Here is a 144,179-nt window from a genome sequence, read left to right as displayed (position 1 = left end):
GCGTGTGTTTGCCAATGCTCCTGGCCTGGGTCACACATTGAAATTGCTCCTAGTCCTTTCTTCCTCTGGTTGGTCTCTCACCACGTGCCGGAGCATGTGTGTCCCCAGCAGTCCTGACGGATGCACTTCTCACCCCCTCTGCATTGTCTTGCAGCCTGCAATGTGTGGTACTTGAACTCTGTGGAAATGGAGTCCCTCACTGGTCACCAGGCGGTCCAGAAAGCCCTGAGTATGACCCTGGTTCAAGAGCCTCCGCCAGTGTCCACGGTGGTACACTTCAAGGTGTCAGCCCAGGGCATCACCCTGACTGACAACCAGAGAAAGTAAGTATGGGGTGGGAGGGGTGTGGAGGCCTGAGTTCTCCTTCTCACTGTCCCTCTCAGTCATTTTCCATTCTTTTCTTTGAGACAGAGTCGCTTAGTAAACCTGGGACTCACAGTGAGCTCCTGGGATCTGCTCAAGGCCATGCGGTTCCCGCAGTCCGTCCAGTGCTAGAGTTAGAACTCACACTAGCATCCCCAGCTCTCACATGGGTACTGAGGATCCGAGCTCAGGTCAGGTTCTCATGACTGCTCTGCAGATGTTACCCATGAGCAGCTCTCTAGCTCCAAAGCTATTTTCTTTTAAGTTTTTTTTATTTGTTTGTTTTTTAAAAAGATCTTTTAAGTCATTGCTTTAAAACCGTTGAGATGGCCCAGAATCCACTGGCTTCTGTTTTTGCATACCTACTTCCATAGCTGGTGGGCAGCTCGTGTTGATCAACGGAACACAGTGTGGTACAGGAGCTTGTGTGGCAAATGTAGGGGTTCAGGCTATCCTGAACCTTCAGTGCACTGGTAGCCTCCCTGCAGGCCCCCATACTTGGAGTGCCTTCCCCAGAGCCAGTCCTTTCAGTGAGATCTTGTCTTCATCTTCCTATGTTGCTGAATTGTTTGAATATAGACTCTTACACCTGCCATTTCAGGATGATGCAGTAGGGCTAAGAGCAGGACCACAGAGCAGAAGTCTGGCTTTGCTCATCAGGGCTTCTCCCCGCACTTGCAGCAGGATACTCTGAGCAAACTCCTTACCTCAGGATGTTTGATTTGTTTTTTCTTCTTTCATACCTATGTCAAAACATCTACCTCAGGGTTTAGTGACTCAGAGAGTGCCAAGGGCACGTACCATGCACGGTGCTATTGACATGAGCTCAGCCTTGGGAGAGCCAGGAGGTCCAGAGGTTCTGAGCTGCCTGCTGTGTTGTATCAGTGGCCCTTCCAGCTCCTCAGAGCTCCTTGGCCCCTCCCGACCTTCCCTGTGGCTGACGCCATCACTCTTGGCGGTGCTTCTGTTGGCCCCTTGCAAGAACCGTTCTGCCCAGTGTCGGGCTGTTGGTTGTTCACATACGCTTATGCTTCTGTTCTTCTCCCCAAATGACAAGTGAAGGCATCACACAGTTCCTGCTCCACAGTCATCCTGCTGGGGACTGAGGAACTCCTCAGCCCACCTTCCATCTTCCTAGAGCCCTCTGACCAGAGCTCCCCCCTCTCTCTACCCCCCTCCCCCACAGGCTCTTCTTCAGGAGACATTACCCCGTGAGCAGTGTCATTTTCTGTGCCTTGGACCCACAAGACAGGAAGTAAGAACTTTTCATTTATTTTACCAAAAAGTACGCTTGCGTCCTTTAATTTCAAAACGTTAACATAAATTCTTTTTCTTTTCCATTCCCAAGGTGGATCAAAGATGGCCCGTCCTCTAAGTAAGTCGCGAGCATGTCTTCTCTTTCTGAGGCTAATGACAGTGCGGAGCTGAGCTCAGGTCTAGATTTGCAAAGGAGGGCTCATTTAAAAGACCAAACAGAACAAAGCAGTCATTGTCAACGGGGATGTTTGTTTGGGTTAAACCAAAAGCAGAAAATAAGGATAAGTGTTCGGATTTTGGAGCCCAGGCCTGGACCGTGTTGGCTTGTCCTCTATGGTGGGATGGGTATGACTGTCTGTATTATATCTGTAGTGTCCTTTTTCATACACACTAAGACAGATTTCTTTTTTTTAAATATATTTATTTATTATGTATACCGTGTTCTGTCTGCATGTATGACTGCAGGCTGGAAGAGGGTACCAGATCTCATTATAGATGATTGTGAGCCACCATGCAGCTGCTGGGAATTGAACTCAGGATGTTTGGAAGATCAGGCCATGCTCTTAATCTCTGAGCCATCTCTCCAGCCCCTAAGATTCTTAATGCAGCCATTTAAGAGGGTGCCCCTACTGCTGAGGCACCCAGACTGTGTATGTGAGCAGGACTGAAATCTGTGCCCAATATTTCCCAAACTCGAAGGATTATGTTTTGTCCCTCTGGCTGGCAAGTTCTGATTCCCTGCTCAGCATTGCTGTTCAGGTGATCAAGGGAACCTAATCCTCACCCCACTACAGAGGCTTCCCTGTGCCCCCCAGATTGGCTTCCTCTGCATAGTCTTCACTGCTGATTTCCAGTGGCCGCTGTCACATGCCTCCTTCCTCGCAGGCCCCTTTCAGAGCGTTTCGTGCTCTGAAGAATTGATCAGTAGTAGCAGGCAGCCACAGCTTCCTAAAGTGATCATAGTCTCGCAGGCCTGAGAGGAGTCCTTGGCATATTAGCCTTCTGGGTGTCTGGTCTAGACAGGTCTGGGAGCTTCTGGCATTCTTCCTAGAATTCCTAAGGCCTTGAGTTTCCAGGGGAGACCCTGATTTTGTATGGCCAGCTGGAGCTTAAGACCCTGTAGAAGGTGTCTGGAAGACCCCCCAGCCCTCTAGAAGAGATGCTAAGGAGCAAGCAGGGCCTCAGCTTTTATTTAGGGTGGGGTAGCATTCCTCTAGGCTCAGTACTCATTCTCCCTGAAGTTTTCAAGGACCAGAGGTCAGGGTGATGGATGGATCTCCAAGCTAGTGCTTGGCACATCATAGGTTTCTGTAGGTGCACTTGTTATTGCTCCCCGGTTGCTGCTGTGTGAAAGTGTGATCCTGCAGGCATGTGTGGTTCATGCATTTGTGGGTGTTACACGCTTGGTGCATGCACATGTGGTTCATGCATTTGTGGGTGCTGCACGTGTGGCTCATGCATGTGTGATTTATGCATTTGTGGGTGCTGCGTGTGTGGTGCATGCGTGCGTGGTGCTACACACTCCTGGCTACTCTGACCTAGACTTGTCTCTTGCAGAGTCTTTGGATTCGTGGCCAGGAAGCAGGGCAGTGCTACAGACAACGTATGCCACCTGTTTGCAGAGCATGACCCCGAGCAGCCTGCCAGTGCCATTGTCAACTTTGTGTCAAAGGTCATGATTGGCTCCCCTAAGAAGATCTAAGTCCCTCATAGCCAAGCCCGCCAGATGCCTCATGAGGCCCTCGAAATGGCAGTGGGGTGAGGCGGGGCCCCATTTGTACCAGACTGAAAATCCTCACATTCCAGACCCAAGAGGGGGAGAATATGGCAGCTCTTCAAACCAGGAACAAACATCACTACAGATTGGCCTTTCCTGAGAGTAACTTCTCATCCGACACACCTATACAGTCAGGCGTATTTTGAGTGGAAGGATCTTGGGCCAGGAAATGGTTCCCCAGCATCCCACGGGCCAGGGCTATACAAGGAGAGACTAAAGAAGACAAGGCGACCTCGAGTCCCTGCCTCACAGGCATCTGTGTGGATGAGGGGCACCCAGCCTGCTTGGCAAAGGCTGAGTAACCATGGTGCCCACTTGGCGGCAGAAGTGCTCTGTCCAGCGACTCCCTCATCTTGTCTTTCTGCAGCAGACGGTAATGAAACTGAGGAGGGCATGCATGGTTGGTGAAGGTGCGTGCAGGTTGGAACGTGGTGGGAATCTAAGTTAGGAACAGTGGAAGGCTGTGAATTGAGAGCAACGGCAGCCTCTGGTGTCGGGGAGGAGCATGCGATGCCAGAGACCCCACTGCTGCTGGTAGGGACTCTGTGATCCTGCTCGCAGGTGGCCAGCCGGGCTATGGAGAGCCTAGAGGACTTTGAGAGGAAAGCGAGAAGCCGGAATCAAAAACGCCATTTTATGTAATTTATATCTTACTTATGCCAAATTATTTATAACCGCTCGCCATTGCCATACGGTACCCACGTCAAATGCTGCAGCCGACTAAGCCGTGATTGCTAGAAGGCTTGTCCCCTTGTAGACACACCAGAGACGACTGTCCCCTCAAGGAGCAGGTGAGCAGTGGTCTCAGGGTGGCACGCCCAGTTCTTCTTCTGCAGTACTGCCCGGCAGTTTTGCCTCAAGCAGCCCACCCTCTGTTTGCACAGCGGTATGTCTTGCCCTGAGGTGGATGATTTCTTTCCTGATGGGAATGTCTAGGAGAAATGGGACACCAAGACACTGGGGTCATTCTCCGTCTCTTCCGCAAGACTGGCCGGGCCATCTCCAGGCCTGCGCGATCTACAGCGCGCACGTGGCATTTCTAAGCTGTTACCGTGATTCTCCTTGTGGCTCCTGCAGCTTCTGTGGGGACCTATGTGGATGTCAGGAGGGAGGGAAAGGGGAGGAAGAGAAGTTCTAACTCTCCCAGGCTGGCTTTGATTTACCGGGTCATCTTAGCCACTGAGTCAGAGGGGATGGCTCATGCTAAGATTGGCGGTCTAGGGTTGCAGGCTTCCTGCCTGCTTCTCTCAGTGGTCAGAGATTTTTTTGAAGAAGCCCGTGAGCCCGACACTTCCCAGAGTGGAGAGCATCAGAACCTCGTGGAGACAAAACCAGAATCTCCTCCTTTCCGAACTCTACACCCCAGGAAGGCTCTGATCATCCCCCTTCCAGCCTGAAAGTCTCACTCTCTGCTTTCTAAGGCCCACTGCCCGCTTGCGCATCTGGTAGCTGGGATGGGCCACTGTTGTCAGGTTTGGGCTTGGAAATCTACAATGTAGTGGATTCTCTGTTTCAGAAGGGGCAGAGATGTAGCTACGTGTAGAATTGAAATCAACTCTATCAGTGTGTTTTGTATGTGTGTGTGTGTGTGTGTGTGTGTGTGTGTGTATGGTGTATGTTTACAGGTGGACCATTCCACTTTTAGCTCCTGTATGTGTCTGTGCGTGTATGTCTATAGGTGGACCATTCCACTTTTAGCTCGTGTATGTGTCTGTGCATGTATGTATACAGGTGGACCATTCCACTTTATCTCCTGTGTGTGTCTGTGCGTGTATACAGGTGGACCATTCCACTTTTTAGCTCCTATTGATGGGCCAAAAGCAAGTGCCTCGTTTCTGTGCCAAATATTTGCCTTGGTCTTTATGGACCTCCTTCGTGGACACACTCGGATTCAGTGCCTGATAGAGGGAATGGGCCTTCATTCCCTAGAGGCCCCATGTCTTCCACAGAGGCTTCTAGTGTTTCAGTTACTCATATGCAGCTAAAATCCAGATTGGGGGTGGGGGCGGGGGCTGAAGTTTGTGCTCTGGCCAAGAAGTGCCATGCCCTGTGGTGGTTTACATGCAGATGTGACCCAAGGACCATAGGTCAGGTTCCTTCTGATGGAGGGGGGAGAGGGCTAAATTAGAAACCAGCAGGGCAGAGCTGAAGCAAGCCTTCTAATTAATTGGAGATGTCAGGGCTTCCCACAATGGTCAGCATGGAATACATCCCAGAAGCCACATGAATGTGCTTTCAAAACTGACTGACCAGGTATGACCTTTACTCAAGTTAAAAAGTGGTCCGGGGTGTCATGGAATTTGCTCTGAGGAACCACAGGAAGACAGCTCAGTAGGACTAGGTTCTGTCTTCCGCATGTAGCGTGTATATTGAACAGAATAAGATGAGACACAACATCATAGACGATACTGTGTGCTCAGAAACATTGGGAAAGGGTATTGTCCAGGCTTTCGTCACAAGGGCATCAGTTGGGCATGAGTTAGTATGCTATTCTGGGAGTAAATTCAGTGATGCCCCACCACTTCCAATAGACAGCCAGGGTCCCGTTAACCTTCTCATTAATGGTCTTATAGTCTCCAGTGTTGGGCTGTACCCATGTTAGAAGCCACACTGCATTTATCCTCGGTGTCAGAGACATTGTAATGTTGCCTTATCTGTTAGCGCAGTTTTCACCATTCTATATTGTAAAGAATATATATCCAGTATGTAAATGAGTGTTCTATAAACCTTTTGTATAGGCATTTTCTCTGCTCTTTAAATATCAGCCTTACTCAGAGTATAATAAAAATTATGACCTTGGTAAGCCTAATGAAACAGATGTCTTGTTTTGTTTTTATAAGTCTTTCCTGTGCGTATGTGTGTTTGTGAATGTGGGTACATGGTGCCTTTCACGTGTTGTGTGTAAAGACCAGAAGACAAATTGGTTGTGAGTCCTCAACTCCAGACTTGTTTAAACCAGTCTCTCTTTGTTTGTCACATAGGCCAGGCTAGTTGTTCCACAGACTTCATCTGGCCGTGGGAGCACCGGGATCATGGACACGTGCAGCAACCACACCAGCTTCACGTGGGTTCCGGGGATTTGAAGTCAAGTTCTCAAGCTTGTGTGACAAGTATCCCCCACCCTCCACTGAGCCATCTGCCTTCCTAAATGATCACTTTTATGCTCCAAGTTGTATGTTGAGTCTGTGCGTGTGTTGTGTGTGTGTCTGCACTTGTGTGTGAATGCGTTTGCACGTACATGGATGCACTGAGTCCGTTTGTATGTACTGCCGGCAGGGGTTTGTATTGAGGTTTTGTTCTGTCTTTTCTGGTGTCTGTTTTGTGAGTCGCTGTGCTCAACTACCTCCTTGCATGTTCTGCTTCTGAGAACATATTTTAGGATGGCTCTCCAAAGGCCTTGGGAAAATTATATTCGAATTATCTTTAAGTTGCCAGGCAAGGTACGGTGGCACACACACACACACACACACTTGCAATGCTAGCACTTGGGAGATGGAGAAAGGAAGATGGCTGTGTGTCAAGGAGAGCCAGTGGTGCGCAGCAAGACCTTGTCACAGACATTAGCAGTAACCTGTGAAACACGCCTGTAATCTTGGGACTCGGGAGGTTAATAAAGGAGTTTACTGTGAGTTTGAGGCAGCTGTGGGCTGCATGATGAACTCCAGACTCGCCTGGGCTACAAAGCGGGTGTCCTCTCCAAACTCAGATATCTTTGAAGAAGCGAGAGCCGTGAGCTGGAGGAGTCACCCAGGTAAAAGCCTGGCTGTGCAAGTGTAATGGCCTGAGTTCATTTCCTGGGAACTATGGTGCAAAGGAGAGCCAGCTCCTGAAGCTGCCCTCTGACCGCCACACCCGTGTTCACGCAGGGCAGCAATCACCAGCATCTTTACAAACCTCATAGCTGTGCGCAGGCGTGGTGGTGCTGGGCTGTTTCGGTGCCCCGCAGTTACAGCCCAGCCACATGCTAGCTGCGTGAAGACTCTAAGGTTTGGCTGCCTACAGTCTGAGCATTCTAAGTCTGGAGTAGACAGGGCACCCAGCCTTGTGTAGCCCTCAGCTGTTCTGCGCCTTCTTTGGACAGGATCTGCTGGCTTTCTGCTCCCTTGGGCTGACCCCATCCTTCTGAGTCAGGGATCAGGAACAAGGTCCATGGCTAACCTACTAGATCTAAGCCTGAAAAGAAGGGCTGCTCCAGGCCCTGACTGATTATGAATAGACTCATAAATGCAGCCAGTAGCTGCTGTGTGGCCCACATTTCCATGTTGTTGGCCTCCTGGGCTTCTAATGGCATTTGTCCCATACCATCTTCCTACACATACTGCAGGAAGGTGGGCTTGACAGGACGCAGGTGTTGGTTTCCAAACCGAGCTCAGACAGTGCAGGTTCAGTCTCAACAGGAAACAGCCAGGGGATCCCTTGCAGCCAGTCACCGACTGGCTCTTAACCAAGGTCCCAACAGGATATGAACACGAACCGTGCAGATGTAAAGATCACTTACTGAATGTGACGTCTAGGCACCCTGGGTGCTCATCACCATGGCTGGTCTTGTAGAATAAACTTGCTCATGTTTCAAAGCCCCTGGTCGCAGAAGATCCAGCCCGGTAGACTGGTAGGAGTTGCAGTTTGTACCTCAGCGCTGCCTGGACTAGGTGCCTGACCTCTGGATCCTCAGTCTAGTGTGCCGTAGACACTCAGAACCACCATGCTGAGGACGCGAGGCCACGACTGCCGTGTGCCATCCTAGAGGTTCCGAGTGACCGGCCGCAAGAGAGTCCCAGTGGCCCTGGGAAAATCTCATGAGTTAGAATGGAGACTTGCCGGGCATGTCTCAGAGGATGAACTGGAGTTGCCTGAGAGAATGCGGGGCCTGGGAAATTGCCAGGTAGGATGTTTTGGTGCCACAGAACTTAATCCTATCTGAACGCATTGGCTAACAGGTGGACTGAGCTAGCTAACAAAAATGGATGACCCACAAATGGCAATAAAGTCACCAAAAATCAGAGGCTAACCTGAAACCTGGTCAGAGGCAGTTAGACAGAGTGTGAGCTCAATCAAGTGACCGAGATGTGACTCCTTCCCAGAGACTACCAGATGGCTGGGAGGTTCAGTGAGGGCCCCATGCTGAGAGCACCCAGCCTTACCAGGGAGGCACTCTTTCCCGTAGGCAAGGGAAATTACCACAGCAAAAGTCACCCAAAGACAGCCACTCCCTGCATGGGCCTGAGGTGTCCCTCTCCCACCTACAGATTTCCCTCTGTCCCTCTGCCAGTCTGGGGGGTGGGCGTGGGGCAAGGATTCTAGATAAACAGCAAATCAGCCACACTGGAAAGTCGGGCTGGTGGAACTGTGAGTGGAACCACAGCCCACAGAGCAGGCCCTTGCCTGTCTGCTCATTCAGCCTAACAACAGCAGTGCTGTCTGCTGAAATAAAAGATTCAAGACTCCAAGTCTGCTGGGTTCATGGGTAATAGGCAATATGTCTGAAATACGACGGAAAATTACCTGCCATACCAGGAAATGCTCGACATGGCTGAGGAAGATTATGCTAACATTAAGATGCACCAGAGTCTAGATTTCAAAGCGGTCATAAAAATGCTTCAACAAACACATTGCCTTGAAGGAAAAACTTAGATACCACCGCCTACAGGAAACAAGGGCTACAAACTTAGAGATATGCTGGTGGAAATTGAAAACTGAATCATCCTAGGAGGCTGGGACAATGGTTCAGCCAGTGAAGCACTTACCCTGCAAGCACAAGAACCTGCATTTGATCCACAAAATTCATGTGAACCTGGTGGATACGGTGGCACCCATTTGTAATGCTAGCATTGGGCTCGCATTGCTAGCACTGGGCTAGCATTACAGATGCTCCTGTCTCAACGGGAGATTACCTGCAACATGCTAGCTGGCCAGTCTGGACTGCCTGGTGAGCTCCAGGCCAATTCTTATTCTTAGGAGACCCTGTTGCAGAGAAAGAGGATGTCATGGGAGGTTGTTCTCCAACCTACACACACACACACACACACACACACTTTCTAGGTATGTTTGCCAGCAAAGTGAATGTGACAAGACAGAATTTGTGAACTTACTGACACCAATAGAATTCATGCAGACCTTAATTAATTAATTAATTAATTAAAACATCAGGCATGGGGACCTGCAGACGCTAGCCAAAGCTCCAGCATACAGGTCGCTGGAACACTTGAAGGTGAGGAGGCAGAGAGAGGTACTAAACAGCATTTAAGGAAATGGTAGCCTCACACTCCTCAGTCTGGAGACAAGATATAGATTTATAGATACATGAAGCCAACTAAATAGTACCAACCAAATTCCACAATGCAGGCTGAGGGAAATAAGTCAGACACACACAATACTATTTCTTGATTTCGTTTCTTTGCAGAATCTAAAAGATGCAGAGGCACAGAGGAGTAAGGAATGGACCAAATATATATAGATGGACATTAGTTATTGTAGGGGAGGAGGAAATGGTAGTTAAGGTTCTGAAAACTCCACGTAGCAGATGGCTGAGCTCTGGAGCGCAGCATGTGGCTGGCGGGTCATCACCGTGCTCCGTGATCTGATTTTCGCTGAGTGCTTGGATTGTGGCTGATTGTCACACCCTGAGATGGTGAGTATATTAACCTACTGGTCACTGTATCTCATCTTCATGCACCTTGAATGTGCACAATACATTTTACTTTTAAAATCCTTGACAAGAAATACAAACTTCTTAAAACTGAAGATAAGAGAAAGCAATCCTTTCGGTGGCCATGGGACATGCTGGTCTTGTATGGGCGCACACAAACTCGAATAGCAGAGAGGCTGGATCAAGCCGTGAAAGACAGAACAAACTGAACAAACTTTTTGAAGTTTCAAGGAATACAAATGGACTGGAGGTTTTGTTTCTTTTGGGGGGTGGTCTCATTTAGCTCAGGCTGGCCTCAACTCACTATATTGGGATGAACAGGTGTGAACACCATCTCAGGCTTCAGTTGTGACTTTTTCTTTGCTGTTTGTTTCTATTTTATTTAGTTTTTTTGAGACAAGGTTCTGGAACTCTCTCTATAGCCCAGGCTAGCCTCAAACTCAGGGAGAACTGCCTGGCTCTGCCTCTTGAGTCTTGGGCATGCACCACTGCCGCCCAACTCAGCTGTGACTTCTAGATTGAACGAAAGTGTCTCTAAGGATCAAGGAAGACAGAGGTGCTTTCTGGGGGAGGGGGGGGAGAGAGAAAAATTCTGACTTACTAGCAAGCCTGCAGTTCTGGTTGGCTCTCTGTCGCTGTGGTAAGCACCATAGGAAAAGGAACCTGCAGATCAAAGGGTTTATTTCAGCCTTGGGTTACAGTGCCTCATGCAGGGGCTCTACCAGGAACCGAAGGACTACCTCTTAAGGTGTGGTACTGCCCACCGTGGGCTGGATCCTTTTTCCCACATCAATCATTAATTAAGAGAATTACTGCCCCACAAACATGCCCACAGGCATGTCTGATGGAAGCAGCTTTCCAGTTGAGGTTCCCTACTCCCAGGTTTATATCAAGTAGACAGAAGCTAACCAGTGCACCAGCAGTTGAAGACTGGCAACCAGTGGTCCTCAAGCAGAAAGGAAAAGAAATAGAATGGGTGCCGCAGGAAAGGAGGCTTAGCTACCGTGCGTGCAAGTAGTGTGGCCACCATTTCCTCATGGCTTCTATGATTAATATTTGATAACTGAGAGGAAACTTTCAATATCATCCGATGCTCAGGCGACAACATTTTGAAGTGGGTAAGACACGTGGATGAGACCGGGACTGTACAGGTCAAACCATGTATTAATTTTTAAAATGCATGTGGGTGCTTGGTTTGCATCTATGTCTGCACACTGTGTGGATGCATGATGTCTGTGGAGGTCAGAAAAGAGGGCCTGATGCCCTGAAGCTGGAGTTATGGATGGTTCTGAGCCACTGGGTAGGTGCTAGGAAACAAACCCAGGTCCCCTAGGAGAGCAGCCAGTGCTCTTAACCACTGAGGCATCTCTCCAGCCCCATTATGTAGTAAAACTGAACACCCCGAGACAATGTGGAAAGAACTCGTTTTGCTGGAATAATCCGAGTGACAATTGCAGAAACGGGGGAAAGAGAAAAACTCAATTATATGAAATATATCAATATGGAATGTCTTAAAAATAAGAAGACAGGAAGATAAAAGTTTTAAAAAAATCCCAAATTAGACATAGCAAGGTGAATAATAGACCAAGACATTTGCCCTAACATACTATAATTTTCTTGCAAGTGAATGACCAAACTACACCATTAGCCCAGTTATCAGCTGTTCACAAGAGACTCTAACTTCAGTCTCAAGGGATGGCTGAAAATAGAAAGGTATAAAAAGGGTAAATTCTATGAACATAACAAACAAAAACTGTTAGCAGACACCGGCTGAAGGAGATTTGTTTTCTTTAGCCATCCAGTCAATAATGTGTTTGCCCAAAGACCGTGAGAGTAACAGTTGGAGGGACAATCAGAAAGGATATAGAAAAGCAGCAACACAGGCTGCCAGAAGTTTCTATGTAACATATAGAACGCCCCACAGACAGAGTAAAGTTGGGCATTCTCCCAGGTCCTCATAGGGCGTTCAACAAAGCAGACCTGCAATCAGAAACAAAATTCCACAAATCTAAGAGTGCACACCACAGACTCTGTCCTTGGATCCTAACAGATTATACTTCAAATCAATAAAGTGCCCTGGGGAGAAAATCTGCATACATAGAGAAAGCATTCTTCAAAGGAGGCCTGGGGGTGAGTGAGGCAGGGGGCAGGGAAGAAGCCTAGAAGGAACTGTTTTTCACAGAACTGAATGGATTCTATGGAAAATAAGTCCAGCGTCCACAGGATGTGGCTAACGCCTAGTGAGAGTGAAATTTCGAACTCCAAAGACTTGCCCTAGAAATGAAAGGTCTTCCAGCTGTGACAGGACGTGACCTGGGCTGGGCTGCACAGCACTGAGGCCTACTGCCCCCGATTCATGCACAGCCCACCCCCAGATACCGGAACTCCTCTGCTCCCTCAGTGCTGTGTGGGGCCTCAGATGGACCTCCCACTTGTAAACCCTTCAGACACCCATTTCAAGAGGCTTAGCAACATCCAGGGCTGCTTCACACAGACTTGCTAAGGCTTGGCAGTCGGATGAGTCACATACAACTGAGAAGACATTTGAGCAGCGTGGGCTGAAAATGACAGGGGCTAAAGCCTCCTCCTAGGTGATTTACTTTATATAATATAAAAATAACCCTCGAGGGCAGAGGGCGCCTGTCAGGGGAGAACTCAGAGGGAAGTGGGGGTGTCGGCGGTGCTCACTGGCTCGAGTATGTTCACACTATGATAGTGGTTCTCAACCTGCCTAACCCTGTGACCCTTCAATACAGTTCTTTATGTTGTGGGGACCCCAACCATAAAATTATTTTTGTTGTTACTTCATAACTGTAATTTTGCTACTGTTGTGAATCAAAATGCAAATATCTAATATGTAAGAGATCTGATATGTGACTCCTATCAAAGGGTCGTTTGGCCCTCAAAGGGGCCGTGACCCACAGGGTAGAGAACCTTCACACTATGGCCATGAACGGATCTGTTCTTATTGGTGACTTTTCTCTGTGTCTCTAATTTCCAAGCTCAAATTTTCTTTTAATGGGGGCTTTTTTCATCCTTAAAGGTAAGTCAGCTTTTTGCTACCCGTTCCTTGCTGAGCAAGTCCCCTAGATTGACGGGCAGGGAGAACAGAGCCAAATTCCAGGGGCACGTGGGCAAGTGACACCCATCTGTCACCCTTCAGCCATACTGCTCGGGAGCATTTGCTTCTCTTCATTCAGCGGCTGGCTCATCAGTGTAACGAAGCTATTTTCCCAGCCTGTCACGGAGGGCAAAGATGGGGAGGGGGCATGTCGCTCAGGGGGAGTGTCGCTCAAAGCTTTGCCACTTTGTTGGGCAAAGAGCATCTAGACCCTTGTTCCGTGGATGTGTCTGTATCTGGCAGATACTAGAGTACCAGAAGCTCCAGTTTCGTGGACCATGTCAGGTCTCCTGGCTTCTGATTGACCACTGAGCAGGTTAGGTCTTTAGACCAGACACCAGGTAAGTGCCTGGCATTTGCTGAGTGCAGGGCATGTGCCATAGTGTGGGTTAATTTCTGTATCCAAGCTGCCAGCTGCTGAGGCGCGTCATAGGAAACTCCAGCCTGGGCACAAACACGGTTCCGCTCCATCTGCATGAGGATACAACTTCCAATTGTAAGTCAACAAGAATTACCTTCTGTGCTCTGGGTTGATAAATCTCTTACCTCCTGCAGTAAAAACTGGCTGATGATTAACTTCTAACAGGTGGAGTGCCTCTGCCATTGTTTAACGGTTTGGGCAAAGGGAAGTGACCTCAGCTTCTAGGGCATGAATAATGGCGGGTGGTCAAGTTCCCTGAAGCTTGCTTCTCCGACTAGCTTGGCAGTGGCCCAATCTCCATTCACAGATCATGAAGCTTAGGGCTCTGCCTCGACCACCAGGAAAAGGAGACACACAAAGAACGTGTTGTTTTACACTGTGCTTCCTACACCAGGCCTTCCCTCCCAACTGCCCGTCCCAGGACCCCGGCAACGCGGCTGAGGACACCGCGGGAGCTCAACCCCTGTCTTTCCCAGAGTAATGCAGTGTCTTCGTGTCCACACACTTCCTGGGCTTCCCCCAAAGTTCAGGCAGCCTTCCATTCTGATGCCAGTATTCAAACAACGCCACCATCATCAGTGTACCAGCATTGTGCTGCACGGAGCCAACCGGTCATTGAGAGTTCAGTGAGACGGCTCTGCCCCCTGGTGGACAGTGTAGCTTCCTACAGCAGGGCATGGTCATCATCTGCTGACGTCAGTTGGCCGGTGCTGCCAGCTTAGAAGGGAGGACATATGAAATGGCAAATATTCGTCATCTTATAGCGGCAGCTCTCAACTTGTGGGTCACGACCCCGTTGGGTGGAATGATTCTTTCACAGGGGCTTCATATCAGATATTGTGTATATCCGATAATTACATTGCGATTCCTAAGAGTAGCAAAAGTTTAGTTATGAAGTAGCAACAAAAATAATTTTGTGGCTCTGGGTCACCACAACATGAGGAACTGTATTAAAGGGTCGCAGTATTAGGAAGGTTGAGACATACTGCTCCAGAGGGGACAATGTGATCGCTGAAGCTCCGTTGCTTATGGCCAGGGTTGGACCTGGATCCCATGACAGAGGCTGAACTCCTGCTCAGGATCTGCCAGTTATTGAACAGCTCCAGGATTCAGCCCTCCCATTTGTCACAGAGGAAACCTGACTGTGGGCTTGTAGAAGAAGCCAAAGTCACTGAGACAACCAAATGAGTGACTGACTGGAACTTGCCCAACGAGGACTCCTTCCTTAGCCATATACATCTTTAAAAAGTACCAACAAGGTGGCGTTATCACCCCCACACTTAAGTGAGAAGGCAGCAGTTGCAGAAATCCAGCATCCAGACTCTGAAAACAGAGGTTGGGCTCCTACACAGTGTCACAAATAGTCATTTATCCTCTGCGAGGGAAACTCCCCCAGCACAGAGGTGGCAAATGGGAGCTAGTGAGGATGGAGACCCAGCTGGCTTGGCGAATGACAGTCACAATGGATCCCTCACCTGGAGCTGAAGTGACCCTACACCCCTCAATACCTAAAACACTGTTCTCGGGTCCTCATGGTCTCCCCGATGTCCCCCAGGAACTGAAGCAGATACCATGGAGGTTGCTTATACCTAAAACAGTCTTCTCATGTCCTCATGGTCTCCCCGATGTCCCAGAAACTGAAGCAGATACCATGGAGGTTGCTAAGGGAAGGAGAGGGAGCATTGCTTTTCTCTCCTCATATACATCCTCTGCCCCTCTTGTCTGCACTGTTTCTTCTTTATGGCCTCACTGTAAGCATAGTTCTCTGAGTATTCTATATGCATGCATATGTACATGCTTTTGTATCTATATGATGTATATCTATTTGTCTATGTATGTGTATATATACATGCTTACGTATGTATGTGTTGGGGGAAGTCGCTTGTTCATTTCCCGGCTGTACAGACTCCCAAATTAATCACACAGAAATCTGTATCAATTGCAATACTGTTTGATCTGTAGCTAAAGTGTATTTCTAGCTAGCTTTACATCTTAAATTCACTCATTTCTATTATTTTATATTTTACCAAGAGGCTCATAGCCTACTGGCAGGGTTCTGACTAGAGGCTGGCATCTTTCTCCTCTGGTGGCTTCATGGCGTCTCATTGACTCGACCTTTCTCCCAGCATTCAGTTTAGTTTTCCCCGCCTAGCTCTGTTCTGCCCATCACAGGCCCAAGCAGTTTCTTTATTCATTAACCAACAAAAGCAACACATATACAGAAGGCCTTCCCACACAATATATAAAAAAGGTTATTAGTCAAGGTATTTTTAAAAGTCATGGGTGGGAGTAGCAAGTAGGTGACAGCAAATCAGACAGCAAATCAGGGAGTGTTCTGGTATAGGTCTTAGGTGCTCTCTGAAGACATTCTCAGATCCAGGCTGATGGAAAGCAGTGGTCTACTAAGCTAACACATCCCAGAGCTTTTACCTGCTAGTTGGAAGGTTTTGGATCAGACAGAGAGATAACCAACAAATAAAGAGGATTTAGCAGCCCAAGATGGCTTTGTCTCTGGCTTTGTAACACCCCAACTCTCCATAGGTACAACAGTTCCAATCAGTTTGATTAATCAGTTTTGTGAAATCTTTAGCATACATGTGGCCTTTTTCTGGAAACATCGATATATAAGTGTCACCTAGGCAGCCCCAGCAGCAAAGGGTGTTGGAGACATTCAGGGGCGAGCAGAACGGAGAACTGAGAGATCAAGCAGTTGAGACAGACAAACTTTCGAGATGCTGTGTGCCCCTGGAGCAGGACCTCAGTCACCTAGCTAGGTTTCCCAAAGACTTGGGTGTAACTTTACAGCTTTGCCTTAGATGAAAAACATCCAGCATGAAAACAGGGACGGGAGTTTGTAAAGGAGGTTGTCAGCTTGACCGGGCTCAGAGTCCCCTAGGAGACACATTTTTAGCCTGGTTGAGGGGATTTCCAGGAAGCCTTAACTGAGGTGGAAAGATTCATCCTGAACTTGAGTGGCACCATTCCATGGGTTGGGACTGAGTACAAAGGAGAAAGCAAGCTGGGTGACAGTGTTCCCCCCACTGTATCTCTCTCTCTCTCTCTCTCTCTCTCTCTCTCTCTCTCTCTCTCTCTCTCTCTCTCTCTCTCTCTCTCTCTCTGCTTCCTGTGTATGAAATGTCATCAGTTACCTCAAACTTCTGTTGTCACAGCTGAAAGCACCCTTAGTTGCCCCCTTTTCTGCCATAATAGATTGTACCCTTGAACTGTGAGCCAGAATAAACCTACCTTCCTCCCTCCTTCCCTCCCTCCCTCCTTCCCTCCCTCCCTCCCTCCCTCCCTCCTTCCCTCCCTCCCTCCCTCTGTCCCTCCTTCCCTCCCTCCCTCCCTCTCTCCCTCCCTCCCTCCCTCCTTCCCTCCCTCCCTCCCTCTCTCCCTCCCTCCCTCCTTCCCTCCCTCCCTCCCTCTGTCCCTCCTTCCCTCCTTCCCTCTCTCTCTCTCCCTCCTTCCCTCTCTCCCTTCCTTCTTTCATCCTTCCTCCTCTCTCCCCCTTCATCACTTCTTTTTTGTTTTTGTCACGGTTTTGCCAAAACAGCAAGGAAAGTGGCTAAGGCATCAGGCAGGAGGAACCCTGCCATGTGTCAGGAAGCATGGTGTTGGCTGTTTGTTTCTGCACTCACTCAATGACATTGACGAAGAACCTTTTCCGTGTGCTTGCCTGTGTCAGGCTTCATCCTGTAGTCTCTGAAACTACCCACCTCCCACTGAGGTGGATACTCACAGGAAGAGCCTCACTGTAGAGCTGAGAAACTGAGAGGAGCCCAGAAAGGCTGTGGATCCTGCGTTCTGCTCCCCAGGAATGCTAGCTCTCACCCTTCTCTGCTGCCCTGTTTCTGCTGTGATCTCCTGAATACTCTTCCTATCCAGGCCTTTCCCGAAGAAGCCCCCTCCCGCATCTTAAAAAAATAAAACCATGTAAATCCACCTGAGTAAGATGATTTGATCCAAGGCATGAAAGTGGTGCTGTTCCTAAACCTGAATCAACGAGGAATCATGTAACCAGCAGTTTATGGAAAAGCCTGGGTCCCTGCAGCCCCCACAGGCTAGGCTCAGCCATACTTCCACACGCTAATGGAAGAGAGAAGTGGGCAACACTGAAAATCACAGAGAGAAGACTTGAGCCCTGTGACCACATTGGGAAGAATAGACAAAGGGGTCCAGTCACCCCACTTCATCTTCCAGACATGAGCCCTAGGTTTTAGTGAAGGCAGAACTGGGCCAAGAACAAGAGGGCCGCCTAACTAAGCAGGCTGGCCAGTTGCGGTCCGGCGGAGGTCAGCTCGGGTTCTGTACGGCTGTCTGGAGAAGCATCTCTCACCATTCTGCAGGGATAGATCTGGCTTCTGCACGATGATCCCTGCTGTTTCAGAGTGCAGCCTCATCCTCATGGAGAGTTGTCTTCCCTGGGGTGGGGGTTGGGGGGTCAGTCCTGCTTTTGGAATCCAAAGTGATGGCAGGTTTAGGTTAATGGCATCCTTGTGCCTTCAGCCTGGGAGTGGGGTGGCTTAGGTTAGATGAAAGGATACTCCTTGAGTGATTAGCACTGACCCAGAGTGAAAAACACAAAATGGAGGCCAAGATGGCAGACTCTCATACGGCTTTCGGCTATCTTGTGTGACTAAGTAAAGAATCAGAGCTTGCAATAGAGCCAACCCCATTGGCAGAGGTGTGGGTGAGCCAGCCTCTAAGTTGTGAGCATGGGAGAGCTGTTCCCAAGACTCATCTGTGATGTGACAGCATGGGCAGGGAAGAGATGTGTCCCCACTCCTGTCGATCAGCACCTGAGGGAGGTAGGAGAGCTGGCCCTATACCCCATCAGCACTCAGAGAGTGACACCCTATGCCATGCCTGGGCAGCCCAGGAGAGCTGAGCCTGAAGGTGGAGGTGTGAGGGATCTAACCCTGAGGATGTGGAAGCAGAACTTGCCCCACCTCTTGCTCATTGCTTCAAGGACAATGCAGGGGAGCTCACCCTGGGTGAGGACAAGACGGGATGACCAACTCTGCAACTGCCTGGGCCCAGAACCAGGGTTATGAGTTGGCTCACCTCAACATCCATCCCATCTGTGTTCTGCTGGAGCACATGAAGGAACCAGTTCTGCAGACCCAAAGCTGCAGGATCTCCACAACACAGGGCCATAACAGCACATCCAAGAGGAGTTCCAGTGAGGGCCAGCATCGCTAACGTAGCAGAAACCAGGGGCCTCAAACCAGACCAATGACTCTTTGCAATGAGTACTTGCAAGTAAAGATACATGGATAAAAGGCTTTACTGTGTGACTCGCTGTGTCACACCACAGCTTCCATGACGAGATTGATTTTCTTTCCTTTTCTCTCTTTTTTCTTAAATTTTACTTTATTTCAGGGTGGCAGAAGGCTGCAGAGGCAGAGGGTGGGTATGAAGGGACTGGGAGATGATCGGATGGAGATGCATGATGTGAAAGACACCAGAATACATAAATAAAATGAATCTTAGACAGTGTGGATTTTTTTTAAAACATTTGTTGATTATCTGGAAACTAAAAAGATAAAAAGTATCATGCTCCAGAGAAAATTTACCTCATTCATAAAATATTTTATAGCAAATGGTCACATTAATGCTTCTTGTGATGGTTTTCATGCTGAACTACTTGTGGTGACGCTTGATTTCTTGGTAGCCGACTCTGGCTGGCTGATCACATGCTCCATGACTGGGTCCATTTCTCAGATATGCGGGTCACCTTGTCAGCCATGAGTGTTGTATATTTCAAGTATCGGGCCCTGTCATAGCTAATATTTAGACATGTGAGGACCTTCTCCACTTCTTCATCAACTACGAAATTTACAATAGTTTACACTTACCAGGACAATACAAAATTCACTGTAACATTAGGCCCTATGAGGTACTTTTTTCTTTTTATAAAAGTAAGATAAGCTGATGATAGCATTTTGAAAGATAAAAGATTGAAACAATTATCAACAGAGTTCATTACATATAAAAACAATGTAACAGCCTATTCATTCATGGGAAATAAATAGAACCAAAGTGGGAAGCATATTTTATATGATCGTCTTATATAAGTGAAGTTTGGTGTCATATTTCCTAAACCAAGATAGTAATAGTTTAGTTTTCTTAACTATTGGAGGGATAAAAATGGAGTGGCAATGTTATCTTAGGTTTATTTTTAAAGTTACTTAAAGATTCTGCCATTATTATATTTCAATTATATCATCTGATGAATAAATATAATTATTACTTGAGAAGACTTTGATTATAAAAGAGTATAAGAAAATGCTAAAGTGAAGCAAGACTCAAGTATTCAAAATTTAAGTCAGTATCGCTTTCTGATTTTTTTTTCATCACTCGTTCAGAACTGTGTCAGATCATTAAAAGTACATACTTAGGATGAGGCAGAAATAATTCTCACAACAAATTCACCCTCTTTCTCCTAACCCTGCTGTGCAGCAGGGTCAGAGCCATGTAGCCAGAGCTGTCTGGTAGACCATTAGTGTACATGTGGAGTTCCATGACTAGACAGGCTAATGACTATTGAGCTCTGCATTCTTCTGTTCTCTGCCACAGTAACCCTGAAAGCCATGGATCAGGAATGGGGGTCCAACATCAAGGTGTGGAGCATGGGAATAGAGGGGCAAGCTGGTGGGACCATGGCCTGTTGGTACCTCATGCCACATCTCTAGCTGGTCCAGCTCCTCAAAGGCCATTGGCTGAAGGAGGTTTCCCATCAGGGCAGGAACCTAGAGGTAGGAGCTGATGATGCAGAGGGAGGCTGCTTATTGGCTTGCTCTGCATGGCCTGCTCCGGTGACTTTCTTATAGAACCCTGGACCACTACCCCAGGGATGGCACCGCTCACAATGGGCTAGGCCCTCCCCCATCAATCACTAATTAAGAATATGCTCTACAGGTAGATCTTACAGAGCCATTTTCTTAAAGATTTCCACTTCCCAGGGGAATACAGTTTGTGTCCAGTTGACATAAATCTAGCCAGCACATGTTACTTACAGGAACAGAAGTGAATTACAGACAGTAGTGTCACCAAAACCTCACCTCAGCAGGGGTAACAGCTCATGAAAGATGGAAACCTGGCTCTCCCTGTAGTGCTCACAGCTTAGCACTAGGGGAACTGGAATGTTAAACACACAGGGTTGTTCCTTCAAAGGGAGGGATATATAACCTAGTGAACGTGTTGAATAACCCAGTGACTTTTGCACTGTGTGGCGGAGACCACACTGGACCCTCCCTTCCCCAGATCTGTATCAAGAGCTTGTTTTTCTCCTATTTTTACGGAAGATGTCACATGTACTTTACAAAGAGTTACAATGTAGTTGTGTCTGACCTTCATTTAGCTTAGCTCCTCAAGGAGATTTATGCATACTTTATTTGTGCACATGAGATAAAGTTAATTATCACCAGGAACGTTTTTTTTTTTTTTTTTTTTTTTTTTTGCCAAATTGTGCTGGGCTTGCAAATGCCTAAAATTACTTACTCAGGGTCAGACTCCTGAAGTTTGAGCCAACACTGGCCGCTGAACTGTGTTGAACTGAACTACTTGCTTGTAGATGATGTCATTGATTGTCATCATTCTGCGAATGTGCAGGTTGCAGACCCTTGTGCTTGCTGAACGGCTTGCAGGCGACTCAGTGGGTTGGAGAATCTCATCTACGTAGCTCAGTTGCTTTCTTCTTCCAGGTGACTTAGCTGACATCAACTGCCTCCAGGTAGCTCATCTTTTCCAAGTGTGTCTCAGCAGTCCTTGCTGCTCATATATGCTTGAGAAGGGAGGAACTTAAGGAATCTCATCAGTTTCAGGGATTTCCTGAAGCTTTTAAGTTGTTAACTTCTGAGCTTGAGGAGTTTCCCTGCAGGAATGTTTTTCCTCTCCCCTTAGAAGTCTTATTGTTGTACATCCCTTTTAATTTCCTGTGTCTTAATGAACTTCCCTCCAAGGTGGAGGGTTATATTTCAGAAGAAATTGCTATACCAATGTTTATTTTTCTCATTTTATTTTTATTAAAAACTTTTTTTTTGAAGTGAGGTATTATGTCATCCAGTTGTCCTTGAACTCAGTATGTAGCTGAGCCTGGCCTTGAACTTCTGGTTCTTCCTGCCTCCAACTTCCAAAGTGTTGCAATTATACGCTCATGATTTATGCAATGTGTGTGTGTGTTTTGAGTGTGTGTGTGTGTGTATAAGAGAAAAAAAGAGACAGAAAAAGGCTAGCAGTTGCTCAAATGTGTCAAATGTGGGTGGAGCTTCTCAATAGAGAACTTATATGTCTGAACACACACATACACACACATGATTAGCAGGACTACACATACAATTTTTGTGACTTCTGAAGGCCATCTTAAAGAATTGTTAAGGATTTGTGTGTGTATATGTGAATGAGGAAGAGAGAGAGCATACGTGTACATGTGTGTAAAGAGGGAGAGGAAGCAATTATGCACGTGTGTATGTCCCTGTGTGTATAAGCTGGATCATAGGATGGTAAGCCCTAAGGTGCTCTGGAAAGTCTATAATTGACAAAGAAAAATCAAGAGTGAAGACATGTCTTTCAGCATAAATGGGAAAGAAGGAAGGCCATACAAACCTAGGTTCAGTACTATTATAACATTCTCATTTTAAGCCTCTCCATGAGAAGAATGTTAAGTCTATGAGATTGCCTGGAATTCTGGCCTCTCTGCTGGGAGAGCCTGTAAGTAGTCTTCAGTGGATGGTTCCTGTCCTCTCTGTGACCCTGGTTTCCCTGTCCCTCTGTCCTGTCTCAAGCTCTTAGCCTGCCTCACGGAGAGATGATCACTGAAAACATGGATGCAGCAGGTTCAGAGCAGAACAGCCTGGGGCTATGCCAGACCCTTCATTACCCACCGCTGTGTCTTGTGAATGTCGTGAATATGAAGGAAATCATTTGGAAAGGCAGTGCAGACCACTGGTGTCCACCAATCCTGATGCTAAGAACACCGCCAGACAGCATCTGTCTCCTAGAGCCTAGAGTGAAGATTCTGCCAAACCCCGCCTACCTGATGTCCCACCTATGTATTTGAAAAAACGCCTTGATTTATGACTTTCTTTTGTTCTGTTTCTAACAAAAACTTTCAAACGGTCACCACTTTGGGACATAACATTTGGGGTAACCTGAATCTGTTCCCAAAGCCATGGACGCTCAGATTTGATTCCAGAATAAACCTTCTCTTATTCTCCTGGAGGAAAATGTTGTGTTTTTACGTGGACCCAACAAAACGCCTGTATCTGATCCCATCCTGCCATGAACTTGCAAAAATGAGTTCGCTTAGTGTACCGGGCAAGAGAAGACGGAAGGTGGCGCTCACGCTCTTCTGGTCACGGACTCTGGCCTGACAACAGGGACCCTAGGAGCTGAGAGCTAAACTCGGCCGGGCTTAGCAGTTCCAAAAGGCATACGCTATTCCTGGAGTGGACGTTGGGGAAAGTCACCTGGTCCAGCACTGAGCTGACTGGAGGGCTTCTTCAAGGCGTCCCGGGTGAGGTGACAGGGAGACAGACCCTACACAAAAACAGATAGACCCTATACTAAAACTTCAAAGCCCGCGCTGCGAACCCTGGAGACAATTTGACCAGCCCTGTAGTTACAAACGCTGATGGGACCAGCAGCCTCTCTCCATAGCGTTCTGTCTGCGAGGGTGCTTTCGGAAGGGCTTCTAATGGGCTCATTTATTTTCACAGCTTGCAAACAGCAGATGGAACTCCCTGGGCTGGAAGCCGGCAAAAGAGCTCGCAGGCTCTGCCCCCACCAGCTGGCTTCTGGAGGGATCCACTCTCCTGCTCTGCAGAGAGTTGTGGGAACTGATTCCTGAGATGTGTGGATTTAAAGTAGAGGCACAGAAGAGGAGCGCTTGTAAGCAAAGAAAACATTGCTGCTAAAACTCAGCGCTGGCTTTCTAGAAACCAGGCAAGTCTAGTCCTTGCCTTGAGGGAGCGGGCCCTGGTCCAGGGGCTTCTCGGGTGTGTTCTAGCGCGCCCCTGCTGGCCTCAGATGGTTGCACATCCTAGCAGGGCAGGTAGGAGGCCTGGCTGCCCACCACCTTCTCTTCTGGACCTACTAGACCCCTCTGCCCAGGACTTCACCCTTGATGGGAGTAGGCTCAGCTCAGAATGGCTTAACCAGCGAGGCCAGCCCTAGCTGCCCAGCAGACGGCTGTGTGAGCTTTGCTGCGCTCTTAACTGCCTCACGGGACTTTCCCCACGCGTCGTCTGAGACCTGTGCTGTGAACCTGCTTCTCTACATCCCAGGATTCTGAAGATCCATCTCCTTGACCACCATGAAAGTGGTCGAGAGAATATCCCAAGCGGCCGTGTGTCTTCCTTTTCCACAGCAGCTGCAGTTCCCCCGTGCTCGACTTGTCAGCTCTTTGCGACACTGATGTACAGTTTACACGGAAAACCCAGGCGCTCTCGAGTTTCACTCTTTACTGCTGCATTATCTAAAACTAACTTATACTTTATTTTTTTTTTCACACAAGGTGACCAAGTGTGACTGGTTGCTTGTCTGCCCATCTTAGTGTATTTCCGGGCCCTCGGTTTCCAGCAGAGGCATTATGCATTGCTGTTATGATCCATTTTTAACTGTCCACACCTTTAGTATCAAAAGCCAGGGCAGAAGACATTTCATTTGGTCTGTTTTATTTTGGGATATTGGCCCCAAGGAAATCATTGATACACAAATATGTGCAGATTTATGTAGTGGTCTATGGACGGATGCAATTAAGATTACGAAGCTCTGGAAATACTTTCATTCTGCAGGTTCCTAGAGAAATGTGGTGTGTCTATTTAAGGGAATAATGCATAGCAGTCAAAAGAACACTTCTTGAAACTGTAGATTGTTTTATCAAACTGAGGCTGAGAAGAGAGATTGGGGACATAAGAAAGAAAGAGTCCCTCACCCTGGAATCTGCTGAGGCATCTTTCAAGCTAGAAAACATGAATTTCAGCAAAATCAAGAACATTTACTGTGATACTTGCTGACAGATACAAAGTTCCTTTTGCATTAAAGTACTCATATTCTGTGTTACCGACAGCAACAAAACAGAGGCCATGCCTCTATGGCCAGGTTTCTTCCCTGGTCATTCTCTGAGAATCGTGGAGTCTGTTTGCAGTGAAGAAGGTACCCCACCCCCTGGCCCTCTGGGATAGTTGACTTTACTATTGGTCATCCTCCCAGGTGCTCCTTGGGAACCATCCCGTGATCTCAAGACCCACCAAAATACTATAATGACTAACAATTGCAAAGACTATGAGGTCTGACCTCTGCGAGAACCCCCCACCCATGCTGCAGGCCTGTCTTTCCAAATGCCTCTTTTTCTCTTAAGTCTTGTGCTTAAAATCTCCATTACAATATCTTTTAGTGAACTGCAGGCCCACTTCATAGTGGTTCACTCTGAACTTCTTCCCTGCAGTGAAGCCAATGGATCCATAACTGAGCCAAGGCCCCTAAAAGATGGCAGCAGTTTCCCAGGCTGCTGCTGGGGGATGAGGGAGTGTGGCACTGTGACTGTTCATGCCGTCGCTGGCAAATACGATGAAATTCCTCCAATTATGTGGGTACAATCAGCGGCTTTAGAAAATTTGCACAGGAAGACAGCCGTTGCCACAACCTAGTCATGGCCACCATCCAGCCAGGACCACAATCCCCTACCTAACCTTTCTTAACCCACACCTTGCCTGCCGTCCATTTGCAACCAATCCCTGCCACCTTTCTGGATGCAGGCAAAACATGGACATTTGCTGCTGTTTTTATCTCCACAGAGAAAAGCTGGCCCAGACTTGCACCACTGGAATCACATGGTCACGGGCTGGTGAGTCGGCCTTCTTTACCTAACATGAGTTCGAGTCCATCTGCACGGCTGACTCTGGGTGTTAGCGATCTGCATCCTTAGCGTTCAGTTGTGGCCCTCTCTGTAGGGCATCACATTGTTTGGTTTATGTATTCATTACTTAGTGGATACTTTTGTTTTTTAAGAGATTATGAATAATGTTGCCACGGAACAGAAGTCTTCCTTGGCTGTTTTCATTTCTGGTGCGAGTGAGTATAGTGATAGAGGACAGCAGATGAAGCACAATGCCTTCCCTCCCTCTGTCCCTCCCTCCGTCCTTCTTTCCCTCCTTCTCTGGCTGCCTCCTTCCTTCCTTCCCTTCCTCCCTCCCTCCTTCCCTCCCTCCCACAGCAGATGAAGCATAGTGCCTTCCCTCCCTCTGTCCCTCCATCCGTCCTTCTTTTCCTCCTTCTCTGGCTGCTTCCTTCCTTCCTTCCCTTCTTTTCTCTCTCCTTCCCTCCCTCCCTCCTCCCCTCTCTCCCTCCTTCCCTCCCTCCCCCCCTCTAGCTAACTTCCTAACTGCCTCCCTCTTTTTCTTCTTCCCTCCCTCCCTCTCCTTTTCTTCCCTTCCCTCCCTTCCTCCCTCCATTCCTCCCTCCTGCTCTGGACACCTTCCTCACTGACTCCCTCCCTCTCCTCTTCTTTCCTCCCTCCCTCTCTTCCTTTCTTCTTGAGGCCAGCCATCATGCTGTGGCCCTGAAACTCATGGCAGTCCTCTCACCTCATCCCCACAAGACCTGGAACTCCATGGTAGATGGGGGCTGATGGAGGCAACGTGGAAGGAACAGAGGAGCCTGATATCTGCAGAAGCAAATTGCCCCTACTCAGAACCGTGAAGGGCAACAGCCTCACCCGAGGAGTGGAGATGGTGCCCAAGTGTAGGGACTTCTCTCTCTCTCTCTCTCTCTCTCTCTCTCTCTCTCTCTCTCTCTCTCTCTCTCAGAGGTAGGGTTTCTCTGTGTAGCCCTGGCTGTCCTGGAGCTAGCTATAGACCAGGCTGACCTCAAACTCACAGAGATTCACCTGCCTCTGCCCCCTGAGTGTTGGGATTAAAACATGCACCATCACCGCCCAGTGACTCAGGGATTTTATAGGAAAGAAAAGGGAACTTTGGGGGTGGAAGATTCCCAATGCAGCTCTGTCCCCTACAGCCTCAAAGCTGTAATTACCAAGGGTAATTGGTTGGTAAGTGGATCTTCTTATCAGAAACTTCCCAGCTGCAGGAGAAGTTTTCAGTGCATCTCCTTCTCTATACTGTTAGAAGAGACAAATGCTACTTCAAAACTTCACTGGAAGTGACCTGACTGGTCTCATATGGCTCAACTCCCTTCAGGATCTCAGAAGATGATTGTTTCTTGTCACATGTGGGTGTCCACCCTCCCCATGTGTCTCTTGGAGGTCACTGCGCCCATCTTGAATTCTTGTTTTCTTTGAAGGTGTCTTGTACCCAGCCAATTGAGTCATTCCTTTGATCAGAGATGGACCCAGCATTACCTCATCCAATAAGAATCAGGAGGAAGAACAAGACTCCAGGTTCTCGGGAAAGTGCGTTCCATTGTGGAGAAGTTGGAAGCCAAGAGAATGCTGGACCTGAATCTTGCTGGCATGGGGCCTCAGGGTAAGGTTGCTGGGAGCAGACAAAGGCTTGGAGCTTCAAGCCAACTGAGCGTTATGAGTGGCAAGGTTGGAGTGGCTGAGGCCAATTCCTGGCCAAACTGTGCCCAAAACGGACTGGTGGTTGGATGAGGCTCATTGCTTTCTCCCTATACCTTTTGCTTTGTGTATCTCTTTTCTCTTTATCCATTCTATTTAGGTTGGGTTTTCTTCTGTAGCCCATGGAAGACCATATCAACGTCTACATTAAATCACCACCCACCCTGTGTAAACGGTCCAGGGCCACTGCCCCACTACTGAGCTTCCTAGTCCTGAGAAGAAGCTGATGCCATGCTGCTGGAGGCCATTAAAAGAATACACAACAGTGACAACTAGCGCTTGGCAAGTCTACCCACTGACGTTGAGGGAGAGCCATTTGGCAAAGCCGACTCACCAAACATTTTTGGGGGAGCCCTACTTGGCAAAGTTGGTAGGGCTATTGACAATGACTGACTGGTTGTTCCTGTCCATAACGTTCCCGAGTGCCTTTACTTACCTCCCTCATAAGAACAGCTGTGGGGTCCTTTCACAAACCTTGGATGGTGCACTTTGCACTTTCTGGGCATAATTATGGTTACGATTTGTCAGAAGGATGACTTTTTCTTAGACTGTAATTTCGGTGAAATAAAATATACTTTCACAGCCCGGTCTTTAGCTAAGGTCTCAACAAATTCAAAATAGACTGGTTACCCTGGATACAGCGTGCTCAAGAGCAAGTTCCCGGGAGTCTACCAAGGTCAGGCATGACATAACTTCAGTGCCCGTTTCTCACTTGCAAAAAAGAACCTGGCAGATAGCATTAAAAATATAACTCCCTGTCTCAATGATTGACTCTCTGCATAGGTTTCTAACCTCATTTTTATGTTATAAGATTCAAGGTTTACTGACCGACTGTGCAGAGTGGGATATATCTTAAGTTTTGGGATGCTCTGAGGTCACTGTTACTCGCCTTGTGTCTTTTTGCCCATTTTGCAGGGAAGCTGGCTAACACCCAAGAGTTGTCATGGTTACGTGATGTGACTTTTTCAAGACTGAGAGAAAAGCCTTGGAATTTCATATGTGTCCATAGAATGGCTCTGTCCCTATCATTACATAAGAAATGTAATACTGCCTTCAATGTGCAACTCTTATATTGACTAGAGTTTTCTGTGGGAGAATCTTTTTGCAAGATGAAGTAAAGAGAAAGACCAACAGGAAGTGTGTGCCTTCCTTATTTACCCTTCAGATAGGAAAGTCTAGCCCTTGCTGCATTCGTGGATTTGCTTTGCATACCCTGGTGCTGACTTCTGGGGGCTGGCTCCTCAATAGTCAGTGATAACATGTGACTTGCTCTGGCCAATGGGATATTAGGAGATGGGACAGTAGTCATAGAGTCAGAGGTGTTTGCCTTTGCTATGAAAACAGAGTGTCTCACACATAAAAAAACGGCTTTTGTCTCTGCTTCAGAATCAAGAGACATGAAATGGGCCCACAAGGAGGATGGAGCTGGTGTCAAGGTCACATACAGGGTTCAGACCACCCTAGGTTGATGTGCTATTCCATTGGGTGGTGATGCTAGCTGGCTTCTGTCAAATTCACCAAGAGAGCTGTTGATGGAGAGTCCCACCAGCAGTATGGTTGGCCTTGCTCCTCACAGATGGCCTCCTTCAGACTCTATGGCTGCTTAGAAAGCACACATGGAGGTCAGAAAGATAGATCCACGTGTTAAGATGCTTTTGCCAACCTTCGGACCTGAATCAATCCCTGGAGCCCATATGATGGAAAGAGAAAACCGACTCCCACAGGTTGTCCTCTGACTTTCATATGTGTGCTAAACCCTGTCCCACATACACACTCACACACAGAGTAAATGAAATGTAGTAACAGGGATAGCGAGATGACTCAGCAGTTCAGAAAGCAGAATGTTCTTCGGATGATCTGTCTTTGGTACCCAGACCCATGTAAGACAACTCACAACCACAATAGCCTAGTTCCAGGAGATCTGATGCCCTCTTCTCACCCCCATAGACACTCTACTCATGTGCACATACTTACACACACACACACACACACACACACACACACACACACACACACACATACACACACACATATGTATGTATATATATATATAGTTTGAAAACAAAGTTATTTAAATCATTTTTAATATAATAAAAACATTAAATATAATATAATAAAAAAATTAAAGAGAGAGCAAGGAGCCCTGGGCTCCCTGCTGACGCTTCTTCTTGGTAGAAGTGACTCTCAGAGCTAGCTTCAGTGGCTGCTCGCACGGGCGACCCCTTTCCAGAAACAAAGTCATAAAAGCCTCATAGTCGAAACTTGTCAAACATTTTCCCCATTCTTTACAGCTCAACATTTTTAATCGCATGATGGGAATCTCTGCTGTTCTCGAGTGTGTACTTAACTTCAAAGGATGCTGCAAACTGGTGTCTTTTGGGAACTGCCTGCTTTGTGAGGAAGAAAAGAGAGGCTCTGAAGTGAGACGAGCCTGGTGCTTCAGCTTTCGGGTAAGACAGTGACAGAAATCCTCTGCTTCTTATGGCTCGCGATAATACCACAGTTTTGAAGAGTGATCATATTCTCCAGAACTAGGCAGTCACATGGAAGGAAATTTAGTTCGTAACCACAAAAGCATCCCATGAAAAAAAGCAGGGACATAAATCGTCTTAAAATGGGACTGAACAGCCCACAGGACTCCAAGAAGGCTGGTGGGTCATCTGGTTAGAGATTTCTCCTGCCCAAGGGCCTTCTGGGCAGCATCTCTTACATCCTTGGAGGTCTGGAGGCACCTGACGTGTCTTTATGCAAAGCACCAGCTTGCAGGGTGTGGGCAGTTCTTCACAGATTCTTCATCCTAGCCTCTGACAGACAAATGGGAGTAAGGAGGAGGTTGTCTTTGCTCAGAAGTCAAATGATGATCAAAGTGAACCAGATATCTCAGGGCATCCCCGACACAGTGATTTCATGCTATTTCCTTGTAAGGTTCCCCTGAAACTCATCACCCATTTGTAGACAAGACTGTGTTCATGTTGGGGCTGTGGGGGTTGGCCCCAAGTACAACCCACTGGGCGGGGAGCACAAGCCCAGAAGCAGGTGAAGTCTATATCATCGCTCCTTTGTTGTAACTGCTTGCCATATTAACATTTCTCCCATGCAAACCCAAGCCCCGAAATCTGCTTCTCAATACTTCTTCCTTAAGAGGGACACCTATCCTCTGAACAGAATTTGAGGTCAGCCCATGCTATGTGTTAGTCTTCACCATGACAGAGTATATGAGTGTGAGGGGCGTGGAGGTCCTTGTATCTCCTGTAAGTGCTAAGGGAATCTAAATGGTAGTACACAGGGCTACTCCTCGAAGGGAAGGAATGGGATACCTGTTATGTGCCCAGAAGACTGGAAGTGGGCATGTATTCTAGACTGGTGACATCTATGCTATCTGTATGGCTGGGAGACCAGGGCAGAACCTCCCCTGGACCTTATCCTAAGTTATTTTTTTCTCAGTAAATCTATAGAACTTACCTTTCTAGAAGGTGTCAAATGTAGTCAATCCATGGAACCTATCTTTCTGGAAGGTGTCACACGTACCTTACAAGGAGTGTAGATGTAGGCACAGCTGATCTTTAATTTATCCTGATCCTCAAGGAGATTTATGCACGCGGGGTTGACTTAATTATCACCAGGAACGTTTTCACTGAATTGTGCTGTGGTTAAATGTGCCTAAAATAAGCCACTCGGGGTCAGACTGCAGAAGTTTGAGCCAGCACTGACTGTTTAGTTGTCTTGAGCCCAACCACCCTCTTGCTTCTGCAGGAAGCTATTCTGATGATCCTGGAGGTCGAAGAGACACCTGCACATGAACTCCACAGAAATCTCTCCTTTCTTTTGGTATTTCAATGCTAAAGAAAGTAACTGTGATATCTTTTCTTTTTTAAGCTTAGTGTGCTACCAGAGAAATCTGAAATCTAGAAGTGCTGGAGGGGTTTATCTTCCATGACGTTCAAGCTGGCTAATGGTTTGACTATCTACCTAACAAGCCATAAGCCAAGATAACCCTTTCTTTCTTACTGTTGGAACCAAAAGACTAAAAATACGAAGACCAATCCCCCACTCTACTAGCCCCTGTCTGCTGAGAGCCTGACCCAGAAACTTGCGACACTCTATACCATTGCAGCCTAAATCTTCACAACCCCTAGAGCTCACCTCACAGCGCTGGTGTGGAGAAGCTAAGAGACAGCAGGCAGGGTGGTCTTAGAATCTTTATCACTCAACTCCAGGCAACTTGTTTGTACTGAACCAGATGTTTTGTTGGCATCGTGTTGCTAAGACTTCCAGATGACAGGGGCTCCTGCAAGAGGCCTTTAGAAACAAGCTTTTTGATGGTGAATGCCAGGGAGGGTTGGCATTGCTTCTTCCTTGCCCAGTCCTACTGACACTGGCTCCAAACTTAATCACTGCATCTTGCATGGCTCAGGAATTGACCTGATTCTGGGGACAGCAGGGTGAAGAAAGTACAGGCACACCAACACAAGTGCAGGAAAGCTGGGATTGGGTGGGCTGTGCAGGCTCTAATTGGGCCACACCAACTATACCACCTTTGAAATGGGAACCTCGGTGTTTATTATGCACCATGTAGGGGGAGTTTGCTCGTCTTGGGAGGAGGTTTCTGCAGGCAGCAGTCTCGGGCCGTAAGTACTTAGAGAAAAGAAACTGCAGTCCATAGCTTTTGCCATCAATGATTCATAAAAACTCATAGTTGAAGCAGAGGACCCTTCAAGCTTCCTGCAGTTACACGGGGCTTAGAGCTTCCAATTGGTTGAGAGTAGAATTCTATACATAACAATTATCAAGCAACTCAGTAATCCAAGTCAGGGCTCCCTCCCCCGATCCTGGAGGCAGGTGACCCAAGGGAAACCGTGTTCTCCACTGAGAAGGAGGCAGAGACCATGCAGTCAGAGGAACCCTGGGGGCTGAGCACAAATGCAGGAGGAGCTGGGCTGTATGATAGGAGGAAGCTAGGGAGGGAGAGCATGGGGCACCTCTATAGTGTTTCAACTAGAGAAGAGATTCAAGTAGACTTCTGTGGACTATGGCCACATGGAAACTCCTACGCTCTCTCTGGAGGTTCAGCATGCAGGTACCTGCTTATGTCTGACAGGGTGCAAAGGCCATCCAGAGCTTGGCAACAGGACGCTGCAACGCTGGCTCTTTCAGGGGTACCAGGACCCCACTCATCAGGACCCATCCATTGAGAGCAAAGGCCTTGACTCCTTGGCAGCTTTGCGACGAGGTTGAGGTTGCAAAACAGAGCACGCTGGTGGGAAGCTGGCCTCTCCCACCTTGCTTTTTATTGTAAACAAAGAAATTGCCAAAATGGAAACACTCTCCCCCTCTTGTCCTTTCCGAGGGTGATAATGTGGACGATCCATCATTTTTATGTCGCTGGTGAGTGGTCATAGAAAGACGGACACTCCTCTCGCTGTTGGCTTGTGCACTTTTGTCCCTATCAGCAATCGGATCTGGCACTACTAATGTTTATTTCAACTTCATAATTAAAGAAGAATGTTAAGTGTGCAGCTCGATTTTATTCTAAATGCTGGAAAAGATCATGGACAATAAAAAAAAACCCTTGAGAAAAGCTTAGAGAGGGGAAAAAACACGTTTGCAAATAACAAATTTGGAAAAAGCCCAGCATTTTAGTTTAGGGCCCACGTAGCTTTCCCAGTCTGTCATTATTTATCTATTTATTTTTTAAGAAAATAAGGTTCTTGTGCAAAATCAACAAGAGGAGTCAAATGTAGTAACAGTTTTAGAACAGCCATTGAAAACAAGCGGGAAAAGGAACATCTGGTGATGACGGATGAGAGGCGATGGCGGTCTGCAGTTTTAGAACGTGACTGATGAACAGAGATAAAAATGAACCCACAGAGCTCCCTGTGCTCGCTTGTGTCAAACCACAGGCTCTCAGCATAGGATCTCCGTGAGAGGAGTATCACCATCTTCTATGCCCACAGCCCTCTCAGTGAGCTCTGCAGCTACTAGAGAGGGTCTGCGTCTTAGGACTGCCCACCAGGGTGCAGGGCGGGTCTTCCACATCACAAGGGTGCTGGATATGCAGCTTAGGCTGATCTCTGTCTTTCTCCATCTAGGTCTCTCTGTCTCTCTTCCCTTTCTCTCTCCATCCTTGAGAGGTGGCCTCAGGCTTCTAGAGGGTACGGGGAAAGGAGATTTTGGCGAGATGCTGCTGAGGTCCAGAGCTCAGTCCAGGGCAGTGATTGTGTTATAGTCCAGGCCTGACACCTGTCCAGGCCTTTAACCCTGCTGTGGAGCTTACTTGCATTTTTGTATTTCAGAATGTCCCATTTGTCTAGGGTCTGTACGTCTTCACAGACATTTGAATCAGCCTGTCAATTGTTACAGAAGGACTCTCTAAGAGTTTTATAAACATTAGATCAGATCTGTATACCGATTTAGGGAGGATGATCATCTTTAGACCCAATATTGGAAACAATCAATATTGGATATCAAATTACTTTAAATTTTTTATGGTTAGATCATTGTTAGCATATACATACTTTTAAAACTAGTTTAGTTTGACAAGTTCATGGAGTTCTTAATTTTATAGAAAAAAAAAAAAAAAACATGTGCCATGCCTTAATCCCAGCACTGGAGAGGCAGAGGCAGGCGGATCTTTGTGAGTTTGAGGCCAGTCTGGTCTACAAGAGCTAGTTCCAGGATAGGCTCCAAAGCTACAGAGAAAGTTTGTCTCGAAAAAAAAAAATAAAAAAAGAAAAATAAAAAAATGCAAGGTTTTTACTAAAATATATCTTCAATAAATACAAAACAACTTGGGTTATTTCTTCATACTTTGAGTTTCTCAATTAATTAGAATCTTTCATCTGATACAGTACATGGGGGATGTGGGTCCTCCTGTTTCTCCCTTGATTTTGCCTGTGGGTCTCAGCCCTATGGCCTCTCATGTCTGACGCCTAGATTTTCAGTAATCTCTCTCTTAGCCTTGAAGTATTTTATTGATTGTTTTCAAGAGCTAGGCTTTCCCTCATTGTTTTCATTTTCAATTTCCTGTACTATAATTTATGTTTTCTTGTTTCCTTCCTTCTGTTTGGTTTGCAGTTATGTATTTTCCAGATTCTTTATGTTGAAGCCTAAATGATTATATTATTGTAACCTTCCAAACCTTTCTTATTTTCCTCCCTTCCCTCTTTTCTTATTGTTCTTTCTGCTGGGGGGCAGGGATTGAACCCGAAGCCCCACACATGCTAGGCAAGCACCTGTTGCTGAACTATATCCCCAGTCTTCTTTTCCCCAATCTCAGTCTCCATGCTGTCTTTGACTTCCCAGCTTCCTGCCTCATCTTCAGAGCAGCAGGGATTACAGACCTGCACCATTAGGCCTGACTCTGATTTTCTAACTAAAGTCTTTGCTATCACAAGTTTTCCTCCAATCAGTGCTTTGGTAGACATTAGCAAATACTTCATTTTCAATCAATTCGGAATACTTTCTAATTTCCCTGGAGACTTCTGCTTTGACCATGGCATTGTTCGGAAGTGTGTCATTTAATTTTCCTAGATTTCCTTTGTTTTTGATTTATAGGTTAAGCCCATGTTTGTTAGGGAACACAATTTGTACATGTCAATTTGATGACATTTGCTCTCTGGGGCTGGAGGTGCTGTACGGAAGGGCATCTTTCTGAAGTGTGTTTTCCTCTGTGTGCTGTGCCATTGCAAAGAAGTAACTTTTTATTAACACGGAGTGAAACCCAGAGACTGTGGAATGATGCAGGACCTCTGCCCTCCTCACTAACAGGACCACTGTCATGGAGCAGTGGTCTCTTTTTGCTCCTAGTGATCATACGTTGACAGAGATTTCTATCCTAGGCAGTCCCCCAGCTGTTCAGTCCCAAAGAAACACACAGAAGTCTACATTAATTTTAAACTGGTTGGCCTAGTAGCTCAGGCTTTCTCATTAACTAATTCTTACGTCTTGAATTAGCCCATAATTCTTGTCTGTGTCAGCCACGGGGCTTGGTCCCTTTTATCAGTAAGGCATTCTCACCTTGCTTCCTCTTGGTCTGGGTGACGACTGCAGACTTAGTCTTTCCTCTTCCCAGAATTCTTCTAGTGTTCTAGAATTCACCCCACCTATATTTCCTGCCTGGCTACTGGCCAATCAGCCTTGTATTAAACCAATACAAGTGACAAATCTTTACAGGCTACAAGACCATTGTCCCACAGCAATCATATGTAAGTTAGACATTGTGAAAGAGGAACACGGTCTAGGCAATTTACTAAAATATTTATGATTTCTGCTTTTCTTCCTTAAACCCTGACTTTCTCTCTGGTATCATCTCCACACAGCATTTAGAACTGCCTTCAGAGTTTGTAAAAAAACATTTTTAATTGAATTTTATTTGCTATGCACAGGTGTTTTGTCTGTGTATATGTGCACCATGTGTGTGCCTGAGACCAGAAGAGGGCCTTTGGATTTCCTGGTCTTGGAGTTACAGAAGGCTGTGAGCCACCATGTGGGTGCTAGGAATTGAACCCGTGTCCTTTTGGAAGAGTCGCCACTGCTTTCAACCACTGAGCCATCTTTCCAGCTTCCCTTTTTTCAGTGTTCTGAAACACGTTTCTCTTCACAAACTCTCTGAGTGCTAAGACATTGGAGGATGCCCAGTCTTTGTCTTTAATTTGCTTATTTCCCAAGGATACTATCACTCTATGGAGAATTTAACATAGGCATTTCTTTTCTCCCAGTACCAAACAGGTATTATTCTTCTGGTCTCTTGGATTCTAATGAGAAATCTGTATACATCTGTATTGTCATTACCCTGTCTGTGGTCCATACCAACGTTTGTGCGCCTTTCAAACATCTGCCTTTATCTTTGGCTTCTGGAAGTTGGATCATGGTGTGTGAGGCCTGCTTTACTTGGAGCATATCTTCCTTGGCGTTTCCTGGGCAGGTCTGGATTTGTATGTGTGCGTCTTTCACCGAGGCTCTTAGCTTAATCTCGTCTTATGTTCCATGATCTCTGGCCCCAGTCTCTGTGTTCACGTCAGGCAAAGGCTGTGACGAGCATGGGGAATGTTTCTCTCAAATGTCCCAAGACCTTCTGAATTTTCACTTTATTTTTCCGTGTTCTTGATGCCGTTTGCTTTCCTTTGCTCTCTCCTTTGTCAGTCACTGGCTTTTCTTCTGTTATTACTATTCTGTGGCCGAATCCAGGGCAGATTGTATCTTAGATCCTGGACTGTGCAACTTCTAATATTTTCCTCTTAGTTTCTTTTTTTTGTGTAGTTTTTATTTGCCGTTGAGATTTTGTACCTATTGTGTCAAGACGGTTCATTTTTGATCTCTTCAGTTATGAGGAGAGTGGCTGATAGTTTCAACATCTGGATTATTTTGAAGTTGAATCTACGCTATCCTTTCCTTCAAGAATTGGTCATATTTTCCTGGTTCACATACATCAAGTAATTTTGGATTGCGTTTATGACATTTGAGTATGAATCTTCTTAGATGTCACTGGAGAATGTTGATGCTTTTGAAGCTGGCTCATTATCGTTTCCACGTCAGGTCTGTTTCAGCCTTCTGTGAGTGGCAGGTTCAATGTCAGGTCAGACTTTTCTGTTATTTCCATGCTCCATTCTGTGTTTGGTCTGAGGTTAGGAGGCATGGGTGCTGTAGTTTACTTTCTAAACCTTATTTGTCCCCCAGCCTCACAGACTAGGAGTGAACCTTGGTTCTATGTTGGATCACGGAAAAGACTGGGGCTCTTGTTTTCAATTCCATTTTCTCCTCTCAGGGATTTCCATACTTGGGAGCTTTCCTGTTCCTGCAGATCTTTTGTTGTGGTTCCTTTGGAAGACAGTTGGATTTATACTAATCAGGATAAGTAACAGAACTAAAAGAATAAAAAAGGGTACACTGGTGTGTGTGTGTGTGTGTGTGTGTGTGTGTGAAAAGAAGCTTTACTAGATTGCCTTATATTGTGATCTGGGTAGTCCAACAATGACTGTTTCATGCTGGAAAGGCCAAGAATTCAGTAAGGTATCAGTTTGTGACATTGTATGTCTCAGCAGTCTCAATCTGGAGCAGAAAGCTCGGTGGATTCCTGGAGAGGCACTGGTCTTCAGTCTATGGTGGAATCCCAGAGAAGTTGGTTTAATATTGGCGAAGGAGTGGCAGAGAATCTCAGTAGACAAACTTGTCATCAAGAGTGTGAGAACAAGCAGGCCAAACCCAACGTTTCCTTCTTTCATGTTCGTTTAACTGGGCTGCCACCAGAAGGTGCCGCCCACGTTTAGGGTGAGTCTTCCTGCTTCAGATGATCTGATAAAGAATATCCTTTGCAGGAGTGCCTGCTGCTAGTGGTAGAGTCGACGCCATGTACAGTCCCGGGTCCTTTCAAACTTTACTTCCGTCCTTGTTTTCCAGGTCTGCCCAGCTAGGTTCCCACACAAGTGTAAAGACACAGAGGAGAAACAAGGATACCACATAGCTACATGTCAAGAAACCTTTCCTCTCCAGAGCAGCAGTTCTCAACCTATGACCCCTTTAGGGGGGTCAGATGATCCTTTCACACGGTCGCTCATCAGATATGCTGCATATCAGATATTTCCATTATGATTTATAACAGTCGCAAAATTATAGCTATGAAGTAGCCACGAAAATAATTTTATGGCTGCAAGTCACCGCAACATGAGGACCTGTATTAAAGGGTCTCCGCATCAGGAAGGTTGAGAACCACTGCTCCAGAGACATGGGTTTTAGAGTGGTGTCAGGTGACTCTGATATTATTGCCAAGACACAAGATAGTCTTGGGACACTGAAACAGGGGCAGGAACACAGACCAAGACAGAGACAGCTAGCAGGAAGCGTCTCTCTATACTCTCCAGACTGGAGGAACTTCCTTTTTGAGCTTCTGCCATAAGATCATCTTGGAGTTTTTGTTAGTTGTTCCATTACTCAGATTCCTGCCACGTCCACCTTTTGGTCAGATGTGAGAGACACAAGTCTAAGGAAAATACAGTTGCTATCCTGGTCATTAATTTCACTTTGCAGTCCATCTGCTGCTATTTACAGAGTTCTCAGGTCATTGGTGTTCGTACATTGGCCAGTATTCTCACATTTTCCTGGAGTTAGTCGCCAGAGCCTCCAAGCTCCTGCTTCCTGGTAGAGCTAAAATCTCCTCTGTAGGATGTCTGTGCCCGCAGGTATATATGATACGTAAACGTTTTCCTGAAAGTACACGCTGGCGATGTATTTCCTTTGTCTAGAAGTGATGTTAGCATTAATTGATCAAAAAGTTTGAGCTTCGATTCATTTTGAGGAGCATTTCCTGTCTGGGGTGGTTTCAGTGAAAAATGTCCCTCACAGCTTCAGGCATTCGGACGCTACAGTTGGTGACATTGTTCAGAGAGATTTAGGTGGTGCAGCATTGCTAGAGGAAGCATGTCACTGGGGCAGGGCTTTCATAGGAAAAGCTACCAGTCATTCCCATTTGCTCTTTCTGTTCGTTGGTCAAGATGTGAATGCTCAGCTTCTTGCTCCTGCTTCCATACCTACCTGCTGCCATGATGGACTCTGAGAGCCCCTGCACACATAGGCACACAGACATGTTCATGTGCATGTATGAGATCAAATAAAAATTAAACAATAGCTCTTTTTTTTTTGATTTTTGAGACAGGGTTTCTCTGTAGTTTTTGGTGCCTGTCCTGGAACTAGCTCTTGTAGACCAGGCTGGCCTCGAACTCACAGAGATCCGCCTGCCTCTGCCTCCCGAGTGCTGGGATTAAAGGCGTGCGCCACTACCGCCCGGCTAAACAATAGCTCTTTGAACAGGTGTGAGGTGATATCTCATTGTGGCTTTGCCTATGATTAACAACTCACTACTTTGAGCTGTAAACTATAAGAGGATGAACTTATATTAAGTGTTGCTGCCAATAGACAACCAACACCTACAAAATGACACAAAGACATTTTTAAAGGCGATAGATGTGTGTGGTACCTAGACTATGGTGACAGTATTATGGTGCCTGTAAGATGTTCAGATTCATCAAGATGTCTATGTGAAACATATACAATTCTCATATATAACTTCTATTTCAATAAAGCTTTTAAAAATTCAAAGATCAATTGTATTAACTGAGAGAATGAAAAAAAGCTAGATGCCACCACAGTTACCTGTAGGGTCAACATTGACATCTGTTAAGTAAAAATTCTAAAATGACCACTGATTTAGAGTGGGAAGGACGGGAAGGATGGGTTAAAAGAGGAACAGACTGCAATGTTGTACCAATGGTTTCTCTTTGCCTTCAGAGACTTCCATAGATATCATGGCAGTTGCCTGGAGAAGGAATCCAAAGTACGTTAGTAGTCTTGTCTCCAACACTAAGACATCATGGGACATCTGTAAGGTTTGTAGGTGGCAGTGCAGTACAGTGAACCAAAAGATAGTGTATTGGATGCTTTTCTGTTGCATGGTAAATCATAGCTAGAGCAACTGAAGGAACTTTATTTTGGCTTCTGGTTCTAAAGGGATAAGAGTCCATGATGGCAGCATGTAGAGGGCCGCAACCACACTCTCCACCATAGATGGCGCTGCACCGCCAGGTGAGCTAGAAAGCTCACATGTGTTGGTATTTTCCACTACTCCCAAGGTTTCACCTGGGACTGGGAGCAGTTGACCAATCCAGGAGAGACACGTCCAGAGCAGGGTCTGTTTCCTTTATAAGGGATGGGTTCCATCTTATCTGGGTCTCCGCCATGTGGCTTATGCTCTAGCTCCCAAGAGACATAAAACTTTTCTGCAGAAGGATCCTATGTGTACCGCGTGGTTCTTGCTGGCGAGACGGTAGCGCGGGACATCTGGTGCTGATACCCGGGAAAAAGAAGAACTTTGCACCACCGGAGACCCCTTGGACACAAGGAGGATTCAGAACTGCAGGCATGCGTGCTCAGAGAGGTACGTTCTAAAGTCCAGAGAGCATATCAGAAACTGAGCAGCAGTGGGAGGTTGTGCGCGCACCCAGATAAGTTAAAAAGGACCCTCCGGTAAAGAATGGGGGAGACAGAAAAGAAAATAAGTTAAAAAGGACCCCCCAGTGATTTTAAAAGAGAGTGAGGATGGGGGAGAGGGCTGATTTGCAGGGTCAAAAGCTTTATGTTGTGTTGTTCATGTTGTCTTTTGTGTACTGGATGGGAGAGGGATATTTGAACTTGGAGACTGCTGAGGATGTGGTGTTTTGGGAGGGAGGTTCTGTTTTCGTCTCCACGGAGGGGGAGAGCCTAAGGGTGTACTTGGGATTTATGTGGTTTGAATCACCGAGACCTCCTGAAATGTTGTAATGTATACCCCTAAAATTCAGCGGCCCAATAACAGCAGGAAGCAGCCAAAGAGACTAAACGACGCCCAAATTCCCTTAAAGATTAAATGAGGTCCTTTCAAGCCTGCTTCTCTGAGTTCAGCTTTGCTCCGTGCACCGGTTTGGGCTCGGAGTGGGTGCAGCTGGGGCTGGAGGGCGGCTGGAGCGGAGCTTTGCTCTGTGGCTATGGTGGGGAGCACGCTGCGCAGGCTCAGTTGGTGCCTGGCCTGGAGGGTGTCACGTACCGAGAATGAGAGCGGTGCCACAAGCTGCCAGGCCAGAATTGTACCTAATTGTACCTTGCAATGTACCTAAAACTGTGAGGGTCTCTGAGGCAAAAATGGCTTTGGTTCCATTTGGCTACGCTAAACTATGCTGACTTCAGGCAGGGCTGGTCGTATTTATCATAATAAAAGCGCAATTAAGGTTTAAATGCAGTAAACAGGCAGTACCGTATTACATCTACATAGTGCGACTTAAGTTTTTAAGAACTGCTTAGCATTTTAAGAACTCAAGTCCTCCTGAAAGATTGCTGTGTGTACGCTTGGCTTGTCTGGTGTTTCGGGTTCCGCAGGGAGATGGATGCGAAGGGCCCTTGGATTTTGGGGTGATTGGGTCGTTGGCTGGATCTGTGAGAGTTTATAGCCGCTTTTGCTGTGGCACAGGTGTTGAGAGTTTGCTAGTAGGGAAGCGGCCCTGGTCGCCGCTTCTCCCATCGGCCCCTTGAGCCGCAGCGGCTCTGGCGCGGACCTTGAGATGTTGCCGCCTGTGCTGCCTCGGTCTGAGTGTCGGCTCCCGCCACACTCCGCCACCAACACAGCCTCAGAGAACTAGGCTAGCCCCGCAAGGAAGGCAGGGGCGCCTGGGGGTGGAGCCGCCACTTCCTGGCCTGGGACACGCGGAGCCCTGCAGCCGCACACAGCCCTTGGATGGCGGGCGGGCTCTGGAGCCCGAGGCCACCATACCAACAAGAAATACGGGAGCCAATAAATCCTAAACCTAATATCAGCAAACAGGGCCTGGGTTTTTCCTAGGCGCCACTGGGGCAGCACGGCCTATATCATAAAAAACAAAGACCCTCAATCAGTTATCTACCACAGTGGCTACAGCCCTGGATCAACAGGCTACCATAGATACATCTATTAGAGGTAGAATAAAAAACAGGTGGATAGCTTATGGCAGCTTGCCCAATTGGGCTGTGAATGGAAAACTCCAGCCTTATGTGTGACCAGTGTACCATATGAGAACTTTATAAAAGTGGCTAACTTGTCCCGAGAATTGTCTTTGTATCTTGCAGGAGAATTTTGATGATTTGCTGTCCTCCTTGAGATGGTCCATCATGACAATCAACTCCACGTGAGTGGACATAAGCCTGGCTGAAGAATTCCAGTCCTGGGTTGTGTCCTTCATCCCCTACTTCAAAGAATGGGTGGGGGTGGAAATGTTTTGGAACAGTCCTATGCTATGGAATAGTGTTTCTCCTCTGGATGGTCTGCTGACTCAAATCCCAAAGCCATAGGGATAAAATGGTTTTTGCTCAGCGCTGGCTGCCCTAGAACAGGGAGCCTCTTCTGATATGTGGTTATCTATGTTAAAGCAGTAAGGTTTAAGCCAACCAGCTCCTGCACCCCTAGGACTGTGGTCCATTGCACAGGGTGGAGTGCTTGGCTTACTAGCCCTGAAGGTTGTCGAGCTGAAGAGCATCGCACAGAGAATGGCCCTCTCTGAGAGATAAGTCGCTCTGCTTAAGGGTTTCCTGCCGTATGTTCCCTTTCCCAGAAAATTGGCAGAGGGCAGGCCGGATAGGTTCCAGGTGTCATGAGCCTAGGGACAGATTCCGTGTAAGCCCATTTTAATGTTTTCATTTTGGGAAGTGCGACCTCTATCTTTACCTTCCTAGGGAGTTGCCTTTCTGCAAAGAAGTAAAATTAGGGGGAGATGTAGAGGGCCGCAACCACACTCTCCACCATAGATGGCGCTGCACCGCCAGGTGAGCTAGAAAGCTCACATGTGTTGGTATTTTCCACTACTCTCAAGGTTTCACCTGGGACTGGGAGCAGTTGACCAATCCAGGAGAGACACGTCCAGAGCAGGGTCTGTTTCCTTTATAAGGGATGGGTTCCATCTTATCTGGGTCTCCGCCATGTGGCTTATGCTCTAGCTCCCAAGAGACATAAAGCTTTTCTGCAGAAGGATCCTATGTGTACCGCGTGGTTCTTGCTGGCGAGATGGTAGCGCGGGACAGCAGCAGGCTTGTTTGTCAGTGGGATGGGCTTTGAGAGTTCAGAAGCCCACGCTGGGCCCAGAGGCTTTCTCTCCTCCTCCTGATGTCTTCAAATTGGGATGGAGAACTCTCAGCTCCTTCTCCAGCACCATGTCTGCCTGTATGCCGCCATGTTTGCTGTCGTGTTGTCAATGGCATATATCCCTAAAGCAGTAAGCGAGCCCCATTAAAATGCTTTTACCCTTATAAGAGTTGCTGTGGCCATGGTGTCTCTTCACAACATTAGAACATTGACTAAGACACTGCTTTTGCAGAGGGCCAGGAACTGGTTCCTAGCTTACACACGTAACTGCTTTTAACTCCAGCTTCAGGGGACCTGATGGCATGCAAGCCCTAACTGCGTTTGAATGTGTAGGGCAATCCTAGACATGGACTTCTTCTCAGCTGAACTCTTAGTAACTGTATTGTGCCTAAGTTATCTTTCATCACTTCATGGACTGTTGTTGAGAACATCACTGTGAAAAATGCAGATATAGAATAGAGCTGATGTCACCTAAGCTAACCCAAGACTCCTGGAAGCCAAGGGTGCATGGTCTTGGTGGGCAATTATTGTGTTCAACATCTGAACTAACAAGGTGTCTATCTTCTGCTTTTTGTCCTATCAAACGAAATGATATTCTGTCCTCGCTGGTGCCTGTTATGGTTGGATGTGCAATGTCCTTGATAGGGCTCATCTTTTGAGCATTTGATCCCCAGCTGGTGGTGCCGGTTTGGGATTATAGAACCTTTGGGGTAGGAGGTACAGCTTGTGGAGGAGGGTCATAAAGACTGCGACTTGGAAGGCAGTGGCCTGACACTGTTCAGGGATGAGCACCCTGATCTGCCAAGGTGTGAGGTTCCACCCTGATATGTCCCCACGGCGATGCTTCACCTTTGCACTAGACAGTGTGATGTAAGCCATGACCCCAAAGCGACTTTTCCCTCCCTTAAACTGTCTCTGTCCCCTATTTGGTCACGGTGACAAGAGAGTAGCTAGTACAGGTGCAGTGAGCAACCCAGCTAGACCATACGCGGGAGCAGCTAGCACCAATTGCATGGCCCCGGAGATGCACTGAGTTTGCTTTCTTCAAGGCATCTGATAGCCTTGTTTATTTCCCATGGAAGGCCCAGCCCTGCCATCAGTACATCCTGTTCTTGTTTTCAGTTCTTGTCTCCTTGATATGAACACATCTGAAGGTATGAGAGACAGCCTCACGGGAAACTTCTGTCTACCGTATTATGACAGAAATTGCACGACCATCTGACTGTTTGAGAAAGAATGTTGCACCTAGCGTTGATCCCCTTCACTCAGGATAACCCTGACTATGAACATGCTGGAGTAGGCTGGGCATCTGTTCAGATTTTTCTCTTTCTCAAGACTTTTGGCGCTTGCTATTCTGGAGGGACACGCTCTCAGCACCGCTCCTTGTGAAATTTCAACACCTCAGGTTACAACCATCACTTGATTTGTGGAAAAACAAACTTTGGCAGTTCCCCCAACAGCTCTTGCTTTGTTCTTTCAACTTGTAGAGGAGCTTATCCATCACACACAGGACAAAGTTCAAATGACCATGATGATCTGTTTTTGACTTCCCAGCATCCCACTGGCACAGATGACCTCGGCGGCTTTTGTCTAGCGTGGAGCAGTGTGAAGTGAGGGAGTGAATCGTGACAATTCTAGCATCTCAGAAGGGGACACTCCCGAAGCTCTCATCGTCTTTGCTGTGTTATTGCTGTACCACTTGGTGGTTGTTTCTATTTGGAGCTGTCTCCAGAAAATGAATGTCATGTTTTACCAATTTACATAAATAAGACAAAGGAACATGATAACCAGTTCATGAAACTAGAGTTAGACGAAAAGGTGAAATGTTTGGTAGAAAGGTACAACACTTGTTCACAGATGAGTCAAAGCCAACTAGTTTTCTATCTATTGGTTGGTTCAAATTTTGAGCTATTCTAACCATAAAGTAGCTGCTATCGGATCATCTTGTCACTTCCTGTGTTCCCCTCTTGAAATCCATGTTGTGGTAGTAGACCTTATAGTGATGTAGGCAAGAGAGAGACTTGCCTTGATGAAACTGAGGAAATTGCATTCCTATCTCAGTGAGTACTGGCATCTTTGTGGCAGGTTAACTACAAAGGTGTATCTGAAGAAATCACTTATAAATGTCTCTTCTCCCACTGAAACCACCCCAGCATATGAACTACGGACAGAATATGGTAGTATTCCAGGCAGCGGTGAGTCTGCTCTGCATTCATATCGTTGTCTTTACATCAAACAGAGCACTTGTGTCTTACCCCCTCCCCCCATATCACAGACAGGCTAAATAAATGTTGCAATCACCTAATGTACATGCCCTCTAAAACGATAACTGCTTCATTCACTTATGTCTGCAGTATGCTTACTCATGAACTCGTGCCAGGGTCGCTGCTTGATGCTGGGGAAAATTATGACTAAGACAAGACACTCTCTCATGGGCTGCTATGGACCGAGTGTCTCTCTGTCTGAAAGTCATTTGTTGACCCTCTGAACTCTAACATGGGTGTCTGTGGCAGTGAAGCCTCTAGGGAAGCAACGAGTCATAGGGTGGAGTCCTGATCAGATGGGATTGGTGTTGTTTTTTCCTGCCTTTTCTTTCTCATTATCAATTTTACTATTCTTTTTATGCCCCTCCTCCTCATTTTCTTCTTTTTTTATGTGTGTATGCATGTGTGTGAATTCATGTTCCTCTGTGTGAATTCATGTCGGGGCCTAAGGTTGATAACAAGACATTTTCTTCAATCATTCTCCATCTTTAATTTTTTAGTTTTAATTTTTTTGAGACAGGGTCCTTCTGACCTGGGGTTGAAACTGACCCTAACTGGTGAGCACCTAGGTCATGCTGGTTTGGACCTCCACCCCAGTTCAGGGTTCCAGGTGTGGTAGCCACACTTGGCTGCTTTGGTAGGTGCTAGTGATCTAGGATCAGGTACTTGTGCTCATACAGAAGGTTCCCTACCTACTGAACAGTCTTCTTAGCTTCTTTCTTCTTTTCATTCCACTCTTCGTTTTTGTCTTCCTTCTTCTCTTTTGCCCATCCCTCTTGCTCCTTCTGTATTTTTATTTTATTACACAACAATGGAGTGAAAACCATTTCTCATCAAATCTGTAGAACACATGACATTGAATCCCCTTGTAGCTTTGGAAGATCTTGCCTCCAAACGAAAAAGGGGGTTGGGGATTTAGCTCAGTGGTAGAGGCTTGGCTTGTGAGACCAAAACAGGAATAAGAACAATACACCTTACACGTTAATGGGAGACCAAACCAGAAAGAACACACCTTTCAGGCTAAGAGTTCTGTTTGCAGTAAAGACAAATAAGAAGTTCCTGCTTGTCCTGTGTTTGTTTGACCCGTCTGCTCTGGTGTGCTTGATCACGTGTGGGCAGGAGGTACACATGCAGGAAGTACACCCGGATATATTGCTTGCCCCTAATTGACCCTAATGGAAAATATGATGGGCTGGTAGATTTGCCTTCTTAAATCTCTGCAAAACATGACTCATGGCCATTTCCTGGGAAGCCCAGAATGGGAATGGTTCTGACCAGAGCTCATCCTCCTGGAAAGTATTTAGTTAAAGCTTGCTTCAAAAGTGGCTCAAAATCACGGCAGTGGTCTTATTCTCAACCAGTGAACTAATGGGCTAGCAGGCTAGAGGCCCAGTGTTCCATTCCCAGTACTGGGAAAACAAAACAAAACAAAACAAATCTTTTAAACACATCTTTCTTGTGTTTAAAAACCATAGTTCATTTCTTCAGTTGCTGTACATTTAGAATCCGAGTATATTTACTGACAAATCTGTGAAAAACTTTGGCATTGGTAGGTCAAGTAGAGAGTTCCAAGCATGGGATAAACAGGAGACAGAGGTGACATTATCTGAGAGGGTCCCGGAGTAATGATCTCCTGGCTTTATTCCTATTCATAGGTCTTTGGTGACAAATCCTTGGGGAAGTAAGAAAGTATGGTGTATTTAGAGAAATGAGACCATGGACTTCCAAATACACAGAACGGTGCAAGTGTCTTCCATGCAACGAAAAGCAAGAGCAGAGAGTCACCATTTGTGATTATGTCCAAAGAAAGATTCTTGATGAAGGCCTCACAGATGGAGCCTTCTTTTAAGGTATCTAGTTTATTAAGTAACTAGGTAATGCCTGAAAGAATTGCTTCTGTATTTATGATTATTTTGATTCTGTTCACGAATTCACTGGTTATTTTGTCCTAGTTTTAAATATTTGTGAAAATACATTCTGCTTTGCTTTCCCCAAATTGTCTTTTCGAGGTAGTCAGTCTTATTTTTTATGAAGAAATACGCATCTTTGAGGAGGTACCAAATGGCCCAGACAGGGACAGTTGTGAGTTTGAGCTGCTGACGCTGGCAGAAGATGAGTTGACAAATTGGAGACATCTGATGGTACTCCTTTCCCTTCCCGATGGGTCAGTGTCCTTATCTGACTTTAAACACCTGGAGGAAAATCATTTGCCCATCTCTCGAAAGGGAACACAGGTGTATCCAGAATCTTCTCTGGAAGGCCTGATTTCACAAAGCAAAGCTAATATGCCTCTCTGTTTTTGAAATAACTCTGTAAGGTTATAACAAATGCATACAGGTGCTTCAGAAAAGAGTTCTGTGGAATATTCCTTTACCCTGTGTAAATATAAGTCACTGTGATTGTTTTAATAAAGAAACTGACTGGCCAATAGCTGACAGAATAAGGCTAGGCAGGAAAGCCAAACAGAATGCTGGGAAGGAAAGGTGTGGAGTCAGAGGAGTTGCAAGTAGATTCAGAGAGAAGCAAGATGGGCATGGATGATGAGAAAAGGTACCAAGCCTTATGGCAAAGCATACATAAGAAATATGGGTTAATTTAAATGTAAGAGTTAGCTAGTAATAAGCCTGAGCTATTGGTTGAGCATTTATAATTAATATCGAGCCTCTGTGTGATTACTTGTGAGCAGCTTGCAGAACAGAAATTTCTGCTTAAAGAGTTCATTAATTAAATACTAGAAATGACTAGAGAATTAAGGTCCTTTCTCTGATTCAGGTGAAGTGTTCTTTTTTTTCCCCCAGAGTTATTACGGTTCTTAGTTTTTTCCCCCTTTTATTTAAAATAGATTATTTTCTCACACATTATATTCTGATTATAGTCCTCTCCCTCTAGTCCTCCCAGATCCTCCCACCTCTTCTCCCATCCAGATCTACTCCCCTTCTGTCTCTCATTAGAAAAGATCAGACTCCTAAGAGATAACAACAAGACGTAATAAAATAAAATACAATAAAATAAACTAAAACCCATCAAATTGAAGTTGGCCAAGGCAAACTAACCGAAGGAAAAGAGACCAAGAAAAGGTACAAGAATCAGATACTCACTCATTAACACACTTGGGGGAGGGTCCATAAAAATACTAAGCTGAAAGCTTTAGCATACGGAGAGAGGATCTGGTGCAGACCCATGCAGGCCCTGTGCTTGCTGCTTTAGTCTTTGCAAGTTCATATGAGCTTTGTTCAGTTGGTTTAGAGGACTTTGTTCTCCTGGTGTTCTTCATCTCCTCTGGCTCTTACAGTCTTTCTCCTTCCTCTTCCTCAGGGTTCTGAGGTCTGAGAGGAGAAGGGACAACCCTCAGATGGAGGCAACACATTTAGAGCTGTGCCTTAGAAGATCTCTCCTCTCTCCCTCCCTTTTTTCTTTCTTTCCTTCATTTCTTTCCTTCTCCTCATCCACTCTTCCACTTCCTCTTCCTCTTCACAGCATCTTTTCACATATATTGTGTTATTTCAGTTTTGCGTTTTTATGGGATGTCTCTGTGTGTGAACATGTGTCTCTATATGTGTTTCTCTTGCCATTTCTTTGTTTTCTCTTTTTTTTTGTTTTGTTCTATCTTTGTTTTTGTCTTGTCTTATTGTATTTTATTACTGTTCTTTAGATTGTTAAATATTTTTCCTTGGCTGACAAACCTCTCTGCCAATACAATAATCCAAATCAAACCAGATCAGACCGAATTAGAAGATGCCCAGGTTTAATGGATGGCAACACTCCCAGGTGGTCCCCCAGAAAAACATGGAGAGGGGAACAGAGAACCGACAAACCGTGGAAAACTGGGAGAACATGTGTTCATTCTCTGGGAGCAGTTTAAATAGCCTGTGGGAATGGTCTTGACCTTCCCTGGATAAGGGTCACTGTTTGGCTGGCTTTCTTGGCCCTCCCAGGAGAGGGGTCACTGTTTGGTGGGCTTTCTTGGAGGTGGAGTCTGGACTGTGGCCACTCCCAGGGGAGGGGGCTTGGAATGGAGTTTTCCACCCAGTGTTTCAATATGAATGCCAGGGAATTGGGGTGAAGCCCCCCTAACTAAATATAGATGCCTGTTTGTTTTGAGAGAGAGGAAAAATGGAGATTCAGGAGGGGAGGCGGGGAGGATGTTGAAGGAGTTGGGAGAGGGAGAACTATAATCAGAATATATTGTAATATGTCAAACGGAAAAAAAATCTATTTTCAATAAAAAAGTAGAAAGTAAAATGCAAGTTGGTCATGTAACCAGGTAACAAAGAGAGTGTAATTTTAATCAACAGCCAGCAAAACAAGGGAAGGTCAGAGGGACTCCAACCTGTGGCCATCTCCCTGATAGAGGCAGCAGTATGCAATCATTTTCCTATTTGGATCAGGGAACATGCATGGCTTCATCCATAACATGTTCCAAGATGAACAAATCCCAATAAAAATTACTCCCGTGTTTGTCCAGTTCCTGCCTCAGATCCTACAAAAGGCCTCAGGCAAGCAACTCAGTGGTGTCCCTCTCAGGACCCCCCTACCCTTGAAAATCATCTCACTCATCCTTTATTTTCCTTATTCAAATTAACTTTTGGTGACTACTGATTGTCTGGCATCTTAGTCCCTGAGTTAAGCCCCCAAGAGTCAGCTTCTGCTGAGTTCCATTCTCTCCACTTCTCCCCTTCCCCCTTCTGTTTCTCTCTCTCTCTCTCTCTCTCTCTCTCTCTCTCTCTCTCTCTCTCTCTCTCTCATCTTCCCTTACATAACCTACTAAATAAATATTCAACCTCACCCTGCATGGCGTGCCTATCCATGTCTCTGTCTCTTGCCTGCATTTGGAGATCTGCAGTGTGGTCTCGTGCACCATCCCTGCCTGGGACTGGCTGCTCTCTGGATCTGCTACCCACTGCTGCCTCTTGACCTGTAATGTTTCTGCCACTGCAGTCACTTGGGGATCCACAGCATTTTTATTAATCCATTGCAGTCTTATTACATAATTCTTGATGTCCTTGACCAGACTATTCCCAAATGCATAGAAATCTGCCCACCTCTTCCTCCCAAATGCTGGGATTAAATGTGTGTCATGGTACCCAATTTAACAATTCTTATGAAGATAATTCAATGGGAATGTGGAGGCCGCTCTGTGGATTAAGTCCTTGATGCAAAGGCTCAAAGATGAAAATTCAGAGCCTCAGAACTCACATAGAAGCCAGCCATGCTGCGTGTCCTTGCAGCCCCTCCTCCGTTCCCCCCCCCCCCGCTTCTCCCCTCCCTCCCCCCTCCACCCTCCTCCCCTGGGAATTGGGAGCCGGAGACAGGCAGATTCTGCTGGCTGGCTGGCCTGTCTTGCCAAAATGGCACGTTCAAGTTCAGAGTATCAGAGAACAAGGGGCAAGGTGGAGAAGGGGACCGCTGGTTACCCAGGATAGGATATCCAGACATGAAGAACCACTCCCTGTGACAGCAGAGGCAGGGAGGATGCTCAGTCATACACACTCTGCAGGGCAGCAGAGGGGGAGGATGGGCTGCTGCTGACCAGTGGTAGGCTGGCCCGGGTGGAAGAGTCATTCAACATGGTGTCAGAGGCAGGGACTAACATGGGATGACTTATCAAAGTCCCAGAAAGTAGAGTGCAGACACAGGCAAGGTTGCTCTCCAAGGCAGTTTGGAGCCATGGAACTTAGTTCACATAGGACACACAGTTTAACTTACCTCCCTTATCTGGGAAAACCAATGCAAATGGCAGCCCTAGGCTTTGACAGAACCATGAACACCACTGGGGGAAAATCTGGGCCACATCATACCCCTTTATGTCTGTCCCCTACCTTTCCACAGTCACGGAAGTCTTCCTTTTATTCTTCCTGTCAACCTAATACTAATCGTTATTCCCACTGTTTTTGCCCTGGCTCATACATTTAGTAATTAAGATATAAATACACAAAGCATCATCAATACCCCTGCCCTAACACACACCATACTCTCTAAAAGTACTGATACTTCAACCAGGAATGGTGGCGCACACCTTTATTTCCAGCTCAGGAAGCAGAGGCAGGAAGATCTCTGAGTTCCAGACCAGCCTGCTCTTCCCAGCAAAACCAGCAGGCAGTGTGGCCTTCATCCTCTGGCTCTTCGGTGTCTTCGTTCCAGCTGGTGACAGCTGTCCTCTGGGGTCCCGTTTCATATCCCCACTGTGAAGCGAGTGAGAGATGAGTCACCCTCATCCTCAGAACCCTGGAAGCAGCCTCTCCCAGTGGCGCCTTGTGTCTCTGCCAGGACAGGCTCTCCATAGCCGAGGACAGGCGAGGGGCCGCTGTGGTTAGGTTATTTATTGCCGTGAACGTTGAGCAATGCTGAGAATTACTGGGGCGGCCCATGCCTGGGTTCTGTGACTGACTGTGCTGATTTCCCACCCTGGGTATCCTGGGCTCCAAGTGGTTGTGGGTCTACGGCGAAAGGTCTCTCAGGAAAGTACAAGGCCCAGTTCCTCTCAGCCTCACTGTCTCAGCGTGGAATAGGAGTCACACACAGGAAGCCCCTGGCAGGTTATACTGGTTTAGAAGACAGGGTGGGAGCTTGCATGTTGTCAGTCCATAACTGAGGCCCCGGGGACAGTGTCAGGACCCTGAGAATAGGAAACTGCTGAGGGAAATCAGGGTGCAGGACACAGAGCTGCACCCACACATGCATAGGCAACCGAGAGGGGCAGCGTGTGTCCTCTTTGCTTGCACAGGGCACAGCTGAGCTGAGATCCAGCTGCTGAGCTGGGGCAGCCAGGGAACTGCCTCCCAGCCCTCATTCCAGGCAGATGACCTAGACAGGCAGGAGAGCCCAGCAGGACGCCGTAGTATGGCAGGAGGAAGTCCTGCTGCCGCCTGGGAAATAGTGAGAAGACTCTGGGCTATGGAAACCTGCCATGAATGTCAGCAGCGTCCAGCACTGGGAGTTGGGAATGGAGACAGGGCTCGGTGGCCAATGCATTGTGAAAAACAGTGCTATCTAAACCTTTGCTGGGGAGCTGTGGAAGAGGTGGATAGTCTGCGGTCCCCAGAGCACGGTCAGGGTCTGATGAAGACCTGCCTAAATTCCTCAAGTCCAGGTCTGAGAGACACGGGCGTTCTTTCTTCAAACCCGTCAAGTAGGCCTTGCATTCGGGGAAACGTCGCAGATTTGCACGGCTGGAGGCAGAGCCTCACCGACGATTGCTCTGAGTTCACAGGCATCCTCAGTGGAGCCTGCCTGTCTTCACTAGGTTTGCCGGCAGCTTCTGAAAGTCCAAGGCTCAGCTCTTCGTTAAGTGGATTCTAAATTAGATTCCTCAACTGGGGATGAAACTGGATGGGGAACCCTACAGTGAATGTATGAGAAGCAGCTTTCCAAGTTCCATGTTTCACACCCCTTGCTCATTAATGTCTTTTTTAAAAAGTTAAAACAATATTTTAGATTTGCTAATTTTATTATGTTACGTGTATTAATGCTTTGCCTGCATGTATATATGTGTACCATGTGCATGCCTGGTGCTCAGGATCAGAAGAAGGTGTTGAATCCCTGGGACTGGAGTCGTGCTTGTGAGCTGCACGTGGGTGTTGGAAATTAAACCTGGGTCCTTTGCAAGGGCAGCAAGTGCCCTTAACACCGAGTCAACTCTCTAGCCCCCATTAATGTCTTGATATGCACGCGTTTCTATGATTTACCCTAGGTAAGTGGCCACTTGCCTTAAGACAAGCCTGGATCCTGCAGTCTGGTGGATACATGGGTAAAATTATTTTTTTTTCTAAGTTGAATACATCATTTTGAACAAGCCATCTAGAAACTGCCTATGAAAAGGGCAAAAGTAGATGTCAGAGGTGTTGTTTATTTAATGCAATAAAGTATGAAAAAGGAGTCCCCATCTTGTGTTCTTCCCATTTTGCTATGTCCTACTCCTTGAACAGTTATCATGTACTGAATTTTTTTTGGACACCCATCTGCATTCCTGGGGTGGCTCTGGGGAGGCTGGGCTCCTGTCCCAAGGAGATAACTCAGTCGGGTTAGATGGGGCACAGTTGGAGAGCCTGGCTCCCGGTGTGAGGATGTTCTAGTCTGAGTTCCGCTCTATCCTGAGATGTTTGTGGCCCTGGAAAAGTTCAGCACAGCAAGAGACAGCCAGATGACTAAGGGGCAGTGCGCTCTTCCAGGACCATCCGTTGTTGGGGCTGAGACAAAGATAGAGGGTGCATCTTAAGTCTGTGCGATACAGGAAGAGGGAAGGTGGGTTGCGGGGTCAAGGGCCCACGTAAGGCCAAGTTCTCTAAATGAGGTAACCTGGGGAACAGGTTAGGGCATGTTCAGACTCTAGACCTACATTTTCATCAAAGGTATGCAGCTACAAAGACTCTTAGCTCTGGCAGAGACATGAGGCGCCAACAGGAGAGGCTGTTTCCAGACACACGCTCTGGGTTGTGATGTGTTCCGCTTTTCGTGCAGGGAACATGGCTTTTACTCTAAGCTTTGGAAGCTGGAAAACACTCTTCTGGCTTCAATCAGGAATGACTAAAACATTAAATGAAATTGAGTTCATCAACTATGGAGAAACAAAAAGCATCCAGATTGGACAGGAGAAAGAAAAATAACCTGTTTTTCGATGGCATGACCTAGGGCGTAGCAGGCCCAAAGGCACACACTCGAAAGCTATCGGAGACAGTGAAAGAGTTAGGCAACATTCCAGGACATGAAACACACACATAATATCCATCATCCTTCTGCATGCTGCCAGTGGGCCTTCCAACATGCGAGTTAATACTTCTATTCATAAAAACATAAACAAAGTACCTAGTAGTAAAACTGTCAGACCTAAACATGGGACACTAAAAAGTGTCTTTGATATTCATTGTGGAAGCCCTTGATGGAGGGACAGCCCATGAAAAAGGTTTAAACTCTCACACTTCCCAATTTCAAAACTTACTCCATAGGCCCTGTGCATCAGGACTTGGGAACACAAGGATCCGTGTTCCCAATCTGACAATCTAGGAAAAGGCTCATACAACTGAACTGCAGCAGGGTGCCCATGAACTTCAGTAGAAGCAAAAAATATTTTCAGCAAATGGGACTGAGCTTGTGTCTTGATATCCCAAGAAGCCACCACCTACACCAAGGCCACTAAGACTCATGACTATATATTCTCAGAGTTTTAATACTTAGAGTTTTGATCCATTTTGAGTTGGGTTTTAGGTGAGGCCTAATTAATTATTATTATGTGTTGCATATGTTTCTATTGCTGTGATGAAACACCATGACCAAAAATCAGGTTGGGGAGGAAAGGGTTTATTTTGCTTACCCATCCACATCACTGATCATCATTTCAATGAAAGATAGGATATAAAGAAAATGGACATGGAGAAAAGTAAAACATTTTCTTAAAATCTATCTTTTTTCTTTCCCTTAGCAGATGGCTTCCGATATGAGACAGAAATTCTTAATTTTTCTTATAAAAATGTGTTTGGATTTAGAGAAGGATAGCTATTGTCCAACTCCAAAGCCAGTTCTTATTTTTAAGTAGAGACATATACATGTCCAAATAATCAAATTTTACCATGCAGATAATACAGCATTATAAGGCAGATTTGTCTTTGCTTGTTGATTCTTTCTGGATAGCTATCTTTTCATCTTTAGGCATCTAGGTGTCCAAGGTCTCTCCACTCTTTGAAGATGAATATTTTCCTGCAAAGACAAGAACAGAACCCTGCCCCAAGCCTTATGAGGTTTTCTTACCACCTGTATAATTGCCATTGCTGTGAATGAGCTGTCATTTCTCTTTCTTAAGAGGTTTCACTTTTTCAAACCAAATCTTTTCCAATTTTGATGATATCCATAGCTTTTCTTCTCCTGTGGAAACAAGAGTGAAACCCTTTCCTGGTTTCCATTGTGAGGTCAGTACATTCTTGAAATATTTTGACTGATTTAATTCAGAATTTTTTTCTATTATCCAATGTCTCCCTGCTGCTGCTGTTCCTTTCTCATTAGCATTAAGAAAATTCAAGGTTAATAAAGCATTATGCATGCAATCTATTTCTGGGAGCATTTTTCATCACTTTCTGTTTGTTTAGCATATCCTTTGTAGTTCAATTTGATTTTTCTATAACTGCCTGACCTGTAGGATTGTTTGGTATACCTGTAATATGCTTTATATTATAAAAAGCAAAAAATTGTTTCATTCTCTTAGACACTTATGCTGGACCATTGTCTGTCTTTATTTGTGCAGGTATACCCATGATGGCCATAACTTGTAATAAATGTGTGATTACTGAATCAGCCCTTTCTGAGCTCTGCCCATTGAAAACCTGAATAAGTGTCAATGGTTGGTGTACATATTTTAATTTTCCAAATTCTATAAAGTGGAACACATCTATCTGCTAGATCTCATTTCTCTGAGTACCCTTTGGGTTACTCCCTACAGGTAATAGTGTTTGGTTATAGATAGAACAAGTAGGAATCTCTTTATAATCTCTTTAGCTTGTTGTCATGTAATAGAAAACTCTTTCTTTAAACCTTTGCTTATTGACATGTTGTTTCTTATGAAATTCTGAGGCCTTCAGCATATTTCCAATCAATAATTGATCAGTTTCTCCATTACCTTGTGCTGGAGGACCTGGCAGACCCGTATGGGATTAGATGTTTGTTATGGATATGGGACAAAGCTTATTCTTGATTATATCTTGATCCTGATGAATAATGATGCCAATTCTGTATCATATGGTATAAATTCAGCAGTTTCAATATGCAAGACAACTCTTTCTGCATATTGCAAATCAGATACTATATTGAAAGGTTCTTTAAAATTCCTTAGTATCATGAGAATAGCGTATAATTCTGCCTTCAGGACAGAATTATAAGGGTTTTATTCTATCTTACTTAATCCTTCTGATTTGTAACCTGCCTTTCCTGACTTATTTGCATCAGTGTAAAATATATGGGCTCCAGTTATTGGTGCATCATGTATAATTCAGGGAAGAATTCACGTAGTTCTCTTTATAAAGTTAATTCTATCACTTTTGGGATAATTGCTATTACTTTCTCCCAAAAAATTAGCACAAGCTCTTTGCTGAGGTTCATCATCTTACCATAATTTTTAATTTCATCAGCAGTAAAAGGAACTATAATCTCTGTTGGGTCTATACCTGCTAGTTGACAAAGTATCCATTTCCCTTTTATAATTAATTCAGAGACTTTTTCCACATGAATTTTTAATTTTTTTACTTGGTTTATGTGGTAAAAAGATCCATTCTAAGATAATATCTTCCCTCATCCCTGTAGGGAAAATCTGAAAGGCAATATGAGTAGAATACAATTAAGATTTGGATTTACTTTATCTACATGTGCCTCCTGTAATTTTTCTTCAATGACCATCAATTCCTTTTCTGCTTCATCTGTTAATTCTCTGGGACTATTTAAGTCTTTATCACCATCTAAGGTTTTGTTTAAATGAACTATTAGGTCAGGTGTTATCCCGATGCCGTTTGTAGACTGGAAATATCTTCTAACAATCTTTGGAAGTCATTAAGAGTCTGCAATTGGTCGCTTTTTTTTTTTTAAATTTGTGCCTTTTGTGTTCTAACTGTCTGTAAACCTATTTGGTAATCTAGGTAATTGATAGAATCTCCTCTTTGTATTTTTTCAGGATCTATTTGTAATCCCTATTTAGGCAAAACTTTTTTCTTTTTTACTTCTTCAAACATTCTTTCTAAGGTATCTGCATTTGAGTCAGACAACAAAATGTCATCCATGTAATGTTAAATTATAGACTTAAGAAATTGCTCATGTATCGTTTCAAAGGCTTATTTATAAAATATTGGCACAGAGTGGGACTATTGAGCATTCCCTGTGGGAGGATAGTCCACTGATATCTCCTAGTAGGCTGAGAATTATTAAAAGTGGGCACTGTTAAAGCAAATTTTTCTCTGTCCTTTTCTTGTAAAGATATAGGGAAAAAACAGTCTTTTAAATCAATAGCTATAAGAGGCCATCTTTTCGGTAATAGAGAAGACAGAGGAATTCCAGACTATAGAAGGCCCACAGGTTGCATAACCTTGTTGACAGCTTAGATCTGTCACCATTCTCCATTTACCAGATTTCTTTTTAACAAAAAATACAGGAGAATTCCAAGGGCTGGTTGATTCTTCAGTATGGTGAGCATCTAATTGCTCCTGTACCAGCTGTTCTAAAGCCTACATAGTTTGTCTTCCACTAAAGGCCATTGTTTAACCCATATGGGTTTCTCAGTTAACCATTTTAAAGGCAAGGCTGTTAGTACCTCTGAAGGTTTGCTAGTTGTTTTGTGTTCTTGTACAGCCTGAATGGTTGGTGACCTTTTAAAATAATATTTTATAATATCCTTCCCAGAAATATGAGTTTTGGGGACTGCAGTAATGTTAACCTGGGTATTCCATTGTTGCAATATGTCATGGACCCCATAAATTCACTGCAATATCAGCTACATATGGTCTCAGCCTTCCTCTGTCCTTCTGGAACTATGCATTCAACCCACCTCGTGCTTTGTTTTACTTGAGATAGGGTTCCAATTCCCAGGAATTAAATATCTGTCTCTTGAAGAGGCCAATCTGGATGCCAAGATTCTGGAGTAATGATAGTCACATCCACACCTGTGTCTAGTAATTCCTCTATTACAATGTCATTTATACACACTCTTAGCTTTGGTCTTTGATCATTTATAGAAGTTTGCCAAAATGTACATTTCCTATTTCCTACTGGAGTTTTTGACTCATCCTTCAGGTTTGTTCCATCATCCAAACAGTATGGTTTTTTTTTTACACTAGGCACTGGATTGTTTAATTTTCCTGGTGTGACATGTTCTCCACGGTGACTGGGAATGACTGGGCCTTGTTGATATCAGGGCTTGTGAGAGGCCCTCCCAAGGAGTTTTCCAATGGTATTGGGTTACCTTGTCTGTTTCTTGTTGATCTATATTCATTAGTCCAATGCCGGCCTTTGCCACACCTCCTACATATTCCAGAGGGCTGAGTCCTCCTATTCTTACCATTCCTAGAGGAGACATTATTCCTAGGAATCCCTTGTCTACAGTCCCTTTTTAGATGTCCTATTCTTCCGCAATTAAAATATTTGGCATTTTGGTGTCTCCTCATACCACTGGAAATTGCTTCTCCTACCCAAGCTTCTGTACTATATTCAAATGTTTCAACATTCATTGTATGCAAGATCCATTCATCTATGGGTGCTGATCTAACCTTTAAAGGCCCAAGAATCTTCCCATTATAAGTTGTCATTTTCACAAGCTAAGGATTCAATTAGTACATGTCTAGTTTCATGGTCTGCCACTCTTAATTGCATAGCCTTAGTTAGTCTTTGTAAGAAGTCAGTAAAGGGTTCTATCTGGCTCTATTTAACCTTAATATATGACTCAGTCCTCTTTCCTGGTTCCTGAATCCTGTCCCACGCATTTAAAGCTTCTGTGCTACCTAGGGACAAGGTGCGTTCATCATAGCAAGCTTGTTCCTGAGGATCAGAGTAATGACCCTCATCCAGAATTTGATCTTGGGAAATATCAAATCTTTTTTCCTTTCCCCTGTTGCTCTAAAATTTTTTGGCTCTTCTCTCCAAAGTATCTGAGATTCATTTCTTAGGACAGTTGATATTCATTGGAGTCAATCGTGTGGGGTTGCCTTAGTGCTTAAAGCCCATGTTTTCACCATTTCCCTGACAAATGATGAATGTAGCTCATAAAAAAAACCTATTGCTTGTTTTATTTCTTTTAGATCACTCATAGGTATTGATTCCCATGCTTATTCTTTGAGAACCTTAGGGTACTTTGTACCAGATGGTTTTTCTGAGGAAATTATTGAATATGCAGTTGAAAGTCTGTGTAAGTCATCCAGAGGTCTGGCATGCACTGATGAGGTTAAATCCTGTCCTTGTAACTTCTGTACCTGCTCATCAATTTCAATAAATTTCTCAATTTTTTTCAAAACTTTTTGCTACACCTTTTTAAAAGTCTGCATCTCCTGTCCAGTGTTCTGTTCTAATGTCCTCACTGAGGATTCCAAGTTGTTCAGTAAAGATAATGTCTCATCCTTGGACATACCATAACTTTTCAACAGATTCAGACAGTTAGATTCAACAGCACAAAGTCTTTCAGATAATTTTGTCAAACTGACTATATCCCTCTAGATAGTATTGAACCATTTTTTAAAATGAGATAACATTGAAAGCAAAGCTAATTCCTAGAGTCAAATAATAGGAAGGAAAATAGTGTAAGTCTTGCACAATACCTTCCACAACATAAGCAAACCAATTATTGAACTCCTGGATGTTATCAGTCATTTTTTGGGTAGTTTTTCAGCTCTTACCTGTCATAAGGCAATTACAATGAATTGGAGTAGGTGTAATAATTGTTATTGACCACCAGGTGTCACAGTTGCAGCCATGTGGCAGAGAGACATTAACAGCAGCAAACAGCATGTGCTGACTACTTAGGTACTGAAAAATATGCTTTATTTAACAAATTATGAACAGTTATTAAGGTGATCAAATGATTCTGAGAGTTGGGGCCCAGGATAAAGAGAAAACACAGTTTTCTGTCAGTGTGAGTTTCAGACTGTGTGAACCATGGGGATCACAGGCAACAGTGTATGGACTGGCGTGTGGGGAGCACTGAGCAGCAACCTACTGCAGCAATCTCCTGCTAAAGTCACAGGCAGGAGAGTCAGTGTCCAAGGCACCATGCAGCTGGGACTGACCTAAAAAGTATGGACTGGTCCCCACGTTCGGGAGCCAGATGATGGTAAAAGATACAAAATAATCCCACATTAGTGCAGAATTACATATAATAAAGAGTTATTTATTTAGAGAAGACTTACAGATCACTGTCACAGATCACAAGATCACAATCCTCTGTATGAACAGGGAACAGGAACAGAGTATAGTAGCTGGAAGTGAGAGCCGGAAGCAAGAGAGCAAGCGCAGACTTTACAGTTGTATTTATAGTGTAAGAGACCACGCCCAAGTGGACTGGTATCTGGAAGGCTGGAGGAGCAGAAGGAGCTCCCACAATAAGTACATATGATTGATGTAGGAGGGTCATCTCTCTATGTGTTACTTTCATTGGTTAATAAAGAAACTGCCTTGGCTTTTGATAGGACAGCAGCTTAGATAGGTGGAGTAGACAAAACAGAATACTGGGAGAAAGAAGCAGAGTCAAGGAGAGCTGCCCACAATGAAGCTGCCAGGTCAGACATGCTGAATCTTTCCCGGTAAGCCACGACCTCATGGTGAGATACAGATTATCAGAAATGGGTTAATCAAGATGTGAGAATTAGCCAATAAGTGGCTAGAGCGAATGGGCCAGACAGTGTTTAAAAGAATACAGTTTCCGAGTAATTATTTCGGGTAAAGTTAGCCGGGCAGGCGGCGGGAAGCAGCCCACCATCCCTTCTACATATGTATACATCTGTATGAGTATATACCATATGTGTGACAGAGGCCAGAGAAAGGCATTGAGTTCCCTGTAGTTGGAGATAGAGGCTGTTGTGAGCCATCTAGCACGGGTTCTAGGAACTGCATGTGGGTCCCAGGAAGAGCAGTGGGTCCTCTTGACTACTGAGCCATTTCTACAGCCCAAGATTTGTTTATTAGACACAGAATGATAGACACTTGTATCACATGAGCTAAGGATGGCTAATTTACCAACCTGGGACTCCAGTTCCTTGCCCTCTAGCATATAACCCTTGCTGTGTCGCACTGGCCTGGTCCTGATGCAATGCAGGTAGGAAGCTCGTCTTGATGGAACTGCACCTCTAGAGGATTTTCAATTTTGGCATTCTTTTTTCTTTCATCATATTTCTCTTGAATTTTTGTTGATTGATTTTGGGTTATAAGCTCTTTGTCCTTAGGAGTCATCTTGGTTCCTTCTGACACCCCAGGGGCTGTGCACAGTGGGACTCATAACCACTCTCAGTACCATGTGCTGTCAATAAGTAGGAAGCAATTCTTCACCAGGGTCTTGGTGAGGACCAGTTCTGTATTGGACACACTGTAGACAAAATTAGTCATCCTTGTTTTACAAATACTACACTCAGAGCCCCAGAAAAAGTCCCCCACATCCAATCTCAGGGCATCTTGCTTGTGACTGCCTCCTGGAACTTGAACTGCATGCATGCAGCAGAGGCCAATTTCAGTGTTGGCAGCAGTCAGTCACAGCTCAGATTTCCATTTTATGTGGGAGGGCCTTGTCTTACACATGGCCCTGCAGCACTTGTTCTTGCTGTTCTGAGAGATTCTTTTGTTTTTCCTCCCAAGACAGGGTTTCTCTGTATAAAAGGCTTAACTGTACTGGAACTCATTTTGTAGACCAAGCTGACCTCGAACTCACTGAGATCCACCTGCCTTTGCCTCCCAACTGGTGGGATTAAAGGCCTGTGCCACCACTACCCAGCTTGTCCTGAGATAGTCTCATTGTTCATCGCTGGCTGAAAATCTAAGCCCCTGTATGTCTGTGGTGTATGCTGGGGCCAGACTGGAGGCCAGAGGAAAATCTCCTGCAGTCAATTCTCACTTTGTACCATCTGCGTCATGGGCACTGAATTCCATTCTTCAGGCTGGGTAGCAGGCGCTTTAGCCTCCTGAGCCATCTCACTGGCCCAGAAGGTTAATTTTTGAAACAGGGTTTTATTATATGCATCCCATGTTGGCCTCAGATGCAATTCTGTCTCTACCTCTCCAGTTTACAGATACACACCACCCTATCTGTTCTCTCTGTAGCTTTATTATCCTTCAGATTTCCTCCTTTCACATATTCTCTTGTACAGAAATGTGTACGTGTGTTTCTTTTGGATATTAGACTATAATACATTTTGTTTGCAATTTCTGTATATAATTCACAGTTTTTGACATGTAAGTTACAAATATATTGCATAAATATTTGGTATTTTATTTGCAGTATGTAAAAATGTAATACTGTAAGACCAGGTTTTTCATTTTGTTCTAGTTTGCTATGTTGTATTGCTACATGCTTCGTATGTCCATTATCCACCATAAGTCACTTTGATAGCACACCCTAGATTGAATTTTCTGATCAATTGGCAATTTATTTTGGAAAATGATGTGAGAATAATAAGTTTTTAGTTACAAATTATAAGTCATTTTTCTATAATTTTTCCATGCCTGACTTTCCTCCTACAGATCCTTCATCTAATGAGATAAATTGTAATATTTACAATAGTAAATCACACAGAATGTTACATATACATGCACAATGTGTGATATCAATGGTTCTATTCCATTAAATTCATCCAGCACAAGGAAAGAAAATGGGTGTCCTATCTCTCTCTTAAATTTGTAGCATTTGTTGATGTGTAATAATTGCTATCTTTGGTAAGGTCCTTCCTAGAAACAACGGGGCAGGGATATCTTAGATCAGATTTGCCCTCAGACAAGATTGTGCTGGAGGGAGAGACAAAATTAGAGAAAGATATTTTTTTCTGGAGTCAACTTTCTTGGAGGTTCATCCTAAAGAAAGTCTAAATGCTAGAAGAAGAAGGACCTAACTAGGAACAGTAGAAAAGAAACCCAGAGTTGCCTTCTGGTCAGGCAGCTGTACAAAGGCATGAGACCCAGAGATGCTGCAGCCTCCTCCTTCTCTGACAGCACTGTTCCTGGAATCAAGATCCAAGTTACTAGAAACCAATGGTTTGGGAATGCTTCCTTCTTCCTACAGATATCCAGAGGACCAGCGGCTGCATGGTAGGCAGGGTGGAGGGGCAGTAGAGCGCCAGGAGTACAGAATGGCAGCTTATTCAAAGTTTCCCACTGCCTGAAAAGGTAGAATCCAGGTACCAAGGTTGGGTACCAGCTTTGGGGGTGAAGGCAGGCTCCATAAAAACTGTGGAGATGCAGTTTCTTTTTCCCCCATCCCTGGCAGCTGTGGGCCTGGGTCAGGTATACTGTCAGACATGGTAGTGGGCATGCTGGCACACTGGGCACGTCTAGAGGAGCAAAGGACAGAGCTGGAAGGAGGCTGATCTGATAGATCAGATCAAGGAGAAAGAGCTAGCGTTTGAGAGGTATAGGCAGGAGAATCAAGAGTTCAAAGTCATCCTTAGCCATAGAATAATGTTCAATGCCATCTTGGGTTACAATAATATCACGTGAAACCAGATGAATTAAAGCCAACAAAACTGAGGACAATCAACTTGGGAAGTTTTGTGAATCACCAAGTTCTGGTATTGTGAAGCCACAGAAGTGAGTCTGTCTGTGCTTCTCATGTAGCTTGCTCATAGCAGTCAGACCCGGGAACCTTGTATCTAGCCCCAGTTACCTCCCACCAAACCTTGCACTTCCTGTTCGCTATTAGCAAGTGGTGCTTCTCCCCGCCACAGACTTGGCAATGCCTTCCAGGATTACCACAATAATGAACTGATTAATCGTGGGGACCTGTGTGGTCATTGATCCCCCACCCCACCCAGAAGGAGTCCCTATGGCAGATGTTCTTGTCACTTCTCTTGCAATTCTTGACAACACTAAACATACCAGACTAGGTCATACACATTAGTACATGGCCTCTATAGCGTTGACATCTGTGCCCATTGCCCCCCGCCCCAATCTTCTTGCTTGGGTTGAGCATTTCCACCTCACACTGACCAACAAGTGCCTATTGGTCTCAACAAACATTGAAGATACAAGTGGAATCACAGGGCTCCATAGAACCATAGAGAGATAAACATGTCTCAGTGTAACGGGCTGAATGTGCTGCCTCTGAGTACAGTGATGGATGCTCGTCTTCATGACTGCTGGAGATTTTGATTGGTATGTATTCAATCATTCCCTCAGCAATTTCTCAAGACAAAAGTGATGTGTTCCTTGTCATTGAAAAAAAAAATGTCCTTTCATGTAAAAGGTGAGAACTTCCTACTGAGAAGCTTCTCATACATGGTCATCGTGGTCACATGATGGCTGTAGCCAATGTCTTTCAGCTGGAGTTTGTGCTCAGCACTCAGGCTTGTTTTCCGGTTTCCAGCCTAGAGTTTTCAAACAGAGGACCGAGGACAACAGGAAGTAAACACTTCTAAGACATAATCCCAAAGGATATGGGGAGAGATGGGGTCATTCTGCATAACATTTGGCCATTTGGAATTGGCTTGGAAAATGGAACCCAAGCGCTAACAGATCCAGAACCATTGAAGGAGGTGGGTTTTCCTCCAAGAGCTTTGCCTTGAAGATCTTGGACGGTCTTATAAGTGCTGCCCCCCATGGCCATGTCCGGAATGGGCAGGGAGGACCTACTCAAGACACACGTCTAAGAAGGCCAAAGAACGCACTGCACGAATCACCAGACTTCCTAGTTTGGCCTTCCTCAGTAGAGGTGCCCATTGCATCTACAGAACTGAACTTGACTGAACCACAGAGACTGAGTACTTGGCTTTGTGTCTGGCAGTAGAGTCCTAACCCTCAGCACCCCAGAAAGAGACTGTCTTCGAAAATGGAGCCCCTGACTAAAACATGGAGAGTAATACACAGGCACAGATATGGTGGAAAAGCCATTCAAGGATCCATGCAGAAGATGCCACCTTCAAGTCTAAGAGAAGGCAACTAGGACCAGGATGGAAGATTTCCGAGGGCTAAGCTGCCCAGCCTGTGGTGTTTTGCTATGGCGAACTAACACAGTGATAGAAGTTTATTATCTTGAGAAATCAGCTTTGGCAGAGGATGTGGGAGGTAGTGTGGGAATTAATTGGCTCCACTCATTGTGTGAAAAGGCAGGCACTGAGGCAGAGGGCTTCCCCAGATGTTGTCTTAACCAATCCCGTCTAATCTCATTGTTGTGCATCATTCACCTTCTTCTGAGGTTCCCAGTCTTGAGCTAGCCTCAGGATATGGCAGAAAGCTTAGGAATATACCATATACTGGCCATGGCTGCAGAGTCTTCTCTTCAAGCTTCAGCTGCCAGGTCTGTGGAGAGTTCCAGAACATTCTTGACCAATCACATCGAATTACTTACTCTGTCTGTTCTGGATGTGGTTTCATGGTACAGTTCTCAGTCACCCTAGGGCACTGGGATGTGGGGTGGCCTGACAACATTCCGTAGCCTGCACACCTGTGAGAGGTAGGTTACATGCCCCTTGTGGGGCCACCTGGTCCATGAGCCCAGAGTTGGCTCTACTGTCCTGCTGCTTCTGGACATGGCAGATCAAATGAGGCACACGGATACTGGCATCAAAGGTGTTTCCCTGTGTGGGAGCCCCTTCCATTCGGCCAAGAAATGGAATCTCATGCTGAACGAGTTCATTCTGAAGACGATACTGCATAGCCTGGGGGCCTTTCGGGAAGGTAGACTGGAGGACAGGAGGCCAGTGGGAGGGAAGACGTGACTTTTGGCGGAAATTTCGGGCAGGACCTAGAGCAAGAGGCTGGGTGAGTGCAGGGGAGGTGCTGAGAAGGGACGAGTTTGGAGAAGTATGGCTTCATGCAGCCCTTGGGTGTTCATCGCCAGGTAGGCAATCTACAATCATGCTTTTTCTGGTTGCATGATGCTTTGTGTCTGAGATTAAATGATGGAAGGGTATATATGCAGGAATTTAGTTAAAGATACAGGAAAGCAAGAATGCCGTCAAATTTCTTGCCCCACTTAATCTGACCTGTGGTCAAGTTTAAGTCCTAGGCTTCATTTGGAGGAGAGCCACAGAGCCACAGAGAGGCATATGAAAGCAAATAGCAAAGGAAACCAAATGTTAATAAAATAGTAAGAGGAAAGGGAAAATATTAAAGAAAAAGTACTTTTAAAATTGACTAGAAAATTTCATCAGATGTCCTGGAATTGGAATTACAGATGGTTGTGAGTGAGTACTCAGGTAGGCACTGGGAACCGAACCTCAGCCCTTTGTGAGAGCAGCCAGTGCTCTAAACTGATGAGCCATTTCTCCCCTTCCTCAGCTCCTGAACATCTGCATACTCAGGAAATCAGCCTCCTGTTGGTTGTGTTCAGGTTGGAAGCCAGAGGGATGTGGATCTTGGAGGGCAGTGGTCTAGCTGACTTCAGAGCTTCCTCTTGGCGTCTTCCAGTTCTGAGGTGTGACCCAGGTGCTCTGTGGCACCTTTAGCAGCTGTGTTGCCTTTGGCCACTCTTGTATATATATCTCACCAAGAAAGAGGTTTCCTGAATTTTTTTGCCGTTCGTCTTTGATCTTCACTACATGTTTGTGTGATGCAGCCAGCGATTAACCATGTCATGGCCTGATCAGTGTCCTGTCTTGAAATTTCCTATGAGGCACTGGCTCTCAAACTTCCTGCTGTGCAGCCCTTTAATACAGTTCCTCGTGTTGTGGTGAGCCCCAACCAGAAGATTATCTTTGCTGCTCCTTCAGGACTGTAATTTTGCGATTGTTATGAATTATAATATAAATATGCGTGTTTCCTGCTGATCTTAGGTGATCCCTGTGAAAGGGTCGTTCGACTCTAAGTGGGGTCACCATCCATAGGTTGGGAACTGATTATGAGAGCTAAGCTAGTCTGTGTGCTCAGGGCACAGGGCATAGGTCAGGCTCCTCTTGATTCTTTGCCACAGTAGTGGCCATGGCCTCTGGCCCGTTTCCAGTGCTAATATCAGCTTTAGTATCTGCATTCCCATCCACACTCTGGACTTCTGAGCCTGATAAGTTTCGTTTGCAGAGTGTTACACGCCATCAGCACATTAGGCATCTTCTAGACTCCTCCTTCCAAACTAGCTCCGTAGTGTTGCCAGCAGCACCCCAGTTGTTTTCTATGGTATTACATTTCCTATCACTGTAACAAAACTCCTGGCACAATCCACTGAATGGACAGGTTTATCTGGGGTTTGGGTCTGGAAGCTTTCAGGGCAGGGCTAGGTAGACCCGACACTTTTGGACCCATGGAAAAATGGTATATTGCAGCTAAGGGTCATGGTGGAATGCTGCCCTTATTGTGGCCAAGAAATGGAATAGGAAGAAGCCAGCATCACATAAACCACTTCAGAAAAGAAGCCCCAAGTGACCTAAAGCCTCTCACTAAATTCAACTCTTAAAGGCCCCATCTTTCCTCAGTAGTGCCAAACCAGGCACTGTGCCGTAGCACATGAGCCATAGAAGATACAAATTATAGAAAATTAAGAAGTAGAAGACTGAAATGAATTACAAGCAGAAGGAATAACAGGTTGAAAAAAAATTATCTACATAAATGTCCTCCTCGGGTAGAGAAAGACAAAAGAGCCAGTGAGATAGAAAACTGACGGGGAGCCAAGAATGAAGGGGACGTAGAAGACAGAAAAAGAAAACCCTGGATCCGAAATGGAGCGAAGAAGAGATAAAACGTGACAAACAGGGCCCAACGAAGGCGAGGAGGGTGCCAAGATCCGACAAAATAAAACCAGCAGACTGAAAATCAGCAAGATGGATGGTAGAGGGCGAGAACTGGAAAAAGAAAGTAGGGGAGCAACGACAGGGATCGGCACCACAACGCCGCACCACGAGAGCCGCAGAGATCACAGTGTCCCGAGACCCGAATAAACACAGCCTCCAGGCTAGCCAGCAAAACAAACGAATCAAGAGAAAAACACTTGAATTGAAAACCATCTCTGGAGGGTGTCCTCAAGTGGACCCTTGAGCTAGAATGCCTGTTCAGACCTGGTCACACAAGGGCTGGTGCCAGCCCTTCATGCCATGGTTTCCGTGGAGCAGCTAGAGAAGGGGGTGAGAGCTCAGGTAGTGCCCACGACTGTCAAGGGGAGGAGGCCGCCTGAAGCAGCGTCCTCTCAAGAATGTTTTGCAAAGGATCAGTGATGGTTCATTTTATGCCTCATCTTGGAGTAGCCATGTTATCTAATTTTATGTTCAGATACTGGACTGGAAACTGCTACGATTTCTTTTTTAAAGATATGATTAACCTTTTTACCCAAGACACTTTGAGTAAAGCTGAAGGCCCTCCAGACTGTGGGTCCTTGTCCTGTCTGGTGAAGAACTGTGGAAGTCAGGCTGAGGTTTCCTGGAGCAGAAGCATTCCTGACAAATTCTGGGTTTGCCACCTGCAGTGCCTCTCCTGCGAATTTCTGAGGTAAGATTAGCGCAGAACTGTGTACATTAGAATCATGTTGATGAGCTGTGCACAGGAAGACTGTCCCTGCCCTTGTCACTTATAGGAGTTTCACGCTTTTTTGCTGCCCATTTGTATCGACATCCACAACATCCCACTTGACCGTGTACCAGATGAGGGACCTAGGTGCATGTGACTTCCAAAAGCACTCATTTCAGGGACCAAGTGACTCACTGCAGGTAGGATTCTGGAGGACAGGGAGATTCTCCTAAAATTTGCAATACTGGAAATTGAACCCAAGCTGGAAGCCTGGAGAGGCAGCCAGGGACACTGGCAAGGGCTCCAAGTTCTGTAAGCTGAACAGACTCTCCAGAGAGCTAGACACAGAGAACATCGCTAAACGAGTGGTGGAATGCCCTGGTAGTGTTGATGCTGAAACCTGGGAGGTCAGGCAATGCTGTTCTGGGGTGTGACACTGGGGAGCTCCAGGAGTTGGGGTTCTCCAAGCACCTCCACTTGGACACCAGAATGTCAGAGATGCCCTCTGCAGCAACAGAGTCAATTGTTTTTCTAGAATATTTCCCCTGCCCCACCCTGCCCTCACTTAACATCGAGGTTACTAAATCAATATAATTACTATTTTTAAATCTGCCTGTTTTCCAAATGAATATTTTAGAAAGGTCTTTCTGTCACTTAGATAATTAAGTTGAAAATCTATGAGAAGCAGATTTGTTCTGAAACCAGAGTGCAAATTGAAATCGTATGGGAAGAAGTGCCAGCAGCATCCTTAAGGTGACACAACCATTCTCCTCAGAGCAGTGACCAGCTCAGAGGAGACTTAGAGCCCATGGCCACTTCCGTTCTTTTGGTCACTCCTCCCTGGCACAGAAGAGACTTGCAGATGGGCAGAGTCACCTGACTCCCCTACCTCCCAGCTGGGATTGAGGGACTAATGTCATTGTAGCTGGCAGTAGTAAGGAGCTTGACAGCCCCAGATGCCCTCTGCGGGGATGACAGACACATACTACAGAGGTTCTCTTTGTCCTGGAGTCCATTCTTGAAAGTGGAGCAGAATCAAGATAGGAAGGCTGAATAATTGTGTTGTTGTCTTACGGAGGTATCGAGGTTTATTTGTTACGAGGCATCTAGCAGCCTATGAAGCCGAGGAAACGTCAGGGGTGTGTGTAACCGAGAACAAGCTCTACTTAGCCTAGCCTTCTGCCTGCTTTTGTTGTTTGCTTACTGTTCGCGAGTAGACTTTTATGTGGGACTTCACGGCGCTGGAACTTCTTTTTGCCCTTGGAGTACTAACATCTCCTTCCTTGACTTTCCTGCCAGCCCTGCCTTTACTGAGACATTCCTTATGCTACTTGACTGTGGTCACCGTATCCACCCCCACACACTTTCTTCAGCATTCCCATGCAGTGCTGTGGGCTCGGAGTCTCACCAACAGAGACTCATCCTCAAAAGCATGTCACCTTCAAAGCCAAATTCAGCCAGTACTTCCCTGAGCGCTACTCGCAGGAGAGATTTCTCAAGTCTGTGAATCACACTTCCACTGGGACTGATGGCACTCCACTCTGGGACTGGTCACTCTCCACTCCGGGACGAACCATGCTCTGCTTTGAGACTGACAACACTCCATCCATGCTCAGTTCTGACAGCGAGATGGGAATGAAGACGGATGTGGCATTGAGACTGACTCACCAGACATTCCAGGGCAGTTAGGGTTAACGATCTTCTTCTCCTGGACTTTAGGAAAGCTGTAGTCATGAATGGAGGTGAGAGATCAGTCTGCACCGTGCTTTCCCTGTGGGCAGCAGAGCCCGAGTTCCATCTACAGCGTAAAAACAGATCTGGGTGTGTTTTATAACCCTGGGTGCTGTGGAGATGGAAAAGGCTGGATACCGGAGGGTTGCTGGACAATGGGGTCTTGGATAAACAACAGCACAATGAGGGATCCTGTATCAAAAATGCAAAACGTAGATGGCGCCTGAGAAATAAGATCCGGAATTGTCCTGTGGCCTCCACACACACCTGCTCATGTGTTCCTGTCCCTGTGTGTGTGCGTATCATAGCTACAAGTAAGAGCAGAGAAAGATAAGTTCACACAGGGATACCTTCTTGCTTGCTTTTTATCTCTTATAGAATTCAGGGCCTCCTGACTAGGGAACGGTGCTGTTCACAGTGGGCTGGCTCTTCCCGCATCAGGTAGCACTTAAGATAATCCCCCAGAGAATGCTCCCTGGGTCATGGTGTAGACAATTCCTCAACACTCTCTTTTCAGGTGATTTAGTTGATCATTAAGGAGATGAAGCAGTGGCTCAGCAGTTAAGAGCATTCCCTGATCTTTCTTAGTTCTCAGCACCCATATAAGGTGACTCACAGCTGCCTGAAACTTTAATTCCAGGGGCTCCAACGCCCTCCTCTGGCCTTCTCAGGCAGTTACGTTACACTCATGAGGCATATACTCACACAGACACAAGCATATGCATTAAAATACAAAACAAACCGCAACAACTTGTGGCAATCCTCCTGTTTCAGCCTCCAGGGACACGGATTAAACTCATCCACCACCAAACCCAGCTAAATGATATTCAAAGAAAAAAAAGAAGCACATAGATGGAGAACTTAGATTCTCTGATTTGAAGGCAAAATAAAATCTATCTATCAGGAAAGCATGGCATCATTCTAGGCTTAGACATATAGATCAATAGATCAGAGTAGCAGAACTGAAGAGTAAGAGCCCAGAATGTGAATTCAGTCCTTCCCTGAGGCAACACAGTGTCTCAGTTAGTGTTTCCACTGCTGTGATAAAACACTATAACCAAAATCAACTTGGGGAAGAAAGGATTCATTTGATCTTTACAGTTTGGAGTCCACCAACAAGGAGAATTGAGGGCAGCAACTCAGCAGGCATGGATCTGGAGGCAGGAGCGGATGCAGAGGCCAAGGAGAAGAGATGCGCATCGCCTTGCTCCCCATGGCTTTCTCTGCACACTTTCTTATAGTACTCGCAGTGGTTTGAAAGAAAACGGCCCCCAAAGGGAGTGTTACTATCAGAAGGTGTGGTCTCGTTGAAGGAAGTGTGTCACTGTGGGGGTGGGTTTTGAGGTCTTTTCTTCAAGTTTCACTCAGTATGACAGTCAGTTGTCTGCCTGTTGCCTGCAAGATGTAGCACTCTCAGCTCCAGCACCATGTCTACCTGCACGTCACCATGCTCCCCACCACGATGATAATGGACTGAACCTCTGAAACTGTAAGCGAGCCCCCTCAATTAAATGCTTTCTTTATAAGAGTTGCTGTAGTCATGGTGTCTCCTCACAGCGATAAGAAACCCCAAATTAGACAGTGCCCAGGACCACCAGAGTTAGCACTGCCTGCAGCGAGCTGGACCCTCCCACTTTAATCATCAATTGAGAAAATGCACCACAGGCTTGCTCATAGGCCAATATTGTGGGGACATTTTCTCAGTTGAGGTTCCCTGTTCCCAAATGTCTCTGATTTGTGTCAAGTTGACATAAAATACAGTCAGTACACTTAGTAAGGATGTTTCCTCTCCAAGCAAATGCTGTGGATCCATGGATGTCAATTTGAAAGGAGAGAGAACCTAAATCTTGGTCTCATGTGATCACCCACCATCTCTATAAATGGACTAGAGAGCAAACTGTCCAGAATCTCCAAAGGAAATGCAGAAAGAACAGTGTCTGACTAGATTATTCCTTTGCTAGGCATATACAAATACCACAGTCCATGGCAGAACAGGTAGGTGAATGGAGCCCACCAAAGTTAAAACTACTATTTAATCTCTGCTGGATAGTTTTTATATCAACTTGTTACAATCTAAAGTCATCTAAGAGCAGGGAGTCTCAATTTTAAAAATGCCCTCCATGAGATCTGGCTGTAAGCAAGCTAGTAGGACATTTTCTCAATTAGTGATTGATAAGGGAGGGCCCAGCCCATTGAGAGTGGTGCTATTCTTGGGTCTTATAAGAAATCAGGCTGAGCAAAGCCATGGTAAGCAAGCCAGTAAGCAGCACCCCTCCATGGCCTCGGCATCAGCTCCTGTCTTCAGGTTCCTGCCCTGTTTGGGTTCCTGTCCTGACTCCCCCCCCCCCCCCCAGTAATGAACAGCAATATGGAAATGTAAGCCAAATAAACCCTTTCCTCCCCAGGTTGCTTTGATCATGGTGTTTGGTATTTTATCACAGCAATAGAAACCCTACCTAAGCCATGGTTAAACAGCGCTGAGGATTAGCTAAACACTAGATCGTGAAACACAAGATAAGCAAAATAGATCCAATAGAGAACTCTCCCAAATATACATATTAATCACATATATGGACATGTACATATAAATAAGACAGCCCTTAAGGAGAAGGGCAAAGGACTTGAGTAGACAGTTCATGTAAAAACACATACAATGGGCATTGAAGCACAGGCTACATAGTGCATTTCATCTTTAAGGAAATGCAAATTAAATCATAGCCCATAGATACTGCTGGCATGGCTAGAGTTAAGGCAGGCTAGGCAGCAAAGCCGGTGAGTGCTCAGCAGATCACAGCTACAATACAACTGTGGGCTGGGATGGACAAAACACAGGAGCACCACCTCAGAAAGACAGTTTTGGGCTTTTAAAAGAACACCGGTCCTAGGCATCTTAGCAGACGGCCCAGTGTTGAACTTCTGCGACTGTCATTAGACTCATCGGGGCAGGAGAATGAAAATGATTCAGCCTGTCGGGCTTTCAAAGTCAGCACTAGGCTTCAGCTGTGTCCTGACCTCCTCCCCACTCCCCCATCCCCTGTTGGCCTCCAGTGACTCAGTCAGTGGGCATAACGGAAAAGAGCAAGCCTACCTACCTACCGCAGCAGTCAGGGTTGGGCTGAGGACTAGGCGAGGACTAGGTAAGTACCCTGGGGGAACCCTGCTGCCAAGTCTGCAGACACTGAGAGCCCCTTTCCCACCCCCAGTGCAGGGGAGAAGAGCCGAGGCTGATGAGGTGGTGACAGCTGCTGGCCTGGGAGGATCAGTCTGTGCCATGGATGGTCTCCAGGTGCCTGGCAGCTACCACTGGAATGTCACTCTTCGCCCCGCCAAAAGATGAGTTTTTGATCGTCCTGATTTATAGCTCTTAAAGACAAAGTCATCCAGATTTTTAGTTCACGACTATGTTAAGGCTCATATTTTCATCTATGGTACCCCGCTTTTCAGAGTGACTGTTTGCCATGGGGCAGGATCAGTCACGTCTGTGTGCCTCGGGATCACTCAAGGGGCCTTGGCCTCCCATCCTAAAGCAGTTGGGAAGCACTTGTGATCCTGGCCCTCGTGATGTGAGCAACAGAGAAACCTGTGGTTCAACCGAAGCCAGGGCTTCCGAGGGACACACCCTCAGGCCTCTGGAGCAAAGTTTCCAGGTCTTTCTTTCTTCTTTAAAACTTTATATTAACAGTCAAAGAATTAGGTTTCTGGATGGCATTTTCAGACAAGATTTATCTCTGTTGATTCTTTCCCCCCTTTGACTGCCCCTCTCCTGTGCCTTCCATCCCCAGAAGCCTGCTTTTAGCTTTCTTTTTTTTCTGAAAATTTGAATGTGTTTCCAGAGTTTCATCCCTGAGTGCTATATTTACACAAATTCTTCTTTCTCCCTGCCCCCAACTCCTCCTGTTTCCGCCCCCCCCCCCGCTCTCTTTCACGTGATTGGCCTCTTCTTTGCTATTGTTACACACGCACACACACACACGTACACACGTACACACGCATACTCACATGTGCACACACGCATACACACACATACACACATAATTGCACACACACATAAACACACATACACATTCATACACACACACACACACAACATGCTGAGTTCAGTTAGTCTTTGGTGTTTACATGTTTAGGGCTGACAACTTGGGGTTAGATTACCTACAAAGGGATTTGTCCCTGGAGAAGACTCTTCTTCCTTTCTTTGCAGTCCTGATGGTCTGTAGCTATTATTTAGGGCTGGGACCTCATTGGTATTGACATGTCAGTTGGTGCTTTAATTGTGCAGGTCCTTTCTCGGTAGCCATATTGGGATTTCATGGCTGCAGCTTCCCTTCGTATACAGAAGATACTGCCTGTCAGCAGCATCCTGGTCCTCTGGCTCTTGTAATTTTTCTACTTCCCTTTCTGAAATGTCCCCTGAACCTTCAGTCTACAGGTTGAATTGCAGATGTGTCAGTTGGGATTGGGCTCCTGAGGTGGTTTGAATGAGATGACCCCTATATGCTTATATGTTTTAATACTTAGTCCCCAAATGGTGGAGATGTTTGGCAGGGATTCTGATGTATGACCTTGATGTAGGAAGTGTGTCACTGGGGGTGGGCTTTGAAGTTTTGAAAGACTCCTGTTATCTCTCTCTTTCTCTCTCTCTCTCTGTATGTATGTGTGTGTTTGTGTGTGTGTGTGTGCACATGTACATGTGCGTGTGTGTCTAACTTGTGAATCAAGATGTAAGCCCTCAGCTTGGTCATCCTGGCCTTTAACCTCCTGAAACTATTAGCCCTAAATTAAATGCTTTGGAGTGTTTAGAGCGCAGCTAGGAATTACATGGACTGAAGAAAATGGTGGCTGTAGGTTCCACTCTAGGGCCTACGGTACCATCAGTCATGGCTAGGTTTACAGTATCAGGTAAGAATTTCCTCCTAGGAAGTAGAGGGGTCAGGAGCACCATGAGAACCTGACCCACAGAATCAGCTGACTGGGACTCATGGGAGCTGGTGAGATCAGGGAGTCTGTAGGGGTCTGACCTAAGTCGTCTGCATAGATGTTATAGCTGAGTTGCTTCGTGTTCTTGTGGGATTCCTAACAGTGAGAGTGGGGGCTGTCTCTGGCACTCTTGCCTGCTTAGGGTACCTTTTCCTCCTACCACTTTGCCTTATCCATCCTTAATGTGACGGCATGTGCCTGGTCTTACTGTAGCTTCTTATGCTACGCTTGGTTGACCGCCCTGGGAGGCCTGCTCTTTTCTGAGGGGAGGTGGAGGGGGATGTAGCTGAGGGGAAGAGGGGAGGTGGTGAGTAGATATTGGGGGGAGGGAGAGGGAAACAATGGTAAGGATATAATATATGCGAGAAGGATTAAAAAGAAAATAACTTCATAAAACATTTGATTAAAAAAGTCCCCTTCCATTGAGAGAGCCGTAAGTCAAACTGAACCGCGGTTGGTTAGCTCCATGTTGTAGGCGTCATCCTGGCGCCACCGTCTGGGCTGCCTTCCTGGCTTTGCCGCTGGTGTGGTTCATAAACTTTACGGTTACGTATTGATTGCTTTTTCTCCCCTGGAAGCTTGGGTAGCACCTTTGGATACGGTGGGAGCCAATCCTCATGAAGGACGCTTCCAGGTCAGTTAATTTCAAATCCTCTTAAGTATTGTGCCCGAAGCGTGTGGTATCTTTAGCAATAACGGGGTCTTGCCTTCAAGTTATGGACGAAAACCAAGGCTGAAATGCAACAGCCTCTATTGTTTCGTGAATCTCTAGACAACCCTGACCAGAAACATAAAGGGAGGTTTGCCGTGCCTGCCCGTGTGGTTTTATTAGATAGTCAATGGCTCTCGGGGTGCATTATTATACCCCAAGGGCCAGACATGACTTTTCCACCCTGTTCCTTCTCATTTCTCTTGATCTCTTCTCAAAGTCTCACATCTAGCTTCATAGTCTCTCTCTACTTTCACTAATCTAGGACTGGGCAATCCACAAGGGGATTTGTCTCTGAAGAAAACTGATTCTCCCTGTCTCAGCTGCCATTGGCCAATTACAGCTCTTCTACTAAGAGCAAGGCCTTGTCAACCTTCCCTTCTCCCAGGTTGGTGTGTTGACTGGTATGATTCTGTGCAAGCAACCGTATTCTAACACATAACCTTTTAAAAAAAGACTTTTCATTGATCTTTTTCTGTGGATTTCCCATCATGCATCTTGATTCCACTCATCTTCCTGCCCCCTCAAATCCACCCTCTGCCCTTGTAACCTCCCCCAAAACAAAATTTAAAAGAAAAACTAAAAACCAAGCAAGCAAGCAAGCAAGCAAGCAAGCAAGTAGACAGAAATTCTCGGCATGGAAGCTGTAGTGTGGCCTAGTGAACCATACAGTATTATACTTTAGACCATACATCTTTACTTTTAAGTGTTCATTGCAGTGAATCTTTGGTCTTGTTTGAGGCCTCTGGCTTCTGCTGCACTATCTATAGTGGGCCCTCACTGGGACTCCCTTGGATATCTTGTTGTCCTGTGCCATGGAGAGCCTGTTGTTTTGGGTTTCTATGTATGGCCCCTTCACACGCTCCTGTAATTCATAGATAAGGTGGATATTGGGGTGGGCCAGTTCATAGCCTTGGTTCTGGCCCAGGTAGTAGCTGGGTTGGTCAGCCTGCCAAGTTTCCTCATCCACGCCACTTTGGGTGAGCTCTCCAGCACGACTCTGGCTAGCTCATCCAATGTAGCAGGCAGCAGCGAGCAGGGCCAGTTCTCCTGATTTCAGGTCCTTGGGTCCAGCAAACCTGCATGCACACCACCAGGGCCAGCTCTGCTGTTTTGCCCAGGCAAGGTGCAGGGCCCTCTCTCCCAATCCCTGTAGAAGGTATTGGGGCAGGGCATCCCACTGCACCCCTATCAGCAGGGTCAGTACTAGTGTGCTATCCAGGCAAAGTATAGAGCCCATTCTTCCATGTGCTGCAGTCAGTGAGGGGCAGGGGTAGCTTTCCTACTTTCGTGACCTGCCTCAGGTGGCAAGGGGCTGAAGGGAGAAGGTATCTTTCCCTTACCCATGCCACCAACTAACATACAGTCTCAATTTGATCTGCTTCACTAAGTAGTAAGATTCTCAAAAATTTATATATCTATGTAACAGATTCATATATACGATATATAACTATATATTATAATATTAATATAATATTGATATTATATTACATTAACTAGGTAAGTTATTATGGCACCCCTAACACCTACAAGATTTACATGCTGAAGCTGTAGCCGATGTTGGGATCCTATCCTGGAACGTGAGTTATAGGATCCCAATGTGCTGGTATTCAGGGCCGATCCCAGGGTCTTGGTACTCAGTCTAGATTTTCAGTCTGACATATTGGGTTTTATGCTAATCTAATCCCAGCACAGTGACACGTTACCCATGAACATCAACTCAAAGGATGAATAGGCTACTTCAGCTCAAGGTTTCAGATATTTTGGTTGCTTTCTCTCAACTCAGTCACTTTGGGTCTTCAGTGAGGCAGAACACCATGTCAGAGAGTGTGCATTAAAGCAGAGCTGTTGACCCCACGGCAGCCAGGAAGGAGAGGAGTCAGAGGTTAGAGACAAAATATATCACCAAGACCTGTCCACAAGGACCCACTCCCTTCAACTTGACTCCACCCAACATGTTTCCACCCTCATCCATTAAAGACTCACTCACAGATTAACCTAGGATGAAGTCAGAGGTCTTGTGATCCATCCTGTAACATGGGAGCTGGTTTGTTTGTGTTTTCTGTCCCACACAGTACCCCACAACCAGCAAGCCCCAAAGAAAATCACACAGAGATCTCTATAAGTTATAAAGCTGATTGGTCCATTTGCTCAGGCTTCCTGTCCACTCTTGTGGCCTATATTAACCCATTATTCTGACCTATTTTAGCTACCTACCACCTTTTCCAGCTGGTAGGTCACATCCTGCTTCTTCGGTGATCTGGGCAAGAGTGGGAGGAATCAGATTCCTCCTTCCCAGAATTCTCCTGTTCTCATTGCATCACCTCTACTTCCTGTCTGGTTTTCCCACCTATACTTCCTGCCTGGCCAATCAGCGTTTATTTAAAACATGATTGACAGAATACAGACAATTCTCCCGCACCACCATCCAATCCCTTCCCCTAAAGCCTCATCTCAAGAGTGTTGCTGCACTGAGTTCCAAGATTCTAGCTCAGTGGTTCTCAGCCTTCCTCATGCTGAGGCCATTAAAGCAGTTCCTCAGGCTGTGGTGTGGTGACCCCCAACCATAAAATTACTTCTTCAGAACTGTACATTTTGCTACTGTTGTGAATCTTTGTGTAAATATCAGATATGCGGGACATCTGATGTCTGACCCCTTAAAGAGACTGTGGGCCACAGGCTGAGGACCACTGCATCAACCCACGAGACTCTGGGAGACATAAAGCTTGTTACCTAACGGCAGAAAGCAGGGGTGCCGTGGTCAGGGCAGCAGCACAGCTGTCCTGTTGGAAGTGGGTTCAAGCAGGGACAAGGCTCCTTAAGAGGTCCTTGCGTCCATTAGCTGTAGTGGAGGCAGGCAAGGAGCTGAAGCTCATAGACACACTCTCAAACCTGGTAGTCGTCCGCTTGTTGCCCACTGCCATCATCCGCTTATTCCATCATGGCTGGGAAAATGGGGAAGACTGGAGAGCTGGCAAGCCTACAACTCCTGCATATAGAAGGCAAGGTCTGGGTCGTTTGGAATTGTTGATATCTTCCATGTGATGTCACAACCTGACACTCAAACACCAAAGAGGCAAAGCTCTCAAGAACTTCCTCAGTCATCTGTTGGTCTGCTTTTGTGTGCAGAGGCCAGAGGCAAGCAGCCTACTGACAGACCGTCAAGGAGAGCTTTGCGTTGTGAAGGATTCCCTTTAGGGATCTTGTTTGACTCTCACAAGCTCCGGTCAGTGAAATTTCGGAGATCTATGAAAGCCAAGCTTAAAGTTCTCTGGAGCCCTGTGAAGACCACAGAGTCTGGGGGCAGTAGTGGTAAAGTGTACCTAGCGTGAGGAGACTAAAGATGGCCACTGGGTAGGTAAGCTTGCATGCATGAAAGGCCAGATTGCAATTGTCTCTGACATCTCTGAGATGTCATAGTCAAGCATTCTTTGGCAGCTCACCCTTCACACAAGTGGCCTGTACCCCTCAAGTCCGTCTCGGTGTTTTCAATTCTGATGAGGCACGGTGAGATAATCATGGGAATTCTCCCAGCCTGGAAGTTCCTCTGCAGTTGGTGTGCCCGTGCAGAGAGTAGACCAATACATAGAATTGGCGAGTTGCTGCACAGTTCCTGAGTTCCTTCTAAGTAGTAATGGATCAATATCTTTCTCTTAAATCCGATCTTTAAAAGGAGAGCAAGTGAGGTCATACAGCGAATAATAACAAAGTGTTCAGTCTGAAATCAGCTCCATAAAGTTCTCTCTAAAAGTGGTCTCTACTCCAGAGCCCTTACTTTCTCTGCATATCCTGCGACTTCTGGTTCTTCTCCACTCTGAGCTCATGAGGGACCAAGACTCTCTCATCTCTTTTCACTCACAGACAATAAGTATTTGTAGAATAAATTAATGAATGAGTGGATTGAAAAATCAGCTAATAAAGTTCAGCTTCTGTGTTTTAAGGTGATCAGAAATTGAGGTGTGGTACTCTGTTCTCAAAGGGCTCATTCTTCCCCTCTTCCCTCCACTTCAGCAACCCATATAACTGATGAAAGGTGCACCCACTGTGCTGTGAGTGTGCCCATAAAGTTAATAGATTATGAACTTTTGTCTTTTTGTTCTTTGAGATGGGCTCACCTTGCAATCCAGGATAAGCTTCAAACTCAAGATTCTCTTGCCTCAGGCTTCAAAGAGTTGGGGTCATAACACACCCACTTTATTGGAAGCAATCTTCAAATTCATACGGTGCTGGTTTTCAGAGGTGGGACCTTTTAGAATTCTCAGGGCTAGAGGAGGTCAAGAGGGTGGGGTCTCTATCATGCCATTAGTGGTTTGGTCAGAGGAGGACAAAGCCTGAGCCAACAAACTTGCTGTCTTTTTGTGATGTCTTCCATTCCCTTACTGCACAAGAACAAAGTCCTTAGTGATATCGTGATTTTGTAATCCCCAGTCTCTAGGAGCATGAGTTAAATACACCAACAAATGTACACTCTCATAAACCACCCATCAGGCCCGGAAACAGAGAACAACTTAAGTTACTTAACCTTTGCATCCCTAAAACAAGAGTCGTAAAAGGCTGTCACAAAGCACTGCAAATAGGAGAAGCAACATGCAAGATCTTTATTCCAAGGATTGCTAGAGAGCAAGGATTCACCAGAAGAACTGATAAACAGTTGTTCAGGATATCAGAGAAGCCAGGACTCCAGGCAGATAAAGTTCGGCTTCTGTTTGATCACTCCACTCCTTACTGCAGGACTGAGTGGAGGACACAGAAAAGCTGGTTGGGGGTTCCGTGTGAGTAAGCTTCCAAGATGTACACACCCGGCGTGTACACCCGACGTGTTGAAAGGAAATGGGAGTGGTCCGATTTGATGACAGTGGCTTGATTGAATGTGTGACACGTCCTTTCACCAAGGGCATGCGTGAGGAAGGCTCCCCTGGTGCCACATGAAGGCCATTTGTGTGTGTGTGTGTGTGTGTGTGTGTGTGTGTGTGTTTTAAAAAAAAAACTTCTAGTTTTCTTGGCAAGGATTTGGTGAAACTGGAACCCATGCCTTTAGCTCGCCACAGAACCTTCCTATTGCCAGGAGAATGTGAATCCCCACAGTCAACTTTAGCTAGATCCTCTGTCTGGAGAGCTGGATGCCACCCACAAAATGAGTCCTTGGATGCAATAAACTGAGATCTGGCTATGAGGCCTTTGGAAAATCCTGTCACTGAATGTGATGTAGCTTCACCCAGTTCCTGAAAACCCACAGGAATCCTGGGACATCTGCAAGCTCGCCTGGTTCCCAGGAAGCTTCCTCACCAATACAGTGGGCCATGCCACACCTGTCCAGCCAGACAGCTGGAAGATTAGGCCCCAGCTCCTCTTCCACTCCTTCTGTGCACACAAGGGAAAAGAAATCACAAACCGAATGCCAGATTTCTGTAGATAATGGCTTTACAGGAACAGAATACAGCCTGTCTGGTGTGGCTGGCAGAAGTAAACCAGAAGGCCTGCAAGATTGCAGAATGTCTCCTCAAATCTGTGGATTCATCTCTGTCCACGTGGCACTTTAGCAGCTGGGGAGTTATGTTTTACAAATGTGTAAAGAAAAGAGTTGTCTTGATTTTAAAAATCTATGTGTGGGAACCAAGCTTCAGGGTGGCTTTCAAATGGGTTGAAATAATTTTAAAACGGAGTTTAAGCAGAGGCATTCTACATTAGTGAACAATGCTTTTTTTTCCCCAGAAGACATGGGCTATTAAATGAAAATCTCGACAAGTCATGGGTTATTTTCCTACCAGTTATTGGTTAGAAAGGCCCCATAAGTGCCCTAAACAAAACAAGCTACCGCCATTGCTCTTATTTGCCCACCATAACCAGATGCTATCACCATCTAGTTGCTGATGATACCATACATACTGGTTGTAGACCATAGAGAGATCATGAATGGATCATAAAACTTCCTGCTTTCACAGTGCTGGAAGGTGTTATGTGGGCAGCTGGAGGGCAAAGACTTTAAGAGCTGGACCTTGCATGCTGCATTAACAACTTGCCAGTCAAGATGTGTCTGTGGGTGCAATGTAGTTTACTGTTTGCGCGGTAGCCAACTGATCTCTTGATTGAATTTCAGACCTGCTCTACAGGCCTCATTCTTGGTACTGTGAACATGGTCAAAACTCATGACTATGGAAATCATAGGTCCTAGTGAAGAACTTACTAACACTGTTTTTCTAAGTGGTCATGTTGTAAACTACCTTACAAATATCTATAGCCATCAATTTCTGTGCTTGTATCCTTGGTCAGAGAAGTTCCTAATTATGATAGGCATTGATAAATGCAGAAACATGATTCTAGTCAAAGTATTGACAGTAAGCACCTGTGTGTGCTCAGCTCTCCACGGGACATAGATAATAACCATTGTTTTCCCAAAAGTTCAGAGGACATGGCCGAAGATGGGGTGGAAAGAAGGCAAGAGCCAGGGATGAGGAGGGACATTGTGAAATGCTGTCCTGTCTGCACATGAATCCACAGTAGCTATGGTTATCCGCAGAAGACCGGCACAAGATCAAACCAGTTAAAACTTCCAGTGTGGAGGGGCACCCGAAGCCTCATCCCTAGTTGAACAGCTGATGGCTTCTGGGTGAGTGAGAGTCGAAGTGTCTGGATATTAAACCATGGATTTCTACGTTTCACGAGCCAAAGATAAAATCGGATAGGAAATAAATATACGCTAATGAAAATTGAACTTATTAAAATTCACGGGCTGGAAAGAAGTCCTTAGAGGGAGAGTGAGGGCATTGGATGTAGGTGTTAAAACTGAGCTGGTGGTAAGTCTGTGATCCAAGCTTTTTGGGAAGCTGAGGCAAGGGGATTCCAAGTTCAATGCCAATCTAGGCAGCTCGGGAAGACCCTCTTTAAAACAAAACAGAACAAAGCAAAAAATTAGAGGAAGGTTTGACACGAAAGCCCAGTGGTAGAGTTATTTCTTAACCTATCTGAAGACCGCCAGGTCCAAAGGAAACTCCAGTGATACAGAAAGGGGCTAAGCCTAGACTACAGGAGGATTTCTGGTGGTTAGATAAAGGCCAGCATTCCTTAGGAATTTGTGTAACTAGTTCCCTTCGACCAAAAGGAGTCATTTCCCTCTGGCAGAAGGGACATATGGCTCCATTGACATATACCTGTGGTTGCATATCAAAGCCCAGGTTGGCCTCTAGGGTCCTTCAGTATCACAAGTGCCATTTCAAAGTATGTGCTAGCATCTTATCCCTTCTCCCCAGGGTTCCCTCACCCCATCTGTTCTCTTTATAACAGCAAGAACCCCCTGCCCCGGCTGCTAGTCTCACTCTGGTCTCTCTATTCTCTGTCACTGGTTAGTCTCCCTCTCTCACAGATGGCCTTGGCCAGGTCCAATCTACCTCTTCCTCTCTCTGCTCTGGACTCTTCCAGATGCCTCTAGTTCTCTCTCAGATCTGCGTAAAAACCTTAATTGTATCATGGAGTGGCCAAGTAGACAGTTTCTTTTACTACGCCCCTCACATACAAAGACAAGGCACTATGTTCAGTTCCCAGTACAAAGAGAAAAGGGAGATTTCTACCCAAGGGATTAGAAAAGTGAGAAATCCAAAATAATTAGAAAATAAGAAAAATAAAACAAAATTTTGAAAGGAAATTGAAAGCAGAAAATCAATAGAAAAAATCATCAAAACAGAAGGTTGGTTTCTTTAAAAAAAGATCACCAGGATTGAAAAACTTCTAGTTGTATTAACTAAAAAATAAATGGAGAGAACATATATTATCTGAATCAGAAATGAAAGAGGGTACATCACTACAGAATCCATGGACTTTAAAGGACTTTAAGTAAATATAGTGAATGAATCTTTATGTACAAGTTTGACACCCTTGATAAAAATGGATCCATTCTTAGAAAAATACAATCTGCCAAAATCCACACCGAAATAGTCAAGCTCAACAGTAGCTCAACAGCTAACTGACATACAAAATACTAATTTAGGTGTTGTCTGACTTTCTTCTTCTGTTCCTACAATAAAATACGTGGACAAAGACGACTTAAGGGAGGAAGGGTTTATTCAGCTCACAGCTGTAGCCTGTCATAGCAGGGAAGTCACCGTGGCAGGAACCGGACACATCACACCCCAGTCAAGAATAGAGAACAATGGTTTAATGCCTACCTGCACATGCTCAGCTTGCTTCTTCACCTCTTATTCAATCCCGGATTCATTTCCAGGGAAATGGTGCCACCTGCAGTGGGAAGATATTTCCATTAAGGTATTTATGATAATCCCTCACAGGCATGTTCGCAGGCCAACCCAATGTAGACAATCTCCATTGAGATTCCCTTCCCAGGGAATTTTGGATTGTGTCAAACTGGCAGTAAGACTAGTCATTGTAGATGGGATTCCTAGTCAGTCCTACCACCTAGTTAGCAAATCAGTGGTGCCAGCCCTCTATAGTTCTTCCAGAGATAGAAACAGGGGAAGATGTTACAAGAAGCTGTATGAGTTATTTGTTGTCACTGTGCAAAATACCCAACAGGATCTGACTAAGGTGTGGGGGGGGGGGAGCTTTATTCTGGTAGATGTTCCAGAGGTGTCAGTCAATCACGGTGGCAAAGGAGTTTGCATTGAGGAAGAGAAAAGTGGGACATAAAAAATCCTGCCTGGAGGTGCGGAGAAGTCCTGTCTTTGGAGTCTGATGGGCAGAACTCACAGAATGTGTATTTCCAATAATCTTAGGAACCCCCAGCCCTAAGTCTATTTTCATTCCTACTTCATAACTATGAGTTTGCTATTGAGCAGTGTCATGGCTCCTAAGACCATCAGGAATATGTGTTTTCCAGTGTCGCAACCCACAGATTGAGGAGAACCACTGGTGGGGCTTGCTGTTCCTGTCCATCTGTGTGTCTCTCCTTTTCATCTCTCTGCCTGCTGTTGGGAGAGCGACCCTTTTGCCGTGCTCACACCTGTTAGGGTACAGCTAATCCTGTCTGCCCGTGGTGGCTTTTATAGCTACTATAATGCTAATTCCCAATTACTGGGCAGGCCAGAAGCAGATGTGACCACCTGGGATCAAGTTTTTTTTTTTTTTTTTTTCTTTTTTCTGGGCCAGGCCCTGTGGAAACAGCTGCTGTTTGCTTTCCACAATGGAAAAAAAAAAAGCCGAGCTGAAGACGAGAGGGGATGTGAGTGGGGTCTGCATTAAAGCCAGCGGTGACTCAGCAGCCTGACCTGAAGGACCTTAGCAAGAAACACCAAACAACGGCATGGGAAACCGAGGGAAACATGATATTGGCAGGAACAGAATCATCTAGAAGCTGGCTGAGGACTTCTGTGCACGGGGGCCGTAATCTAATTGAATTCCTTTTGATAATGGGAAGAGGAGGAGGAGGATGGCAGGCGACGTGGCGAATCTGAAGAATTATGTGGCCTGACTTCAACGTGAAAGCTGCCATTTGAACTCAGCAGCTGCAGTGCTCGGCCCACAGTGACTTAGACATCAAGATCATCACAGCAGCACCAACCTTCTCCTTCCTGACAGCCACGGGGAGCCTCTCTCCGAGCTGAGAGCGAGAGCGTGTGGTGCGGATGGTATCTTTGTGTCTTTCCCCCCACTAAGTATAAGACTTAAAATAGAAGCCATAATTTTGATAGAAGGATCTGGAATTTAGGCCATACCCTGTTGAGGGTCAAAAGTGCCCAGCAGTGCCTGTCTCAGAAGTAATGGACCAAAGCTATGGGAAGGCAAGATCAAAGCTCCCCAGCTTGTCAGCCGTTCCCAGTGAGATGCTGGGTGGAGGTGGGATTCACAGAGGCGGGCCCACAGGGCACAAAGAGTGGACAGGACAGTGCCAGCTGGAAGGAGCAGCTTGTCCTCTGTGCTCACTCAGGGTCACCACCTAGATGCCCATTTGGGTTGCAAATGTGAGACCCAATGTAATGGAAAGACCAGTTTATATGGATTTTCATTTTTTACTATGGTCCCTTGGTCTGGCCATTCTCATATTCCCCAGTTCCCTACCCCGGCCCATCTGTCTCCATGTTCTTACTCCATGTTCTTATGGGACCATGAGGCTCTGATGGGTTAACTCTCTGCCTCAGCAGCCTAAGGCCACTCTTCCTGCTTGTGGAAAGGGCAGTCCCAGGGATTCTGAATAACTAGACTCGGTGATGCATTCACAGATGTTCTGGTTTAGCTTTCTCGCATCTTCTGCCAGCTTCTTTAAGAGCATTTTGTGACGACTTTCTTTCCTGGCATCAGCTAAGAAACAAATAAATGACGGTTATTTTCCTAAGAGGTAAGTACAGCCACCTGGACAACAGTCCTCGCCAACACCTTGCCTGCCAGGCTCAGGTTGTGGATTGAGAAAGAAAGACGAGGGAAGAAAGTGACAGGTAGGCCCTGTAGGGCTATAGAAGCTGCTGTGGGAAGGTGTCCTGGGATGTGACTGGCCCGCTGTCTGATAGCAGCGAAAGAAACTCCCACACAAACCATGAACATGGGCAAGCAGAAGACAGCTTGTGTAATGAATGGTTCTTTGACCATGACCCGATTATCTACTTGGCTTGCTAAAGCCCAGGGTGTATACAGTGAATAGGAGGCTCAGCTATTGTCTGTCTGGTGTGGGCGGCTCTGAGAGAGTTGCTGTGGTTTGTTCATTTTTTTGGTTCATTCACACATTTCTTCGATGAACCCTCCTAAGCCCAATCTGGGCTCAGGAGCTGAGCGGAAAAGGATGAAGGGACTTTAGGGTCCTTCCTAGAGAAGGATTCTGGATTGAGCTAATTGAGCAAGCAGAGATGCAGTTGCCCAGGGTTGACAGACTGGGAGAGGCACAGCCCAAGGCAGAGGGGGAGCAGATCCTACAGATTTGCTGGACCCTTGCTTGGAATGGTTTGTAGATGATGGTTTTTGCAGAAGGCCTTGGGGTTTGCTGGATGGGAGTGCTAGGGGAAGAGGCGACAGATCACGCGTGGCTGAAAGCGGAGACATTCAATGTGCAGAGCAGAAAGTGATTCACTGGAGCTGGAGGAAGGCCAAAGGGCTGCTGGGGAAGATGCTGGAAACACACAGGTGCTATTCCGCGGGAATTAAGCGCGCGTTCCTTTGGCTCGAACCTGTTTCCTGCATTTAAAATCTGTCAAGGATATGCTACGCACATGTCAGCAAGGTATTCCCCAGGGGCAAGAAATCAGCGTGACCCCATGTTGAGCTGACATGTGATAGGTCTGAGGTGAGGGAGAGTTGAAGGATAGCGTTGCAGGTGGGGGCCATTGTGGAAACAGCTGCAAGCTCAGGGTCCCCGGTGCGCAAGAGTTACTGGAAGAGAGGAAGAAGCAGACATGGGAAGACAAGGTGAGCCGCAAGGGAGTGCTGAGGACTCCCATGGTCTCTGCAGGTCCAGATCACCCCTGCATGAATAGAGAGCTGGAAGCTTGGGAAGGGCCTACTCTGGGCCTCCAATGTACCCCAGACCTCTGTAGGAATCTGTGGCTGTTTATCTAGATTTCAGGTCAAAGCCCTGAGTGCCAACAATGTAAGCTCTGGCAGCCATGACTCCCAATGGAGATGGGGCAGTTGGGTCTGTGTTTCAGAGCAAGCCCTGCAACCACGTGCAAAGGGGACTGTATGTGAGCACAGTCTTCATCTCTGGCCCAGTGTTCATCTTTCTTCTATAGGAGAAGTATTCATGGATAGATCTGTCTATAATGCGCCAGGCTAACGTCAGACATGTTCTGGCCTGAAGGATTTGAACGACTCTTGAGATCCTAAGTTAGTAGCTCGTGAAGCTGAGACATCTTCTGAAGCTCCACGAAGACTACGACGATGAGCTGGCACAGTCCCCGAAGCTCAGGGCCTTGGGGTGCTCCTGGGGGCCTCCTCCCCACTTTCTTACCATTCTCCTCCTACCCCCTCTCCCAGAGGAATGATGGGTCACTCTCTTTCTCAGCTTTCTCTCTGACTCCCACGTGCACCGTGTAAGTGCGATAGTTCATGGCTTACTTGGACTGATTATGCTAGGCTGACTGTTCAGGACCTGGGGTGGTGCTGTGCACTGTGTGCCACGTGCTTTCCTTTGACCCAGTAGTGATTTTGACTTGATGACTCCATCTGTCTGACGTGTTGAATGCCACTCTTGTGTGAGAGTGCTTCTTAGCCATTGGTCATTCAGCCACCTGTCTCTCCCTGTATGGAAAACATACACCTTGGTCTACTCTTTTCACCCAGAGCCACTGCTGGGCTTTCCTTTCTGTCACTCCGGTTTGCTCTGACCAAGTGCCATTCTGCTCGTCCTGTCATTGCCCCCACATAGCGACCGAGGCTTTTTTTTCTCCTCTGTGGGAAAGCCATGTCATAGATTCCATGCAGGTTCTGCTCATGGCGTTGCTAACTGTCCTCAACTTCCCAAGTCCCCCTTCCATCGCATGTGGACAGTCTTCAACGCTCCACGCCCTCACTGATGCTGGCTGTGCTCAGAGATGCACTATTGTGCCAGTTTGATGGCTCAGAATGGCACTGGATTGTGGCTCAAGTTTATATTTTTCTGGTTACTAAGCAACCTGCTGAGGACTATTAGAGTGTCTGCCTTCGGCTAATCAGATTCTGTAGAGCAGGGATAGGAGCACCAAGGAGCGGGAGGCAGGGACTAGTCATGGCACCTTCATCTGCCTTCTAATCTTGTTGCCATGGGTTTCAAGTTCATCTCCCAAAGAATTACATCCATTCTGACTGATTTGAGAGGTTCCTGTTCTCTAAACATTTTTAATGAAAATCTTCGACTCTAGAGAATTTAGATTTTGATGTTTTCCCTAACAACTTAGGCTGCCAAATATTGGCATGAGAAGGGTCCAGGGTTTGGGGTCTTGGGGGAGCTCAAGGCTATAGCAGTGCACAGATTTCAAGCAGCTAGACTCTGCAAAGTGCAGCACACAGGCTAAGACCGCATCGCTTGTCTCTGGCACTTCTCCACCTTTCTGCCTTCGCTGCTCCCCTTGATCAGATGGGATTCTGGGAGACCTAGACTCGGCCTCCTTATTTGCTTAAAAAGTTACCTGTATGTCTGTAGCAGTGGTCTGGGAGGGTCTCACTTCATGGAATTGGTCTGAGAACTTCCATTAAAGAATCCCCAGTAAACAGCAAAATTGACCTTTACTAGCCATGTCCAAAGATAATTGGTTCCAGGACCTTCTGTAGGTGCTCAATCCATGAAATAAAAGGGACTGACCTGTGGTCAGATCAAACATGGTAGGAACTGGTAAACAACATCCATTGGCATTTGGGAAGCAGCTGTTGCTCTGCTGTGACTTGTACCCTGGGCATCGTGGTATTCAGAAAAGGCCTTTGGTCAGGAATTTGAAGGGGCTGAATAGAGAACAGGGTCAGGGTCCAGATTTGAAGTCGCCAGTCTAGGCCACTCTTGTGGTTGAATAATGGGAAGCGGGGGGCGGGGGGCTGTGTTGGTTTTCTTTTCCCTACCCTACTGCTACCTCTCTCAGGGGTGACTGTCACCAAAAATCTTCAGTCCTAAAGCAGAGGGGAGGTGACCTAGACCTAGGGAGGCCCTGGAACTCACCGACGGTGGAAATCCAGAATCCTTGTAAAGGGGACTCCTCTCCAGTTCCTTCTCACAAGTCACCATGCCCATCCCACAGTGTCCCATGCGCCTTGAAATATACCACAATGTCCTAGAGACAGTGCGCTCCCTCCCACTTGCTAGTTAGCTACTATTCGTTTAGTCCCGGAGCTATGGCATCCTTAAAGAGCTCTGAGGGACCACTGACATCCGTTCTTTGCAGCCCATCCTCTGCCCACTCTGAGGATGCACATGAACACTGCAAATGCAGCAGCAGAATCACCCTCTGTCCCCAGAGAGGACTCTGCGAGGCCGGCTCTGACCCCTCATGTGGTGAGCACAGTGTGCCCATGAGTGAGGCCTCATCTCTAAAGTGTTGCACTTCTCTGGCCGCCAGCCTGCTTTTCCCACGGACTCAGGAAGTTTCCCAGCGCCTCCCTGGCTCCTCCGTTCATCGATGCCTCTATTTCAACATCCAAAGGGTTCATCCCTTGTGAGAGTATGGCCTACCTCTACCGTGGTATGCATCCTTTCTACTCTGTCTTGTGCGTTGTCTGTCTGCACACAGCTTCTGAGCTCACCCCACTCTGTGATCTATTGAGAACACCCCAGGATCCCCCATCAGATTTCATCCCTTCTATACTTCTCTTTACCTTCCTCATTATCCCATTACCAACTTCCTATTTCCCATCCTCTGATTGCCTTTACTCCATCTGAGGTGATCAGAAACTTTCAGGGTGGAGTTTAACTACTCAGTGATGTATCTGCTCTGGTCTGCTTTTTAGCTGGACGACGTCGTATTAGCTTCTTTTTGCCTTAATTTCCAGTTTGTCAAATAAGGCCATACCCCTACGCAGGACTAACACAGAAAGAAAAACACCCTCCAGCTGATTCAGTGTCTGTGGCAGCGATGCCAATTTCCCTGATAATCACTGGTAAGGTCACACCCTTCTGCACAGTAACATTCTACCTGCGGTAGGACACTCTCTTTCCACTTCGAAGCAAAGCAAACACACTACTAAAATGAGAAGAGGCGCTTCCACTTTGTTCCAGCAGATGGCAGTGTTGAAACAGGAATGTCACAGAGTCTCCAGTCCCAGAGTTCTGTAGAGAATTTATTCAAGAAACCCCAATAAATGAACGTCATCTGTTCCTTGCCGGGGAGGACTTGTGTGCATGATGAAGAAGAAATGCTTTCCCTCAAGCTGTTAAATGTGAACTTCTCCTAGATTTCTGGAAAATGCTGACAGAATGCAGCGTGCACACCCTCCCTGGCCCAGGTCAAAAGTCCTCCAGTTTCCCATCACCTGAGGCCCCAAGGCTGATAGTCTCTGAGGTTTTCTAACAGACATCTTCCCCTAGTTCTTCCCATCATTTTCCTGGAAGAACAAACAAAGAGGCACCACGTCTCTGGCTGTAGTGACGGCCGGGATTAGGCCCATCAGGTGGGAGAGGGTTAGGGTTACTTTCTTGAGAGAGAACGAAAAACATCTGGCATGGCCGCGCTTCAACCCAGCTGCGATGGAAGATCGGAAGTGGAGGTGGCTGAGGGGCCATTCTTCCGGCTCATGTAGCCCTAGAGAATGAAGCTCTGCTCAGGTGGACGGATAAAGATCTTAGAGCTTCCTGCCCCTGCTGTCCGCGACTTTCCTTGTCTCTCTGCGCACACTTCATTGCTTACAGCAAGGAGACCCAGGTGTGTGAGGGTTTATTGTGAACAGGATCACATTGCATCCCCACAGTGGGGTTTATGCGGTCTGTGTTTTGCGCAGAGAGAGAGGCCCCTTGCTACCAGCCATGAAAAGTAGACAGTCTCCTGTCACCGTAGCTGCAGGGGCTGAGCTAGCTTGCATCTTGCGAGATGCATTTTGCCTCCCTTCAGTACATACACGGGGTGCCTCAAAGTTCATCCTGCTCTCCAACCCATGCTCAGCAAACGTCCTGCAAATACCGGGGCCCCTAGGTATTCATGCTGGTTCTCCTGTCTTAACAGAGATGGTCGAAAGCCAAACAGTATGGTAACCCTGCATCCACAGTGAGGCCCTGGTCCATGACCTGCTCTTGTGCTGCTCATACAGGAACACAGTCAAAGACCCAAAAGTCTCTCTCCATCTTCAGAGAATTCACGTATGGGAAGTTAAATTAGTGGTTCCTTCTCCTCCTCTAGCACTGAGCCTCTCCACTGTCTTCCTGGAGATGCCCCTCCCCCAACTATTCCCCCCCCCCCCCCCCCCCCCCGCTTATGCTTTCTTCTGTCAACTCTTATAATAGCCACCCTCGTGATACCCTCTCTGTCTTTTACATTTGGTGCTATAGACATGCTTCTCTATTTACACTAAACTCTTATAGCAGGAGCAATTGTAATCTCATCCCGAGACTCCACGATTGAACAGTGTATGGCAGGAAGCTGCAGGATTTGTGTCCGTCGCGCTGGCCCTGGATGCCTAGATTAGATGTGTGTGTGTGTGTGTGTGTGTGTGTAAGGGAGTGTCCAAATGACTGTGATGAGACCTGATAAACTCATTAGCACAATTTCCTTCATTAAGAATTGCTGGTGTCACCCAACCACGCAAAAACCAGAGAACAAAGCCTGGTTTCCTATCCCTGTGCTGAGCTGGGGCCTCCCGTCTCTTGCCCTCGGGCTGCGATTAACTTGATCATCTCCCCGGTTCCCATACTTTTGCCTGTAGACTGGAAGCCAGCGTGTGTCTGTGTGTCTCCGGTTTGCGGGCTGCAGATAGCGGGACTTCTCAGGCTGGAGGATGGTGAGAATCAATCCCTCATGGTGAAGTCTTTATGTTCCATACATGCATGGAGATTGGGTCAACTGCATCTAGAGAAGGGCTAACATGTATGGGGGATGTGTATGAGTCCTATGCACAAACGTCTGTTTTCACCGATGTTATTTGAATCCTAGGATGTTGGTGTACGGGTAGGGGAGAGTTGTTTACGAAATAAAGAATCTCTGATGGTCCCTGAAGGATGACTGCATATATGTAAAGACACTGGAATGTATGTATGCACATGTATATTGCACACCTATAAATGTGTGTATGCAGCTGTACATTCTATTAATATGTCTTTTCTGACCCCAATTGACAAAACAGAATAGATGAGACAAAACCTAAGTTGTGCTGGACAAGGTCCCGGCCACCGCACCTGCTTGTTTACAGTCCTTCCTTCCAGGACCTGGATATTTGCACAGTGGCCCAAGGAGTGCTTCTGGTCACGTGATTACAGCTATGGGAAAACTACTTCCTCTGCTAAAGTAGTTTGTATTTTACAATGCTCCACTCTCACACTGCTTTCTCCCTGGACTTCGTGCAGCATGGTCCATACAACATGCCACCCGTTAGCAGCGCGCCCAAGAGGTGCTGGGGGAAAGGGAACTTTTAATGGTTTTATGTAATAAACAGAAAATTTATGGGAATTTGGGGAGTCTGCTGGTTTTTATTTTAGAATAGATCTGAGATTTTGTATTCTAATTATGTAGACATTTGACTGTAGAGGCCTGTGTGTGTGTGTGTGTGTGTGTGTGTGTGTGTGTTTTGTTTTGGGGGAGGTGACATTGAGTCTGTAGGTCTCTTCGGAGCACCATGGGCATTCGCCAATCGGAGTTATGGTTCGCAAACTTGGGAGTAGCTTTTTCTTTATCTGTATTGACTTTATTTCACCAAGACGTGGTAGTTATTGCAAAGATCTTGACCTCTTTGAGTTGAATCCTATGTATATTGTAGCTGCTGTAACTGGGTGGCTCTTAAATTTGTATTTTTCTAGATGGCTGCCTATTTGTATGTGAAAATGTTGCTGATTGGTGCATACTGATTTTGTGTCCAGCAACTCTGCTCATCTAATCTGTTCCCGTCTTCCTCTATCAGCTTCCTAAGGAGTTGAGACCACAGACACCTGCCACCAGCCCGGGCAAAAGTACTCTTGATCTTTTCATTGATCACTACCTGTTCAGGGTTCATGTATTTGCAAATGATACCTGACATGATCTCAATTTTTAATATTCTCAAGTTCATTTCTTGGTTTAGATTTTGTGTTTGAGAATGATCAATCCATAGTCGAGAAAAATGGCAGCATGTTGGCTACCATGTTCTATGACTGTTTCTAGGTTCATTTGGTCTGGTGTCTGATTAATAGCTAATGTTTCAGCTTTCTGTCTGGATCATGTCTACTGCAGAAAAGAGGTGCTAAGCACTCCCTTGTTTGTACCATGCAATCTGTCACCAGGTCTCTTCAACCTAGCACTGGGTATCCAAGACAGTGAACAAGGGAAAGAAATAAAAATCCTCTAAGAAGAACTGGCAAAGAATGAGTCAAATAGCTCCTGTTTGTAGACTACATAATCTATTTATTGACAATCCTAACAACTCCACTAATAAACTATTAAAACCAACATATTAGATCAGAAAAGACAATTATATTTTATTTTGTGTCTTTCTCCTAAAATGTCTTTCTGGCTTGAGATTTCTATTGCTATGATGAAACACTGTGATTAAAATCACCTTGGGAGATGAAGATTTAGTTCATCTTACAGATCCAGGGAGGTGATGGCAGGCACTCAATGATGTGGGACTCTGGATGCAGGGACTGATGCAGAGGCCATGGAGGTGTGCTGCTTACTGGCTTGCTCAGTTTTCTTTCTTATCCACCCCAGGACCACCTACCTGTCCAGGAGCAGCATCTCCCACATCAATTGTCAGTGATGAAAGAGTACAGTAGGCTTACCCATCGGCCAATCTTATGAAAGCGTTTTCAATGTGGTTCCCTCTTCTCTGACAGTTCTAGCCCATGTTAAGTGTCTCTCAAAACTAGCTAGCACAATTTGCCTCTTGTCAATGTAACACATAACACACCACTATTCAGCTACAACCTTTACTTTCTTGTTCATCCCCAACATCTCATTTTAATAATAATATTACAAACTAAAGCACATAAATAGCTTTGAAAGTCCTAGTCTTTAAAAATTCAGTCTCTTTAAAACATACAAAGCCTCTTTTAACATCCATAGACTCTCCAAAATATCCAAAGCCTCTCTAAAATATCTCTCAAAGATTCCAAAGTCTCTCTAAATTCTTCCTTCCTTCCTTCCTTCCTTCCTTCCTTCCTTCCTTCCTTCCTTCCTTCCTTCCTTCCTTTCTTCTTTCTTCCTATCTTTATTTCCAGACAGGATTTCTGTGTAGCTTTGAAATCTGTCCTGGAACCTACTCTGTAGACCAGGCTGGTCTCAAACTCAAGAGATCTGCCTGACTCTGCCTCCTGAGTACTGGGATTAAAGGCGTGTGCCACCACTGCCTGGCCCAAAGTCTCTCTAAAACACCAGAGTCTTTAAAAAGTTTCAAAGTCTCTCAACTATGATTTTGTAAAATAAAAAATAAGTTACCTACTTTTTCACTCTAGAAGGAAGAGCCAGGCACGGTCACAACCAAATCAAAGCGATTGTCTGACTGTCCTTACAGCACCTCTAAACTTTTCTCTTGGAGGTTGGCTGCCTAGGGACTCCTTCAGTTTATTTGTCTGAGAAAGCAGTTTACTTTTTTACACTGTGCTTCTTTATGAGACAGGGCCTTGCCACATAAGTTCAAGTTGGCCATGAACTTGCCACCATCCTGCCTCAGTCTTCAGAGTGCTGCCACCCACCACACCCTGCTCCAAGGAAGCCTCTGTCCATTTTCAGGAACTTCTACCCAGCATGCTGTAAGTTGATGCTTCCTTTCCCCTTTCCATCTTATGAATACATTTCACTCCATTTCCACTGTTTTTTTTTCTATCATCACTATGAAGAAATTCTTTTATTTATTTTACAGGTAAGGGGTTTCCTCCTCCTTCTTGATTGATTTTAAGATTTTCTTTTTATTTGATCATCTGCAGTCTAAATACGTAAATTTTTGGTAATTATTCTGCTCTTTGTTGTCTGAACTTCCTAAATCTATAATTTGGCTTCTGTCATTAATTTTAGGAAATCCTTAGTCATTATCACTTCAAATTTCCTTCTGATCTATTTCCATTCCTTTCCCCTTCTGGCATGCCAATTATGCATGTGAAACTCATTTTGAAGTTGTTCCATAGTTCTAGAATGTTCTATTTTTTTTTTCATTCACCCTCCCCCCCCGACTCTGTATTTTGGATGAGGGAGGTTCCAGGAAGTTGTGTTTAAGGTTGCTGTCTCTCTCTCTCTCTCTTTTTTTTTCTTTTTTAAACCATGTCCAGTCTTCTGGGGAGCTCTCAGGGTACTGGATGAGAACGTTTTCACTGAGTTGTGACTAAGGTTGTGGCTCTTTTGGTGGTGCCCAGTCTTCTGGGGAGCTCTCGGGGTTCAGAACCATCAGAATAGTCTTGTTTTTCATGACCAGTTTTTAACTTTCTCTTAGGATTTCCATCCCTCCCCTTTCCTCGCTGGTCTGATGCAGATGGGGAACTCCTCCTATGGTACCAATTATAGTTATTTTCAATTCTCTGTCTCATAGTGCCCCAACCTGTGGCTAACTTGAAGTTGGCTCTACTGACTGCTTTGCCTCTTTGGGTGTGTTTTTCATGGCTTCTTTCAGCCTTGTAATTGTGTTATTGCCATGCGCCCACAGGACCTACTGGGCAGTCAGAACTGAGGTGAACAGGTAAGGGCTCTGCAGGTGTGTCGTCAGTGTGTGCCCTGAACACTTAAAGTGACTGGCACTCAGGAAGGACAAAGGGGACTGGGCCATGTTTGTGGATAAAATGGGAAGACAAAGATGTATTAGGAGAATCTTTGGGACGAAGGTCACACGCCCAAATCCACCCATTCTTTCCCAGCTCCATTCCTTGGTAGGGTTGCGCAGGCACGTGCTTATGAGTGAAAATAATGAAAGAACAGCCTTGCTGCTCACAGACATGTATCAGCCCATGATATGTCAGCTCATGATGAAATGAACAGCCCAGTGGGTATCCCGATGCTCACAGACGTATATCAGCTCACGTCGCACACGTGACTCTCAAGCGATATCCCCACGAAGACTCGCAGGTCTAAAGCTGTAAGCCCAGCAGTGGCTCGTAGCAGCTTAACTGTGACTCCGCCTGTGCAATCCATGCGGGCACACACCGCCCCAGCTCTGTCTGCTCATGTGCTCACTTCCGTCTCTTTCCCGGCTTTGGCTTTCCCGTGTGTCTAGCTAAGCTTCTTTATATTTCCATGCCTTTTGGGGAAAGTTGCTTTCTATTTCAGGAGCACTCTTTGGAAGCTGTCCAAGACCTTGTTCTGTTGCTTCTTTGCCTGCCAGGGTAGGGGCCAGCCCTTGAGTTTTGTTGCGTCCTGGGACTCACAGGGAGGCCCGTAAAGCTAATGCTACCTTGGGCCCCTCAGGGCTCTATCAAGAATGCTGGTTTCCTCTGTATGATCTGCCTTGGAGTAGACACGGGGATCCCTTTGTTTCCTCCCTTCTTTCCCTTCTCATCATTTCGGGGAGTTGGTTTCCTTTCCTGGAATGCAGGTTCTGCCAGCAGAACCATTTCTAGACACCCTGGATACTAAATGCTGCATCGCCTATGTAAGATGAAGGAGTCTTTTGCAATCCTCCCAAAACTGTAAATCCATCTCTACAATACTTATAAAAAGGATTGCAATCCAGATGCTGTCGAAATTGTTGTTCTGTTTAGCGAATGACGATTGGACAAAAGTCTGGACACATCCAAGACAGGTACAGTTGAGACAGTCATGCTTGCTAGACTTCTCCTTTAGGAGGTCAGCTCTACATGGAATTAATTTGTTGACTTTTGAGATTGCAAATCCAATGGTGATTTCTGTGAGCCATGCTAGCAAACTCTTCCTTGAGAATAAAAAAAAAGAAAAGAAAAAAAAGCGAACCACCTTCTAAACTGAACATCAAAAGAGGTCCCGATGTCTTGTGGAGCAATTTCTGTTAAGGATACAAACTTTCATCTTGGAGGGAGGCTCTAAGACACTGGATATTCTAAAAGGAAGTGGAATCTTCCAGCCTACAAGGAAATTCCTGCTGATAAGGAACCAAACAACTCAAAACACCCGGAAGTCCCTGAAATTAATTGGAACACTACCCTCCTCCAACAAAGCATGTGCGGCAAGGACTACTGAGCCCAGCTGAACTGCTTAGAAGAGGCTCAGAGCAACTGCCCTGCCTGAAAAAGATGTCTTCCAAACTGCCGAGCCAGCTGCAGGCTGTGCCCTGAGCTCCAGGTTTCCAGCTTTCATGAGTCGTCAGCTGTGCTGCGGGGAAGGCAGGACCCGGCCTTGGTGCTGTAGCTGTCATGAGGCATTTTTGCTCCCCTGAGGAGTCACCTTACCCATCCCATACTCCTATAAGTGGCCCCAGTAAAATGCATTGGTTCACCAAGTGGGACTTCAGTGATATCTTTACTCCAGTCTGAGGTTGGCTCTCTATCTGTGTGAAACAGACATTTGTTCACGTCTCCCAGGAACCGTGTCACATAACACGAGGAAATGTCAGGAATGGAGTATGCTTGCATTAACTCAGCAAAATAGCATTCTTTATCTCTGTCAAGTGCAGTGCTCTGACGGCTAGGATGTTAAAATACCTGAAATACCACAGTGTTGTGAGAACATAGAACACAGACAGTGCAGACATGCATGGAGAAAGCCATGTTTTCAGATTTCACTGGTTCTTTACTCTCATTGCTGAGATGGAATAAATCTTGAGGGGGAATCATCACAGATGGAGCGCCGCAGAAAGACCAACCATCAGAAAATGACGCAACAGTTCAGGCCAGGGAGAAACTGCTCAGTCTTGACCTAGAGCCTCCCAGGTACTCCTTGACCCTCTCTCTACATAATGATAATAAAAAAATGCTGTTTACTGAACGTTTCATTATTTGTTCTCTTTTCAAACGTATCAGGACTCTTTCTGTCTAGAACAGTTTCTTAACCTTCCTAATGCTACAACTCTTTAATACAGGCTCTCATGTCGTGGTGACCCCCAACCATGAAATTATTTTTGTTGCTGCTTCGCCACTGTCATTTTGCTACTGTTATGAACTGTAATGTTAACATCTGTGTTCTCCGATGGCCTTAGGTGACAGCTGTGAAAAGGTCATTCAGACCGATAGGGGTTGTGACCGATAGGTTGAGAACCACTGATCTAGGACATTTTAAGTACAGCAGTGTGATCAGAGCTGGGGAGATAGCCCAGGAGGGAAGACCACCTACTGCTCTTGAAGGGGAGCGGAAAGTGCTTCCTAACCCCCAGGTCAGAGAGCTCCTAACTGCCTTGAACTCAAATTCCAGAGGTGGATGATCTCCTATGGATTCTGCAGTACTCACACTCATATGTATACACACACACACACACACACACACACACACACAAACACAAACACATGCATGCAGTCAAACACACACTCACATGTATACACACACACACACACACACACAAATTAAGTGAGATGTTTTCAAGCAAGCTTCTAGGAGCATTTTTATTATCTTTTCTTTTCCGTTTATGCTGGATTGATTGTTGGGATATATGCCATCAGATCTTTACAAACCAATTTCCAAGTGGATCCCTGCAGCTCCCTGGCCAGTGTTTCTCGGGGCTGATAACAATTTTAGCTATTTGGACAATCAGTTATGCCAACTTATTGCATTTTGATTATAATTTCAAGGTGATGAATTATCTTATCAGTCCTTAGATTCAACTTGTGTTCATTTTATGTTCCTATTTGAACTGTCTGCATGAGCATTTTAGCAAGGTTTTAGAATAGAAATGATATCTTTTTCTATTACAATATATACATAAAAATTAGCTCCAGACTTTTTGCTTATGTTTGATTTTCTTCACGATGTTTTGGTGTGAAGTATTTAAACTTTAAACTTAAAAAACTGAAGTGAAATTGTCTACTTGTATTTATTTCAGCATTTTTAGGATGGTATTTTGTCTATTCATGATGTCACCACTTTATTTACTTACAATAGTCTTCATTTCTGCAAGAGAAACACATTTTTGTATTAAACGCTTAGTACCTACCCCACCTATCTCTAGAAACAGACGATGTCTTATCTGCGTTATATCTTCAGACATTATTTAACATAACTGAGTATTTGATATTCAGTATCTACCCTGAGTGTGCAATTCCTTTCATTTAGCTTTTGGGTCTCATCCATGTGGTAACTTGTAGCAGTGCTTCTTTTTAACCCAGAGTTCTATTGCATTGCATAGATCTGGCACCGTTTGGCAGTTGTTAACTGGATAATTTATACCTGGATTATTTCTACCTTTTAATTGATGTGACTACAACCTCTCATTTTATAAAGACATATATTTTTTTGAATGACAAATCCACTTGTCCTACAGTAATTATTTTTGCTCTCCAAAAAATGTAAAAAAATAAATGTAAACAAATGATGTTTACTGAAGCTTTAGCAGAAGCTCACTTGGCCCAGTGCTTCCTATGGATTAGTTTATACGTTATTCATAACTGAGAAAATATAAATAAATAGCCAGACACCACAGAGCAGGAAGCTGGTGCAGCTGGCTTCAACTTCCCCTCTAGGAGACTCCCAGGTGTGCATTCTTTCCCTGGAGTCACGTGCCTAGTTGTCATGGAGATGCAGATGGGCTGGGTGCATGTGGATAAGGCATCATGCCAGGGAATCATGTTACTGCCCCTATAGGGCCTATGGCCTTGGGCATGGGGTGGCAACACGTTTGCCAGGAGCAGATCTGGGCTTTCAGGCAGCTGAGACTGTTCAGCTCTGACTGAGTAAGACATCATGAGATTTGTTCTTGGAAGAGAGCTGTTATTTTTACACTCTGACCTTGTGGATTTTAATTCTAATCAACCGTCCTACAAAACCTGAGTAAGGATTTCTAAATTCCTGAGGGGAAAATTCTTTCCATCCCGTTTCGCGGCTGTATTTCCCCCTTGCTTCCAATGAGCTGTTACAGGACAGATCGAAATTATCGAGTTCCAAGAATTTTATGGCTGATCAGATGTGAGTGGGGCTCTGTAGCATCTGGAGTAGTTTCATGGCTTTTAAGAGCCACTCAGTGGTTGTTGTATGCAAATGCCGTGCACGTTTGTTAATAGACGTTCACATGTAAAGGACGAGGTTGAGGATGGCAAAGCCAATATCAAGTATTAGTTTAATTAGTGTTTTTATAACTGTTATTTTGATTAAAGATGTTTTATATTTACTTATATGTCATAAATAGAATATATATATGCATATTACACACACATACACACATACACACATACACACACATACACACACATACACACACACACACACACACACACACTGTAATGAATGGAGGACCAGTGAGATGAATCAGCAGGAAAAGGAACTTGAAGAACTGACTTGCATCCCTGGAACCCACATGGTAGAAGAACAGAACTGAGTCCTCCAAGTTGTTCCCTGACCTCCACATGTGCACACATGTCTACAAGGACATACACACATTAAACACACACACACACACACACACACATACAGCGCATAAATGAACAAACAAATAAATCAATGTTAGAAGTATGATGTCAAGGCCTGATGGCCTTTCTTCCCCTGGGTCCATTCCCAGGGTCCCTGAGTATTTATTGACTTACCCAACTTCTCAGTTCTAAGCTCTCTCCTGGAATCTTTTCCAGGGTCTCCGTCCCTTTGTTGACTTGCTCTGCTCTGCCACATCATTTTCTTTAGCTGCTTATCTGCAATCTGTCTGAAGCCACTGATCATTTTTAAAAACCATTTTTTTTGAATTTTCTGTCTGGCTCTTCACCTAGTTTGTTATCTTTGGATTTAGTTACTGAAGAGTGAAAAACGTTTGGAGAATTCAGGAGGCCTTATTTTCCATATTTAGGGTTGAGTTTTGTATAAACCCTAAACTGTTGAGTTAGGCAGGTTTTGTATACCTGCTAGCACAAATCTTCTTCAGTGTTTCTTGGGGGTCTTTCTTGCAGTTTTCTCCCAAAGACCTTGTCCTCATTGCCACCCAGAGCATAAACAAACACCCTAACAAGAACAATACAGAAACTAAAGGAACTGTATTTCTCTGTTAGGGCCAGCTCACCAGTTGTCAAATATAGGCTTAGTCAGTAAGCTAATTCTCTATAGTCTTACAGTCCTTTGGGTTTTTTAATGGCCTCCAAAGGCCCATGTTTTAGAGGCTTTGTTCCCTTCCTGGAATGGTTGAGAGGTGCTGGTAGCTTTAAGAGGGGACCTAGTGGGAGGTGAGTGATTGGGCTTGTGCCCTTTGAGGGGACAGTGAGCCCCCTTTGCCTTGTCTTTCTCTTTTGTTCTTGCCCATAGAAGATGCACAGTTTTGCTTGCTACAGACCCACTCCATAATGTGCCACTATAGCCGAAAGTAACAGAGCTGGTCAGACACAGGCTGGAGTCTCCTAAGCTAATTTATTTCAGGTACCGGTGATAGTGTCCAATAACTGACTCACATGATCATTTGAACTTCCAGTTGGCCAGGCGTCTCTTATATGAGAATGCAATATTCCTCCTCAGTAGTAAATATAGTCACGTACTTTAACTCTGTGATTCCATTCTTCAAGTGTTGTGTCTGTGAACAAAGGTCAGTTTTTATATTATGTATTGAAAAAAAATGAAAAAAGCTTTTAATAACGTATATTACTTATGTATAATAATGGGTTTCCTTATAACATTTTCAAATATGTACATCATGTCTTTTGATTGTTCACCCTCTATTACCTTTCCTTGTCCCGTTCCTATTGACCCCACTAGCTTTCCAGCTAGTCCTCCTAGCAGAAGCACAGTTGAAGTGTTATGTGCAGGATCAGGGCTCACATACCTGTGACTGCACTGTTGAAGGTAATGTCTTCCCTCTCCAGGACCCATTGACTGCTGTCGATCCTCTGGGAGTAGAAGAGCCCGTGCAAGCTTCCTACTACAACCACTAGCGGCTTATAAATCGCCAGGAAGGGGTGGAGCATCATGAGTCCCTCTCTAGGCCTATGAGCATTGATTGAAGGTCCAGCCTCATGCAGACCTGTGCCAGGAATCACAGGTGCCAAGAGTTCAAGAGTGCCATGGCCATGCCAGGCTCAGAAGGTAGCGTCCCACGGCATTCCCTTCCTTCCTATGGCTCTTGCATTCTTGCAGCCCCCTCTTTGACTATGCTCCCTGAGATACTTAAAGGGTAGGATGTAGAAGCTTCATTAACTGGATTCAAAGATTTTTATTGATATTTGTGAAATTAGTGGTGAGTAAAACTCTTGACATCTAAAAATAGATCTATATTTTTACAATACCAGTAATGTGAGACTGAAAAAGAGTTGGCTAAAGTCTGCAGATTCGTAAGAATGATGTAATGTTCATTTTTGTGACATCCGTATGTAATATGTATTTGCACTTATCATATATTATACTCTTTAAATAAATACTGCATATAAAGCATTACATATATATCAACTATCTTCCTGGATTCCCCCACCCCAGGGCAGACAAGCTGTAAACCTCAGTGGCTTCTCAGAAGAAGAATATAAAAGAGCGAAGGACAAAAGAAGTCACGGCATTTAAATCATCACAAAAGTCAGACACATGGTAGACAAGCAACCACACTGTGAGGAGGGAGGCCTCAAGGAAGAGTAGGAATTCCAAAATATTGGGGAAGTCCTAAGTGATAGGGGAGCATGCTTAGAGCAGAGAAAGGAAAAGGAAAGTTACCCTCTTCTGGGAAATTCTGAGTAAAATACACTTTTCTGAGAAAAATGGGTAGATCCAGAATGCCTGCCCTGTGAGAGACTGTGCAGGGGGAGGGGAGTTTGAGAGAGGAGGCTACAGCATCTCATTAAAGGACTGATTGTTTTACCCATCTCTTTAGTATTAACTGAGGTTAACCTGCCTTCCCAGAGATGTTCTCTTGTCTAGGCAATTGACCCAATCCAGTTGGAAGGTTATGCCTCTCCAAGTTCTGAGATACCATCTCCTAATTAGAAGGAGGATTTTTTTTCCTTAATGTGCAGTTCAGATCCATGTGGGCGCCAGATGAAGATGGACGCTAAAAAGAAATCCCACACTAGCTCAGAATTGAGTATAATAAAGGGTTATTTATTTAGGGGTAGATTCACAGATCACAGTCCGTGGCTCGAATGGGGAATAGGAACTGAATCTTGTAGCCAGAAGAGAGGCTGGATTGTAGTATAAGAGGCCACGCCCAAGTGGGTGGGTAATTGAAGAGTTACTCGCGGTAGGAATTCCTACAGCACCTGTTTGCTGGCTGAGTGCCCTCCTATCAAACACAGCCTTAGTGTAATAAAGTTATTTGTTGTAATTTGAATCTTGAATTTCTACTTCCCAATCCATATGCTAAATGCTTGATCCTCAAGGATGTGCTGAGTTCTAGGAGGAGGTTATTAGATACTTTGGGTGATCACCTCAAGTAGGCATTTGTGAGATCCTACTCTTTCTCCCGCTTTGTTCCTACCATGACCTGCTACTGTGACTACAGCCAAGTCAACAGAGACACAAGCTATTCATCTCCAAGGCTGTGTCTAGCTGAACTCCCTCTCTTTGTAGGTTAGCATTTTGGAGTGGTTAGAAGAGACTGACCAATTCCTGCCTTACTTCCCATAGGCAAGCCCAGTGATTGGTAGATTAACTGTAAAGTTGGTTTCTGCATACCTTTGTGTTTTCACATTGTCTTTGATGTGCTTGTGGAACGACTCTCATCAAGAGGCAGAATGAATTTCCCAAGGTCTTTAATGCAGACACCAAAAAGTGGGAGAAGCAGTGCTGGGCAGCTTTTCTATTTTCTCTTGGAGCTCTGCTTTTAGCAACCATCTTAACTGAGTCTCCAGAGATGTGCTGTTGCTCTGGGCAGATCAGCAAAGACAGAGAGCCAATGTCTAACTCAACCCATCACTGAACCCCACTCTCAGATCTTCAGAGATATCAGCTGATCCACAAGTCATGAATTCAGATGCTTTCTCTTGTGTGCTGCTGGGACCATGGCAACTCTTTACAAGTCAATTTTTTTTTGGTAATTAGTTTCCTTTTTAAACAGTCAGCATGTATGCAGTTTTAGACCAGCCAGCCTATTGATTGTGGTTCTTGGTCCTGAACCACATGATGGGAGAGAGGCCTGGAAGTGCTGCCTAGAATTCTGAGAAAGCTTGAGTCGAGTGTCCAGTTGTTAGGTATCTAATGTCTCTATCTTTAGGTTGTTAGGTGAAAGCCAGCAGAGAAGTAAGATTTGCATGCTATTCCAATAGCTGCGGCATTTATTGACTTGTCTGATTTGAACAGTCCCATACACACCAGGCAAAATCACAGCATCATTGCCTTCTTAACATCTTTCCTTGTCTCGTGTCAGCCTGATTTAATTCGAGGGAATTCTTATTTGCTGAGCAGTTGTCTGCCATGTATCTTTTCCTTCAGCTGGAGAGCATTCCTTCTTCACCATAAAATGTGCCTGTTCTTCTTAGGTCAACCAGCCTCTCTGCATCCTTACCCTGTCTGCCTTTTCATCCTTACTGGGGAAAGGGATGGGAGTCTCGTAATGACCAAGTGAAGGCAGGAAAGCCAGCTTGAACTGATCTTGAGCAGCAGGAAGGCTATAGAAGACCAACACGACTTAGCCACGCATGCTGTCCCTTGTTCTGTCTGCATGCTATGCAAAATAACTGGCCATTTAAGAAGGGAGACCACTGCTCCATGAAAGACGGAAACATCAGTCAAAGACTTTTTTGATAGATTCCACGTTGTGGAAGGAACACTAGAGGGGACCAAATCTGTGAGGGCAATAAAAGAATTGGATATAATCTTGCCACAATTGTTCCCTTGGTTTTTCTGATTTGTTTTGCAGGTAATAGGTAGTAGGAAACAATGTTTCCACTCTGAAACCAAGAGTATTATGTAGGGATTGTGCTTTATTAGCGGTGAGCTCATGGATACCATTCTATTATCTGATTTGAAATATTTCCAATCTCTTATTTTGAGAGGCATGTGAAGGAAACTTGACACAAAGGCTGGAATATACTTATTTGTGAGCATGAGATTGTTCCCAGTACTGTTGAAAGTGGTAACAATTGGGATCAGCATACACGTTTAGCAACAGATAATCATCAAAATAATGTAGTGATTGGTTTATCTAAAAAATGGCAAGATGGAAGTCATTAACATCTATGAGAATCTCTTTATTTTATATTTTTGCATGTATTTTTCTAACTTACTGGTATTACAACAGAATGTGCAAAGTGTACTTATTCAGTGATGGGATTTCAAGTAATTTTAATATGTTTTTTTTATACTCCAAAACCAAATTCAAAGTAAAAACACGAAATACAAATGCTTCTAAATTTAAAGAATTTTTAATAGTAACTATTTGTTAAGGAAAAAAATCACAAAAATGGCATTAATTTTTTTCTTGTTAATTTAAATAGTTCTATGACGGCAATAAAAGAAAGATGATGGTTTGGTTTGCAGCTGAGACGACCTTGGCTCAGCTAAAGTGCACACACGCACACACACATGCACATACTTTGTACTTGGCTTAGACGGGGAAGTCCTTCTGGCATTGCAATATGCGTCCCTTTTCAAGGACTCTGTAAGGAACACTTTCTTGGCACCAGATATTAAGCAATAACGAATTGACATGTTGCACGTCGTAGTTTGCGGGCTCAGCTTTAGTTTATATAATTAATTGACCACAGCTCTAAAACACCTCATCCATTATACAGGGGAACGTGTCCTTGGAACTACAACCATAGTCCTCATTGGCTGGTCACAGCAGCCTGGGCCATTGTGAGCCTCCTTCTCCTTTCCCTTCATGAGGCACTCTGGAAGTAGCTTGAGTTCCTGTCTGGAGCTGGCCACACTTGGCCCTCCTCTCAAGACAGAGAGCCACTTTACAGAGAAGAGCATCCTGAAGGTGACAGCAGCAGTGAGTGAGAGTCATTCTTCAGAGCGCAATCCTGCAGGTGACCAAAGGGACCCAAAATGGAATCAGTAGGAACTGTTCTGACATGAGGAAAATTGCTTGTTAAAGCAAGTTATAAATCTAAAATGCTACTGATAAATTAACTGGGCATATTTTGAAAACCACATTGTACTCATAAGTGTATATAATTACTCTCAACTACAAAATAAGGCATTTTGTTCCATTTTATTTCATGTGTGTATGTATGTGTGTGTGTGTGTGAGAGAGAGAGAGAGAGAGAGAGAGAGAGAGAGACAGAGAGACAGAGAGAAACAGAGAGAGAGAGAGAGAGAGGGAGAGAGAGAGAGAGAGAGAGAGGCTGACTACAGATCACTTGTGGAGGTGGGAGAACCATTTTCAGGAGTCTGGCTGGCCCAACAAATCGTTTTCTAAGCAATATTCAAGAGATACAGATACACATTATGGTTATCTTTTGTCAACTTGATACAAAAGAGGAAATGTTAACTGAGAAAATGGCTCCCGCAGATTGGCACGTGGGCACATCTTTGGGTGGCATTTTCTTGATTTGGTGGTGGTACAGTCCCTGGAAAGATAATCCTGGAAGGTGTAAGAAAGCTAACTAAATGTGAGTTGAGAGAATAATCTAGAAGGTAGTGTTATCTGATAACCTTTGCTTCAGTACCCACCTCCAGCTTCCTGCCTCTAGTTCCTGCCCTGCCCTTTCCTCATGATGGACCGTGGCCTGCGAATTGTAAGCGGAATAAACCCTTTCCTCCCCACTTTGCTTTTTGTTGTGGTTTCTCCCAGCAACAGAAAGCAAACAAGGACAAAAAAGCCCATGGAAAGGTCACACACTGTGTCCCTTGGAGAAATACTCACTCCTGGGTGAAAAAGAAAAAGGAAAAGCTATTGGTTATCTGAAGAACTCCCAAGGACTACAGAATGAACTCTGAGGTGTATTTGTTTTAAGGAATTCATAAACAGTTCTCCCGTGTTTGCCTTGGGCCGATCATACAACCTGTTCCTCACCTTTGTTTCTGGCTTCTCTATTTGCTTTGGGCTTTGCATGTTGAGTGAACTTCTTCCCGACACCCTCTGTCTCTTACATTTGGTCAGTTTCTGAAAGAACACATTTGTCAGCGTCTGTAACAAAGTGACAAAGTACCCGCTACTCCTGAGGAAGAAAACAAGGTGACTTTCGCTCACCATTTGAGAGGTTCCAGGTTGTGGGTCCCAGTTCTGGTGCTCTGGGCTGGTGATAGCACAGGACTTCACGGCGACAGCATGTGGCACAAAAGGCCTGCCCGCCTTCCTCACAGTGGGCGGGAAACAGAGGCAGGATGGGCCTGGGCTCCTAATGTCTCCTTTAGTTGTGTTCACTCTGTGATCCAACGTCCTCCTCCTGGGTTCCAGTTCTTAAAGATTTTTTTCCACCTCTTCCCAGTGGTGGCACAGGCTAGAAACCAAGCTAAAGAATTGTTAAAAATGCTGTTATCTAAACTGTAAAGAGTTACCCAGTGTGCTTCTGACTGCCCCCTCAACTGTTATGAAAGCCAAGCGGCCCCGAACTCTACGTAGTGTTGCGTGACCATGTGACTGGATACTGCTTTCTCAAGAAAATCCGCTTTTCTGACTGTGCGTCTCTCCCTTTCCACATCCAGCTTCCATGTATCATTTTACAATTCCATCATGGAGTCTTTCCTTTGCCAGCCTCCTTTCCTTTGGTATCCTGGTTGTGGTTCTAGCTCTGTCTTGCTCCTCTGTCCCTTCTTTCTCCCACATGCCCCTTGGTTGACGCTGTCCTCCATCTAGTGGCTGCAGACTCTCACACTGTCCTTCTCTCTAGGTCAGCTTAGCCTCCCTTGACTTCAGCTCACGTCTTCTCGCGACACTGTATGAATATGCACTTGTCACCCAAATTCTCCTGTGAGCACAAGCTCCAATCTTTCATCTGTGTATAAAAGTGTCACTAGCCTGTTCCCCAGAAGTTCCTAATAGACTCCTGACCTCTGGAAGTGGCTGTCCTGGGTAGTGTTATGCCAACTTGTCACAGGTTGGAGTCATCTGAAAGAGAGGTACCTCAGTTGAGAAAATGCCTCCTTAAGATCTGGCTGTAGGGCGTTTTCTTAAGTGGTGATCGATGGGGAGGGAGTTCAGCCCATTGTGGGTGGTGTTATCATGGGCTGGTGGTCCTGGGTTCTGTAAGAACGTAGACTGAGGCACACTGTCTCAGTGAGTGGACCAACCCCTCGTGGTCCTGACTTCCTTGCTCATATTCTCCCTCCTTCTGCCCTTCAACTGGACCTTGGGAAGCTCAGTCCAGTGCTCCGATGTGGGTCTCTGTCTCTATCTCCATCCATCGCCAGATGAGGGTTCTATGGTCATATTCAAGATAGTCATCAGTCTGACTATGGACTATGGGAGTTCACCAAATCCAGCTGGACTGGGACTAAACAAACATGGGATCAAACTGGACCCTCTGAATGTGGTTGACAATTGGGGCAGACTGAGAAGCCAATGATAATGGCACTGGGATCTGTCTCTACTGCATGTACTGGCTTTTTGGGATCCTATTCTATTTGTGTGCAAACCTTCCTAAGCCTGGATAGAGGGGTGAGGACCTTGGACTTCCCACAGGGCAGGGTACCCTGCTCTCTCTTAAGACTGGGGGGGGGTGAGTGGGAGGGGAATAGGAGGAGGGGATGAAGTGGAAATTTTGAATGGTATTATTCATAAAGTAATAAAAATATTAAAAAAAGAAAGTAGAGTAAGCAAGCCATGGGAAGCAAGCCAGTGAGCAGCACCCCCCATGGCCTCTGCATCAGCTCCTGCCTCCAGGTTCCTGCCCTGCTTGAGTTCCTGTCCTGACTTCCTACAATGATGAACAGTGCTATGGAAACATAAGCCAAATAAACCCTTTCCTCCCCAACTTGATTTTTTTTTGGTCATGGGGCTTTACCACAGCAATAGAAACCCCAACTAAGATTGTGTCTTGTTTTCTTATGGTCACTGTCTCATTCAGTGTTGTCCCAGTTGTGAACAAGAATTCTTGGAAAGAAGCTGTGTCTGCAGAGACTGGTTGATTGATTAGAACTGCAGCAATGGGGAGAGGTTAGACTGATGCAGATCCAGAGAATAATTACTTTATCTCCTGGTCCTTGTCCACTCCGTCTAAACTCACATCCTATGACTAACAGATTAAAAAAAACCTTTGCAATCCATTAGCTAAGCAAATCCTAGCTTCCATTGACCCAAAGCCACGACGGTCATCAGGTAGCACTCTGAGCCTATAGAAAAGCTTCCCCTTCCTGTCCTGCTGCACCTGCCTCACTGATGTACCCCTACAGCCGCCTCACTGATGCACCCCCATAGCCGCCTCACTGATGTACCCCCATAGCCGCCTCACTGATGTACCCCCATAGCCGCCTCACTGATGTACCCCCATAGCCGCCTCACTGATGTACCCCCATAGCCGCCTCACTGATGTACCCCTATAGCCGCCTCACTGATGTACTCCTATAGCCGCCTCACTGATGTACCCCTATAGCCGCCTCACTGATGTACCCCTATAGCCGCCTCACTGATGTACCCCTATAGCCGCCTCACTGATGTACCCCTATAGCCGCCTCACTAATGTACCCCTATAGCCGCCTCACTGATGTACCGCTATAGCCGCCTCACTGATGTACCCCCATAGCCGCCTCACTGATGTACCCCAATGTACTTTAAACTTGTCTTGACTTATGACTTTCTTTGTTCTGTAAAACTATAGAATGTCTTGAAACTGCTCTGACTTCAGAACGTAGAATTTGGGGTAACCCCAATCTGTGTTCTCTGGCCACGGTCACTCAGAATGGTTTCAGAATAAATGATCTCCCAATCCCTTTAATATGAGAGCTGTGCTTTGTTGTTGTTAGTTTTTGTTTCTGCATCAACAGCATCCAGACACACCCTACCAAACACATCTGCCTCGACATAGCCCTTCTTCTTAGACCCCCATCGTTCTCCTAACTGTGACTTGTGCTTCTGATTTACCTAGCTGTGTCTGTACCCCTGTTTCTTCTGAGTACCTATTTACAACCACTATCCAATTTTACTCATCTTTTCCTGCCTTATGTTTATCAGCATCTTTTATAAACAGAGTCCTAATCCTGGAGCTCAGACACCGCACTGGTTCCTTCCATCTGTGACGTCATGGATGGACTATGGCTAGGAACGCCTGGCTCCCGAGAGAGCATCTTTCCTGCTCACTTACTGAACGTGTGTGCAACCACCGCCCCATTATATTTCTCCTTCATTTGAAACATCATCCTTTCCTTTGCCCTCCTATCCTGCATATATGAGTCCTCTTCACCCCGGTGACCCGACACAGTCAAATACACTGGTACTTAGGGACACGAGACTGTGGTCTGAGTGCATGTAATATGCTGATTCAGGGCATTTGGGATTCCTGGAATTGCCAAAGTACTTTCTTAAATCAAACCATTTCATGATGCTTTTCAGCTGTGCCGCTGGGGAAAGTGGGCAGCGAGCAGCCCTTTTCAGGGGATGACAGAGGACTGTCTTTGCCCACAGCTAACGCTGTCCTTTTTTATACAATGCATTTTTAAGCACATTGGGGGGGGGGTGTTAGTACTGTCAATAGAATTTTAAATACAAACAAGCAGAGACAGTTTTCTCAAGAGTTATTTTTTGAGGAACGTCCATAACTGCTATCCAGCTTCAAAAATAACTCCCAGAAACTGGCAAAGAATGAACAAAGGGAAGCTTCTGATCTTAACACCAACACAGCCGAAGAGCCTTCAGAACAAGCTGACAGAGTCTTTCTGCAAAACTGTGCGCTAGGTCGGCGAGATGTGGGGAGAAAATAGGAAGAGAGAGTAAGCTGGTCTTGGCAGGCAGCTCGTCCCCAGAGATGTAGGCTGGTGCTTGGCAGGCGGTTGTTCCCCATGTTCAGAAGCCCTCATCTTATCTAGATGGAGGCCACGTTGCCCCCAGAAATCATGGTCATTTTGTCAGCACTTGTGCGGCAGGAGATGGCCCAGCAGGACCAGCAGCCTGCATTTCCTGCATCTTTCATATTGTGAGGCTTAAGGGCATAGGCCTTTATCTGCTGAGCAGTCTTTTTAGGCCTTCATATGTCATTAGTGGTCCTCTCTTCAAATCGGTTCACAGCCTGAGGTGCTTGTGGTTATGAATTTAGCATATAAACTCAAGCTAAGAGACCCTATTGAAAAACGTAGAGATGCAACGATTGTACATTTTGTATGTGAGTCACTTTTTTCTAAGATTTATTGATTTTAATTTATCTGCACTAGAGCTTTGTCTGTCTGTCTGTCTGTGCCTGGTGTCTGTGGAGGTTGGGAGAGGGCATCAGCATCCCTGAAACATGAGTGATACATTGCTGTGTGCTGCCATATGGTCTGGGAACCGAACCCAGATCCTCTGGAAGAACAGTCAGCACTCTTAACCACTGTGCCGTCTCTCCTGCCCCTGGCTCACTAGCTGTTGAGTTGTGAGCCGGATTAAACACACTTGGAAGCCGTGTCTCGCTTTCCTCAGAGGAGTAACCAGTCTATGATGTTTCTGAAATCAGAGACTTCGGTTCAGTCATCGGTAAAATAGGAGCAATATGCCAACCCCTCCCTTGATGACTTTACCCAAGGACAGAATAACTATGGAGGATGAACATGAAGTTGTGCTTTAGTTACTGAAGGCACAGAACTGAGCATGCTTGTTAGGCAGAGCACGGTTAAGAAGGACGAAATCTCCGCGCCTCTACTTGCTGGTGAGCGAAACCTTGGAACGAAGTCTTCCTAGATCTTTGTGGTGGCTTCAGACATCAGTACTATCTCCCACTGGTAATAACTCACCATGGGCGCTGGGAAAGAGTGAACACTTCTGCTCATCACACAGTGTGTGCTTGACTCCCCCTCCAGGAGAGAAACAAGATATGAGTTGCAGAAAAGAAGAATGAGTTAAAGAACAACCTGGAGGCTTTTTATATTTATGTATTTGCCTGTATGCGTGTGTGTGTGTGTGTGTGTGTGTGTGTATGTGTGTGTGTGTATGTGTATGTGTGTGTGTGTATGTGTGTGTGTATGTGTGTGTGTGTGTATGTGTGTGTGTATGTGTGTATGCATGCATATGTGTGTTGTGAATACCAGGGATTTACCTTGGGTGGTTAGGCTTTGTGGCAGGTGTCTTTGCCTAGAGACCATCTTGTTAGCGTCCCTTCATAATCTTTAGGTGCTTTTAAACTCTAACCCTTTCTTTCTCTAAAATAATTAATTTATTTTGTATCCCAGTTAGAGTTTTCCCTCTCCTCTCTTCTCAGTTCCTCCTTCCTCACCTCCTCTCTGTTCCCATCCCTCAATCCTCTCCTCTTCCTTTCATGTTTAGGAAAGGGCAGGCCTCTCATAAGTATCAACAAAGCATGGCAATTAAGTTGCAGTAAGACTAAGTAGCTCCCCACATATTGAGGTGCTTTATAAATATTGATGACAATATTTTGAGGTGTTATTATTTTCATCAGCATAAAATATTACCTCTTATAGTATTAAACATTTTTTTACTAAATTTCAGCATACAAAGATTTATGGGAAAATTTTTATTATAGTCTGGCATACACAAAAGTTGAGCCATAACACAATTGTTTTCAGAGGTATTATACTGTAATTAACTTTACAAACTATTTACTTTCAATGATCAAAAAATGATCGAACACTTAAGTTAGTTTCTGTCCATCTTCTCCACCTATTAGATACACACTAATTAATCACACATGACAAACGTGTCTTACACATTCACCACTACGTGGGGTACCAGAGGAGTTAGTTCTTATTGGCAAAGCCTCCACGGTTCCTTCTGATTGCTGGCTCTTGCTGTCACTGTTGCTGCCCCGGGGATGGATCTCAACCACCAGCTGTGACTCTTGAGAATGCGTCTACACACAAAACTCAGCAGCTCTTCCACCTCCTAAGATGAGAACACGGAGAAGCAGCCCCATTCACAGTGGCTCAAGAACACAGGGGAAAATGCCTGACTAAGCAGGGAAGGGACTGTTACAATCATACCCGAAAACTACCAGAAAGAAACGGAAAACACTAGCAGGCGGAGTTCTTGGGTTCGCAAATGAAGAATATTGTTAAAACAGCTACCACCAAAGCATTGTGGGAATTATTGCAATCCCCTCAAAATTCCAATGCTTTCTTCCAGTACTGTCTAAATTCATGTAGGAGAACAAAAGACTAAGTAGCTGAAGACATTTTTATGGGGGCCAAGCTATACTAGGTATATGTCCAAAGGAATAAAAGTCAACATGAATTGTCTGACCACCCATGTTTATTGTGAGACTATTTATAGTAGCAAAGTTATAGAAATCAGTGTAGGTGTCCATCAATAGATGACCAACTAAAGAGAATATGGTGGATCAAGATGACAGCCCACCATTTGACCATAAAGAAGAATGAAATTCTGTCATTTTCAGGGAAATGGATAGAGTCGGATATCATCAAGTTAACCAAAATGTGGCAGGCACAGGGTCTGGAAAGGTGGCTCAGAGGTTAAGAGCACTGTCTGCTCTTCCAGAGGTCCTGAGTTCAATTCCCAGCACCCACGTGGTGGCTACAACCATCTATAAAATATGGCAGACACAATTGTTACTTTTTTCATATATAAAGTTTAGCTCTTTAAAACAAACGCAGAATCTTTAAAGTAGCTTTACTTTACATTCGTACACTATCTAAGGTCATTGAGCACCTTTAAAAATGTTTCCTAGCCATTTGTATTTCTTCCTTGGGAATTTTCTATTAAAATTTTAAATCATTTTTAAATCAGGCTGTTTATTTTCTTAATGCTTATGCTTTGTTTTTGTTGTTGTTGTTTTTTTTTATTATAGACAATAGTCCTCTGTCAAATGCGTATCTGGCAAAGGTTTTCTCCTATTTTGTGGAATGTGGGCCAAATTAAGAGAGGGGTATAATCGTATAGGCCAACAAAGATATTGGGGGTCAAAAGGCTTCAACATGGAGGGGTGCAGGATTATGGGGGCAAACCAGAGAGTGGAGTTAATTAATTTCAAGGAAGGAAGAATGTATGAAGAGCTATTTGTCTTCTGACCTCCACATATGCACTGTGGCATGTGTGTACCTACACACACATACACATGCCCACACTGCAGTGGAAACTGACCAGTATGAGGAAAAGAAGGAGGAGGAGAAGGAGGAGGAGGAGGAGGAGGAGGAGGAGGAGGAGGAGGAGGAGGAGAAGAAGAAGAAGAAGAAGAAGAAGAAGAAGAAGAAGAAGAAGAAGAAGAAGAAGAAGAAGAAGAAGAAGCAGCAGCAGCAGCAGCTAAGGAAGTGAGATAGAGGACAGGAGAGGGTAATGCACAGGAGATTAGCTTATGTAAATTATAGGAATGCATCAATCATAATGAAATCTATTATATTACACAAGTCAAATATGCTATAACAAATGATAAAATAAGCTGCATTAATCTCACTGCGGTGGTGCCAACCAACCATTCCATCGTCAAATGAAAGCATCTGTCCACACAATAATTGTAGACAGGTGTTCACTGCAGCTTTGTTTGTGGGGCATTGAAACTGAAAACAGCAGCCCGGGTTGCCACCACACTGCTCTGAAGGCTATGCAGGACATAATTATCCCTCCCCATACTTTTTCAACTGCCTAGGAGTCTATAGTCATTCCAAAATAGAAAATATTAAAGAAATAAGTAAAATAAAAGTCAGAAGAAAATAGCCCCTAGTATAAAAAAACTTAATGTAAACTAAACACATGCATGCAGGATGTATAATACTTAGAAGTAGATGTGATTGTATTTAAATATAACTTTTGTATACCATCATCAGACAGGAAAATACAAGTTAAACTGGTAGAAGATAATCTTAGTGAAGGCAATTGATGAAAACAGGTAGTCTAGAGAGTAGATTAAAAATTCTGAGACCCACCAGGAAAAGCACAAACCACATCGTAACAAAGCAGGAAAAGCAGGGTAGAGTCAGCCATGGCAGGGATGTGGGGGATGTGCCTAGGACTGGAAATGTCTGCAAGTGCACAGTGCCAGGGAAGCCATGCTGTGGGGCCATTTTACATCCATGTGGTTGGCACAAACGGAAGGTGTGACTTTCCCAGGGACAGAGAAGGTGCGCTATTCAGTGCTGATCGGATAGGACACTGACAATGTTCTCACAGGTGACTTATTATTACTTCTTCACACACGGCAAGTAGAGAAGGTGGTCCAGAGGAATCGCATTTACAACTGAGAAAAATCATTGTACGAAAGATTGTGCGTGAGAAAATTCACACTAGCTTAGACGGACATGGAGAGATGCTGGAAATGAATGTTCTGGGAGGAGAAGGGGCGAGCGAGCTGGTGTGTTCTGTTCACACAGTGACTGTTCTGAAGGGGAAGATGGATGACATAGTTATACTCAAATGAGCTGAAAGTTATAAACGCCAACCCTTGAGCATATAAAACCTGAATACTTTTGGTTGCGAGCCTAGCCTTTAAAGGCTGAGCCTTCTCTGCAGCCCGTGAAACTTCAGTATGAAGTAAATTTCACAGTACGCTTAAGGGCCTTCATCGCAACCTTCAGCACTCTCGTCTCTGCAGAGACCGCAAGAGCAAGCCAGGAATAGCAACAGAAGCGATGCAAACACCTCCTGCATCCTTTTCATTTGTTTAATTTATGTGTGTGTGTGTGTGTACGTGTGGATGCGTGTGACACAGGATTCACGTGCTGATCAACAGCTAGCAGGAGCTGATTCTATCCAGGAATAGCGATGGGGAGGAGCCAGGGAGAGAGGGGGAGGAGGGAGAGAAAGAGATGTGGGGAGGAAGACAGGGATAGAGACAAGGAGAGAGAGACAGGGAGAGAGCAATGTGGAGAGAGAGAGGGAAAATAAGGACAGAAAATGTCTCTCTGATGTAGATGGAGAGAGGGAAGATGAAGATGGGACCTGGGTGAGGACTGTTCAACATGAAGAATTGGACTTCCATTCCATCAGTGTACAAGTGTGCTCATTCATATGTGTATGTGAGTGTGTGCTCATATGAGCATGCATGTGCTCATGAGTATATGTGTGTGTGCATTCATATGTGTATGTGTGTGTTCATGTGTGCATTCATATATCCACGTGTATGCGTATATTCCTATGTGAATATGCATGCAAGTGTATGCTCATATGTGGTTTGTGTGTGTATTCATAAATGCATATGTAAATTAAGGCATTAAATGCTCATTAAAAACTGATCCCGAAAGAAGATTCAGTGATTGATTTTTCTTTAATAGAGAACTCAATACATGGTGGTAGAGTGTGACCAGGTCAGCAGCATCATCCCCACAGTTCACACTATATAATAGAGTGTGATCAGGTCAGGAGCATCAGCCCCACAGTTCACACTATACAACAGAGTGTGACCAGGTCAGGAGCATCATCCCCACAGTTCACACTATATAACAGAGTGTGACCAGGTCAGCAGCATCATCCCCACAGTTCACACTATATAATAGAGTGTGATCAGGTCAGGAGCATCAGCCCTACAGTTCACACTACTTAATAGAGTGTCACCAGGCCAGCAACATCAGTCCGCAGTTCACACTACATGATAGACTGTGGCCAGGTCAGCAGCATCAGCCCCACAGTTTACACTGTATTATAGAGCGTGGCCAGGTCAGCAGCATCAACCTTAAAGTTCACACCTTCACACCTGTCTTGGTGTGTCTTCAGTTCTGGGGGGGCTCATGATGGAATTTTTCTTCTTTCTTAATCCTTCCTTCCTTCCTTCCTTCCTTCCTTCCTTCCTTCCTTCCTTCCTTCCTTCTTTCTTTCTTTCTTTCTTTCTTTCTTTCTTTCTTTCTTTCTTTCTTTCTTTCTTTCCAGTGTCCAGGAAATTTACTTTAAAATGTTCAAAGTAGTTTTTCTGGCCTGTTTGTAATTTAGTAATTAGAGTTTTTTAAAATATCATTCAGTTCATAGTTAAAAACAAAATTGAAGTCAGTCAACTTTTGTGACCTCATCATAGACAAAATGGGAAATCATTAGTGAGAAGGAAACCACACAGGAAACTCCTGTTATGTGAGGAAGAGGCTAAGATGGTGAGCGCATCACTGCCCAATAATGCTGAGCAGCCCAGCAGAGGGCTCCCAGGTACCTCCTTGTCCCTCAAATATGGGTCTGAAATCCCTGGTTGGCACTCTCCATGAAGCTTGAAGCTGAGAATAAACCCAACCAGTTAAACAAGCACAGTAACAACAGAAGCAACCAAGACGATGGCTCCTCTCCATTTAAGCTTTAACGCACATCGCTTGCTTTCTTCACGGACCTCTGGAGGAGTGCATATCACGTACACGTACACAGCACGGACATTACTAGTAACACTGGTTGTTTCAGTCAAATTATCAACCTGGATGGGACTTTTCTTCTGCCTGAGTGGACACGTCGCAGCACCACTATGACATAGTGACTCTGTGCTGACACATTGCATCTGGAAGAGACGCACTGAGGATTAATTCATTCCTTTGCAAGGAAACCATTATGTACTAATCATGCCTTGGACTGAAATATCTTTCGTTTGGTAATTGTCCATGAGAGACAATTTTAATTCCAAGGATGAGTATTGTTTCAATATGAGTTATTAATTAGGAGGCAGTTGTCATCATGAGCATTGAGTTTAAATAAGTTATTTACAAGGACAAGAGACAAATGGGTCATGACATAAAAATGAGCTTGACGCTCAGTCTTACACAGCCTGTCGAGAACCCCAGTTGGCGCTGGCTGCTAGACATTCATTGCCTTAAGAAACTGGCAAAAATTCGATTAAGTCAATGTATTTACACATGCTTAGTATGCGTCCGCAATGTGCCAGGCACCCCACTCAGGCTGAGTTTCCTGCCAAGATTTGCAGCGACAGTCCCATGCCACTGGGCATCACCAAGTTTGTTCTATAGAATATGGCTGCAGGACAGAGACTTTTGGGATGCAGAGACCCGACAGGGTCCTGTCATTCTTTCAGAAGTATGGATTTGATTCATTAGGATGGTTCTCATGATTTGCCAACAAAACACACCCCTAAATAATAGGAGTATGGATGTCTGCAAGCAGGTGTAAGTGGGTTAGTTCAAAAACAACCTCTCTTTGAAACTTATTTGATATTTAGTTTTTTGTACTCTATGGTCTATGTTCGGTCGAATGTCACAGTCTTGTGATAGTGAAAGACCTGGATAAATCCAGATCCCCCTAACATGAAAATAGAGCCAAAAATCTAGCAGGAAGAGAAGAATCAGAAATCTAGGATTATCCAGTTCCAGGGTTCCAGGAACTAGCTGAAGATAAAGGTGGATTGTAATCTTGAGAATAATCTTGAGAGACAGAGAGATTCTCCCTAGTAATTATCACCCTCTAGTAATTATCACTGGAATAGGAATTAGCTGATTAATGATCTTGAGAGGCAGGAAGTTGCCCCTTTGTAATCATCACTGGAATTTTCGGAATCTTCTGTGACACCCTCCCTGACCCCCTTTCGGGTTACTGGGCTGTGTGGTTTCTTCCTATAAAAACTACTTTTCCCGGTCACTCGAGGTCGAACTCTTCCCCCGCGTGGGTTATGAGTCTCGGCCCCAGTGCACTGGTCCCCGTCTTGTCGTCTTGCCATTAAACCTCGTGTGATTGCAGCAAGGATGGTCTCTCGTGAGTTACTGGGGGGGTTCACGTCATCCTGAGGCTCGAGTGAGAGTCTCCCCTAATGGGGGTCTTTCAATAGCAATACCACTCTCAGTAATTGTCAGCTCCTCCCAAATAATTCAGTAAGATGTACATGGTAGATTTGAGCTCCAGCCCAGGAGGCAGTACAGGTTGGGGAGCAGAGCTCCTTCCCACACAGGGAGTGGAGCCTCGTGGGGATGCAGGGGATAGTGAGGTTCAGCTGCTTTACCTACGTTTTGTTGGTTTTGTTTTCGGAGACAGCGTCTTACTCTGTATTGTAGTGACCCTCCTGTCTCTGCCCCTTAGGGCTCAGATGCTAGGCCTGTGCCACCGCGGCCACCAAGACAAATGTCTTTGAAGAATGATTTGGGAGAGAGGACTTCCAATGAGCTAGAGGCGAGCTCAGCCCATTCTACTGGTTTGACGATGTCGTGGCAGAGGAGGAAGGAAGCCCATACCCGAAACAGGAGGATTGAGAAAATGAACTTCGTATGAGATAAATATAAAGGCTGCTTGGTTTTGTGCTTGTCGCAAATCATCAAAGAAGCTGACAGAGCCTCCTCGACAGCAATTTTGTAGCAAACCAGAGATTCAGGAAAAAGAACAAATAAGAAATGCGTAAGATATTTATCATCATATTAACCTCTTTCCCAAGTTATGATTTAGAAGCCAGCAAGATGGCTCTATTGGTAAAAGTGTTTACCCTTGCAAATCTGAGCCCTGAGTTCCATCAGGGAGCCCAGGGACAGGCAGAGGAAGCAGCTCCACATAGCCGTTCTCTGAGCTCCATATGCATGCCGTGGCGCGCACACACCACCCTCCACAAAAGATGATAAATTAAAATAGATGATGTATCAATACCTTAAACAGCAATATTCTCCATTTAAGTCAGCAAGCTGATTCTAAAGTTTGTACAGGAGATATGCACATGAGGACAGCAAGATGACACGGGAACAAAAGACTGTAGCCCTTCTTGTGTTGCTCTTGTTTTCTCCATATGAAAAAGGACTTGTCACCTGCAGAGTCAGAGGGAAAATGAGCAATATCAACCGAACAGAATCTAGACTCGTCTGGGAAATGGGCTCTGTGTATTGATTGGACCTTGAGCTACGAGCTAAATTGAACCCTTCGCCCCTTAAATTCCTTTGTCCTATATTTTGCCCCAGCATCAGGGAGCTAAACTACATCAGAAGGAACCTCTCCCCAGTGCATCGCCTCTGTTCCCCAGCTCCACCCACAGTCTGCTTAGGTAGCACCTTTGGTTTCTGCTCCCTATGCCACGTCCTGGTTCCTTGTTCCTCTCCGAGACTCTAAGCCTGGCTTGCCTATCACAGTACCCTCCTCCACGGCGTAGCTCCTACCCCAAGCCTCAGGCATGGACTGTGCTGTGCACAAGGTTGTGGGGAGTCTTACTGGCTGCATATAGAGGTGAGGGTTGCTTCTCCATGCTTTTTGGTTGCTAGGCATATTTTTATCTCTTTCTTACTCTAGCTGTGAGGTGAAGATTTTTTTTTGTATCTACTTGGTTCCCACCTACAGCAGCTGAACATTGGCCTGTACAATTTGAGACACGCAACCCCGCAGATGGTGTCTCCACTGACACCAAGGGACAGTGGGCTACAGCTACGAAAGCCTGTTCCCTTGAGGAAATGGGTCAGGGAACTCTGGGCAGGAGAAGTCTTCCGCTAGTGTGGTTTGGGTCCAGCAGCATGGTTACAGCTCCATTCGGTGTCCTGCGCTTTCCCGCTTGAAGCCTTCAGCATATTTGCCACAAGCAAATGGCCACCATGGATGAGGCAGTGTCGTTAAAAATGAAGTCCTAGGTTCAGAGCTCTCCTGGCTGCAAGTGTAGTGGAGGTTAGAGCCACTTGCCAGTGGCAGGCCTGGTGTGGCTTGGCACCACTGCAGGGTAGCGCTGAGCCAAGTTCCACTTTACTTTTTATTATTTATTAATATATCCCCAGATAAATAGTATTATGTACAGGTGATAATTTTAGAACAGATAATATAGGGAAGAATATGTGTGTGTGTGTGTGTGTGTGTGTGTGTGTGTATACAGATGCAACAATCTAAGAAGGTCTCAGCTCATATGTCTCTTAACTAGAACACATCTGTTCCAAGCATACCGGCATCTGCAGATAAAGTCTGCAAGTCAGGTGTTATGCCTGAATACAGTTTTCCTTTGGTATGACCTTATCCATTGGAGATTTGAGTAAAAATGGTCCCTCAAGGGTCATGTTTGAATCCTTGGGCCCCAGATAGTGGACTAGTTTGGGAAGGATTAGGTATGGCCTTGGTGAGGAGGTGGATCGCTGAGGGTGTGGCTGAGGCAACCAAAGACTCACACCATTCCCGGTATGCTCTCTGCCTCCTGCTTGGGGATCAAGATGCCATCTCTCAGCTGCTGCTCCAGCCTTTGCGCTGCCATCATAGACTCTAGCCTTCTGGAGCCATAAGCCCAATTAAAGTCTTACTTTTATGAGTTACCTTGGTCATGGTGTCTCATCACAGCCATAGGAAAGTAACTACCCTGCCTCCTTTTAGAAGAAGCAAGATAGTGGATGAGACATAGGCCGGATGCATAAGAGACCACCAGTTAACCTGCTGGTAAACAAAAGTTACTCAAACCCCAGTACTCCAAACCCATGACTTGCAGTTGCATCCATGGCTTTTGCATAGTTTGCTTCTTCATGGGTGTTTATTGAGCATCTTTTACGCACCAGGCATTATGTTCATAGGTAAGTCTTGGCACCGACCCCTCCATGGTCTGAATGAAAGAACAAGAAAGAGATATTATGCATAAGTCCATCTTTAGGAGCCTTGTTAGGCATCTGGTGCATTCATAAGGAATCCCTGGGAGAGGCCTGTTCTCACACTCTTCCCCTTCCTCCACCTGCAGCCTCAGGAAGGCAGCTGACTGTGTGCTGATTCTCGGGGTTATCCCCACGACTACAGTTCTGTAAAGGAACACAATTCAGCTTTGTCTTTTAGCGGGTGCAAAACAAGTGCTAACTCCCTGGAATGTGCTTCTACTTCCTCTTAATCTGCTTTTCTTGAGCGATCTGGCAGAGGTGAATGGGCCCCTCTGAGTCATTAGCGATGTTTTGAGAAAGTTCAGGAGCACAGGTGGGAACAGGCAGGAAGTTGCAGGGCCTTCTGGAGGCAAAGTAACACCTGCTGGTGAACGAGATGCCTCAGTGACCCAGTGAGGCCATTTCTTGGCCAGTGAGAGAGCTCCCAGCATAAAGCCAAGTTCGTCCCTGTCCCCCAAACGCCACTGCTCCTGGGAGTGACTTTCTACACTGCCGAGAAGGAAAGACTGATGACAAAGCAGAAAATAATTCTGAGTATGTATACTTCATTTTCACGCCAGACACAGCCGCTGGTCTCTTCCCTACCCTCCAACACTGCTGCAGACTTCAACCAGCAGGTAGATTTGGGTCATGTGTGAACAGGACTCCATACTGTGTTTAACAACCAGGAGGAAACATGATCACCCCCAGTGAGGGATTTCATGATGTCTAGGAGCACTGGTGTTTGAGATTGATGCTTGCCTTTCCCCACCCCCTCACCAGTGGGAGCCCTGAACAGCCATCCTGTTGGAAAGTCTTCAACATACTTGCTTCCACGTGGATACCTCTTACTCTCAGATATAGGGGAGTCTGTTACCGGCTGGCACCTTTTGAGAGCTGGCCATGATGTCACCTGTCTTTTGCTTTTTACGTGTGTGTGTGTGTGTGTGTGTGTGTGTGTGTGTGTGTGTTTTTCCCAGGACCTCTTCAGCAGCCCCCCTCAGAGTCTCCAGGCTTCCAGTCTCCAGTCTCCAGTCTCCAGACATGGTTTCCATGTCATGAAAGATGCAGAGAGGTCAGCATTACAGAGTCAGGTTATAATCACAAGACGCAAGGCCTCCATACCGGAGCAGAGACTGGAACAGGCTCCGATCTCCAGGAGCAGCCCCTTCTTCAGGCAGTAGCTTAGGGTCTAGAAGTCTCAGGCCTTATTTTGAACCCACTGGTCTATACTTCTTTTTCTCTTGTGCCCTGATGTGGACATCCAGGACCAGAGAGGTGCCTGTGTTCATAGGGATGGGGACAATGCTAGTCATAGTCACTGTTAGGAACTTAGAACGTCTCAGTTTAACACCATGGGCTTTTGTGGCAGGATGGTTCTGTGTGTGTGCTGAAGGGAAGGCTCCTATACACACTGTAGGATCTGTTAGATGGCAATAGTACCTCTATGCCATGATGATCATTGATGTCCTCAGTCACGGCTAGATGTCCCCCTAGTGAGATCTGCCCTGAGCAGGACCAGTTTCTGTGGACTCCTGCAGGAAGTCCATATAATCCAGCCCTTTGTTGGTCCCCAGTACTGGAGACAAGAAACTCAGGGCCATGTCTGCATGCTGTTCCATCCACTGGAACAGTCCTCCCTCTATTTTGTTGGGAACACTCATCCTCACCCCACAACCCCACTGAGCATGTTTCAGCAAGCGCTTGTCCTATCAGTCCCTCCAGAATCAGCAGCTCTTCTCTGTATGATATCTTTTCGGGTTCATCCTCCCACAGCAGAGCTGTGTGTCCCATCCCAACAGGAAACAGCTCCTGTGCCATTTCACTGAGGGCCTGCGTGAGGAAAGGCCAAATGGACTGCATCCTAGATACGGGGATCTGCCTTTGCAAGGGCTCTAACCAGGCTCTTAAGGCAGCCGGGGCATCGTCAAAACTGGAAATGATGCTGGTTACCCAGGAAAATGGCAAGTGTGGAGATGATTCATTAGAGTAGGGCTGACTTTTGAACTAGTCCTTAGATGGTCAGACTATCTGTCAAACACCTAGAAAGTCAAGGAATTGAGTAGTAAGTCAAGAAAGAAAGCACTGTCGTGTAGTGAGGAGGCAAGCAGGCCTGCTTTTCGTTCCACCCTGTTCCCGCACGGCTAGCTTTACACCCGAAATAACAACACACAAATTGTATTCATTTAAACACTGCCTGGCCCGTTAGCTCTAGCCTCTTATTGGCTAATTCTCACATCTTGATTAACCCATTTCTAATAATGTGTATGTCACCACGAAGTGGTGGCTTACCGGGAAGATTCTAACCTATGTCCATCTTGGGCCGGAGCTTCATCGCGTCTGCCTGTCTCTGCTTTCTTTCTCCCACAATTCTGTTCTGTCTTCCCCACCTACCTATGTTCTGACCTATCAGGCCAAGCAGTTTTCTTTATTAATTAACTAATGAAAGCAATTGATAGATAGAAGACCCTCCTACATCACCGTCATGAGCAGACCAAGTAGAGCTGAGATTCTCTGGTTTTCCTTCCCTTTCTGGAGCATGGACTGAATGCTCTCAGTCCCCTGAACACACAGGTTTGGCCACTGTATTGGGTGGTGGGGTCCTCGGGTTAGTGCCCTTAGGAGAGATCTAGAAGAGGCGACTTTCCCACCATGCTGTGATGCAGTAAGGAAATGTCTGGTGGGCTACACCTCAGGCGGAGAGTCCTCTCCAGGACTCCACTGCCTTGCTTGGGCCTCCAGACCTCAGAATGATGAGAAAAAAAGTCTCCGTTTTACGCACCTAGTCAATAGAATTTTAGAGCTGCCAGAGTACATTCACACACACACACACACACACACACACACACACACACACACACACACGCAGACAGTGCCAGACAGAGAGACAGAGAGAGAGAGATCACAAGGCCAAGGAAGGGCTTTCAGACCCCCAGCTCTGCCGCTTCTCATTCTCAGGCGGGGATAGACCATGTGAAGAGGCTGTAGCTTTATCACTGAGCGCAAGTCTGAAACTCCTGTGTCCACAATGCCCAGGGAGCCCCGTGTCCTCCACAGCAGGTGTTTGAGGAGGGCTGGAGGGTACACCAGGCCACACAGCCCATGCACCTGTGAACACTGCCCTTTCTAGTCAGTCGCTGCTAAACCTCTGGGAAGGGAGAAACTCACCAACCAGAGATGAAACTGATAGGTTGAATAAATGTGGGCTGTGTAGTCACAGTAAAGACAAAAGGAAGACTCTGAGCATGGATGCGGGAAGAACGAAAACAACGTTGTTAGAAGGTTCTGGGTTTGCTCACAGCTCTGGCCGATGTTCAGGTGTGCTCAGCAGCCTGCAAGTCCCAGGCAGAGCAGCAGGGCTTGGAGGCAGAGCCCATGAAGATGTCAAGAGAGGCTGTGGGTCTCACTGTGCCCCCAGCTTGACTGGAAGTAGGCTCTTGTGGAAGCATCTGTCGGAGGCTCAGTCTTCTGCAAGGCTAGGTGAGAGGAAGGCCTTAAGCCAGTAAGGGGGACACTAATTCAGCTTGTCGAAACTGAGGTGGCCTCGTTGCACATTGCGAAGGAAGCTGTTTTAAAAATTTGATCTATTTTTATTTTATGTTCACTGGTGTTTTGCCATGGGTATCAGATCCTCTGGAACTCGAATTATAGACAATTGTGAGCTGCCATGTGGGTGCTGGGAATTGAATTCGGGTCGTCCCGAAGAGCAGGCAATGGTCTTAACCACTGAGAAACCTCTCCATCCAGAAGGTAGCTATTTTTAAATATCACAGCTGTGCAAAGCAACAATTCAGGCCTCTCTCCATGAGTTCCATTCACTTCCAGTTTGACAGCCGTTCCCTACCACACTCCCAGGTTCCCGGCCTCCTTAGGGTGAAGGGAGGAGAGCAGTCATTCCTGTTCAGAGGGACCTCACTGGTGACTCTCTTAGGAGTTATTTCCCATTGACCAAATGTTTTCTTTTTTGAAACAAAGTCTCACTATGTAGCCTTGAATGGCCTGAAACTTTCTTAAGTGATCAGGCTGATCTTGGACTCATAGATCTACCTGCCTCTGCCTCCTAAATACTTGGAGTAAAGCCATGCACCCCCACAGGCAGCCCAATTGACACATTCTTGCTTTCTTACCCCACTCCAGCTGCCTCCAACCCAGGGCTCTCCTTCCATCCTCTAAGGCTCAGGGTACTCCTTCAGCTTAGGCGTTTCCTCTGCAGGGGCAGGCATGCCCCCTTCCCTGCCCTTTCCTTCTCTTCGGTTTCAATTAAACACAACAATGACGGCCCAAAGATAGTAAGAAGCTCATGAGTTTGGAATAGCTTATATTATGGCGTTTTGTTATTATTGCTTTGCTGATAGTTGTTGTTAGTGCATTTCTATGCCTGATTTATGAATTAAATTCCATGGTTGGTGTGTTTGCATAAAAAATATAGAGCATAAATGGGGTTCAGTACCATCTGTGAGATGAATTGATAGGCATTCCCTGTAAATAAGGGGAGACGACTGTAATTCTTCACCCAAATCCAGCTTCACTGATAGAAACAGCTATTATTTATGCAGAACTTGGTTCACTCAGTGGTAGGAATTGTGCTATCATCATTTTACTTAATTTGTCAAAAGCTTGCCGTGCTGTTGCTCCCATCCCACCATCACGAGTCTGCTTCCAATATGTGCTATTATTCTTCAACCACACATGAATCAAATAAAATTAAATAAATGCAAACAATTCAAGTAATGTGACCCTCAACACAAAGCGCTTCACCAACATCCTGCTGGCCGCCATCTTGCCTTCCCACACCTGAGCTTGCTTATTTCTACAGGAGGCCAGCTATCTAGAGGTCTTTTCTAGATCTGCTGAGGTCTGTTATCTTCCTTCTGGACGGCACCCAGCCTACACTGCATCCCACCCTCACCTGGAAGGGCCAGAATGATCCTGGAACGTTTTCAAATGTAAAATTCTGACGTGAGGTTGGGTGATAATGCGGACAGTTGTGTCTACATGAAGATGGTGGGCAAGGAAACTGAGGGATAGATGGTGGCATGTGAATAGATGCCGGTGTCCCCTAGAATGCGGACGGGAGTTAGGGAGGTCCATGGCCTCACTGGACACAGAGGGCTGATGTTGGTGAGGACGGGTAGAAGGGGTTCAGAAGGGACCTTTCTTTTATCATGTAGATGGAAATCCAAAGATACTTCACAATGTTCCATTCTAATTTTGATGGAAAACTTGAAAAAAACAAAACAAACAAATAAAAAGAAGAGAAAGCAGCGCTGCTAGTGATGGGTCGTTTAACCGCCTAGTGGGTTGCCCTGTGTGTATAAACACCATCGTTATTTGTTCCTTTGGGTTTTAAGTTTAAATGCAGGGCACATCTCACATCTTTCAGGGACTTTCAGGGACTTTCCAAGGCCATTCCTGCCTAAAAGACAATCACGTGACAATCTTCTCACTCTATCACACTTAAAAACAACTTAAGAGAGACTTGTGGAGCTCTTTGGTTCATTTGAATTGAATTTGTTTTTTCTAAACCTGGAGAAGAATACTTTCAGGGAAGAATGGCTTCGGTAGTCATTTAATTTTCTAAACCTAGGAAGGCTAAGGCCTGGTTTACCTGGCTGCTCACAGGAGACAGCTCAATTGTGAGTAGAAATTGTCAAGGCTTGTGCTCTGAGCACCGTGGGACAGTTTAGTATGTAGCTGAGTGACAAGCACTTTTCTGCCTGACACCAGTGTCTCTGCCAGCCCTGAGTGACAGGCTCCAGAGGACTTGTAGGTCCCCTTCATTGGAAACAGAAGACCAAGAGGCAGAAGGAGGGCTTTGTTCTAGGAACACCACGAATCTGAGCTGCAGGAATGTAAACGGGTACTTTCTCTTGAGCTCACAAAACCATCAGCTAACAAAAGGATTCTTTGAAAACCGAGGACAGGATGATCTGGCAGGATGGGTTTGGTGTGTGAGGTGCAGACCATAGCCAGCAAAGTCCCGCTTCCTAATACCACATTCTTTCTCCAGGATTATGGCTCTTATGAGGGTTGCACTAAACTCAAGCACGGTGTAAAGCATCTGTTCCATTCTGCTCTAGGAGCATGGAGCATGGTCTTTGCCCTCTCCAAACTCAGTCTCCCCTTGTGCTGCTCTCAGGGCCACCTCTCCACTTCCGTGTGTGCAAACCCCATTGCACACCACACTCTCACAGATTGTTCTCATTTGAGCTTTTGTGTTATTTCCTGGCAATACCTAGCCCAGCGCTCCATGAAGTTGAGTCCTTAGTATGGCTGCCCGTGTTTTCAGTCATGCATCATTTCTAATTCTTGGTCTGTAATGCCTTTACCACTTCTGTAAGCAGAATTTTTCCTCTGGATGAGAAAAATAGCTTGGGCCTCTTAGACTTGGTTGCCTAGCCATCCCAAGCCTTTGTATACAATGTCAGTATATGTGCCAAGCACACATATTTGCACTGTGGAGTCCCCCAAAAGAGTAGGTGCCACCTGCAAGCTGAGATTTGGAAACCAAATAATCGGCCCAGAGCATGGAATCAAGCTGAGGTTTGGAAACCAAATAATCGGCCCAGAGCATGGATTGACCCAAGATTCAGCAGGCTGATTTTAAGCTTATATTGCTCCATGACATTTTTTGGTATGTCATGTCTAATTGAAAATACAAATGAAGCCCAAATGGCAGTTCTATTGATCACCCTTGGGCTTAAATAGAGAAACATTTTACTGAAGGCAGTAGAGGCTAATGAAACAGAGAATAAAAGCCAACACTCAAGTGAGAAAGAAGAGCAGAAATGTAAGCCAGAATTAGGGATGACCTTCCCCTTTGGGGTCTGTTTACTGCAATGACTGCAGGTATGGGTGGGCCAGAGTCTGGCCACAGTGAGCTCCCATCCCCACCCCTGACCACCACACCAAGTTTTAGTAAAAGCCTTAAAGACCTGGGAGGTAGTACTGAGGGTATAATAGAAATGGCTCAGTTTTTCTTAGGACTGGCACTCATCTGTGAGAAATGCAAGTCCCCGACGGACATGGAAGCATGTGTGGACATTCACTGTGCTGGCCAGCTGGCAGAGAAGGGCAGAATGCTGATGGAAAAATTGGGCCGTTGGACAACTTTTCATACACAGTGTCATTCACACAAGGCACAGAGAAATGTGTATGCAGACGGAAAATTGCATGATTTACAATCAAAAGGCATAACAGAAAAGCCCCCAAAAGTTCTAAAGAATTGAGGTGCTGGGGTCAAATATTTTTGATTTAAAGTAGTTAGGTTAATGTAGTCAAATAAATAAACAAGAACTTAGAATGTTTAAAGAACTTCCAAGTGAACATTGTATGCTTTTAACAGAAGAGAAAAATAGAAACTAAAGAATAGTTTAATAATGAATTAGATACACTTAAAACAAAAAGAATTATTATTACTGTTTTCTTTTAGATTTTTGAGACAGGGTTTCTCTGTGCAGTCCTGTCTGTCCTGGAGCTCTCTCTGTAGACCAGACTGGCCTTGAACTCAGAGATCTGCCTGTCTCTGCCTCCCAAGTGCCAGGATTAGAGGCGTGTGCCACCACCTCCCAGCAAGAACAAAAGGACTAATGAAAACAGAAAAAGCACAGAGAAGACATGGATTAAGCAATTTAACACGCAGATGGTGGAATCCACAAAACGGGGAGAGGGGGGGGGGGAGAAGGAGGAAGAGGAGGAGAAGGAAGATAAGAAATAAGAAGGAGGAGAAAAGGGTGAAAAGTGGTGGCTGGGAAGAATATATAAAGGAAGGGGAAGAGAAGGGGAAAAGGGGAGAAGGGGAGGAGTGAGGAGAACTTGAGGGAATGGGATAGTTGAGGTGAAGGGAGGACAGATATGAGAGCAAGAAAAGATATATCTTGATTGAGGGAGCAATTGTGGGGTTAGCAAGAAGTCTGACTCTAGAGAAATTCCCAGGAATCCACAAGGATGATCCCAGCTAAGACTCTAAGCAATAGAGGAGAGGGGGTCCGGACTTGCCTTGTAGTCAGACTGATGAATATCTTAAATATCACCATAGAACCTTCATCCAGCAACTGATGGAAACAGAGGCAGAGATCCACATGGGGGCACTGGACTGAGCTCCCAAAGCCCAGTTGAAGAGTGGGAGGAATTAGAATATGAACAAGGAGGTCAAGACCATGATGGGTCCACCCACTGAAACAGTCTCCCTGAGCTAATGGGAGCTCACCAACTCCAGTCAGACAGGGAAAGAACAAGCATAGGACCAAACTAGTCCCTCTGAATGTGGTTGACAGTTGCATGTCTGGGGCACACTGGAGGGGCCACTGACAGTGGCACCGGGATTTATCCCTACTGCATGTACTGGCTTTTTGAAAACCCATTCTCTTTGGATGGATACCTTGCTCAGCCTAGATATAGTAGGGAAGGCCTTGGACCTTCCCCAAAGCAATGTGCCTTACCCTCTCTGAGGATTGGATGGGGGCAGGGTGAGAGGGTGTGTAGAGGGATTGGGAGGAGGGAAGGGAGTTGGAACTTGGATTGGTATGTATAATGAAAAAAGATAGTTTGTTTTCCTTTTTAAAAAAATTAAAAAAGAAAAGCTATAAAAAAGAAAGAAATTTCAAAACCAGAAGCGATGAAACAAAATCTATTGGAATCCATATGACCTTAGTAATTGCAAGGTTTATTTCCAGAAAGGATAAAAAATATATTAAAAATTATTTACAGAGAACTGCTAGTCCTAAAGGGTTTCCAAGATGTCTACAAGACTTTTATCAGCATAATGAAATGCCCAGTTCTTTCTCCTTATGAAAGCACAGCAATGATGCTTATATACAATAATAAAACATAAAAGCAAAAATTTCAAGGCTATCTAAATTTTAAATATTGCAAAAAATTAAATAAAATGTTAGCAAACAGAATGCAATGCCACATTAAAAGTGAGAATTCTCTAAGTCACTTCCTGTTTTAGCTGAAGGCTAATTCAGTATTAGGAAATATATTGCTATTGCATTAGTGATATGTCCAAGGGAAAAGATACCATGTAACTTTCTTGGTAAAGGCTAAAGAAATCTATGATTAAAAAAAAATCACACTATCATTTTAAAATAGAAAAGTATGGAATTAAAAGACAGTTCCTACAGAACCAGATAAATAGACGACTTCAGACTGTTCATCCTCAAAACCGACCATCACAGGTAAGGGTCCTTTGTCTAATCTTACCAGGATTCTCCCTTGAATTCCATAATCCTAAGACGCTGAGAATCCAGACAACAACCCTGTAAAATAAAACATTTAGAGGAGCGTGGATTAGTGTTGAAAGAGTGTGTGTGCTTGGAAGCTTTCTACATGAATTGACCCCGGCAATGGGATCGGTAATGACATAGATATGTCACCTGCCATATCTCAGCTGTCGCAAGTGAGTGACCACGAAACTGTGTGCCATTAACACAACTTCAGGTGAAATATGGGAAGGATGAGTACATCTTAGCAAAGAAAGTATAGACTTTTCCCCTAAAAATTATTTTTTGGGAGCTAGCTAGTGGTTAAGAGCATTTATGTCTCTATCAGGGAACCAGTTAAGTCCCCAATACCTGTACCACGCAGCTCATAAATGTCTATAACTCTGGTTCCAGGGGATCCAATTGTCTCTGGCTTTCTTGGGCACCTGTTTGCATGTTGAGCTTATGACACATAAGCTCAAGCGGGCACACACACGAGAAAATAATAAATACATCTTCAAAATGATTAGTATTGATTATAATCAAACTTTTAAAATACATTTTAATCTTGCAGAAAGTTTTCTTAGTTTTTGAAATGATTTGACAGTCTTGTTGTGTAGGTGGAAATCACCAGAATGAGCCAAGTGTCAGGGTTTGTTACTGCAGTCAGCATGTGGGGACTGAAAGACCCCCGATTTGGGGAGACTCTCACTCAAGCCTCGGGAAGACGCGAACCCCCCACCCCCAGTAACTCATGAAAGACCGTCCTTGCTGCAATCACACGAGGTTTAATGACAAGACGACAAGACGGGGACCAGTGCACTGGGGCTGAGACTCATAACCCATGCAGGGGAAGAGTTCGACCTCGAGTGACCAGGAGAAGTAGTTTTTTTAGGAAGAAACCACATAGCCCAGTAATCCGAAAGGGGGGACAGGGAGGATGTCACAGAAAATTCCAGTGATGATTACAAAGGGGCAATTCCCTGCCTCTCAAGATCATTCTCAAAGGTCGTAATCAGCTAGTTCCTATTCCGGTGATAATTACTAGGGGGTGACAATTACTAGGGGGGATCTCTTTGTCTCTCAAGATTACTCTCAAGATTACAATCCACCTTTATCTTCAGCTAGTTCCTGGAACCCTGGAACTGGTTAACCTTAGATTTCTGATTCTTCTCTTCCAGCTAGATTTTTGGCTCTATTTTCCTGTTAGGGGGATCTGGATTTATCCAGGTCTTTCAGGACCAAAGGAAATGGCTTGGAGTGGGGGATGGTGGAGGGAATGGGCAGCAGCACACGTCCTGAGTGTTGGGAGAGTCTTGGTTTCTGCCTTCTTCCAACCGGGCGTGTGACTTAATCAGGGGCATGAGGGGAAACGTCCTTCGACTCTCTGCTCCTCTATGCTCCTCTATGTTGCATCTTAGCTGTGGGGAGAAGAAGCAGAGAGCAAGCAGGGTTCTGTCTGCTGCTTTCTGTCTCAGCATATGACAGGCCCCGCAGAAGGGCAAAAGTGTTCCACCCAATTCTGCGCCTCACATCCCAGATACGGTTTGCGTGCTTCCCATATCAAGCCGCGAGCTTGGGGCAATATCCGAGGAGTTAAACAGAGATACACACACACAGAGATCTGGGTCATTTGCCAAAAGGTAAATGCCAACTTTATTCAGCTTAATCCAGGCTTAAAATACTCTTTTGCCCCTCCCAGCCAGAGAGGGGGTTGGGGAAGCTGGCACTGTGTGAGAGCTTCTATGCAGGCAGGTGGGCGAGGGGTGCAGGGCAGTGTCAGACAGGGAAGAGGGACCCTGGCTAAGAACCCTCCTTTGTAGGTGAAATTACCATGCCAAAAGACGAATAAGGCTCTATGTTAATTCCCCAGGCCGGTAGAATAGAGCAGAGGAGTTAACAGGAAGCTTGACTGGTTGTGTAAACAGTCCTGCATAGCTCCTCCAGGAGCAGGGGAGAGCCTGGGATCCAACACACAAGTGAGAGTTTATGTACCAGAGTAGGTCACACAGTTTAACCTGATCACCTTCAGGGGGATGGAAGGGACTTTCACACTATTGGCTCTAAAACACGCTAAGAGGTTATAGAAATTGATACTCCCAGAAATTGATGCAGAGAACCAACGGAACAGAAGAGCAGCTCCAGAAACAAATCCACACGTTTACAGCCAACAGAGGTGCCAGGAACATATGGTGGAGAAAGGACATTTTCTATAAATGATTCTCCTTGTAGGCAGTACCTGTGGTCCAAAGATGCTATCTGTTCACCATTTTATTGCTGTTCTCCTTCCTGAAAAAGAAGGCCAAGGGATTAGAAAAAACAACCAATAGGAACACGTATGACCTTCTCTAACACTCAGGACACTGTGTGTGTGGAGTCCTCATGGTTTCTCATTAGCTGTGCAACTCTAGGTGATGGCCAAGTCTTTCCCCATCAGTGCTGACCCACCAAGGCCGTCCGGAAGTCTCTTGATGAAAACACACAAGATCTCAGCCCTGAGGGCACCAGTTCTCTGGCCATGTCAGTCACTTGTATAATGAAATCTCGAGGACAGGATATTACTGACCTGATATCATCAATATTGGTGTATTTGGGCGCTTAGTTCATGTTAGTGGTTATTATTAACAGTAGTATATGTGTGTAGAATGTGGATCAAGTCTCATTAAAATGGCTGCCTGGACTGAAAAAGATGACATTTATGGGCATGCTAGCATGGAAGAGGGATATCTTATGGGGCCTCGGCCACATACAGAGAACTCCAGGCAGCTAAGGAACGCTGAGAGTGGGAGACATAGTGAAAGACCTGGATAAATCCAGATCCCCCTAACAGGAAAATAGAGCCAAAAATCTAGCTGGAAGAGAAGAATCAGAAATCTAAGGTTAACCAGTTCCAGGGTTCCAGGAACTAGCTGAAGATAAAGGTGGATTGTAATCTTGAGAGTAATCTTGAGAGACAAAGAGATCCCCCCTAGTAATTGTCACCCCCTAGTAATTATCACCGGAATAGGAACTAGCTGATTACGACCTTTGAGAATGATCTTGAGAGGCAGGGAATTGCCCCTTTGTAATCATCACTGGAATTTTCGGAATCTTCTGTGACATCCTCCCTGCCCCCCCTTTCGGATTACTGGGCTATGTGGTTTCTTCCTATAAAAACTACTTCTCCTGGTCACTCGAGGTCGAACTCTTCCCCTGCATGGGTTATGAGTCTCGGCCCCAGTGCACTGGTCCCCGTCTTGTCGTCTTGTCATTAAACCTCGTGTGATTGCAGCAAGGATGGTCTCTCGTGAGTTACTGGGGGGGTTCGCGTCTTCCCGAGGCTTGAGTGAGAGTCTCCCCAAATCGGAGGTCTTTCAACAGTCTTCCCCCAGCTGAAGAACCAGACTGGTTACTTAATAATCAGGCCTAATAAAATCATATCCATAAAAGTAACATATTCCCAATATATACATACACCTTGATTATATTATTATTATATATATTCCTTAATATATAAACACACCTTGTTCATTTCACTATTACATTTGAGATATATATCTGGATAATAAAAAGAACAGAGGCCATGAATTTGAGAGCATGCAAGGTGGGTGCACGGGAAAGTTTGGAGGGTGGAAAGGGAAGGAGGAAAATGATGCAACTGTATTTTAATTACAAAATGTTAAATTATTTTAACATTTATTTAAAATTTAAATAAATTTTAAGTGCATCTTAGTTCAGGTTTGCTGTGATGAAACACTGTGACCAAACAACAAGCTGAGAAAGAAGGGGCTTATTTGGCTTATGCTTCAACCTCATTGTTCATCACTGAAGGAAGTCAGGACAGGAACTGAAGCAGGAATGGAACCCAGAGGCAGGAGCTGATGCAGAGGCCATGGAGGGGAGCTGCTTATTGGCTTGCTCAGTCTGAGTTCCTGGTGGAACCCAGGACCACCAGTGTGAGGGTGGCACCACCCACAATGGGCTGGGCCTTCCCCCTTCATTCCCTAGTTAAGAAAATACCCTACAGTCTTGCCTACAGTCTGATCTTAGGGAGGCATTTTCTTGATTGGGGTTCCCTCCTCTTAGATGATTTGAGAGTACGTCAAATTAACATAAAAGTACCCAATTCAAAGTGGTTAGATATATACTGTTATTTCTGTAATTTTTTCAGAACATTTAATGGGAATATGCATTTAGAACAATGCATTGTACTGAGATTGGAATTAAATGACCATATTTGCATAGGGCAGCAATGTGGTGCTTTGGTTCTAAGAGGTGCACTCTCCTGGGTCCTCTGAACACTAGGGTGCTCTGCACTGAGTTTCTGGAAGCAGGGGAGTAGCCTGGTAGTAGATAGGGAGCTGGGAGTTGCATGCCTAAAAGGTATAAGGCATGTAGCATGGGCCTCCCTCAAGACTGCAGGGGAGATGAGCAAGAGAGCTTTGAATGGGCCCAGTGGGGGCTTGCTGGCTAGACTGTTAAATATTGCTATGGAGGCCCAGGCGTGGGCCAGATTACTCAGCAGAGAGGCCTTCCCAGCCACAGAAGACAGTGTCAGTGTGGGAGTCAAACGCTTGCGGCAAAGCAGGCAGTCTCTTGCTGTTTGTTTTATTTGTTTATTTATTTATTTTTGGCTTGTTTGTAGTGATTTTGTTTCTTGTTTTACCTGAGAAAAGAGGAATTACAAACCAATTGTTAATTTTTTCTTCTTCCAAAAAGCACATAACTGAAAAATCAACGATAACCTTCATAACCTTCACGGAGGCCATTGACTGCTGTTGACTTTTCTTGTGAAATTTTCGTTACACATTTTTTTTTTTTACATAACTACTGTGTGTATGGATCTCTCTAAATAATTTTATTTTATATTCAGCCGTCCCTTGGTATCCATGGCTTCTGGATCCCAGGGTTTCTTTAACCACAAAGCAAAAAGCATTCACAAAAAACATGTAATTGTGTCTGTGGCGCACCTGCAAACCTTTTCCTAACCGGCCGTTGTGTTTAAACAGTGTGGAGTAACAATGAGCAAGGCTTTCTATTGTGCTCCGTATCAGAAGTCAAGAGATGACTGAAAACAGAAAGGTCTGTGTGGATCCTAGGTGTCTGGCCTATGTTTTATATGAAGGGTTTGAGTCTCTGAGCTTCTTTCTATGTTTGTCTACACAGTAAGGTCCTCAGCTGGTGGCCAGATTTCCCCGTGAGATAATGTTGGGAATGACATGTCCTGGATGCCGGCTTTGCACAGTTTGCACATCTTGGCGCAGAACTCTGGCAGCTGCTTTGCCTGGTTAACCGATGGCATTCTTCAGGATTCTGACCAAACTGCTCCCATGACCGTCTGCGCCAATTTTCTGTGCCATGGCTTAGCGTATAAGAAGTACAACTTCTACTCTTCCCCCTCAGATGTGGTTGATTTGTTTTTGGAAGGTTTTGTCAATTTAGTCAGTGAACTAAGTATAAATCTCTGATTATTAAATTATGTGAGCAAAGTACTCATGAAAGGGCAGTTTTAAAGCCCAGTTACTGGCTACTTATCAAAAGGATCTGTTATGTACTTATATTTTCTATAAATAATGTTGAGAAGTTATTTTTGTTTCATTCCCTTTAATTATTACATCAGGTTTTATTGTGGTTGTCAGCATATTTTACACAACACATATTTTCAAATCTAGTGATTTGCTTACGTGGCTTGGGAGGGGGCAAATTGAGCTTAAATAAATGGAAACATGGTACACTGGAGTGTGATGAACAGCGACTTGGCCATACACAGCTTGAAATAATATCGATTTCCTTTTAAGTACAACTACCCAGGCTCTCTGGAACTGATTTAACAGTTCTTTGAAATGTTGTATCCTTACATTTTAACACACGTATGAACGCCCATGTCAGAAACACATGGTCTACTAGACCTAAGGCCCAAGGTGCAAAAGCAATGTTCTGGAGAATTTTTCCAACTCAAATATTTCCACGTTTGCCTCAAAATCAACTTTTTCTCAGAGCAGAACTTTTTTTTTCTTTTTAAAAAATATTATTTATTTATTTATTATGTATACAATGTTCTATCTGTGTATAGATAGAAGGCCAGAAGAGGGCACCAGACCTCATTACAGATGGTTGTGAGCCACCATGTGGTTGCTGGGAATTGAACTCAGGACCTTTGGAAGAGCAGGCAATGCTCTTAACCACTGAGCCATCTCTTCAGCCCTCAGAGCAGAACTTTTAAGAAATCTGCTGTGCTTATACTGAGCTGCAATGGCCAGTCCTCTGTGGTGTTCAAATCAGCAGAACCGTTCTGTCAAATGGTTCCTCCTCTCAGACAGAAGGATCTGGCCAATGGACAACATGTATGAGACTTTTTAAAAAATGATTAATTTATTTTTTATCTTCTGTGAATTGCTGTTTTGTGTGCATGTATGTCTGTGTGAGAATGTCAGATCCCCTGGAACTGGAGTTTCAGTCAGTTTGTGAGCTGCCATGTGGGTGCCAATTTGAACCCAGTTCCTCTCAAAGAGCAGCCAGTGCTCCCAACTGCTGAGCCATCTCTTCAGCCCAATCTTTAAAGTTTATTTTATGTGTTTGTCTGTGCACCACATGTGTGTCTGGTAGCTGAGGAAGCGGTGAGCCTCCATGTGGGTGCTGGGAATCAAACCTGGGTCCTTTGCAAGGACAATAAGCACTCTTCGCCACAGACACAATTCTTCGGCCTGCCGCTTGTGTGACTTTTTATCCTGGGGCATTCACCCCTCATGCCTTCAATTCCAGGATCACCACTCAGGATGGACAAGGCATGGCTCTCTTCTAACATCTCCTGTGTGATAGCAAGGGCTGATGTTTCTGGTCCTGAGTGGACCCATGTCCTTGTGAATGAGGAGGATCGCAGGGCTGGTGCTGCATGTACGTTCAAGGTTCCTCTCGGACCCCTGGTTTATCGTGTCTGAGTTTGGAAGGAGCTGGGGGAGGTCTGTCTCAAATGCTCCTCCCGAGCCTGCCTTTCCACAGTTACCCTTTCGTTTTATTCAGTAATTCTTTGGTTCTTAACTGTTTTTATGGAAACATGTAAAAATAGAACATTTTAACTAGTTTGTTTATCCCATAAACCATTACTGGGTTTCTGTTTTGCAACGGGCGCTCCATTCACGTTTATTGGGTTCAGTTACCGTATACTGACTCCTGTTTCAGAGAAGCTTTGCATCCCATGACAGGAAGAGCCAAAGCACATGTCAGCAGGACCTGGCAGATTCTTCGAGAACTGTGTAAATATTTCCCGGGAGTGTTTGAGAGAAGCGCCTGATTCTAGATGCACACATCTGAAAGGGACGGTCTTAGAGAGGGATGCTCATCGGGGCTATGACAGCAGGCTGGTTTGTCTTCTTTTAGAACCTGGGGTAAGGTGAGGAGTTTTGCTATTATAGATGATTCTGCAAATATGTGCCTGCTGATTTTAGCACCACGTCTATGACAGTCTGCGTCAATATCGGCAGTCTGGCATGAACAGAGACCTGAGTCAGCGTGGAGGTCTGAAGTATGAGACCAGTGGCAAGCAGACCTAGGTTTCCTGGGATAGAGAATTACAGAGTCTCTCAGTCTCAGACCTGTCCCCAGGTCCCTGGACAACTCATCCTAAAGTAATCTTCTTTGAGTTGTAACAAAGACATGAGCATTTTTAAAATGTCCCCCAACTAATTCCAACTTAACCAAGCTGGAGAACCGGAGCCCCATGCCATGAGCCATTAGAGATTGTGACCCAGGGGATGGAGCATCTGGTGTGTGTTACAGCAGTGCAGGGGTGGAGGGCGGGGGTAGAGGGTGGTAGAGCCAGAGGCAGGAAAAGCCTCTGCAGGAATCCACGAGTGAGATTGACCATGGAAGTCCCAAGTGACTGTGGAAACTATTAGCCGAGGAATCACATCAGCTGAGAGAGAAGCAGAGGGGCAGAGGGTGAATTCTAATGTCATGGTTAGGTCCTGGGGTGAAGGGCAGAGCCACCTAGTGAGACAGAATGGTGTGTAAATAAGCTGCTAAGGGACTGGATGTTGATCCAAGGGTAGAGAGGAAAGCCCATGGTGCATTTGAACTAGAAATATGTGTGTCTGGCATAGCCTGCTGGGAGGGTCCAGCCACAGAGATCGATGAAGCCTCCCACTGCAGGGTCAGTTGGGAAGCACTTGCTGAGCCTCTGAGCTGGCCTGCCTTGGACCAGTGAGCTTGGAAACTCCCACAGGCAGCTGGCAGAGGCCTTGCGATTTCAACAGCCACACTCCACAGCAGATTGTACAAACCACTTAATGGCTCTCCACAGACTGACCCATCTCCACATCCATTCCACGAATCTTGAAACCAGAGGTTAAGAGAAAAATGAGTCAGCTGTAAGGGGAAGCGAGCCCAAAAGGCCGCTCCTCACCGGCTCTGGTACAGGGCCAGGAGTCTTCTCATCCATCGGGTTCTCAGGCAAACACCCAGGCTTCAGGGACTTTCTTGAAACTCAGAAGATTATGGTACTCCTGGCTCGTGAGGTGGTTGCGGTGTGTCGTTCCTGGTCTCTTTGAACTTTCTCGTTTCCTTATATTCTCTTAATTTAAGCTCGTGGGCCTTGTAACTACTCCTCCATCCCCAAACACACAGACACACACTGCACAAATGTCACAATTTTAGTGGCAGATAGCCATCTCAAAATGCCCATTTGATGGGAGGGAGACGGAGAGCCAACGTTAAGAAAGAAAAATAATTCAGATTCAAAAATGTTATCTTATTCCTCTGTCTACAGTGTTACGCTCAGCTGGGTCTTTCTCATGCTCTGTGACTTGTTTTGTGTGCTCTCTTGTCTTGTGTAAAACTGAGAATCTTTTAAGCAATGTCCGGTGCCTTTGCGACAGTTTCTCCAGACTGTTGAAAGTGGTTAGGGTAGCTTGGCAAAGTGGAGCATGAAATGTAAATTCAAAGGACTTGCGTTTTAAAAGCTAATATGTTTAACAGTTGGCACATGCGTAGAATTCACATTCGGAAGGGTTCCCAGGTGGAGAGACACAGAGCGCTGTTGACCTGAAACCGAAAGCCGGCTCAGCCTGCCTTCCGAATGCTTCCCAGGAGAAGTGTTATTGGACATTCTTTGAAATTTCCCCCTTAGGTTCCTGACAGGTGTGTGTGTGTGTGTGTGTGTGTGTGTGTGTGTGTGTCTGTCTGTCTGTCTGTCTGTCCATCTGTCCATCTATGCACACACATGACAATATCAGGGATCTGTTGATGGTCCATTTTAAACAATTGGCACCTCCATTTAGCTTTTAAGTTCCACATCTGTTAGGATTTATACTACAATCAGGTATCCAATGCCTGCTGTCTTTTCTTTCTGAGGCCCTGGCAAGCCCATAGCCTCTGTTGTGAACCAGTACCTCACTAGCACAGCAGAAAGGCTCCCCAGGGCTACAGGAGAAGGATGCTCTCTACAGAGTGAGGCTTCCTAGTCGCTTCGTGAGTGGGTCCTCCCCTGGAGCCATCACAAAAGCTGGTGTGCTGTGAAAACTTCCATGGGCTTTGTTTGGAACAGGGCGCTGCTTTACAAGAGAACCTCCACAGAGGTGTCTCGCTTCTGTCTCCCTAGGCTCCCTCTCCTTCTCTTCCTTACCTTGTTTTTCTCTGAGACTTGTGTGAATGCACCAGTGCTGTGGAGATACCAACTGTTGTTCCTAGAACCTTCTCCCGTAGTCTCTCCTTTATAACAGTGTATCCTGAGACGGCTCCTGTGACGCGGCACACCAGCACCCTGAAGGACCTTGGCCTGACCCTGTTGATTCCTGTATCTTGAAGATGAAGAGACTTGTGTCACTGAAGATCTCTCAGATGGTTAGGGTTTCTAACCCTGTCTTGTCTTTCCCCTATCCCCATGTTCAGTCCGATAGTAAGAACTGAGACATCGCACACACATTCCCATGTTCTGCATGAAAGTCTGCCCAATGGGACAGTCGGCACTGTGCCCACTGAATTCTTTCTCTCCTGTGATTGGTTGTTTCCTCTATTCCCACTACTGGGGATGGTGGGGACTGGTTACTTAGTTGGGTGGAGAATGACCCAATGGCCTTGTTAACGTATATTGTTAATGCTCTATGAACCTGACTCATGTTTCTCAGACCTCTGCTCACATCTGGGCGCTGTCATCACTGATTGATGTCTTGAATGAAGGAAGCAGATATGTGGTTGCTTACAGATCACCTTTTCTGTGAGAAAGGAGAGACATTTGGCTTCCAAGAAAAGACTTGTGGCTGAATGCATGGAAAGGAGAAGTTGAGATCCTTCAAGGAAGAGATGGTTATCATGATGCTCAGTATCTGGGACTTGACTAGCGAGCCACGCGGAGACGCGCTTGTGCATTCCTGGTGTTAAAGGGATGAATGATAATCTGGTGAACTGTTTAGTTACAGATGTATGGAATGCACCTGACTCAGGTAGATTTTCATCCGTCTGAGCCATATTTTGAACATCCTAAGAGTTTGATGCTCGTGGTGCCTCTGGATGACCCCTGAATGACTTTTTATCTCATAAATCTAGATGGTACACGTGCTCTCAATAGTGTATAGAAAAGTGATCAACTCCCACTGCTTGTATTTTCAATAGGTGTGCATGACAACCGACAGGCACACACCTCATTGTCTCATTGGCTGGGAGGTAGCAGATGTGCAACTGTTTGTGCATGCCCACACACAACTCACATGGATACATAGAGACAGTAACAAAAAATACACATCGAGACAGCAGCTCTCTTACACACCCTCTCTCTTACACACTCACCAACACACACCCATGTAATCATTCTCATATATTTGCTCACACACGACACATGTCCCTTCACATGTCAGCACATATGCACTCATCTGTCCCCCACATGTACACTCACACACTGTCACAAACTCAGACACACACATTTGCTCGCACACACGCACAGTGTATGCATGGGCACACACATGCCCACTCCTGCGCATCCCCAGATACCATCTGTTCATAACATATTCTTTCACAGACCATCACATCCATTCCCTCATGCTCACACAGTGCACAGTTCTAAAACTATGCTTTTAGACATGTGTGTACACAGGGGCGCAGTTACTCAAATGTTAGGCTCTCGCCGGGCTCTCCCCACCCACTAAGAGTTTTCTGGCTCCATGTGCTTTTTGAGTCAGCTCGGCCCTTTCAGAAGTAATCATCAGATGGCAGTTTTTTATCAGATGTTTTCATTTTAAAGTATAGAACATTCCAGGGGAAGTCTTGCCATATGAATTTGTGAACACAGAAAAGGGCTTTCACGGTGAGCAAGAAAGTCCAAATGAAGCAGAGTTGAGTCCAAACGAAGCCATGTTAAAACACCATAACCCCAGGCTTGGAAGGACAAGGGTCTCAGACAGACAGGCCATGCAGGGGAAGATGGATGGAACCCATTTTTCAATCGCTAAGGCAAAAATCCAGGAGGGAGCTCCCCAACGAGTCAAAATCTCCGTTGTCTTTGCTTGTGGCCAAGATTGTCAAATATGGCCACCATCCCTTTTATTTATGCAGCAGGGGCCCAGGACACATGTGAAGACCCGTGGCCAGTGAGGGGCTACTGTGGGACCAGAGGATCCTAGGCAAGAACTGCTTGTTGTTCAAGGACAAAGCTTGATGTCTGCATGGGTCATCTCCCCTGATTCAGTGTGCAAGTTTAGTTAATGAACTTCTAGGAAATTCTAAGTAAAAAGAACTTGTTAATCTCCTGCCTGAAACCTCCAGTGTTTTCACTGGACAGCTTAGATCTCCCAAAATTCCCCAGCAAGAGTTAGCTCATTTGGATGACCTGCTGTCCTGACATGACTATCGTGTTCCCAGCCACTGTCCCTTCCCCTGTGTGGCCCACTTACTTGACTGCAGAATTCCCCTGTGAGAATCAGCCCATGCCTATGACATGCTGGCCTGGCTTCATTGTTTCCTTCCTCAACACACTAGCAACTGATGAGACATTGATGGAGGATGTGCTCTTGCCGATAGCCAGCCAGCGGCCTGGACTCTCCGTAGGTGAAGCGAGGACACAGGGTTTATTTTTCTAGAGACATGTTGTTTGAATCAAGCAGTGCTCCGAGAAAGCATAGTAACCTGGAAGTGTGTCTGCCAGCAAGAAATGACTCACAGCCCAGCAGGCAGCCCGACTCACCCCTCATCGAAGAACATGAGAACCCTCTCCTAAAAGGTCAAGCAGACATTCTTGGAGTCACAGAGCCAACCCAAGAGCCTTTCATGCTCAGTTTTAATACCACAGGGAGAGAGCCCCTAACTTCAGTATGTATTTTGCCCTGTCCGTGTAACTCCCAGCAATGCCTTAAGCCTAGTGGAGGCCAGGATTGGTCTCATTTCATAGACAGAAGCAAACTGTTGTTTTCACGTACAGATGGGGTGGCTGGTCAGTGTGTACTCTATGAATGAGAAACCACAGACTCCACCTTCAGAAAAAGCTTCCCTTGCTGTAATATAAAATTGGCCACTCAGGTGTCTGTGTCCTGAGCATCTAGGACAAGCGCAGGCTACGTGTGCACGTCCCTTTTTCATGTCACTTGGTCCTATGAAGGGTCAATGTTATCCAGACCTTGGGATCAAGAATATGATCCACGTAAATCACCAGGAGGGAACCAGCATACACAGCGAGTCTCCGTGTCCCTCCTCCATCTAACATCTGTTGTTGTTATATCGCTCACTTCACACTAAGATAGACTGTTGGTAATGGGCCAGGTTTAGTGTGTGAGGAGAAGCAGCCATCCCACGAGAGGTACCAGGGTAAATCTGTGACTTCTAGGTATTAAGCCCTTCGTGATGGCCTTATTGTTGGTGTACCTTCCAGGCTAATAATGTCAGCCATAGTCAAATTTACAGTGTATTAATTTAAAACAGAAATATATATATATTTAATTGTTATTGTTACTAGAAAAGGATGCCTTTAATCTTTATGATTTCAACCCTTTAAGCACAGGGGTAAGATTTACAAATGGCATTCGATAGCCACTAGATGGCACTGTCCGAGTATGGAGTCCGAGTCTGGAACTTAGGTAGAAGGTTCAACAGGGTCTTCGGGATGATGGAAGGTCTCAGCCAGCTTGCTGGTGGCCTGATCCTAAATTATAGCAAGTGAGGTAAACTTTCTGCCCGGTGTGCCCTTTCTAAAGTGTGGCTCTATTTAACCTTTCTCCCTTGTTCCTCTTTTGAATTAGTCCTTGTTTCTTTCCATGTTCTCTGCATTTGTCAGAGTGTGGTGTGATTAAGGCCCATTGGTGCATATCAGAACCTCAGGTACCACACTACCACACTGTGCATGATGGGGACCTGGGCCTCCATCGTCCCACTCCATGTGTTCTTGGCGGGGTATCTTCCATGTGTCCACTGTGCTTGACCACCACCAGGTGTATCTACTTCCTGCCTTCTGCCATCCACTCTCTCCGGAAGGTGAAGCACTGGCCTCTGCTGGAGATACCTGATGGCG

At 45.5% G+C, this 144,179-nt stretch overlaps 1 protein-coding gene and 1 pseudogene across 6 annotated transcripts in view; one reads left to right on the top strand and one right to left on the bottom strand.

Moving 5' to 3' along the window:
* Positions 1 to 6,211, top strand: part of Tns3 (tensin 3) — a 246,093-nt gene extending 239,882 nt beyond the window's left edge. For all 6 annotated transcript variants that reach the window (XM_048450104.3, XM_087909179.1, XM_048450105.3 and 3 more), the window contains 4 exons: positions 155 to 323; positions 1,550 to 1,618; positions 1,712 to 1,738; positions 3,178 to 6,211. In XM_048450104.3, the coding sequence (XP_048306061.3) occupies positions 155 to 323; positions 1,550 to 1,618; positions 1,712 to 1,738; positions 3,178 to 3,322 (410 nt within the window). In that variant the 3' untranslated portion in view covers positions 3,323 to 6,211. The remainder of the gene's footprint in view (positions 1 to 154; positions 324 to 1,549; positions 1,619 to 1,711; positions 1,739 to 3,177) is intronic.
* A 53,725-nt stretch (positions 6,212 to 59,936) lies between these two features.
* On the bottom strand, positions 59,937 to 102,043 carry LOC146893916 (small ribosomal subunit protein eS8-like; annotated as a pseudogene).
* Between the last annotated feature and the right edge of the window lie 42,136 nt (positions 102,044 to 144,179).

Source organism: Myodes glareolus, chromosome 8, assembly GCF_982192425.1.
Source record: "Myodes glareolus chromosome 8, mMyoGla1.1, whole genome shotgun sequence".
In the NCBI taxonomy this organism is placed as follows: domain Eukaryota; kingdom Metazoa; phylum Chordata; class Mammalia; order Rodentia; family Cricetidae; genus Myodes; species Myodes glareolus.
The sequence above is the reverse complement of the archived record's forward strand: the minus strand, read 5'-3'. Positions and strand labels throughout refer to the sequence as shown.